The sequence below is a fragment of the Ochotona curzoniae genome, unplaced genomic scaffold (assembly GCF_017591425.1).
Source record: "Ochotona curzoniae isolate NIBS_2020 unplaced genomic scaffold, NIBS_Ocur_1.0 contig_1071, whole genome shotgun sequence".
In the NCBI taxonomy this organism is placed as follows: Eukaryota; Metazoa; Chordata; class Mammalia; order Lagomorpha; family Ochotonidae; genus Ochotona; species Ochotona curzoniae.
In genome coordinates this window covers 13,708,475-13,852,653 of record NW_024464939.1, presented here as the reverse complement: position 1 = coordinate 13,852,653, position 144,179 = coordinate 13,708,475, and the positions used below count along the sequence as shown (strand labels likewise).

At 35.9% G+C, this 144,179-nt stretch overlaps 1 non-coding gene across 1 annotated transcript; it reads left to right on the top strand.

The window, feature by feature from the left end:
- The first annotated feature begins 41,911 nt into the window (after positions 1–41,911).
- Positions 41,912–42,013, top strand: LOC121166776. Its single transcript, XR_005885480.1, has one exon. It is a non-coding gene; the product is annotated as a U6 spliceosomal RNA (small nuclear RNA).
- Positions 42,014–144,179: the final 102,166 nt, after the last annotated feature.

The window sequence follows — 144,179 nt, the reverse complement described above, 5'->3', positions numbered from 1 at the left end:
CTGTGAAGTTTGACAAGCATTGAAACAAAAAGGAAGTGTAAATTTTACTAATCAAAACATCTGTACCGTACAGCCATTTACATTTTCCTATCAAGACATGAGAGAAATGTTAATTTTAGACGACTCTTTTTATGACCTATAATTACTGTCATTAAGAAAACCCTGGAGACTTCCAGGGAGCTTTGACTGAAATACAGTTTGACATGTTCTATAATTAATGCTGAATTAACGTGCTACATGAAGTGTCTTGAAAAAAGATTTCTTTTTCTCAAAGAGAAGTCAGAGAAATTGTATTACAGGAATGCCCACCAGTGTGGCAGTATTTTAACTTATATTACTGAGCTGTCTACCCTAGTACTATGAACTATTGTTCAACTTGCCTTTGGTTTCATTTTTGAGTAGAATATATATATACAGTGTCAGAGATATTTGTTTCCATGTTCTTCATTTCATGTTCTTAATAAAAAAGTTAATAAATGCATAGGAGCCATTTAAAAATTGACATCAGTGGAAAATTTCTTCACACACTGTCCAATATATGCTTTTGGGGAAGTCATTAAAATGAGTAGTACCATAATTCATTACAAGAATTGTTATTTCATGAGGACAGGTAGTCTTTTTTTTTTTTCAACTAATGTTACATGGTATCAATAGATTTAAATATTTGATAAATGAATTAAATGAAGTAATTTTGAAAATAGTGTAACATTTCTGAAGAACTCCTATACTACTGTTGTATAAAATGTTGCTTATTTTTCTGGCAAGCAATATGACATAAAATTCTCTTAACAGCAAAACTTTACTATCTAGTGTATGTATATAGTGTATGTATGTCTTTTTTAAACACACTAACAATTTTACAGAAGAGTCTTTCAGAAAAAAAGTTGCTCAAATGAATTTGAGAAATAAATGGCTTTGTTAGGTAATAACACACTGCAGTTTTTTGTTATAGTAGAAAAAGAATGACACTTATTTTTATTAATTTTTTTTCTTGTAAAGGCAGATATACAGATAGAAGGAAAGACAGAAAGATCTTTATGAACTCAACAGCCAGAGCTGAGCCAATCTGAGGCCAGATTTCAAGAGTTTCTTCTGTGCCCCCCACATGGGTGCAGGGTCCTAAGGTTTTGAACTGCCCTGTACTGTTTACCCAGGCCACAAGCAGGGAGCTGGAAGTAGAGCTTCTAGGAGATGAACTGTTGCCCATGTGGGAATCTGGCACCTGCAAGGTGAGGATTTAGCCATTGAACCATCGCACCAGGCACGATTTATTTATTTATTTATTTATTTAAATTTTATTTTTATAATATAGTTCCATAGGCTCAGACATTTCCCTTTTCATCCTTCTCATTTACATTCACACATACCATTTTCATCTTATTATTACACGAGCATTGTTCTTCAGCAAGTCACAAATCCATTGTTCTTTCCTCATCGAGGTGATGTTGGAGGAGGTAGAAGAGGTAGAGAGACAGAAAATAACTTCTTTTTCTGAATAACTTCATACGCTGCTAGCCTTCTGAATATATATTGGACAATTTAGCATATCACTAAAGCACAGAATTTGGTAACACTCCTGCCTCCAACCCTATGTTACTCTGGTAGGCTGCGCTTTGATCTTTGCAACCCAAGCTGTCTTCAAGTACTACTCACTGAAGCTGTGTTAGGTACTATCTCCCTTTCCCTGGCCTCACTTTGTCTCAGAGAGAACTTAGTAGATACATTCTCAGGTCTATAGAAACCTTTCCAAATAAAAGTTCAGGGATGTCTGTAAAGTATTCCCAAGCTCAAAATATTGAGAATAGGGATTCTTAGTTGGTTCTACTGATTTAACTACTACTTTCTTCTGGAAATACTTTACAGACATACCTGAATTTTTATGATTCCAACTGGCTAGGCATCCTTAACCCTGTCTAATTGATACATAAAATGAACTCATCGCTTCTTGTAAGGAGAAATCACTAAGGGAAGGGCATTGAGTTTTGCAACTCTGCAAATCCCAACCAGATCAGAGAGATAGCGTGATAATGAAGAGAGTGAGAATTGGAAAGGCATTTGAAATGCGTAATTTTTTGCAAAGAATCTTTAAAATTTCCATGTTACAACTTTTGTATTGATTTGAAAGAGGAGGGATAATTAGGTTAGAATGCGTTTTGAAGCTAGACTGAAATACTTAGCCAAGATTCTACAAAGTGGAAATAGTTTATGGAAGAAAACCTTACAGAGATGAACACTTGAAGAAGCAGAGACTTGAACCAAGTCTGCTATGGGATGAAGGTGTCACAGTCAGCATCTTGATTCAGTGTGCCAAATTGCCAGTGCAAATCATATGTTATTTTCTGTAACAAAAAAAGAACCACAAAGAACTTCTCAGCTTTAGATTATTAGGCTGTGTAGCTCTGTATTTGTATCTAGAATATATTTGTTCATTTAAGAAATAAATAAAAGATGGTTTTATAGACAGAAAGAGATGCTTGATTCTCTGATTCAGTTCTTAATGGCTGTGCTGGCCAGGGCTGATGCCAGGAGCCAACAATTTCTAGATCTTCCTCAAAAGTTGCAAAGGTCCAAGCACTTGGACCATCCTCTGCTGTTTTCCTAGGTCATCAGAAAGGAGTTGGATTGGAATAGAGCATCTGTGAATCTAACCAGTACCTATATGAAATGCTGGCATGGCAGATGGTAGCTTTATCCACTATACCACGAAGCTAGCCATAATTTGGCTTATTTTTCATTGGGAAAATATTGATTTTACATTCAAAGGATGGCAAAGTTTGAAGGTTTTGTTTTAATGATTTCATTCTGTTTTAATTTATATTGTTATTAAATTCTATATATATACAGAATATAGTGGGTACTTGCTTGCCTCTAAATATGATCGTTCTTTCAAACAGATGTTTACATGTATTTAGTAATAATTTTACACATAATGGCATTTTATTATAATATTCTTTCATGTGTAAAAATGTGCATTATGAAAAAGGAATGTACAGATTTTCAGTATTTCCCATCAAGATAACTGTATTTAAGTGTTTTTTTTTTTGGTAAGATTTAAAAAATGTTATTGGAAAATCAGGTTTACAGATAGAAGGAGAGATAAAAAGATCTATCCAATGATTCTTTCCCCAAGAAGCCACAACAGCTGCATGCAGCTGAGCTGATCTGAAGCCAGGAGCCAGGAGCTTCTTCTGGGTGTCCCACAAAGATGCAGGGTACCGAGGCCTTTAGGCCATACTTTGCTGCTTTTCCAGGTCACAAAAGGAGCTGGAAGGGAAGTGTAGCAGTGACAAAATGAACCTGTGTCCTTTTGGGATATTGGTGCATGCAAAGTGAGGATGTTAGATATTAGGCTAATGCTCTGGGACTAAGATAAATATATTTCAATTTAATTTTTCTATCTTTCTGCAATACTTTCACGTACATGTATGTAAGTGTGTGTATGTGTGTGTGTGTGTATGTGTGTGTGTGTGTGTGTGTGTGTGTGTGTGTGTGTGTGTGTGTATGCACCGCCACATGTACAAATGTAATTTTTCTTGGGTTATATTTAAAAGGTAACAAAAATGCATGTGTGGATTTTATACTTAAAACACATGTCAAGTTAGACTGGTTAAAATCAAATGCTCAGTACTTCCATGTGGCTAATGACTTCCTTATCTACAGAGTAGGTCCTTAATATGCATTTGCCACATTGATTCTTACAATCACTGGTCAATTCCAGCCTAGTGTTTCTTTTGTTGTGGTTGGGAGCTAAAGAGGATATTTGCTTTTTTTTATTATTGTTTTTTTTTAAAGACTTATTTTTATTATGTTTTTTTTTGTTGGAAAGGCGGATATACAGAGAGGAGAAATAGAGAGGAAGATCTTCCGTCCAATGATTCACTCCCCAAGTGAGTGCAATGGCCGATGCTATGCCAGTCCGAAGCCAGGAGCCTCTTCAGGGTCTCCCACGCGGGTGCAGGGTCCCAAAGCTTTGGGCCGTCCTCGGCTGCTTTCCCGGGCCACAGGCAGAGAGCTGGATGGGAAGCGGGGCTGCCAGAATTAGAACCGGCACCCATATGGGATCCCGGGCATGGAAGGAGAGGAGCTTAACCACTGCGCCATCGCGCTGGGCCCAGGATATTTACTTTTATGAATGGCTGAAAAAAATCAGAAGAGGAATATTTATTAATATTTGAAAATTAAAAACGATTCAAATATCTGTATGTCCAGATAAAGATTTACTGAAGCAAAACAACAATTTTCCCTGATTAATTTATTGGTAAAAGAAGGAAAGCTGATTAATTTTTAAAAGTCTTATTTAATTTGTATTTGAAATGCAGGGTCTTAGAGAGCAGAGACAGAGATCTTTCGTTAGTTAGTTCACCCCCAATTGGCCACAACAGCTGGAGTTGAGTTGATCTGAGCTGATCTTCAGCCAGGAACTTCTTCCACATCTGTCACATGGGTGTGGGGATCCAAGTAATTGAGCCATCCTATACTACTTTCCCATCAGGGAGCTGAGTCAGAATTGGAACAGCTCAGAAACAAACTGGCATCTAAATGGGATTCCAGGGCTGTAGATAGAGGGTTAGCCTAGTAAGCCGTGGCACCAGACCAGATGTTGATTAGTTTTAATATACTGTGTGGCCCTCAAAGATTAAAATATTTACCATCTGACCCTTTATGGAACATGGAGCATTAGGAGCTATGATCATAATTGCAACCTCTGCTGCATTTAGCACATTTCTGAAAGAATTCTCAATAACTTCAAATTAGTGCACAGTTTGCAAAACCAATTAAATAAGCATTTAGTGAACAATTGCAATCCAAACTAAACTGTCTCTATCTAGAGAACGTGTCTCTTCCTCCCAGTCACTAATATTGTATTAAAATGCCTTAAAGAGAATAAAATTCCAATTTTAATAAATTTATTGAAGTTACAGTTTTTCCCCGTAAACAGTCTTGTATAACTTACAAATTCCATCTAAATTTATTCCAAGTATGTAAAATGAGACCGAAGAGTGCTTATAGAATTGTTGCAGCACTTAAATGGCATACAGAACAAAATAATTTAATATGATATTGAAGCACCGTTGTATTTCAATAGTTATCGTTGTTTTCACAATGTATACCAAAGTTTGCTAACTTATTTTATTCTTTTTAGTAATTAGACAGTGGTTTTGAAAGAAGTAATAGTTTAGTGTTATTTATAAAACTTTATTTCAATATTTCTTCATTTTTAACAAGCACGAACATACATATGTTGATTTGTTAAAGTCATTTTGGATAATTTACTAGTATATTACATAAAGCCCATACTTGAATACAAGTACATACTGAGTCTAATAAGCGATAAAGAGTATCTTCATGAACAAAAAGAAGTATTTACGCGTAAGGGCCAGAAAAGATATGCTAGGAAAGTGTAACAATTTTGAGAGCCAGAAATACACATGCCGAAATACATCTCTACAGTCCAGATCCCCCTCAAAATAAACCCAATAGACAGTACACAACTTTAAAACTGATACTATATTCAATTGCAATTTTAAGAATTTAGTTTATATTTTCCAATTAATGATGCTGAAATTTTGCATTACATTTAGTATAATGAGTGAATTTATATCACACTGTTCCACTTATTTCTCTTGTTGAAATATTAACATTGCTGAAAATAATTCTTCATACAGTAATGTTTAATTTAGACTTTATGACTCCTCAGAGTCAAGAAAGGAAGAGTGTTGTAATTTTCTAAAATGGAGAACAATTTGCTATGGTAAACTGGATAAATGCTTGTGCTACCTCATGGGAATATGATAGAAAAAGTAGCTGAATCTATTCTGCTGAGTCTGTGGTCTGCCAGTTTCAGTCCAAGTCAGTGACTTGGAGGGACCAGGGATTGCTGAGGTGGAACAATCCTAACTTACCTTGATCTCTCATCTGCTGCCTTTGAAATCGACTGGAGCTGCAGACTTGGAAGCACCACAAAGAGGAAGCATGAAAATTAAAATATGGTCTAGGATTTGTGATGCTCAAGTGATTCAGACGCATCACTCCAATAGCTACAGTTCTGAAATATGCTAGACTTATCACTGATATATTGCTGCTCATAGCCTTCTAATTCGTTTTCCAGAAGTAATCCTGCCTGGCTCTGCCATTACTCTTCAGAGTGGAGCTTATGCTTTGGTTTCATATGAAATATTTCTTCATTAAGTTCATAATACCTGACTTTATCAAATGATACTAATACAGGAAGTGACCAAGCCTTCTTTGTGGGCAAAATCATGGTGGTTAAAAACTCCCTTGATATGCAGTGCTCACGTGTGATACCAAGTTTTCTTCCAACCTGGCAAATCATTCAACCTTCATTGAAGCAGTTTCTGTGCTATCACCTTCCCATTCCGTGAATAACTACAACTGATAACAAAATAAATTTATCTTAAGTATAAAATGGATATTTTTAAGATGACATTCTTAGGTTTCTAGAGTTTAGTGAATGCACGGCATTCGTTTGGATTATCTCCCTTAGAGAGAATATGGTCTGTACCTGGTTAATCTGGCATATACATATATATATGTGAATATATATTATAAACTCTCTCTATATATAATTTTAGATTCATAGGTAATTCATCTGCAATTTTGAAGATATTACTTACACTGTTTCGAAAAATAAGAAAACACTTGCATACCTTGGAAAAACATATAAGGAATGTAGCTAAAAATAATCACCACCTTGACAATATTGTAAAATAAACTAATATTGATTAATGTGAAAAAATAGGATAATATTAGTTTTTCCTAAGTTGTATAACTATTCTCATCTTAGGTTTAAGTTGTACATTAAAATAGATTTAAATTCAACACATTTTACAGACTTGGATTCAACAAATTTTCCTCAGAAAAATGTTCATAGAAATTTCAGCAAGAAAAGCTAACTACTAAGTGAAAAAGCAAAAGATAAAGAATGCCATTTTAACGTTAATATACTAGCATTTACGAATAACTTCGCTCTATTTTTGTGAATAATTGCAAGCTAAAAGACACTTTGTTTCCTACTAAAGCTTTTGGTATCCAAATTTGTTATTTAAATGGCTCACTATTTACAAATTTCAGTGAAAAATAATGCCATTATTTTGCTTCTTCAAAATCGAGTCATATATTGAGAAGCCCCTTAAAGTCAAACTACTATCACTCATCATGAAGGAACAAAGATGTGTCCAAATTTTGAAAAAAACACGGGTGTCCCAAAGCTCAGATAATGAATTTTAGCTCTCTCTGGAGAAAAGCCTTTCCTGTATGTAACCTGGCAATATTCCAAAATTTCTCTTTAAAAGTAACTCCATATGTGTACTGAAAATAAGCTATTGATGTTTTAAATCAACTGGAAAGAGAGACTGTTCTTTTCAATATTTTTTTCCTGAGTGTAACTTTGAAGTGCAGCATTTGGGGATTATGAAGTTTTGGGTTACCTGCTGAATGAAGGCATGGAAAATTATTTGAAAGTACCCTTTAAAAAATGTTCTTTAAACTTATGAAATATCACCTGTGTTTAAGAGGAGGTATGCAATTCAAAGCATTTTTTTAATCTAAAGAGAGTTAATTTTAAATTGAGATTATATTTTCCAAGATTTCAATGGCTACAAGATCATAATAAAACGTGTAGGTCGTTTACTTTAAAAGCAAGAGATGATGAGGATGAGTAAACCTTATTAAAGTGAAAAAAAAACATGGGCACATTTGTAATGAGTTGAATATTGTGAGCAAAAGTGAACCAAATACCAAAGCTTACCATATTCTAATGATTGTATCACAGCAAGCATTATAAGGGATTTCATTTTCAACAAATTCAATTTATACCTGTTTTTAACCTGTTTTGAATTACTTCACGTATTCAAAAGCTTGAAATTGTACATATGTGTATATTCACTGCCAATGTTATTCCTAGGGCAAGGTTGCAGACACTTCTAAATTTCTATCATGTAAATATAAATTAACATGCATTTGAATAAGCATTCTCTTTAAGAAAGCAATATACTGATAAATGTCATGCTTAGAAAACACTGTTATGCTTTTATCATGAGATATGTCTTTTACTTAAGATATCACTTATACAACTACTAATATTGGATATCATCAAGCAGGAGTTTTTAAAAGTTTCAATATCTGTAAATTTAAGTATTATCCAAAATAATTTAGTATGGTCAAATGGTAATATGCTTTCATTTTTACAGCAACAATGTATCAATAATTTAAACTTATCAAAGCTTTTGGTATTTATCAAAATAAATGATAATTATACTAAAGTCACACTTCATTAGAAATAACGATGAAATGCCATGAGAAGCACATTCACCAATTAAACCCTCATTTATTAAAGAGCAAACTCTTTTAAATATTAAGTGTAAATATGATATGGCTTAAAATTGCAGAAAAACGAGTACTGTTGGTATACGCAATCAATTAAATCAGAAAATATTTACCATATGTGCCTACTTTGTGGCAGACAGAGTCCAAAGGAGCCAAGAAAATGTATCATATATTCATTTTGATAACTGAGAAGGAAAAATATAATTCAGAAAAGAATAACATTTTGAGGATGTTCTAATTGCAGACTAGTGAAATTATGAATACGGAGATGGGAAATGGTTTCTGAAATGTTTTGTTTTTAAAGAGAAGTAATTTGTTTTGGAGTGGATGGTACAGATATCTGAAGGCAAAGTGTTCACGTGTGACATATAAACATCATTTCACCAGACCTTGTATGGTTTGAAAATGGTTTGTCTTCTGAACAGATGCGGAGGTTTCCACAGTCATCTTACGTTAGTGATATAACAAATCGATCCACTACCACAGGCAAGTGTTAGCAGTGAGTAACTGGGCAAATGGAAACGAAGGTGGGCTGTGCCAACCAGTGAATTCTAGAGAGTTTTCATCGTGCTTGGAGTGGCGAGATTGGTAGTAATCTGGAACTGCTGAGCTACAGAAACCTCTTGAGCAGGACTCTCAGAGCATGCCCCATCCTGGGGACCCTGGAGTGCTGTCAGACGCATTTTGGCGGCTAAGTGTGGCTTCTCTCCTTGTTGCCCTCCTTCCCCCAGATAGAGGAAGGAAGAAAAGAGAATGTGGAAATGATGATCTCACCCACTTTCCTGTAGCCCTTGACCCTAATCACCCTAATCAACTTTGTAAAAATCATCAAAAATAAAAAAAAATAACTAATAATTTTAAAAAGAACGGGGAAACTTAATCAAAACCATGATAGGTAGAGTTAAGCAATTTGTAATGTAATTAGCTTCTCAGGTATTTGTGTGTGTGCGAAAAAGAGAAATACCGGGAATAAGACACACATTTCCTGTTTCTTTTCATGTAATATTCTGCACCTCCAGGGGACTCTGACAGCAAGAACTCCATCACTGGAAAAGACCCCTAGATTTTGTCTTCCTGAACCACAAAGCAAAATAAATATTTCTATACGAAGTTAGTTCAAACTCACAGGTCTGGTTGAGTAAAAAACTTCAGAAGGGTTTAAGTCCAGTGAACAACGAGAACGATATATGGTCTGCTTCATTAAGTAGGAAGTTCCCAGTCAGTATGTAAGCTAGATCAACCTTGATGCCATGCAATGATGTTGAAATACATATAGAGCCAGACGATTTTGTGTAAAGTTCAAATCGTGAACTTGGTTTCAGGAGATGCACACTGCTTTAGGAACAAACTTAAGTGGGCGAGGGCAATAAAACAATGCGGGAGTCATCCGAACATCCAGAGATGAACTGATGATTTCACAAGTGGTTGGTTGTGACAGTTGTGATGGTCCAGGTATGAAGTGATTACGGGGCAGATGTGTGGTCGATCAATTAAGACAAATGACTCAGTGCCTACGCTGAGCATTGGAGTACGTGAGTTTGATTCTTGGATCCAGTCTATAACTTATATAGCCCAAGGGAAGAAGAGGCAGATGTTATGGATCAAGTAATTGCATTCTTGGCTCTGAAGTGGGAGACCTGGATTGAACGTCTGAGTCCCAGATTTGATTTGGCAAGCCTCAGCTATCGCAGGCATTTGAAGGAGTGAACCAACAGATGGAACACCTCTCTCCTTCTCAAGTAGGTGAATAAAAAAAAAGGGAAGTTAAAAATAGGCCACTTACATATTCTCTGCAACATTCTCTAAGTACAAGGAACAGGGATTTTATGAGAGAAAGAAAGATCAAGATGGCAGGAAAGTAGTCAGAGGACTGAAAGACCATTGGAATCAGATGTGCACGTACAAATCTGGAACTAGGATTCGGGCTCATGAAAGATAAACATTACTATCAGGTATTCTTGTTCATATGCCTGGCAATCAATTCTTTACACATTTTCATGTGGAAATCTAGAGTTGATATATAAACTTGAGATTTATTAGAATATAGATTGTTTTTAAAACTGTCAGACTGGATGAGATCACCTCTTGAATGAATGTTCACAGAGACACGTAAATGCACAAATATTTATAATAAAGTTAAACAGTCCTCTTTTTGTATTTTTTGCAGAGATATTTGTGTTTAATAGAAAAAACAAAACTGGATTACTCAGTGTCATGAAAAGAGGTGTAATATATTGACAAGTAAAGAAAAAAAAAACTGGCAGAATTTCCACATTTGCTCTGGAGAACAGTTTACTACATTCTATAGTTGAAAGTGCATATGTGCTGGGAAATAAAAATTTCTGCTTATAAGCTTATCATTAAGATTTAAGATGTTACAACTTTTATTCTTATGTCTTCCAAAAGAGTTATGCCAGAATGTTTTTAAAAAAATTACAATTAGTGTCTAACAGAAGAAAATTTGAGGAATACATGTTCACATATTTAAATTATGTAATATCATGCAGTTGTCAATTATAGATTAAAATATGTATAAAAATAATTTTCTTTCTTAGACAAAATAAGTCAACCAGAAAAGTTTATAATATTTTCTGTAATTGTGAAATGATTATGTCAATTAAAGGAAAATATGTTTCTTGGGAAATATCTGTGCTGAAATACAAAAATAGGTCCAATATCACAATTAATTACAATTATTTTTATCTGAAAATAGGATTGAGTAATGGACATTTCCAAAAACATAAAATGATCTGATGATTTTAAGATAGAATCTACTTATTTCTCATGCATCTATGATATCCTATGTTTTTGTGCATTTTATCTCATTAAGAGGATTATCTGATTCTGTGTGTATGTGTCTGTGTGGGTGTTTATGTGAACATTGAATTAGTAACTCCTCTAGATTTTGAGTCACTATGCTACTGAGTTGGAGTGGTACTGCAATATTTCAATCAATTGTAAAACATTGGGGGTTTATTTTTCTAGGGCCCAGTGTGGTGGCCTAGCGGCTAAAGTCCTCACTTTGCACACGCTGGTGTTCCCGTTTGGGCACCTTTTCTAATCCCGGCAGACCTTCTTCCCATCCAGCTCCCTGCTTGTGGCCTGGGAAAGCAGTCGAGGACGGCCCAAAGTCTTGGGACCCTGCACCCGTGTGGGAGACCAGGAGGATAGTCTCCAACCTCCTGGCCTCGGATTGGCTTGGCTCAGGTGGTTGTGGTCACTTGGGGAATGAATCATTGGACAAAAGATCTTCCTCTCTGTCTCTCCTCCTCTCTGTGCATCTGACTTTGCAATAAAAATAAATAAATCTTTAAAAATAAAGAAAATTATTTTCCTAAACTCTAATATTAACCTCTTTCAATGAGAACATTTGTGTTTTTCTTCTGCTAGATTTGAGTCAATTTAAATTCATAACATCACCCAACCCAAAATGAAAGGGAAAAACAAGTGGCTCCAACTTAAGAGGAAAACGCACCTACTGTCTCTAGGTTGGAAGTAGAAATAGACATGATGGAGAGAAAGTTCGCAAATGGCAGATGTGACTCACTTTTCAATTGTTTGTATTAAACAAGAGCACTCCTGACCTTCTGTGTCCTGTGTTCATGGATGTTAGTTGACATGATTGCAAGGTAAATTCTGCGACTTCCATGTATTTTATGATGGAAGACATTTAGGATGGAGAATCACTTCACTCACAAGATTAAGTTAGGTTTCCTCTAGATATGTATTTACTGTAATTTTAAAGAAAGCCACACATTTAATCTGTGCTGAATAAGATGAAAAACAATGAACCAGGAGATGATACAGAATTATTTTATGAGTAAATTATTTCATCATAAAGGTAAATGTTCGGGCCCGGCGCGGTGGCGCAAGTGGTTAAAGGTCCTCGCCTTGCACGCCCGGGATCCCATATGGGCGCCGGTTCTAATCCCGGCAGCCCCGCTTCCCTTCCAGCTCCCTGCCTGTGGCCTGGGAAAGCAGCAGAGGACGGCCCAAAGCTTTGGGACCCTGCACCCGCGTGGGAGACCCAGAAGAGGCTCCTGGCTTCGGATCGGCATAGCATCGGCCCGTTGCGCTCACTTGGGGAGTGAATCATCGGATGGAAGATCTTCCTCTCTGTCTCTCCTCTCTGTATATCCGCCTTTCCAATAAAAAAAATAATAAAAATAAATCTTTAAAAAAAAAAAAAAAAAAGAAAGGTAAATGTTCAATCTTATATGGAACATATAATTTACTTTCTGTTTTGCACTTTGTATGTGGGATATTCTAAGATTATATTCAAGTAAAACTAATAAAGAAATACACAAAAATTCTCAAATTTAATAATTTCAATTAAAATTAGTTGTGTGGGGCCCAATACAGTGGCCTAGCAGCTAAAGTCCTCACCTTGAACACACCAGGATCACACATAGGCACCAGTTCTAATCCTGGCAGCTTCACTTCCAATCAGCTCCCTGCTGCTAATGGATTGGGTGCCAGTTCTAATCCCGGTGGCTCTGCTTCCCATCCAGCTTCCTGCTTGTGTCCTGGGAAAGCAATCAGGGATGACCCAAAGCCTTGGGACCCTGCACCTGTGTGGGAGACCCTGAAGGGGATTGGGCTCCTGTCTTCAGATCAGCGCAGCAGCAGCTGGAGCATTCACCTGGGGAGTGAATCATTGGACGGAAAATCTTCCTTTTTGTCTCTCCTCTCTATATATCTGATTTTGCAATAAAAATAATTAAATCTTTAAAAAAATTAGTAGTGTGAATCCATTCTGTATTGCAAAGGTTGGTCTGAATAGTATAAAGCAAATATTTGGAATAGACAGGGTAACAACACCAAAGATTGACCAGAATGTGTTTGAAAACTATGTATTTTTAATATTTAAATGAACAACTATTTTTCATATTTAAAAAAATCTCCCATTTTTACATATTCAAAACCGTCTTGCAAACATCTGTTGTTGATTAAAAAATTTTGAGAATTTAATATTTTGCTAAGTGACTTGTCTTGTACCTGAGATGAGCAAGATATTTCTAGTTCACATGCTGACAATGTTAGTTCTGGAATCATAACACTTGGATTTGAATTCTTTGCTTTCTCATTTCCCTCACCTTTTAAAATGAGGCACTTTGTTTCTTGAAAACTCAATGACACGATACATAAAAATAGTTAATATTTGGCAACTGGTAATCACACAGATCTCACGTGTTCCCAGTTTGAAACTTCACTGTTTCTATTATAGAGACAAAAATTAATTTTTTCAGTGGTCTGTGGTGAGAAGTGTTCATCTTGAATAAAATTTGATTCATGTCTCTTAAATGCGTGATCATTGAAGGAAAAACTAATATCAGATTAGATCCCTTTGCAAACTATACTCCTTAACCAATTTAAAAAAAGTTCCTTTTTAGTGCAAAGTCAGCTATATAGACAGAGGAGGAGAGACAGAGAGAAATATCTTCAATCCAATGATTCACTTCCCAAGTGACTGCAACTGTCAGTGCTGCGCTGATCCGAAGCCAGGAGCCCAGTTCCTCTTCAGGGTCTTCCACACAGGTGCAGGGTCCCAAGGCTTTGGGTCATCCCTGACTGCTTTCCCAGGACACAAGCAGGAAGCTGGATGGGAAGCAGGGCCACCGGGATTAGAACTGGCACCCAATCCATTAGCAGCAGGGAGCTGATTGGAAGTGGGCCCAACCAGTAAAGTAACCAGCATCACAGGGTGGCAGCTTTACTCACTACAACTTAACACAAACCCTGTCCTCTTCACTCTGAGATGCGTGTTCTGAATTCAGGTTCTTGAATCTTCATGTACAAATGGAAGCATTTGTCAGATGGATTTGCTACATAGAACCTCGATAATCAACTGAAACCAACTTCTCAAAGCCCTTTCCATTTGCTTAGTCTAGAGTTCTCATCAGAAGGAGGCTCAGAGAGGGAATGACAGAGCTTGTTATGCCAAAATGGGGAAAAAAGCAAGATCGGATCACAGAAAATCCATGTGCATTCAGAAAATTCAAGAGCTTATGAAATTTAGAGGTTCAACAAACTTACATTAGACAATTAGATAATATCACTAATGTGCTGAAATGATAAGGTATGTCAGCCAAAAGCTTGTTGTAGAAGCAAGAGAAAGTGAGAGTCCCAACGTTTCTTAGCATTTGATCCTGAAACAGCTATAGATCTCCCTGCAACCCTAGACAAAGCAGGGAGGTTACAAGCTCTTAAGAAATTTTCCACAAATGACTGGAATGAATACTCACAGGAGATCCTTGGCCATTACCACCACCACCTCAGCAGTGCTGATCCCTGTATGTCACCTAGATACAAAATGATCTTCAGGATCTGCTAAATCTTTAGAGAAAATGGTTTTGTTAAAAAAAAAATGTGTGTGGTTTGTTGCAATATGGGCCAATTGGATACATTCTGTTTACTCGCTAAAATTATGCCAAGTCCATATTACTTGACAATGAATACTGGACTTTACACCACTGTCTATACCTACAATGTCATGATGGACTTAAATAGAATGATGAATTTGTGACTGATTGAAGAACTATGATACTGTAATGAAATAAGGGAAAACATTGGGGGGAGAGTAAATGGGCAGAGTGGATAGGGAAAACCCTGAACCTACATAAATGTATCATAAAGTAAAAGTAAAAGTGTGTCAACTCCAGCCTATATGCATAGAAACAAACACTTGATACATCTTTCTCCTCTACAAATTCCAGTAGAGTGTCTGCCACAATTAAGAATTAAGAAGCTTTTTGTAAATAGCTGGCATGAATCACTTGGATGATCCTCGTTCATCCGTACATCGCTACCGCCACGTCAGCGGTGCTGACCATTGTATCCTGGCTGGATGAATGGGTGATAACGAACAAATGAGAAGTCGGGCAATGAAAAGAGGTATTACGCTTTATGTAAATAAACATTCAAGTTAAAATGTGGATATTATAGAAGATTGCTAGATTAAATGGCAAATATATTGCCATTGATATCAATTGGATTGATACTTCTTTCACTTATCTCTAACATAGATAATGATATTGTTGAGAGTTGTGAGGATTAAGATAATATCAGACGTGTATACATATAAAGCTTCGCTTTTTCAGCCCTCTATTTTTTAATTGAAATAATTTTTTCGAAGTATAAAATATGATAATACATACACACACATATGTACACCTGTATGTGTATATATATTTTTTCTTTTTTTCTTCACTTGATCTTAGCCAAAAGATCAATAAGTTATATTTTCTTTAAGAGTATAAGGAGCATGATCACTTAGTAAATATTCATTCCAATTAAGCTATCTGAAAATATTTAAATAAATACCACATCTATCCCCTGATTTAATATTCACTCAACTAGTATTTCAGGAGTCAAAGAATTTGGACTGAGAAGATAATAAAAAATACTATAATCAGAATCTGTTAGCCTACAGCTGTGACTAAGTGGTTTAGATGTGTTGACGCTTTAATCTTATGTGGTTCAGAATGTGACTTCATAGGCACCAGGGTTTCTAAAAATGTGATTCTCTTAAAATGAGACTGTTACAGCAAACCTTAGTTAATATGACTGGTGTCCTTATAGGAAGAGGAGACTTGATATGTGGAGATTCTTAGACTGTGCAAGCACAGAGAAAAGCTCATGGGGGCACCAAGCAAGAATATGATCATCTAGAAGCAAAGAGAGGCCTCGGAATAAATAAAACTTGCTAACAACTTGATCATGATTCTAGCTTCAGAAGTGAGTGAAAATAAATCCCTGCTGTTTAAAGAAATATTTGAGTCTGCAATATTCTCTTATGGTAACCTTCACAAACAAACACAGTTACTGCCAGTGTTATTTGTTTTTTCTCAGTACTCTGTAATGTCAAAATATAAAAAAGGAAATTTTAACTTCAAAAATAATGATATCTAATATGTATGTGAGCTAAATTTGACCCAATGTTTCATTCTTGAATATACACTCAAACAGATATATATTTTGACTTCCACTATAAGGATACAGCAGCTTTATTCAAAATGTCTCTACATTGGAAACAAAAATAAGATATAGTGTGGTATATTTTCAGAACAAAGTACAACAAAAATTGAATAGAAAACGAAAAATCAATACATAAAACAAAAAGGTTGAATTAAAAAATGATTTTATAACAACCAAACATAATAATGTTCATTGAAGATGGAATGAGGACCACAACACACAGCCAAATAAGAAGCAAAAGTGAAGGAATGTATATGGATGGAGTGTGTTAGAAGTTTTATGTATGTAATCTAATTGGCGGTTACACAGCTGACTATATAATTTTTAAAAACTGAAGAGCTAAACACAATATTGATATTGACTACCACATAGCTTTGTAATATATGCTTCAATTCCACAAAGACAATTAACGTCATGCATTTTCTTCTGTTTTTTAAAACGTAAACTTTTTGACAAATAGATCACTGAGTCTATTTCAAATCACTGGTATAACTTCTTTCATGTAGGGTTTATTAAATGAGCAGGAAACTAACACCAGAGGTTTTGCTTAAATGGCATTTTCTTGAAAAAAAAAATGCTTTCCCAAATCCTTGACATGTAATACTCTGTACATATTGCTACTGATTCGCATAGACTGTCTCACTCAGGGCTGTCTCCAAGATACATAGCTCCCGGATGAAGAACAACTTGTCCTTTCCGACATCATTCAGATGTCACCTCTACAACTCTACAATCGCAACAAGTTAATCGGCTGATAATGCCTTAAAACTTCCTGTAGTATATTTTAATTTGCTTGTGCCTGTATAATTCCATACCCAAAAGCTTTGTAAATTTTCGCTCTGTAAGTGAACTCAATGCATTTTCGATGAATAAATTTAACCAAAGTTTAAAGTAGGACTGGTTCTTTTTTATTGTGCTAAGGGATTTTGTTTCTTTCATAAAGAAAAAGCTATTTTCCTTTATAGAGCACATGGTAATTTGTGTGTTTCTTCTGGTAACTTTTATTTGACAATCTCTCCTACCTGCTATAAAGCGCCATGAGTGAAGCATTGTGCTTTACTTATTCTTACTTTGCCGATCTTGGATTGAGTTCCGTTAGAGACAGTAGTGGCATTTCATGAATGTTTGCTACAGAATATTGAGTCAAAGAATTTGAAAGCGGCCATTAAGCAATGACTGAAAGAAGCTATCATATTTATTCACTCATGATATTTCCTATAATAAGTGCTAATATTTTTAAGCGGCATTTAAATTTTCTTACATATTTGATTAACAGTGCACATTTTGTTATAACTCATTGAATAATACAACAATGTACTTAGTAACAATACAATATTTAAATGGAAACATGCCTTGAGGATTAAAACTAAAATAATTAATGTATATTTTACTGTTAAAACTTAGGATATATAATAAAATTAGAATTTATTTTTATTGGAAAGGCACTTATATAATAAAACATTTGAGTTGAAGATACCCATTTTCTTCATGCAAAGCATGTGAAGTGTTATATGACATCTCTAAGTTCATCTTCGATTTGAGCATAAATAAAAAGTGGAAGTTTTGGATAGCCTTCCATTGTTTTTCTATTCATTTCTCACTAGCTACTTAATTTTAAATAAGCTGTATTTTCAAATGAATTTAGTTATCAAAAAGTGATAATTCATATAAAACATATAGATTTACCCTTAAAACAAATTTGAGTAAAAATTTTTACAGAAGCCCAAGAAAATAATTAAGTGATATTCAATTAATTTATTCATCATATGTTTCCTTCCTAAACATGAAACCTACGAATCTGCTTCCTCCTAATCATGCAATATCTAAGAGCAGCAAGAACTGCTCTTCTTTCAATGTAATAAAAGTAAATTTAAGAGTGCCTACACAGAATGGTTGGACAACAACAAAAAATCATTGTGATATCAGTGTCTTCACTTATACAAGAGTCTGTCTTTTACAGCCACTCTCTGATCTCCAGTGCCAAAGGTAACCTCTTGGCAGACTCTGAGATTTATGTCTCATACATTCAAACAAGCCACATTTCACATTCTGATAGGAAAATACATCTCCCATTCTCTTTTGTCATAAAATAGGTAAATGATCCTGAAATACTTGAATTTTTAAAATAATATTCTTGAAATTTATGACATGACAGGTAAAAAGATTAATTATTTCAATAAGCTTTGTACCTTTACAACTTCTGTCAACTTTGCTCCAACCTTACAGAAAGTGAAACAAGCTTACTATATATCTAAGTTTCAGAGATTAGATAGAATTGTTGATAAACCAAAGTGAAACAATATATGTAAGAAAGCAAATTGGTAGTGTTTACTGCTTCGTTGTTCTGCCACCTCTCTGTGATACCAGGAATACTTTGAAGTCCTACAAAAATGTAACAAAGCTGGTGAGACTAATAGCGTGTTGTGACCGGCAGTTCAATATGAGTGGGTTTGACAAATGTGGAGAAATTTAACATTCAGCCCTGGGGAGTTTGGGGCAGACTTTAAATGTGACTGGATACATATATCAATTAAATATAGAGAACATTTTACAAATGATCTCAGTGACTATGCTTGGCCCAGGCAGCACCCAGGGAGCAGGTGCTTCATCCAGAGCTCTAGGATAGTGGTGGGTTTCTAGACACTTGGGTCACATTGCACTGCTTTTCCCTAGGCATTAGCTGGGAACTGATTTGGAAGTGGAGTAACTGGGGCAGAAACCAGTGTCATACATGTGATGTCACTAATTGTGGGTGATGGGTTTCCTTTCTTAACCAAAATATTGCCCCTTAGATTATTGATGGTTATTTTAGTCTGTTGAGTGTAACACATAATTTCCATCATTTTTTACTGTTCTAAATTTTTAAGACTCAACCATTGAAAAAATCTTTCAGGTTGGTTTTTATCTCTTTCCATATATATCCCATCACTAAATCTTTTAGATCTTCTGTATAATCCCTGTTTAAGTTTGGAATTAACAATTTTTTGTGGAGTGTTTTTTCCTCTTGCTGACAAAATATTATTGGGAAATGTAGATCTGAGTTCCACATTTTGTAGAAAGTGGCAACACACGTTTTATCTTGAAAATTATTCATTCAATGGGGTTAGTGCAGTGGTTTAACAGACTAATCTTGTCTTCAGTGCAGGCATCCCATAAGGATGCTTGCTCAAGTTCCAACTGCTCAACTTGTGATTCATCTCTCTGCTTATTTCTTGGGAAAGCAGCTGTGAAATGTTCAAGTCCTTAGATCTCTGCATTCATATGTGTGACCAGGAAGAATCACCTGGCTTCTGATTTCAGATCAGCTCAGTTATGCTGGGTAGAGTAAATTTCTCTCTCTCTCATTCAAATAAAAATAAATAACATTTAAAAATGTTTTTTTTTTCATTCAATCCAAATATGCTTTTCTAACCTTAAGAAATATTATGAAGGTATAATTTTATTAATTCTGAACTATATGAAGAATCCATCACAAACATGGCACGCACTGAAAGCTCACAAGGAAAGTGTTGGTCTTTTCATTGCAAGTAAGTAGTGTTTGAACACTGTGGAGAACGAACTGTGGTCCACAGCATCAACACGCCCTAGTTCAATGAAACTATAATTGCTTCACTATGTTATGATTTTTAAGGTAGACTTTCATTCGCCTAAAGACAAACTATCTCCCTTTTTTTTCTTTTGCCTCCACTCCAATGCTATTGTTCTAGGTATTTAGTTGACAAACAGTATGTCAGGATACATAAACCAATATAATTCCTTTAAGTTTGTTTCTGCTAATACATTCTAATTCCCATCTGATGAAAATTTCGTTGCTCCCTACAGTGTGCCAGTGGAAATGAGAAGATGGCTTTTAAGTCTGCCTGCTTGGCTAACACATTAACTCTTAGCAGACTGAATGAAGGGAAGGCTTTCCACCACAAGTCATGCTAGACTTTTTAATGAGTTACAATAGATATTTCTCATTTCTCATGACCACAGAAAATGAAAGTGAAGTCTGGTGCTTTTCTAGAGTTAAATGAACTATAGCAAGATGGAGAAGGAAGGAAACTCTTCTGTATTTTCTAATGTGTGAGCAGAAATTTCTTTACAGTAATTGATATTCTTTACAGTTTAAGGCCAAAAAAGGCATACATTTTGTTAAGAAAAATAGAAAATGATAGGGAAAAGAAAACTAGAATTTGATAGGGACAAATACAAACAGTTTAATTTTTTAGTGGAAGCAATGTCAGTTCTTATTTTCAGAGTGAGATTTGATTCAGAAGCAAAGGAACTCACAGCTAAAAGCAAAAAACTAAAAAAAAAAGCAAAACAAAAAGACATTTCTTTTTCACTACCCTGCTTTGAAATGGAATTAAATATTTATGCAAATGAAACTATTGTTAATATGCAAAGCCCAGGATAAAAATGTTATGTATCTGTAACTTTTAATACCTGAAAATAAGAGGTATATGACATAAGCGTGTTGAAATAAGCTTGTATATTAATACAAGTTTGGATATGCTACTACTATAAACTAGAATATACACTGGAATAGCTTAATAAACTTCTCATTATTATTATTGCAATGAATAAAATTTATAACAGCATGACTCGCAAGGAAGAACAGGACAGACTGCTTCTGGAATTGTGAGCTCACAGACTGTAGACAATGGTGTGAGAATGGGCAGAAGTTCGAGGCCTAGGTTGAGGTCTGTTCCTTTATATATCCTATTGCTAATATAGATAGATAGATAGTAGCACCCTTTTAACCCATCTCTAAAGAAAGTTCTCTCTTCATCTCCACCATTGCCATTTCAGCCTTTCTCCACTTTGTACAAACATGGTATTTCACTCTTTGATGATCTTTTATCTCGTCACAGAGCACAAAGTGAAATCGTTTCAATGGAGTGTGTTGAACGGAGTGTGTTCATCCCCACTAGGTACTTTTTTCTGGTTTTCTTGTTTCTACAAGAGTATCCATTTACTGATTAAGGTTTAATTCTTCTATTTTTTTGCCTGAAAGTCCCCTCTCCTAGTCTGTTTTTCCTCTTCTTTACTTATATTTTTAGCTTCACCTTTTTATTTTCTTTTATCTTCATTTTCTTATTGGCACTGAATGTGACAAACCCACAGAATTTAAAAAATAATGAAGCCCCTAAATATATATATATTCCCTATGTATATATATATAATGTAGATATATATACACATTATAATATACACAAACACATATATTGTAACATATAATATATACATATATTTTTTTCTGTATATAGGATTGAGTCAAATATCAAATACTTACTAATTCTTGTTGTGGTTAAAAAGACTGTATTTTATTGAGTTTACAAATCCATAGTTTTTAAAAGTTTGTATGCTTCATCTTTAGTCTGGCATTATTAATCATATTATTTACAGCATCCACTTACACTGGTATTTCACATAGTTTTGTTAGGTACGATATGTTTATTATGCATTAAATATAACTAATAATATGAAATCTATTATTGCCTTCCAAACAAAAATATTAAACAAAGACACACAATGATTTTGTTTTTCAAAGAGATAATTCCTGCTGAAAGATGAAGTATGGCAAGACTGAATACATAGGAAAGGCAAGGTCTGCTGGGTATAAGGTGGTGGAATAGGCTCCCAAGCAGGGGAGGAAATTGCATCAGAGAAACATGCACGATACAGAAGATTGCAATGAGGGCAGCAGAGAGCACTCATTTTACCTCTTGCTTGCAACATAGATTACTTTGAAGCTAGTTTCAAACTTTCCTTTTATTTTGCATGCTTTTTCCTCACCCTATGAATGCAGAGAAATTGAAGCCATCCTAAAAGATGCTGGATACACATATTTTTTTAAAAAATACTTTCACTTTAAAAAACATGCTTTCACAAGAATACCACTTCTTTAAATATTTTACTCAATTACCCAACATACTTTCCCAAAGTAAACCCAGCCAGAGTGTGTTTTATTAAGTTTCTTTGAAGGATTTGGACAAATTTCAAACATTCATTTTTATGAATTTAAAAACAAGAGATTTTTAAGGTTTTGTATAAATTCTTCAAAAAAAACAGATCACTTTTACTGATGAGCTTTTCTCTCCAATGTACACAAACTAAGGACAATGATCCCGACTAGAAAAAACGGAACGGTAGTTAGCATTACATGAAATAACATTAGAGGAGAACACCCTTCCTCCTTTGCCTGCTGCACGCATTCCAATTCCATGGAACTTGGCTTCCCACACATAAGTAACAGAGCCTGGAGATTTACCAGATATCCTAGAAATGGCAGCTGCAGAAAAATACAGCTTCCTCTAACTTTTGCCTGGAAAGAATAACCTGATTGCACATTTTAAAACTAACTTCACGAGAAACCAAATACATAGTACGTTCACTACAGTGAAGAGTCACTTACAGTTGTCAAGAATCATTCCCATTTCCTTGGTAGAAATAACCATGACAGGAAAAACTCAAAGCTCAGCGATTTCAGTAAGTTGGAGTCATTTCAGAATACACGTATACAGATATGCATTTGAAACATGAAGTATGGGACTAATGCGGTAGCCTAGTGACTAAAGGCCTTGCCTTGCACGGGCTGGGATCCCAGAAGAAGCTCCTGGCGCCTGGCTATGGATGGACTCAGCTCCAGCTTTTGTGGCCAAGTGGGGAGTGAACCAGTGGATGGGAAATCTTCCTTTCTGTCTTTTTCCTTTCTGTATATCTGACTTTCCAACAACAACAAAAACACCCTGAAGTGGCGGTTAGTGCTGTGATAGAATATGTACAGCTACCACCTGCAATGCCCGCATCCCATACGGATACTGATCTTGACTCTGGCTGCTCCATTTCCAATCCAACTGCCTATTAATATGCCTGGAAAAACAGCAAAAGAATGCCCAGGTACTTAAACCCTTGCACCCACATAGGATACATGAATGAATATACTGACCCCGTGGTGTGGCAGTTTTTTAGGGAGGAACCAGCAGAAGGAAGACCTCTCGCTATCTCTCATCTCATCATAACTGCCGTAGAAATAAGTGAATTGTGCTTTCAAAAATGGAAAGTATTGCAATTTTTAGTGATTTTTTGAAATATGATCATAATAACATCCATGTAAGATTGCTTAATTCCTTAACATTAATGATTGTTACATTTTGTTGTATCTTTGTATCATTCCTTACTTTTTAGTTAGTATTGCATTTGAGCATTTAAGTATTGCACTTAAGAAATTTTCTATTAAAAAATGAGTTTCCTATGAACAAAGGGGTCTTAAAAGAGTAAGACAACGTGGGCCCTGCATGGTGGCCTAGCGGCTAAAGTCCTTACGTTGAATGTGCTGGGATCCCGTGTGAGTGCTAGTTCTAATCCCTCAGCCCCCTCTTCTCATCCAGTTCCCAGCTTGTGGCCAGGGAAAGCAGTTGAGGACAGCCCAAGTACTTGGGATTCTGCACCCACGTGGGAGACCCGGAAGAGGCTCCTGGCTCCTGGCTTTGGATTGGCTCAGCTCCGGCCATTGCAGTCAACTGGAGAGTGAATTATCGCATGGAAGATCTTCTCTATCTCTCCTCTCTGTATATCTGGCTTTCAATAAATAAATCCTGAAGAAAAGAGGAAAACAATGTAAATAATAATTATGAGAAATTTTAAAAATTAATTGTAAAATCCTGCTTTGAGGGTCTTATAAGGTTAGAACCATGTTTGTAATACTGTTTCCTGATTGCACTATTATTTTTACAAGTAATTTTCTAACTATTCTGACTCTTTTGGTCTTTGTTTCTTTATTCCTACACCCCAGGTTTTCTCTGTGATTTGGGTAAGTTTTGTTTCTTCTGGTTCAGAAGTTTCAGTCTTGGTTAAGAAAGAATTCCTCGCTACAGCCTTTTTAAGATTACAATCAGTTAATGGTTGTAGACTTCTCATTGAGTGTCTTACAAAACAAAGAATTGTACATTTTTATAATCTTTGACATAAATATTATTGGAAGAAATACCTATTCACATTGGTTAAAATGAAAACTTGTTCTGATTCAAATTGAGTAAAAACATAGAAATATACAGATCATTGGTTTCCACGTAAATTACTGTGATTTTATCCAAACAGGCAGTTCTAATGACATCAGCTCTCAGAAGCAGAGAAGGGGAGCTGCCATTGTAGTGTATCAGGATAATCTGCTGCCTGTTACAGACATACCCCACTGCTCCACTTTGGATCAAATTTAACTCCCTGCTAATGCTCCTGGTAAAACACAGAAGCTCATCTCAGTGCTTGGATCCCTGCACTCATTTGGGGGGCCTGGAAAAGTTTATGAACTCCTGCCTTCATCCTGGCTCAGCTTACAGATGTTACAGCCATCTAGGGAGTGAATCAGTGAATAGAATATTCTCTCTCTCTTTCTTTCTCGTTCCCTCTCTCTGTGCATCCCTGCCTTTCAGATAAGTAAATAAAATCATAAAGAAAAGAGATATTTCTCTAGCTGGTAGCAATAGGCTATGGAAGGGAAAATGAGAGATTCCAAATACTGCAGGGACTTCAATAGCCACGACTGCTGAATGCCCATGCAGAAAGTGTGGTGCTGAACACACAAAGCCTGTAAAATCAAAAGCCAGTCATCAGCTACTGTCCCCAGAAGGGACTCCGTCTATAACTACAAGGAGCTGGGCTCAGCCTATACTCTGACTGTCCCTCTGCCTCCCCGTACATTCAGTAAGGAATAAAGATCTACGGACACTTTGACAGCAACAGAGGACGGAGTGGCGTCCACCACAAGTCTAGATCTGTTGAACTGTGAGGCACTAAATCTGAATTTCCTTAAGCAACTAAATTGGTATCAATTGATTGCAGCAGAGGAAAAATATGCTAATACGGAGTCCTTTAAAATAAATAAAAAGGGAAAACAGCAGTGTTAATTAGATATATTACATTTAAAATGTTACTAACCATTTACTCATGCTTATGAAACATAAAAACATCAAGCAAGAAGCATAATTTGGGTACCCTTTGTCATCTTCTCAAAACTGATGTGAATGGGATGTTGGCATAAATGAAATCCTAAAAGATCAAATTTAAAACATAAATTTTATAAGATGAAACTGGAATTTCAGAAGAAGCACTCTGAAATGTTTTGATTAGGACATTTGTCACTTTAGAAGAGTCAAATTAGAATAAATTCCACAAAACATTATTTGATAGAATAATATCTATTCCATTTACTTGAAGAAAAATACTTAAATGTAAAATTGTCAAAAAAATTGAACCTTACATTCTAAATTGAAATGTCTGAAATTTAATGTTCAATTGACATCTTATTTGTGTATTATCTATCATCTATCTATCTATCTATCTATCTATCTATCTATCTATCTATCTATCTATCTAGAAAGGCAGATATACAGAGAGATAAAGAGATCATTCATCCATGAGTTCACTTCCCAAGTAGCTGCAACAGCCGGAGCTGTTCCGAAGCCAGGAGCCAGGAGCATCTTCTCAGTCTCGCACACAGGTGTGGGATCTCAAGTTTCGTGCGGGGGTCCCAAGACTTTGGGTCATTCTCACTGCTTTCCCAGACCCCAAGCAGGGAACTTGATGAGAAGTGGAAGAGTCAGGATATGAACCAGCTTCCGTATGAGAGCCCAGCAGAGAAAAAGGCAAGGAGTTAGCCAGTAGACTATTGTGCTGTACCAAAAAATGATTTTTAACTCACTGGTCTTTTGTATCCTCTAGATGGTATAATTTTAATTTATAAACTATTCTGGAACCAGTAGTTTTATCTTACAATTATCAAAGCTTCTCCTCCCTTCTAAGTTATTTCATATTGTCTTAATATGAATTATCGAGCTTAGAAACTTAAATGGACTTCATATGCAACTACTTGTGTTAGAAATAAAATAATTTTTTAAAATATTTATTGTTGTTGAAAAGTTGCATATACAAACAGGAGGAGAGACACAGAGGAAGATCTTCTGCCCAATGATTCACTCCCCGAGTGATTGCAATGGCTGGAGCTGTGCCGATCTGAAGCCAGGAGCCAGGAGACTCAAGTCTCCCAAGTGGGTTCAGGGTCTTATGGCTTTTGGCCGTCCGTGACTGCCTTGCCAGGCCACAGGCTGGGGGCCGAATGTAAAGCAGGGCCTTTGGTATTAGTTCCGGTGCCATATGGGATCCTGATGCATTCAAGGTGAGGACTTTAGCTGCTAGGCCACCACCCTAGGCCTAAGAAATAAAATCCTTTTGTAGATACTTATATATTCATCTAATCATTCATTACCTTTTCCACTTCTCCATCTATCCATTTATTCATACATATATAATCATATGCATATGTGTATTTATGTGTATCCCTCCTATGTACATAATTCTAGATATTGTATGGAAAGCAAAAAGTTAACTCTTTTTCTCAAAAATTTAGTGAGGTGGCAAAAGCCCAATTTAATAGTCAACATTTAATAGTAGGAATTGATGGTATAGGCTAAGTACCAAGGTAAGACAATACAAAGTAGGGTAAGTCAGACAAATTCAATACATTATCGAAAGAAAACTAGAGTCTGACCTAATTTTTAATTCACTCCTGGGGAACATTCAGGTAAATTACTAATTTACAGATGTGTATACAGATTTTTGACTGACATAATCATATTCATTAGGGCAAGCAGATTTTTTTGATGTTACATACACACACACCCCCCACCCCAGCCACCCCACTCCATGATAATCCATGAAATATGGTACCATAGGTTTGATATAGGCATGGTGATCAATATAGCTTGACTTATGAAATTTCAGTTTTGTAATTTAAATCTTCTGTATAAGCAAGATTACTTTCTTGTGGTGATAAAGCACAAAGATACAATAATTTTTGTTAGCAAATGTTTCCAAATTAAATTCCACAAAGGAATTCTGTGTACTTTTTCCTGTACACTTTTCCACCTATGAACTTGTAAGTGTATCTATCTTAATTTCATTACATTCAGTTTGAATGTTCACTTCTGGAGCATGTTTGATTCCATTAGTTGAGTCAAGAAAGTATTATTTGCATATCAAATGAGCTTGTATTCCAAGTATGTCAGGCAACATACAAAAGGAGTTGTAGCCACGATTAGCATGGTCTTTGTAGGGCTCCTAGAAATATTTTTTTTTTTATAGAGAAGCACTAGTTTCATCTTTCCGTGCAGTTACCACAGGAGATAATTATTTCAGAGAATACATGATCAAGAATATGGCATCTAATTTGAAGCAATAATTTTAAATATTTTTAAAACAGTATCACTAAGTGGGAACAACCTTAAAATTCAAAATGTTCCTATATGAAAGAGCAAATATAACAATCAAATCTTACATTTTTGCAATCTTTCTCTTTAGGCTTGATTATTTTTTATCAGAATACTTGTCACCTGACTGCTTCGATGATCTTTAAATATTTTTTACTCTACCAATAAAAATAATAAATTCAGTCTCATTTAGTAATGCAAGATATTGTTGCAAACACCCAATAAAATATAAACTGTTCCCGCTCAATTTTATAACCTGTTGCTTAATTATATTTATTAGTTTCATTTCAGAGGGTGCTGAGTTATTGCTTCTAGATTGATAATCTGTTATCTGTTTTATCATGCATTAGCTTCACTAGTACCATGAGACTTTCATTAGAATATCAGCGTTATTTTATTCTCAGCTTAAAATGTTACTTGGGTCATGTATCAAACTAAATTGAAAAACTGAGTTTTAGTAAAGAAATCTCTACTCTGACAAAGTAGTTTTCTGTATAAAAAGAGACAGTGATTTCTTTCTTTTTAAAGTCTACAACACTATTTGAAAAATACATTTATGTGTATTGCTCTTCAGGCTCCATAAGTAGAAAGACAGTAAAGATTAATTGATGCTGTAGGAGCGGCCTCTAGTCGGCTTTGGTCCAGGTTCGTGTCACATGTAAGAGTGAATTCAGGGAAAGGATGTGAACTAAGGTAAGCAAGAAAGCAATATTTGAGGCTAAAACACACATTCCGGGCTGAGTGTGAGCACCCTCAAGAGACTGTGTTTTATACTCTCTGGAGTTCTAGGGGTGCTGTCTGAGGTGTGATTCCACTAACTTCCAAGGGGGAGGAGCTTGAGTCAAAGCTTTACAAATAGAGGCATTACAAAAGTATTTCAGATTCCATGTATGTGGCTTGTTTATTTATATAAAGTGAACAGATTTGATTTATTTCAAACAGATTTAGGAACACAGTGATAATTCTCACTCTACATTCCCTCCTGGTGATGTTCCCCACGCACTCCCCTCCTCCTTATTTGTCTTTTTTTTTTTAAGTTTACAATGGTAATGGTACGCTAATTTCACTTCCCAATTACAAGTTTCACATTTCATTGTATCAAGTTAGGCAGTTATAAATAAAACTGCATTTTAATTTCAGATAAGTGATATAAACCAAATTAACACTATCTCAATGAAAAAGCATATCATATAATATTTCTTTCCTACAGAATTTCTTTCCATGATAATTGTAATTTTACAGAAAACATTTAGCACAACAAACAGAGAACTCTCTTGTGTTTATTATCTTTGAGCCGGAAAAGCAAAATTTAAATCAAGATGAGTCAGATATTTCTTTTTTATGAACTGAAAATCACTCCATTAATCCATTTCTATTGTTGTGGTATAAATTCATTAGTCTTATAAATCACAGTAGTTCATAATATGTATTAAAATATCCAGTGGAGCTGAAAGGGAGAGGGAAGGTGGTGAAAGGAGGAAAGAAGCTGAGGGCATGGGAAAAGAGACATCTAAGAGGTGCCAGTTTGGGTGATGGTGTTTCCCAGGGCATCCTCAACTTTTCAAATGATCCGTTGTTCCAGATTGCCACCAAGTGTGAAAATGTTAATGGCATAGTGGTACATAGTCAGTAGGCATTTTAGAAATGCTGTTTCATTTGACAGAAGCATACCCTTGGGAGCAGCAGGAACAGTACAGATAATAAAGCTTTACGTGCTGGCAAGTGGAAACAGTTCCAGCCAAGGCATCCTGTGATGAATTCCACTGAAAACAAGGATCCAGGAAGAACTGCCAAAGCCAGAACATACAATTTCAGACGGAGCTCAGTTTCTAATTCAGCTTCAGAGAGTTTTTTGAAACTTCGAAGAAAAAAATATGCCCATGTCATGCTTCAGAGGACACTCACTGGGATGGTAGACTCTGGGGTTAGCCTGAAAAATGGATGCCTGAAAAAGCATCACGGAATAAAGACAAATTTTCCAGGTTGATGGGTGATGTCTACAGTGAGTGTACTGAGAGTACAACGATGAATGTAATCATCAGTGTGTCATGGCTACTGTAACTGGTAGGAAGTAAAAAAAAAAAACCTTGGCAATTGCTAAAGATGATAAGGAAGAATTTATTAAAAAAAGACTACTATTAAAAGAGCCTTGCAGTGGAGAAGGATCAGGCTCAATTTCTGATCCATCAGGGCAGAGCGGAGAGCTGAAGCTGAGGAGTATGATGGTGCTCAGTGAAGGGGAAATTACCTGGAGGAAAAATTAAAACTCAGTACGAATTTTGCTATTCAGGGGCTGCGATGCTGACATGAAAAGTGGTTGATAAAGAATCCGACCAGATGTGAAGACTGATCAGACACCAAGTGTGAGACCTTCTGCCAAAATGACTCAGCAGCACTCTTTCTGAAATTTGATAAAATGGTCCGAGGACAGAGCTCAAAGCTGAGGTGTACTGAGAAAAAACTTGGATACGTAGAATATCTTATAACACCCAGGGCAGAAACTTCCCTACAATTGTTGGCATACAGAAAGTACAAAGGTCAATGGCCTGTCCACCTTGTGTGCATAAAACAGTTGCACAGGTAATTCTGAAGCAGTTTAGGAACATAAAGTAGAAGCCCTGTAAGGGCCCAGAGTCTGTTTTGTACACCTTTCTTGTTTTTTACACTCTCACTGTCAGATCACACAGGTTTTGTATAGCTTGTGTAAAGAGGCTTGCTTCATTAGCAATTAGAAGAGTTGGCCCGTGGCCTGGTGCGCTCTGAAGACCCCAAAGTGCAGCAATCTCCATGTGCCACAGGCTAAAAACAAACACTGCAAACTATTGCCTAGGTGAATATTTGTTTCAGAATTTTATAAAAGTATAAATGCACAACTGGTAAATCAAAAATGGAAAAGAAAAAAAAAAAAAAGATTTTCCCATCTACAGCAAACCAAAGCAAAGAGCCTAGATCTCACGGAGTGTGTGTGAGAAGCCTGAAGCCAACCATCCGTCAAGAGCGTGTGCAAGAGCGTGTGCTTGGAACCAGTGGCTCCAACCTTGTAAAAAGGATCTAATGGGATCAAGGTATTTTTACAAAATATCCATTACAGAAATATTTATATTTATTGAAGTGCATATTAAAATTATATGCAATTCAACTGTATCAACATTGGACAGGATTAGCTATGGCATTCATATGCATAATTATAGAATGTAAGAAAATGCATAGCACAAAAAGCTAAGCATAGCAAGTTATTCTCATTCTTTTTTCATAAAAAAAATAACAACCTGATTTGAATTAAAATAACCTCTGGAGGTAGACTAATGTATATTGTAAAAAAACGAGTAAATGTAAGGCGTGGGAAAAGTTCAGACATTCCTTACGCATATTGAATCAATTAATAACATGTACAAGGAAGCACTGATTATTTGAAAGAGTGGAGAAAAATGACTTTATTTTTTACAAGTAGTACAGACTATTATTAGTATTCCAGATAGACTCTGTTGTATAGAGTCCATCATATGCTTTGATCTGTCTGCATCCACAGCTGGAAACTTTGTGCCAGGCCCTGGAAGCAGCACGATCTGACAGTCACTCCATCAGGAAAGTGAGTTAGTGGTTGCAAATGTTAATCAGTGGATCAAAGCACAGGAGGGAACAAAACTGAATCCTTTTAAAAATCTGATTTCATTCCCTATGGACAAAACAATTAAAACACTCAACTTACTATCTATAGTAATCCGTAGCTTCCTGATCTACTCTTATTTTCTTCTCTCTCTCTCTTCCTTCCTTCTTTCGCTCCTTTCTTCCTGTCTCTCTGTCTCCCTGCCGTACACACACTCCTGCCCTCATTCTAACATTATTGTTCCCTCTGCCTCTTCGTGACTCCCACTTTCCATGTTCCCCCACTTCATTCTTCAATTAAATCCTTCTCTCCTTCTCAATTCTTTTACTCGTTCTCTTACATTACTTCAAAAGTTGCATTTTAAAAATCCATTTACTTTTTTAACTTGAAAGAACAGAAAAAGGAGAAACAGAGTAAGAAGGATTGCTCTGCTGATTCACTCCCCGAATGGCTGAACCCGCTGGCGTTTGTTTGGTCTGAAGCCAAGAAGCAGGAACTTTTTCCAGGTCTCCCATTTTGGTGCAGGGACCCAAGGATGTGGGCTGTCTTCTCTTGTTTTTCCAGGTACATCATCAGGGAATGTAAACAGAAGTGGAACATTTGAGATGCCGCAAACTGAGGCTTAGTCTAAAATACCAAAACCTCAACTCCTCAAAATTTCTTTTAGGCTTAAAGAACAGCTAGAATTTAACGCATCAGAGAAACGACATGCTTAGCTAAGAAGTATATATAATATTACACAATGTATATATCTATACATATATATTATATATATTACACAACACATGTATATTACACATTTATGTTTATATACATATATATATCATAGACATATAAGCATTCCACACATACGCACACATTCATTCTCACTATTGAAGCCATTTCAAATAATACAAATGTCAGATACATAACTCAATTCAAGACAAATTTGATGTATTCAAATAGCATCTAATAATGACTATGATCCAAAGGTCACAAGGCCAAAATAAAGATACTTTTATGTTTGTCCTGTTACATGACTAGACATTCGTAAACTTTTAAAACTTCCTGATTTTCCTATTGTATTCCCCACCACACCATCGCATATTAGTTTCTATACAAAAAGCTATCATGAAATCTGAGTGTTTCTGATTTTAGAAGAAACCTCCTCTTCCATAAAATATTTGTCTTATTCTTTAAACAGTTCAAAGAACAGTTTTAATAACAAGAAGCACCCCTAGTGAATGACAAAAGTTGTTATACGTGGAGATGAAGGAAATTTGATGAATGTCACAGAATCTGTAGTTTGAGTGTTTGAATATAAAAAGAATGAAAACAACTTGTGTCTGAAATCCCTTGAAACGGAAGCGTCTGGGATGTTAACAGCATCTTACTGAGTAATCTGTGATGTTAAATTAACATGTTTAATTTCTGACTGAATACAGTTAACATTAGACATTTTAAATTCATTCTTAAAAATTTCAGGGAGCATTACTGAAATGAACTCAGATGACCACAATTGTAGACTTCAGAAACTGCTTATCATATACACTGTTACTACTAATGTGTTCCTTATCTACTGCCCTCCATCTCTGTTGTGGTTACAGTTTCCACTTTATATTTTACAAGCTATTTTATTTAAACTACTTGCATTGTTTTAATACATGTTTTGCTTCTTGGAGCATCTGTCTTTCCCCTACAAGGAACCCTAGGGTTCTTGAACTTATACAGTTCGAAATTTGTCATGCTTGTTTTTGAAGTAGAAGCAGAGGCTTAAGCCTCACAGTACTTTGTGTAATGGAAACTACAGATAACTGTATAATTATATAACATCCTTAATTCTATGTTAGCTCCAATGTTAGCATACATTTTTTTAAAAGATCATTTTTATTGGAAAGTCAAATATACAGAGAGGAGGATAGACAAAGAGGAACATCTTCTGTCCAATGATTCACTCTCCAAGTGGGCACAATGGCTAGAGCTGATCTGATCTGAAACCAGGAACTTGTTCCAGGTCTCCCATGTGGATGCAGGGTCCCAAAGCTTTGGGCCATCCTGGACTGCTTTCCCAGACCACAAGCAGGGAGCTGGGTGGGAAGTGGGGCCACCGGGATTAGAACTGGTGCCCAATGACATCCTGGTACATTCAAGGTGAGGACTTTAGTCAATAGGCTACCAGGTTTGGCCCTGTTAACATATGTTTTGAGATTAAAATTTAGAATTTAAATATGCATTATTAAAAAAATCGTTTAACATTTCTGTCATCATTCTTAATCTCCATTGTTGAATGCTGAGCCTGCAACTGCCTTTTCTCCCTGAATTGGAGCACCTGAATAGTAACTATAGTTAGTGTATAACCAAACTATTCTGGCATTTCACCGCAACTTCAACTGTTTGTCCCTCCATGTCTAAAATCTCAGCCAATTATTTTGTACTAAGTCATTATATGTATCTGAAATACTCAATGGTATACTTTTATATCTGTCTCATTGTGTGTTTTGCACCTGGTTTGGTGCATTGATTTTATAGTTGCCCTATTGAAATGTGAAGGATTTTAAATATTTTCAATATTTACCACATTAGCCCATTGTACTTTACAGTACTTTTTTGTATTATAATAATATTCATGATATATTAAAAATGCTTTAATCTCATCTGCCTAAATCCTCTAAGGTATTTCCTCCAAATTTTAACTATTATTTTTGGTGATGGATATCACCTTGTTTTGTGTCACCATTATTATGTAGTTTGTTTTGTTTAGATTTGTTGACTTTTTTTTTATTGGAAAGTCAGGTTTATAGAGAGGAGAGACAGAAAGATCTTCCTTTCATTGGTTCACTGATCAAATGGCGTCAACAGAGTTGGGCTTACACAAAGGCCTTGGACCATCCTCCACTATTTCCCCAGGCTATATGCAAGGAGCTGGATCAGAAGTGGAGCAACAAAGGCTCCCACATAGGATGCAAATACTGCAGCTAGAAGCTTAGGGAACCATACTATCACACACACACACACACGAGTCTCTAATTTTATAACTATTTCATTCATATATATATTTGATTTAAAAAAGGCACTTTGTCAACTTAGAACTTTTGTCAATATTAATACATATTACTGACATTTTAATAAAAAGTTCAGAGTGGCTCATACTCATAGGGAATTTTGTAGATGACTTTGAATATGGGGCCATGTGCAGTGGCCTAGAGGCTAAAAAGTCTCACCTTGAATGCACCAGGATGCCATTTGGGCATCAGTTCTAATCCTGGTGGCCCCACTTCCCACCCAGCTCCCTGCTTGTGGTCTGGGAAAGCAGTCCAGGATGGCCCAAAGCTTTGGGACCTCGCATCCACATGAGAGACCCGGAAGATGCTCCTGGCTTCAGATCAGATCAGCTCTAGCCATTGTGGCCACTTGGAGAGTGAATCACTGGACAGAAGATGTTCCTCTTTGTCTATCCCCCTCTCTGTGTATCCGCCTTTCTGATAAAAAGAAAATACTTCTTAAAGAGTTATTTTATTAATTTTTTTTATTGGGAAGGCGGATATACAGAGAGGAGAGACAGAGAGGAATTTCTTCCGCCCCATGATTCACTCCCTAAGTGAGCACAACAGCCAATGCTATGCCGGTCCGAAGTCAGGAGACTCTTTCAGGTCTCCCACGCAGGTGCAGGGTCCCAAAGCTTTGGGCCATCCTTGACTGCTTTCCCAGGCCACAGGCGGGGAGCTGGAAAGGAAGCGGGGATGCCGGGATAGAACCAGCGCCCATATGGGATCCCGGGCATGCAAGGCGAGGACCTTAACCACTGCGCCACCGCTCCGGGCCCTGATAAAAAGAAAATACTTTTTAAGCAAACAATATGCATTTGTGGTTGAAATAATTGTATTGCAGTGGACAATTTTGTAGGATAAAGGTAAAGTTGTTGCCTGAAATGACAGACTCCAGTAAAGGCTGAGATTTGTGTCTGGGCTACTGCCCTTCCAACCCAGTTCCCTCCAAGAATTTTGGCAAAAGCAATGAAAGTACTTCAGTCCCTGATCGCAATGTGAGATCTTCATCATGAGATCCTATACAATCATGTGAAACAAGATCCTCTTTCTGATAAAGCATGTTCATGGGAAAAGCATGCAACTCACTAGCATATTGATTTCTGTACAACCTATCTATATTCATAGTTAAAATATGGAATAGAAACAAGTTAGTATAAAAGACTCACGTTTTTCAAGAACTTAGAAAAGTACTCAGCTTTGGGAAGTTTCAGTTTTTCTACTTTAGTTACAGAAAATTCATGAACTTATCTTGGAAAGGTATTTTTGGTAAAATGTTCAGAAAAATGAACTACATTTTATGTATTTTGTAGTTATTATAATACACAGAATGAATAATTCTGCTTTTTCCAAGAAAGGTTACATTACCTGTGAGAGTATGGAAATTACAAACATCCATACTGGCAATTGAAATTGTTTTTAATATAAAAAACATGTGCAAATGTTTGTTACTCTCAAAACACTTGTGAAAAAATATGTAAATGCCAAGTCTCAAAATATTAAGGTTGTCCATTTTCCTTGTATTTCCCAAATGCCTATTTATTTTTTTCATGTATGAATAATACACTATTAACTTCAATTTGTTACCAAATTGAATTAAGATCAAAGATAATTCCCCTTGTTTCATATTCATATTCCAGTTATGGTAAACTTGAATTTAAGATTTTCTTTTTCATGGGTAGAAGCTTATAAGATTCTCTTAAAATTAATACTTTTAGGAAAACATATATTTAAAGTGTAGCCTTTGTATTATTCATATATCCATAATGAATCTTTATAAAATTAGCTTTGCTTATGCATATATTATTACAAATTAATCTTATTGATAAACGATCATGTTTGCATTGATGATTATAATTTTTAATAAGAACAGAAAAAAGTATCAAAATAAGGAAAAGCCAATCAAAGTTTATTACAGTTTCAACAATTGAAACAGGATTATAATTCTAACATAAATACTTTAAAGATTTTTTTATACAGAACTGATGAGATAATCCTTTTTTAAGCACCTAACCATTAAGCAAAGACTGATTAATAAATATGACATGTTCATTAAGAAGGCAAAGATTATTTTTGCTGAAGGAAACTAAAAGAATTTCTTTTATTTTATATTTAGATGTTCAGTATGTGTGAAATGCTCACTGAATTGCCTAAAGTGACCTATTGTAGAATATGGCTTATACGTTGTCTTACATTTCAATTGAATATGGCTTATACGTTGTCTTACATTTCAATTATTCCTTTGATTCTGACTATAATGTGTGGAAAGGTTCCTTTAATTTTCACTGTATGAATTTCATTTGGGATGATGTTGCAGTACAGAGGGCTAAGATGTTACCTAAGATGCAGGCATCCTTTATGAGCTCTGGCTGTAGTTCCAATACTCTGTCTCCAACACAGTTCATTGCTAATGTACCTTGAGTAGCAATGGTGGATGTTTCAAGAACTTGGGCCCAAAAAAACACACTTGAAAAACCTTGATGAAGTTTTAGGCTACTGGCTACTCCCTTCCCTAGCCTTTGACACCTATGGGGTTTGAAGGAGAGATGGCAAATTCTCTCTCTCTCTCTCTCTCATCTATGTGTGTGCATATGAGTGTGTCCCCTAACTCTGTAACTCATTCTTTCAAGTAAGAATAAATACATGTTTTCAAGAAAAGAGTATTAGCTTTTATTATCTGTTCTATTCTCAATTGCTTGGGAAGCAAGAGAACTTTGTCATGAAAAGTTGTTGTTGTGGGCCCAGTGCCACAGTGTAGTGGTTAAAATCCTTGCCTTGCAAGCCTGGGATCCCATATGGGCGTGAGTTCTAATCCTGGCAACCCTACTTCCCATGCAGCTCCGTGCTTGTGGCCTGGGAAAGCAGGATGGCCCAAAGCTTTGGGACCGGCACCCACATGGGAGACCTGGAAGAGCTCCTGGCTCCTCTCTTTGGATCGGCTGAGCTCCACCCATTGCGGTCACTTAGGGAGTGAATCATCAGAAGGAAGATCTGCCGCTCTGTCTCTCCTCCTCTCTGTATATCTGACCTTTCAATAAAAAATAAATAAGTAAATAAATCTTTTTTTTTAAGTTGTTGTTGTTGAAGAAACTTAGAGATGAGCTGAATCGAAATGGCATGAACATACTTAGTAAGTGAAGAATCATTACATGAAATTGATCCTGATCTTGAACATTGAAATTTAAAGATTGTAAGTGACATATGAGAGCAACAGGGATCTCTAGCCTAACCAAAAATGTGTGTGTGTGTGTGTGTGTGTGTGTGTGTGTGTGTGTGTGTGTGTGTGTGTGTGAAAGAGACGGAGAAAGAGAGATCTGTCTCCCTCGTTATTTGTATCTCAAGCACCCATGCAATTTCTTATTCTCTGTTCATTTCTCTGCCTCCCATGTCACATTTTTTTTTCAAAGCTGCTGAAAAATTGTCTGACCCATTAGTTTGATCATGTCACCACTGTCATGGACTGTCACCTACTTAAATTTATAATAAATAGTGCACAAAATTGTATAAAATACAGGAGCAGATGGAGAGGGAGTTGACGTTATAGTCTTAGAAATTGAAAACAAGATAAGCAAAATGCGAATAATAGAAGAGAATGAATATTAATTTTATAAGTAGACTCATAAATTCCGTTTAGAGTGAAGAACATTGGAAAAATGTCATACTTTTAATGCATTAAGCAGAAATGAATTGAAGGGCATGCAATACACATGGAATGTATTTAGTTTTTAGATTTTTTTTAGCATATGCAAGGACTTAGTTCCCCATCATCACTCAAAGCAGTTGTTCAGCTAATTTTTGGCAGGATGCAGAAACAGTGTCTTCATAGTCACCAAGTAGCTCATTTCATTTATATAATGAACAACATTTAGCATTGAAAACCAAAAGCACATATCAAATTCTTTGCAAAAATACGAACTATGCATGATGAAGTGGGAAGCCACTAAATTACCATGCATCAGCTTTTCCATTGTATTACTTATGTGAACTAAATTGAATAATTCCAGATGTTTTAAGATCTCAAAAAGATAGGAGATAATCTTTATCCAAGCTATTTCTCCAGGTCAAACAGCTACTTATTTTCCAGCACTGGAACCACATGCTGCTTTAGCAAAAGAAAAGGACATTTAGTTATGGCTCTCAGGGGCAACTAAAATCCCCCATCCTGGACCAATGATAGGTTTTCGCTTCCTATATGTTTTCACCAATTGTCAGTTAAAAATCAAATATTCAAGGTGCAGAACCTGAAAACTTACTTATAAAATTGTGTATTAAAAGTTTTCTTAAGCATGGATTAAACTATTGTTTGACTCATTTTTCGTATATTTTAATGTATATTACTGGAAGTGAACTGTTTACAATTGTTCACTAGTTTTGGGGAGTGGAATAGGGAACATATTTGGATTCTAACAACCTCATTTAAAAACAACATTAAGTCCATTGACATAGGCAGCTACATTTTAAACACACAGACCATGGCTCTCTAATGTAAATATGTTTCATGCTATAGTTTGTGAATTTATTTGATTTTCTAGCCAGTTTTTTTTTTTTTAGACTTTTTCATTTCTTTGATGACAGCATTAGGACAAGAAAACCCAATAAAAATATTACAATGCATATATCCAAACTTCCTTACTGGCAACATCAATTTCAGAAACAAATAAACCAGCAGAAAATTATAATCATCACTTTTAAATTATTTTTCTTAATGTTTGAATTTTAAATTGTACACATGATTAATTATGCATTCTTAATTTAAATACAAAGGTCCAATGTAACAGGTTGTTGTTAAAGGTTCTATTTGTATTTATTTTTAAAATGTTTATTTGGGAAAAAATATCAGTTAGTGAATGAAACAGGACGAGGGAGAGAGGAGAGGATTATCTTCCCACCTGGATCACTCCCAAATGGTCACAACTTCTGGGTACAGCAAACAGGGTCCCTCAGGTGGTTGGCAAAGCCCAATTACTGAGCCACAACTAGTTGAGAACATAAATGGAGTCTTGATCTGGCACTCCAATAGGAGATGTGGGCCTGATGATTGGCAGTTACACGTACTGTGTCACAGTACCCTGCATACAATTGTTGTAGCCAGTGTTCATCAAAGTAAGTGACTGGTGCGGAAAAACAGAGGTTGACCTTCATGTGCACTAAAGTTGATCTCCAGTTTCACCTATAAAGTGTACTACCAAAAGTTGGTAGAGGAAAATACCAGTGGTCAGGGAGGACAATGCAGCACTGAGTGCAGAGGGCGGAGGAGAAAAGTAGATTCAACATGGGATCTCCCAGAGAGGAAACACTCAGCTAGAAGCCACAGGAGCAAAGTGCTGTCGCTAACACCTGCGCAGGAGGGGACACTGAGAGGAATTCCACAAGCCTGCAGAATTCCCCCAGATCCATGCAGACTTGTTACTTGGGAGTGGGCCATTGAGGAGCAAAGCAACCGAAGGAGCCAGCTTAGAGATGAAAGCAAGACCCACTCCACATTCGAAAGGTTCTGCACTCTAAGACCCAAGAAAGATACCAGGGCCAGCTGTGTGCTGGAGATGTAGGAATTCAAGGTAGGGCTAAGAATGGATCTGGATCAGATATATAAATCTTGGTTACCAAGCCAAGAACGTGATCGCGGAGATGCGGTTAGGGGAGGTTACATACGCAAAGATAAACAATCTGAGTGAACTGAGCAGTTGGGGCACACAGTGCAGTCAGCCCCCCCCCCGCCCTGCCCCCCGAGCAGCGGGTGAGGTGCTGAGGGATTGAGCAGAGAGCGTGCCAGCAATGAAGAGCAATTCAGCCAAGGCAAGAAGCAAAGCTGCTAACCTGCAGAAGGCTGCGCGGTGCCCACAAGCATTTCTCAACGTCCAGTGTGTTGCAACAATCAAAATGGTTAAATAGAATATCAACCACCATAAAATAAAATAAGAACAAGAAAATAAAGTCACAAAAGCAATCGCCCTGTCAATGAAGAACAGCACAGTTTTAGAATAATTGAACAGGAAGAGAACAGTCCAGGAGGGAAGACAAATGTGGAGAAAATGTTCTGTGTGTTTCAGAAAACAAAATATGTAGACCGTCGTGTTGGTAACCTTCCTATCAAGATGGCTTGTCAAGTGTCGCATCTAAATAGTACTAATGCATAAAATCACACAGTGGTTTTGCAAGCTGTACATCATACAAATTTGTACAAATGATGCAACTCTTTATACATACATTCACATTTACAGAGTTATTGCTTTGGTGTGATCTTGGGCAATAAGGTATGTCTACTAGGTGAGCTTTGCATATGACAGTCCGTTGAGTTCATATTTGCCTTTATTCTCCAAGATTCTTCACTAGCTACTGATAAACTGCATGGCAAATGTTTCTGGATTTTCAGTCTTCAGGAAATACCTTCCATTTCTCCCCATTTTGAGGCTAACATCACATCAGCTTACCTCTGGAGCATCGTGTTGAAGTGGCTGTCCTCGCGTATCCCTCATTGATGAAATGGTCACATTCGAGCTCATCCAGGCAGAGCCACAGCAGCGGCACTCATCAGCCTCTGCTTAGTTCTTCGACTCGAGAACTTTTAGGGCAGTCAGCTGTAATTCATTTCATACTTTCATGAAGCGTTACTTCCTATTGGTTGTATTGTGCAATGAATCTGAGTTTGCATTCACTATTTTATAATTTTAGAGCTTCTGGTTGTTAAAATTTCTCTTTGCCCTGGGCCCAACATTTTCTGTGTTACAAAAATATAGAAAAGCATTTATCTATTTTAAATGTTTTTATGGTAAAACTCCTTAATCTGTTCAAAACACATCATTCTAGCTCTTATGTCTTCCTAAAAAAAAAAAAGAAAGAAAATCCTCATGAAATCAGTGATCTGGAAACAAATGCGAGGATTTCACGAATCATGGGATAAATGTCATTTTTTGTTCATTCTGTTACAGGAGGAACGGAGACCCTGACAAGTCCTGAACACATTATGCTTAGTTCACTTTTGAAACAGGTTATCAGACTACATGCACCTAAACATTTAAATGTTAAATTTTAAATAAATATTTTAAAGAATATGCTCTTAAATATTGTAATATTATACAATTCTTGCCTTTTTCATTTTACATGAATTCCCTAAGTCTTTTTAAGAGATTTCAAAATTTAGAAACTGTTATCAAAGGCAGAATATAGCAAAATAGAAAGAGGTGTTTTAGATATCCAAAATAATAATTTTTTTTAAAGATTAGTTTTATTTTTATTACAAAGTTAGATGTATTATACAGAGAGGAGGAGAGACAGAGAGGAAGATATTCCGTCCCTAAGTGGAGCGCAACAGAGAAGCTGAGCCGATCTGAAGCCAGGAGACTGGAGCTTGTGCTGGGTCTCCCACATGGGTGCAAGGTACCAAGGTTTTGGGTCATCCTTGACTGCTTTCCCAGGCTACAGCAGGGAGCTGGATGAGAAGCAGGGTGGTCAGGATTAGAACCAGCGCCTATATGGGATCCCAGCACGTTCAGGGCGAGGACTTTACTCTCTTGGCCACCGCGCTGGGCCCATATATCCCAAATTTTGAATAAATAAAGGAATATCTTTGCAAATCAATATATTGAAGCTATAATTTTTGAAATTTGTGTATTTTGAAGGAAAGCTGATTGGAGCTGTGAACCTAGCTAATTGATTATATCACAGCTAATGAAAATGAATATATTGAAAAATATATATATGTATACTCGCTTCAGCAGCACATATGCTAGAATTGGAACGACAGAGAGCAGATTAGTCTGGCCCTGCACAAGGATGATACGCAAATTCATGAGGCATTCCATATTTTTAGGGCCTGGCGCGATGGCCTAGCAGTTAAAGTCCTTGCCTTGAACTCACCGGGATCCTGTATGGGCACCGGTACTAATCCCAGCAGCTCCACTTCCCATCCAGCTCCCTGCTTGTGGCCTGCGAAAGCAGTCGAGGATGGCCCAAAGCCTTGAATTCCTGCACCCATGTGGGAGACCTGGAGGAAGTTCCTGGATCGTGACTTTGGATCAGCTCAGCAGCGGCCATCGCGGTCACTTGGGGAGTGAATCATGGGTCAGAAGACCCTATGTATTATTTTTTGATATATATATGTATATATTTCTGAGACCAAGATATCTGCCTTGGAATATCCAGTATGAGTTCGTGGCTGATCACATCAGCGGTGATCTGGAAGCATCTTCTATACAGTCAGGGTTCCAGCTCAGTCTCCAGGTTTGCTATTCAAGAAATGAAGCATGTGATGAGGCAGCAGATAATGACACATGCCGGTGTTGCCACAATCCACTGGTAAAGCTCAGCGGAAGTCCTGCCTTCTGCCTCATCCCTAGCTAGCTGTTGCAGGTGTTTGGGAACTAAACCAGCACATGGACAATCTCCCTCCAGTTTTTCTATCTTATTCTCTGTCACTTTGCCTTTCCAAAAAAAAAAAAAAAAAGATTGAAAAATTAAAAGATAAACTGTTCTCCTTTGAAAAATGCATTTGTCTTCTTTCATAGTCCGTGGAGGAATTTGCAACCTTGGGTACAGAAGAAGATGTGAGACCAGGGGTTCACTGCACTAGCTCACCGCATTTGGTGTTGTGCTTTCTTAGCTTCTTCTATTTTCCAATAATTTTGCTCAAATTATAAAATAGCAAAATGAACTCACATGAAATTATATGCCAGAAGATAAACTTTATCTTTTTGTGCTTCATACTTAAATTGCCATTAATTCCCTAAAGTGAGGAAAGTAATTGTCTGTGGAACTTTTGGGAAATCTTTAGGCAGATTTTATTAAATTGAGACACTATCCAGCTAGCTTGCAATCGAACTGCCTTCATGGCTAATATTTTATGAAACATAGCATGGTATGGCTTATGAAGGTACATATGTACAATGTTGCTACTTCTCTTTTTGCTAAATAAAATATTAATTTCAAACACACAGTGACAGACATACGGTGACACAGACACAGAGACACACGGAAAGAGAAGCTTCCACCCACAGGTTCACTCTCCAAACACCTGTGGCAGACAAGCTGTGGGCCTGCAGAAAGTCGGAAGCAGGAATCCCATGCTGATCTCTCACTTAGCTGGCAGGGGACACTCCTGAACTCTCTGGCACAATAGTGGGTGGTTATCAGAGACGTGAACCAGTGCTGCAGTGTGGGATGCCAGTGTGACAAGTGGCAGATTACTGCGCCGCTCTCCAAGGTCAGACCTCTGTCACTGTGTTTTGATATATGTGCTAGTTTCACATTTAAGATTATAATTTGGGGCCCAGCGCGGTGGCGCAGTGGTTAAGGTCCTCGCCTTGCACGCCCGGGATCCCATATGGGCGCCAGCAGCCCCGCTTCCCTTCCATCCAGCTCCCTGCCTGTGGCCCAGGAAAGCAGTCGAGGACGGCCCAAAGCTTTGGGACTCTGCACCCACGTGGGAGACCCGGAAGAGGCTCCTGGCTTCGGATCGGCATAGCACTGGCCGTTGCGCTCACTTGGGGAGTGAATCATCGGATGGAAGATCTTCCTCTCTGTCTCTCCTCTCTGTATATCCGTCTTTCCAATGAAAAAAATAATAAAAATAAAATCTTAAAAAAAAAAGATTTACTTATTTTTATTGCAAAGTCAGAGATATACAGAGAGGAGGAGAGACAGAGAGGAAGATCTTCTGTCTGATGATTCACTGCCCAAGTGACTGTAATGACCGGTGCTGCACCGATCCGAAGCCAGGAGCCAGGAACTTTCTCCAGGTCTCTCACACAGGTACAGGAACACAAGGCTTTGGGCCATCCTCGACTGCTTTCCCAGGCCACAAGCAGGGAGCTGGATGGGAATTGGAACTGCCGGGATTAGAACCGGCGCCCATATTGGATCCCAGCGCAGTCAATGTGAAGGCTTTAACCTCTAGGCCACAGTACCGGGCCCTTTCTTGGATATTTTTAAACAACAAAATTACATATTTATAATTTCTACAATAGCAATTTTTCAATTTACTGAATTTATTTTGCAACTTTAAATTTTTGTATATTAATTCATTAATTGTATATTCATTACTATAAAGAAACTAAAAAAGAGACAGCAAGAAAACACAAGAGAAAGTAGAAGATATTCAAGTGGCTGGTTCACTCCATAAATGTCCATAATTCTGGAATGAATCTTGGAATCTAGACTCAATAAAGACCTAGTTGAATGGTTGAAAGAAAATTATTGAACTATCTGTTTTATCTCCCATGTTCTGCACCAATATTATCTTACAATCAAGAAACAGAGTTGGGATTCTAACCCAGGGACTCCCATATGCAACAGTACTGTCATGTGTCTTCACCATTAAACTCTCTGAAATTTTTACATTGTATTCAAAGTTGAAAAATATGTGGCAAAAGAAACAATTTTTGTAGGAATAATAAAATATGCTTCATATGACCATAGTGTGAGAATATCATGTATAATTAATAATATAACCATAGTCAAGGGCATGGTCCAAATAAGAAATTCTATAATACAAATGTTCTCATTTTTGCTGCAGAAAGTTTGTCTACATATTATATTTATATTTCAGTCTATGCGCTGAAACTTCAATTTTGCTTGTTGTTCTGAAATTGCTGATGTTAAATCTGTCAACAGAGCAAATATAGAATATTCGCAGAAGGTACCTTGGGGCTAAAGTCCTCCCCTTGCCCATGTTGAGATACCAATAGGGGCACCAAATCTAGTCCCAGTGGTCTTGCTTCCCATCCAGCTCCCTGCCTGCGGCTTGGGAAAGCAGTCCAGAACAGCCCAATTATTTGGGACCCTGCACTTGCGTGGGAGATCCGGAAGAGGCTCAGGGCTCTTGGTTTCAGATCGACATAGCTCTGGCCATTGCAGCCACTTGGAGAGTGAATCAACACGTAGAAGATCTTCCTGTCTGTCTTTGCTCCTCTCTGCATATCTGACTTTACAATAAAAATAAATAAAAATCTTTTTAAAAATTCCAAGAAAATGAGAAAATAAGGTGAATAAAAATATTTTTTGGAAAAGTAATGTTTATGTCATCAAATTTATTTTTTTAAAGATTTATTTATTTTTATTGCAAAGACAGATATACAGAGAGGAGGAGAGATAGAGAGGAAGATCTTCTGTCCGATGGCTCATTCCCCAAGTGAGCGCAACGGCTGGAGCTGAGTCAATCCGAAGCCAGGAGCCAGGTGCTCTTCTGGGTCTCCCATGCAGGTGCAGGGTCCCAAGGCTTTGGACCATCCTCGACTGCTTTCCCAAACCACAGGCAGGGAGCTGGATGGGAAGTGGAGCTGCCAGAATTAGAACTGGCGCCCATATGGGATCCCAGAGGGTGTAAGGCGAGGACTTTAACCACTACGCTGTGGCGCTGGGCCCTGTGTCATCAAATTTAGTACCTTCTCTAGTGAACAGTATGTTCTGTATGAGATCACAAATGTGACAATTGTCACATACTGTTGATGAGAAAAGGTGTTTATTAATGAAAGAATCAAAATATGAATGCTATTTCTGTATGCTCTATTTAGAATAGCTATGTTTGGGTAGGTGTGATGTTGAAAAGTTAACCTCCACATACTGTAACCATCATTTTTGTTTAAAGTTTTCTTGGGAATACATGTTCTTAGACTAGAATGTTAGTCTTAGCAATCCGACTGTCTGTTTCAGTGATGTTGCAACAAGGACATCACAAAAGCGTCGCTGCTCAATTCAAACCCTCCAGCAGGGCTAGATACTTGCAGCAGGTGTGCGTTGTCTGCTTTCCTGTAACATCTGTCTTTTTCTTGTGGTGGCAAAATCGTCATGTGTTAATCCATAACAAATTCAAGTAGTTTTGTTTGGCTGTTTTAAAAGCATTTTCATCCAAACTGCTATAAGAATAGAGACTATAAATTGGTTGGCATGGATTGCCCATGGCAGCACATTTTTAAATGAAAGTGTTCATTGTCAATGGATTTTATGCAGAGCCTTAAGACGTTGCTCAAATCGCCAGCAGTCAATTTAGCCATGTTAATCTGTGTGCCTGAGGGCCTAATGCTTAGGAACGCTTTTGGCATGTTTTCATAGACTGCTCATAATGATTATGTGGATGAACCATGGATTCCAGTTGTCTGCATTACAATCTCCTCATTTTATGTTTTGGAAAAGGGAAAGAAAAGTAACTTTCCCCCAATTACACACCATGTACCCACACACAAATGGCCATAATCTTTTGGAAGAAGGCACGAGCATCCATTTGACGTGAATAAATATTTCTTTGTAAAGAAAATATTAAAAATGGATTGTGTATACAACTGAACTCAGCTTGCACAGCTATAAACTTGTGGTCTATTTGACCATTTTATTCAGTTGTTTACAGTTTTATAAGACATACAAGGTTACCATAGCAACAATTCTGAATAAGCATGGTAGAAATCTTATTCCACTCCAGGAAAAAAAAAAAAAGAAAAAAAGAGCAAGAAGAAGAAGAAGGCCACTTTGACACAATGTGTGGCATACATTATAGGTTGAAGTTAAATTTTTATCTTATTTTTTTCTGAGAATTCTCTTCCACAAATTCTATGTGTTCCCCTTAAAATTTATTAACCTGAGAGTGAAATATAGTCTCAATTTCAAGTAGCATCATCAACAATACAGTACCTAAGCTACTCTACACGAATTGTTCCTAGGTTGCTGTTCAGCCAGCAGGCAGTGGTAATCTATAAAGCTTAGGTTTTGTTACATGAATCTCTATTTCTTACAAGGAAACATCCAATTTTCCTTTTTTCTGAACTCACAATATATGTTACATATTCTCAAATTCTGAAATTCAAAAATTTAGTTGTGAATTCATCATTCTAATTCCTAAAGTGTGATCAAGTGTCTGCTTTAATCCAGTCAATGCTTATAGCATATGCAAACAACGGAAAAAAACACATATACATCATTAGAAGGATTGATATGGTGGACGCTACTTATTCTGTTTATTCCAAAACATCAAAGAATTTTTTCTACTTTATTTCAAATTAAATTATTAATCATTATTTTAGGCCCATATGCCTATATCTCAAAACATGTAATTAGGGTATTTAATGTATTTAAGAGTCCACACCTGTCTAATTATCAACACATGAGATCAAGCAAAACACTTTTAGATATTACATTAATTGTTAAAAATTGTTCATCTGTATGTAAAATAGATATGGCACGCACAAATAAAACCAAAGAAATATAAAAACATAATCTCTGTAAAATTTGATCAGTGAGGAAAACGCGACAGCAGTGTGCACCCAGAAACAGCTGAAATGGTGCGTGTTGAGAACTGCGCGAGTGGGTTGGATACACGTGCTAACATTTGAAAGCCAAACAAATGAGTTTTCTTCTGAAGTTATGATCATGGCAGGCAACAACCTAAAAACGGTCATTTATACTGCTCTGTCTTGAAGAGCATGTGGAGCGTTTCCTTGGTGGCTCATTACTTTGAACATTGAAATAAGTTGGTAAACTCACAGAAGGCCTTTCCCTACACAATAAAATGAAGGATAAATTCTTCAGCCCATTAAGAGTGGTTTTCAGTCATCAGTGAATGCTGCCATACAGCTCCCACTGAGAACTGCTAAATAAAAAGAGTAAGCATGTTCTGGGAGGAAAAAAAAAAATATTCTTAAATGAATAATACAGAGAATAAGAGAAGCGTAACACATTGTACCAGAAACAATATGGTGAAATATTGAAACATTCTAGGAATAATCAATTTTTAAGCCTGAAAATATGGAACAGAATTAAACTCATTCCATAACAACAGAAATTCAAAGGGAGCTTTGCAAATGCCATGCACCAGAAAGAGGAAAAAAGGGGAAAGGAAGAAAAAGTCATATTTCCTATCATATGTAATATTTTGCTTCCTATTCTTGTTTTATATGAGTTATATATAAAATAACATAGAAATGCAATTTTGATTCAACCTTTCAGATTTACACACTACTATGACATTTGATATTCTTTCATCTCTTCATATTTATCACATCTTATGATTGATTGCAACATATTTATATAAAATTTCAGGAATGAAAAAGCTGAATAATTCTTAAAGGAAAATGAATTTTCAGTCTTTTTCTTGGACATTTCCTAAATGGATTTTGAAGTTAAAGAGCATGGAACTTGCATTATCTGGACATCTGCCTCAGACATTTTACAATATATTTGTAGCTTGGTTATCTGAAGAGTTCTATTTTCTTAAATAGACTGTAAAATACTTCCACAACCAGGTTTTCTTGGTCAGTGAGATCAATTTATATCATAAAGTCTTTTATATATGTATATGTATGTGTATACAATATATGTATGATTGTGCTACATAAATGGTAATTATGCACATAATAAGTGTGCATATGTTTGCATAATTCTCTTATATTTGCACATGCTGGGATCCTGTACGGGTACCGGTTTTTATCCCAGTGGTCCCACTTACCATCCAGCTCTCTGCTTGTGACCTGGGAAAGCAGTCGAGGATGGCCCAATGCTTTGGGACCTTACATCCAAGTGGGAGACCCAGAAGAGGCTCCTGGCTCCTGACTTTGGCTCCGCATAGTTCTGTCCATTACAGCCACTTGAGGAGTAAATCAATGGACAGAAGATCTTCTTCTCTATTTCTCCTTCTCTCTGTATATCTGACTTTCCAATAAAAAATAAAATAAATCTTTAAAAATGTGGTTATACATATTGTGTATATTAAAAATCATGAGTAGAGATTGGGTTTATGACATAGTTAATTGCCAAGAACAAAATAAGAGGAACATTGTAGTCAAATATTACTTTCTTAGACATATGACAGTTTAACTTGAAACTCTTTGCTTCTTGAGTTTTTGTTTTGGTAATAGTTAATCATTAGAATAAAACAATTTCAAAGGATATGCAATTTGACCAGTTAATTGATTCCTAGAATGTTTAATTTCACCATTATCAGTATTGTTTGAAAATTACTTTCACACTGTGCACATGTCAGCAGCACATAAAATGTCAGTATGCTGCTTATTTTAAGAGAATATATTTCAAAGTAGTAAGTAAATTTTTGTTGATCCAGAATCTGACCCACATGGTATCACTTTGATTCCAATTTAGGCAAGTTTGACTAATCTCACACTGCCTTGAAAAACTATAAATTTTGAGCTGTAAAACTCTTTGTGAAGTTTCTGTCTCTTCTTCAACTCCTATCTCCCCTTGAGTTAATCTGCAACAGCTTCTACATCTGGAAGGTGACTTGAGCCATGATCCTTGAAATAATTCCCAATTCGTCAAAACTTATGCAATAACTTTGTCTATCAGTAGTTAGGATTCATATTTACCTTTATATTTTTCCAAGTACCAAGTTTTTTTTTTAAAGAAAACCATTTTCACAATTTCCTGATTAATTTTTGTTGTATGAATGTATGAATTTTATTTTCATCAATTGACAGATATCACAGTATGAATAGAAGAGTTTAAGAACAAGGCAGAGGGAATAACTTCTGCCCCCTAGGTAAAATGTTGAATACCTATCTCATCTCTGTGTGTGCCAAAATGAATAGATGGATACAACAGAAAGTGAGAAAAGGATGAAAGTTTTTTCTTTAGTCATTCAGTTCATGTTTTCTGATAGAATCCATCTTTTTACTGGTAAATCTGTAGTAGTGTTGTAAAAATTAAGTTATTCCCTCTCCCCTTTTTTGAAAGTGACTATTTTATGGTATTGGCTAATGGAACAATTCTGTTTTATCATCATTATGATTATCAAACAAAGAAATGATTTGGCCAAAGCAAATTGACATTAATTTATATCATAAAGTCTTTTATATATGTATATGTATGTGCATACAATATATGTATGATTCTGCTACATAAGTGGTAATTATGCACATAATAAGATGTACATATGTTTGCATAATTCTCTTATATTTATGAAATTTCAGTTGTGCCCCTGTGTCATCCATTTCAAAGTAGATGAATATATACTTCACACCAATAAGTGCTTTTAGTTTTATATTTTTGCCTAATAGTTCACTTAGTAAAGGAAAGTTACCTGTGAAAAATATTGTTGATTCTGATAGACATATGCTTCACTCTTTGGTTTATTAGCAATTATTTACTAACATCTCAGGATAATAGTCTATCAAATATAATATGTTAGTATAGGTACATTCCATGATAATTTGAACAAAAAACTAAAAATGGTATTGCTTTTGCTTAGTGGTATGTGTATATTCTAATAGCAAAACTTTCGATACTCCCGTTTTTCTTTATGATATGACTCTAGATTTTGCAAAAGAGCATCCCTTGATCTATGTCTAGCAAGGAAGGCATTTGGATCAGTAGCGCTTAAGGAACACCCACAGTTTTCAGATTGTCAAAAGTTAGGCATCAGTCTGGTGAATGCATCCCTTCCTGAACAAAGGGACAGTTCAACAGAGAGTACCTGATTGTAGCAGTTCAGCAGAAGAGTATTTGACCATATCTGCAAAAGAGATAGACAGAGAGAGAAGAGACAAAGTGAGTAAATAAAAATATCACCATCAAGCTGCAAACTGTTACTGATTGATGGATGCATTCACCAAGTATTTGTTTTTGGAAGTATGTACAATGTTTGACACATCTTGAAAGAAATGTAAACTATCTTAAGTCAATGCTCAAGCTATGTATTTTTGTTGCTGCCACAGAGTTTCACTTGTGTCACTAAATTTACTGGAAGTGTTGAAGGAAAGAAAACTCAAGGGAGCCACAGATGTTTGTAGTTTTCATTTGCAGAACTGAGTACTTGCAAACAGTTATTTAATGCACACATGATTTTAGATGATTATTTTCAGATACGCCTTCAATCAGTATTGCCTACAGTTAGAAAGAGATGCATAATAGTTTTCAGAGGACATGTTTTGGGTTAGCTCAAGTAGTTATGCTTTATATTTCTATTGTTGGTCTTCATACTAAAAAGATTTTCTTACACAATTTTCTCTCTGTCTTCATTTTTCCTGTGTCATTAGCCCCATACCGTCAACCTCAGTTAATATCATTGCTTTGGGGGAGTTATCCTAATCACCTAGTACACAGACCATATTGAATAAGTTAGCATTTCAGGTGCACAGTGATAGCAGACTTTAGTATGCAGGCAGGCACTTTCAATTACAGTTGAAAAGGTAAAAATAGATCCTTAAAAATACAGATTTTTTAATGGATGTTATATAAGAAACTTTGAAAGGGTAGGGGCAAATATTGTACCATATGATATAGAAGCTGCTAACAAGCACAAAACCAAAGGGTTAGAACATATAAAATTTAGAAGTGAGGAAAAATGCCTAAGACCAAGCTGTTCAGCGAGATTATTAGAAAGCTTTCAATACAAACTAATTTAGCAAGATCATTGCTTTTTGAACATATATGAGAACTGATTTGCAGAATTCAGTTTATTAACTGATAGTAGTTTAGTCTTGCATATTCATGTTGATGGTTATTTCAGTGACTTTATTTGTTTCACTGGAAACAACTGATTTAAATGAGAAAAACCAACAGTTTAACACAGACTAGAATTTCCAAATGTTTAGTCAGCTATATAATTAATTTATTTAACATGTTTTCATTTCAATTATTTTTTTAATGGAAAGTTTTTAAGACCCTTAAAAATTAGGTAACTTTTGATACTGTTTTTTTTTTTTTATTTTACTTTTAAACCATGAGTTCTTGACTTAAAATAGTTTTAGCACTAAATCTGTGGTGTCAGTGAAATAATATACTGGAACACTGAGGCTGGAAACCTGAGACCTTGAGAACAGAGAAGTACAACCAGGGAGAATGTGTTTGACAAAATCCGTAGGAACTAGGAGTTTTAAGTTTCACTCAATTCCATTATATTCAATTCAACAAATCTTTGTGAAACACAATACTGCAGAATACACAAGGTGGCTGTCAGAACCACATTTTTTGAAAATTTACCTCTTGAGGATGATATTAGAAGAGGGGGGTACTAGGAAGTAACAGCTCATCACTGTGTTGTCCTTGGGGAACAAAGGAACATGGGTTACTTTCGCTTGTTTTCTGCTGTACCAGCATGTTCGAAAGTCAGCTTTGCATGTTTACATCATGAATCAGTAAGTATTTTGTGTGAATGCTGCCGAAGTGGTGCTCTCAACTCTGTGCCATTAGTAGTGAGGAAAGTAGCAAGTAAGCACCAGGATAATGATAATGAGTCTATGGAGCAGTGAGTCTCTGGCTTCTAGTCTAGACTCCTCTTTTATCTCAAATCTGCCTGTGAATAAATCATTCAAGTCTTTAAGAGTTCAGCTTTCTCATTTACACCTTCAAAATACAAAATATTTTTTGTATTTAACCATGTTTTACTTGTAAAATATGCAATTCCTTATGTTTCAATCTAGAAAAATAGTTTTAAATTCAATGTTGAGTTCAAGGTGATATTCAGTCTTTGATGAAACTGCAATTGGAAAAATAATTGAGAGAGGATTAGGCTGAGTCCATTGAACATCTGTGGAGAATAAAAGTAAGCAAGGTGCATTTGAGAGACTAACTCTTCCTAGTGGAAATCTAGAGACTTGAAAAATTTGAGAGAAATTTTAGAATTTTGTCGGTGAGGCAATTGATAAATGTGCATAAAACTTTAAAGAGTGTTTCTCCCTAGTTAAATGATCAGTACGTACGGTCTGTAATGAGTTAATGGGAAATACATAATATGGAGAAAATGCATGGATTTCAACATTTTTGTACAAAATTGTGTTTATTATTTAAACACATTTTCCATGTATTTTGAGCAATTCTCATATGAGATATATTGCAATGAGAAGCAATTTCTCTTGCATATTATATTTATTGCAAAAACAGCTTTTTAGTTCCTCAATGATTCAGAACTCTTTGTTTTTCTTGCTACTAGCCTGTTTGTAATTTCATCCATGTCTGTAACACCTTACTTCCAGACAATGAGAACTAACCTTTTGAAAATAGCAGTCAATGAAACTGCACTCTCTTGTATTACTTGCGTAGAGTTGAATGTGACATCTACTTGAGCAGACATTCCACTTAGCTGCCTGGGACGCACCGAAGCACTTGTTTGTGGAGACTTTGCAAGGCCTGAGAGAAACTGACTTCCACTGTTCCCAACCATAGGGATCCTCACCAATCTGTTTCATCTAGAATTGAAGCTTGTTATGGCTTAGATGATTGCTAAAAACTAGCATTCCAGTCTCTCAAATTGAATAAATGATATTAGTCTTTCAGAAGCAGCAAGGTTTCTTATATCAATTATGCATTATTTGCTCAGATCTCCAATAAAAATATAAATGCTTCATGTATATATTGTATGAAACACTGCAGCTATTGCTTTTATCTGGATCACGTTTAATATTTTTTGGCATATTTGGAGAAAGCCACCACACATCATAGAAATAAAAGAAAGAAAACACTTAAAATAATGTCCAGAATTAGAGTAGTTAACTCTTGGTAGTCAACACAATACAAAACTGTCATTATGAACACAGAATCTATTTAGAGTTTAAAAATTCTTGTTAGGTCTATGTTTAGAAGTTTGAAGTAGTTGGGAAACATGGAAGTATGCCATACTGCTCCAATGTATGTATCTAATTTTAATAAATGCTTACTACTAGACAGAGTTCTCTATATTATATATAAGCAAATATGAAAAATATTTAAGAAATCCTGGTTTTTTAAAGCTTATGTTGTTATTTAGTTGGAGTTGGCATAATGGTGCAGTGTGCTAATACTCCACCTTGTGGTGCCAGCATCTCATACAGGTGCGGGTTCTGGTCCTAGAGGCTTCACGTCTAATCCAGCTCCAAGCTTATGGCCTGGGACAGAAGTGGAGAATGGCTTAAGACTTAGGTCCCCTGTCTCCACTTGGAAGATCTGGAAGAAAGAAACTTTTTGCTACAAGGTTCAGATTAGCTCAGGTCTGACCATTTACAGGGTGAACCAGTGGATGGAAAACTTTGTATCTCCTTCTGTTTCTTTAAAATCTGCCTTTCAAACAAAAGTAAATAAATATATTTTTTAAACTTATGACATTATTTATTTGTCTGAAAGAGAGAGAACACTGAAATAAGAAGAGACAGTGAATTCTCCCATCCATCTGCTGGTTCATTCCCCAAATGAATGCGACACCCAGGTCTGAGTAAGGCTGAAATCAGAAGCTGGAAATCCATCAGGTGGCAAGTGCCCAAACCCTTGAGTCATCTCCTGATGACTTCTCAGGTGGTTAGCAGGAACGTGGCCGGAAGCAGAGCAGATGGGACTTGTGTCAACCCTCTGATATTATGTGTCAGCATTACAAACTATAGCTTAATACCACAATGACTCCAAATATTTTATTCACCCTGATATTTTAGAGGCAGAATATAACTAAATATTGAAATAGGCAACATAAATTGAGAAATAAATATACGCTAAACAAAGAAATCCTAGTGTGAGTTTCACTTTACTATTTAAAAGTATAAAATCTGAAAATTGTATTTATTTTCCAATAAATGTGTGAGTAAATTGTGCACTGTAGGCTTCTACTCATACCTTCTCCTAAGCATAGGGGAGCCAATTTCTCCAGCTGCCTAGTTGCCAATTGTTCACAGCTAAATCCATTTTCAGGGAATTTTGTTTTCAGAAGAACTGAGATTCTAAGCCCAGGCTTATGTTCTCCTTGGCTAGTAAAGAATTCCTGGCCTGTTGGAGGTAGATTTGGCTTTGTTCTCTTGCCTTGGCTGCGGCAACCCTCAGTTACCGGGCTCTATGCATTGAGGAACTTTTTGTTGCAAATCCACTGCAGAATGTATTTCTCGATGCTCAATATTGTATTCTCTACTCCCATAAACATAAATTTTTAAAGAGGAATATTTATTTACTCAAATGGCAAATTGACGAAGAGGGATAGAAAGAGAAATGGAGAAAGAGTCACAAGAGAGGAAGGACAGAGAGTGAGAGAGAGAGTTTTGGGATGTATATCAAAAGCCTGGGCTAGATCATGGCCAAGTCAGACGTCCTGAACAATGTTTGGCTTTGCCAAGTAGGTAGCAGGCACTCAAGTATTTGGACCACCATCCGGTGTCTTCCTAGATGGGTATTAGTAGAGAGTTGAATGGAAAGGGCAGGAGCTGAGACTGGAACCACCACTCCTGTGTGGGATTCAGGTATCTGACGTGGCTGTTCAACCCACTGCACCATAAGTCCTGCTCCAAAGTACGTCAATTTAGAGAAAATATCTCAGAAATTCCTTCACAAAAGTCAACATACTAAATTCTGTTACCTAAAACTGTATCCTACTTGTTAGATTAGGGAGAAGTACTTTAGGATGCAAAATGTACTTTCTCATAAGTCCAAAGTTGGAGTTGGGTGCAGTGATCCATATCAGTAATATAAAAAGGTACCTAAGCAAAGTTAGATTGGCACGTTTGACTTCCAGAGAAGGAAACAAAGGAAACAAAGTGGCTTTTTTTTTTTTTTCTGTTGCTGACAGAAAAGTTTATTTGCGAAGGGACCAGGTGAGCACGGAAGGGGAAAGCACCTTTGGAGAGAAAGCCCGGAGATGGGGTGCTTCTCGAAAGAGGAGGGAGAAACACCTGGAAACAAAGTTTTGAGGTAGGGATTCTAAGCCCTATTTCAAATCTTGGATTCAGTATATATTGAGCAATTACTCAGCACCTAATATTGTCTCAAATGATGATAATTTAAGGAAGAACAAATGCAAATTCCAGCTTCAAGGGGAGAGCAGTGCTTAAATACAAGGGATGAATAAATCAGTGTTGTCAGTACAGCTACACAGAGATATACTTAATGTCTATCACAGAGCTTCAAACACCAAATGATGTGTTTAAAAACAGCAACTACTGGGTCCTGTGTCAGCATCCCTAACGAGCACTGGCTCACACCCAGGCTGCTCCACTTTTGCTCCAACTTCCTGCTTATAACTTGGGAAAGCAACAAAGGATGGCTTAAGTCCTAGCGCCCATGGATCCACATGAGAGACCTGGAGGAAGCTACTGGCTTCAGATTCACCTAGCTCTGGACATTCTGGTCATTTGGGTACTGAATCAGGGATGGAAGATCGCTCCCACCCTGTCCCTTGTTTTCTTTCTGTAAATATGCTTTTCAAGTAATAACAAACAAACAAATAAATACAACTATTTAACACTAGTAGAATTTGTAAAACACAGGTTTATATTTCAATAAACAATACAAATATTAGCTATTGATATAATAAATAAATAATATTTAATTCAGGTTTCCTCAATTAAGCATTGTATAATCACACAAAGCAATATTTCCATCTCTGCAGATATTAGTCATTTTAAGCAGTTCACACTGTTTGTAATACAATCTATTGTCTACAGACTGCTTAAAATATTATTTTAGGGTGGGGCAATATTTAACACAGAAAAACATTTATGTTAGCTCATTTAAAGGCATGGGATATACTTGGATAAACATCAGTGAGTTTGAATACTCACCTAAAGAAATGTTTCTCAGAGACTGTTGTAGAAAGATGGCCCAGGGCTCATTGCCTAATATGTGCCATATATATTTAATTACTGAGAAAGAAGATTATGCTAAGAGTAGCCTTGCAGAGGCACAAGGAAACTGCACAGAACCACAGGAGTGCAGTTAAATCATACCTCTACCATAACATGGTGCTATCCAGAAAAGAAAGTTAGGGATAGCCAGAAAACTCTTTGTGGTTGTGGATGGAGGTGTGGCACCTTGCGGGGTAACACGGAAGGAACAGGAAGTTCAAGGTTTCCAAGAACATCCTTTGTTTAAGCCACTAGAATCAGTTAAAAATATGAACTGTACAAAACCTCGTACTTTTCCATTATTATGTACCTCTAAAAGATCTCCCAAGAGTCATTCTGGAAAATGTTGGAGTGAGGATGTCCATTACTAACATTAAATGACGTAGTGATATAATTTGAATTGCTTATTAATATTATTAATGGAAGTGTAAGTGAAAATTTTATTTACAACCAGAATGGAATCATTTATGCCGGTCAAAAGGTATCTAGAATATTTTGCCCTGCGTGGTGGCCTAGCGGCTAAAGTCCTCGCATTGAACGCGCCAGGATCCCATACGGGTGCCGGCTCTGATCTCGACAGCCCACTTCCCATCCAGCTCCCTGCTTGTGGCCTGGGAGAGCAGTAAAGGCCGGCCCAAAGCTTTGGAACCCTGCACCTCTGTGGGAGACCTGGAAAAAGCTCCTGGCTTGTGGCTCCTGTCTCCTGGCACCAGATGGGCACAGCTCTGGCCGTTGTCACTAGGGGAGTAAATCATCAGATGGAAGAGCTTTCTCTCTATCTCTCCTCTCTGTATATCTGACTTTTCAATAAACATAAATAAATATATTTTTAAGTATTTAAATTATTTTGATGATCACGACTGAGAATAACCTCACTGGGCCAGGCTCTCCGTAGGCCACAAGAATTCTGGAGGTAAGTAGGAGGTCTCTCTGGGGTCTTGAGGTGTCCTGTACCTTGCTTTTCCAAATACGTAGTCACAGAAAATCTTCACTTCGACAATTTTGTACCAGTTACACATCATAAAAAGGTGAACAAGAAATGACTTCACATAAAATACTAAATGGAAACATAAAGTCACTGCTTGCTCTGCTGTACTAGAAATAAAAATGAGTAAATAAGCTGTGAAACTGAATCTACTAAAAACTTGGTGAGTGTTCTTGAGAGAGAATTAAGGGGGCATACTGTGAGGCAAGTGCCTGAAAATTAATCAGTTTGTCTGAGAGGCAGAGGAAGGCATGTCTATAGCTCAACGTTGACCCCAAATTGAATAATAGAGGGCTAAGTTGCAAAGAGAGAAAGATTAACGCACATCAGCACAGAAAATGATGCTTAGGTGAGTGTCCATCAGGAAGATATATCCGAGAAAAACATATCTCACATCCGAGTGACATATCACTTCACCCAATTAGAATCATTATTACTTATTCAAAACTGAAAACAATAATAAATGCTGGACATACTGTGAACACTTACACACTATGAACCTATGAGTTTAAAGATTCCTCAACAGAGAACATGGGTCAATGGTGAGATCCAGTGGGTTAAGCTGCTGTTTGCTCATCCAGAACCCCATAACAGAGTGCCATTTCAAATCCCCACAAGTTTGCCGGTTTGCTTCCAACTCAGTTTCTTACTAAGACGCCTGAGAAGGCAGTAGATGATGTGCTTTGGTCACTGCAACTTATATTGGAGACCTGGAGGAAAATCTTAGCTCCTGACTTTGTAGTTATCTAAAAAGTAAAGCAATGGATGAACTACGTCTATCTCTTTCTGTCTCTCCCTCCAAATCAGTAAGAATATGGAATCAATGCCCTTGACCATCAGTTGATGGCTATGGAAAGAAATATGTAAAATGCTGCTTCAAAAAAGAATAGCACAAAATGAAAGAAAATGGAGATCATTGGCTAAGTTATTAAACCGGATATGGAAAGGTAAATTCATATATTTTTCATAGGTATATATAAATGTTGTCTTCAGTTACTTTTACCCCTATATAATATTACACACTGTTTTCCCATTTCACAATCCTTGTCATGAACTACACCATATGAATAATAATACCTCTCTATCATGAACAATAATATTAATGCATGTTAGACAAACCTGAATATACAAAAATGCTAAAAAAAAAGTATGGGGAATATTCTTTGCATATTTCTGTATTACTTGCTTTTAAAAAGAGAGAGAGAGAGAGAGAGAATTATCTTTATGCCCTGACTTCTTTTGTAATAATTCCAGGTAAACTCTATATTAACAGACTCTCTATACCCATTATTTTCCCTGTGGACTTAAATGTATGCAACACTAGCAGATAGGATTAGCTTTCCTTTCAGTCCTCCCAAAGGTCTCTTAAACTTTATTTCTTTATCGTCATCTAATTCCATCACTCTTGAGACAATGGAGAAAAGCAAGAGACTGCTTCTTAGGACTTCAGAATATGATGATGAAGAGCTTTGAAGCAAGATACCACCTACCACCATGTGCCAAATCTACATGGAAATAAAAGCACTTACATCTTGGGGGAGGTGCTGTGGCATAGTAGCTTATGTCAGCACTTGTCAGGCTCATATCGCTGAACAGAGTGTAGGTTTCACCCTCACGTGTTCCACTTCCTATTCAAAATTCTTGCTAATGCACTTAGGGAAGCAGTGGGTGATGTTTCTAGTACTCGAATCCATGTTACTCATGTTGGAAACCCAGATGGAATTCCTGGTTTCTGACTCCAGCCCGGACTGGACCTGGATGTTGCAGCCATATGTGGAGTCAATCACTAGATAGAAGTTCTCTCTGTTTACCTTTATCTTTAGCTCTTTCTCTGTCACTTTCCTTTCAAATAAATAAACTGCTTTTTAAAGAATTAATCTTGTTGAGAAATCTACTGATGATAATCACAATTGATACTGAAGTGTACCTTGAAGAATGGACACAATTTTAATATTAAATACATTTTTAATACATTACTGGTTTACCAGAGTCAAGATTATTTTAAGGATTTATTTTACTTTTTTTAAAATGCACGTTTACAGAGAAAAAAGGTAAAACAGAGAAAGACAAAGAAACTTTCCTTACACTGGATCGTTCCCCAGATGGCTACAACTGGTGGATCTGAAGCCAGGAGTTTCTTCCAGGTTTCCGACATGGATTCATGGGCCTAAGGACTTAATGTGATCCTCCGCTGATTTCCCAAGCCACATGTATGGAGCTTCATCAGAAGCAGAGCAGCTGAGACCCCACAGGCGCGCATATGGATTCTTGACACACATGCAGAAGCCTAGCTTACAAGGAAGAGTAACAGCCCCAGAGATTTTTTTTTTCTATTTTTTTTTAAGATCTATATATTTTCACTCAAAAGGCAGTTTATCAGAGACAATGAGAGACAAAGAGAAAGATCTTCCATCTGCTGGTTCACACTCCCAAATGACAACTATGGCAGGAGCTGAGCCCATCTGAAGCCAGAAACCATAAGCTTCTTCATCATGTTCCATGTGGGTACAAGGTCCCTACGATTTGGACCAACCTCTATTTCCCAGGCCACATGTAGGAAGCTGGGTGGTAAGTGGAACAGCCAGGATAGGAACTAGTGCCCATATGGGATGCTTGAGAGAAATAATTAGCCAATTGAAACATTATGCAAGGTTTTAGATATGATCTTCTAAATAAGTTCTTAAAAGCAAATAGAGCTTTCCCTGCTGCAATCATGATGACAAAGTAAGTCCCATGGACTGCAGTGTACAGAAGGCTAGGTTTCATGGGAGCTCCTACTAATATAATTAGAGAGCAGAATAATTAGAAAAATATTTTTTTGGAAAACATTTGCATTTGAAAATAAATTTTCATTGCATCTACTCTGAACTCCTTGACTTTGTATTTACTTTCCTAATATCTAGAGTTATGCTGAACATATGTTATGCACTTCAGAAAGTAACATTTTTAGTATCTATTAAGGCAACATGCCGGTGGAGCACCTATTGTGTTCCAGGCATTAGCATACAGACACAGAATTACAGGTTTGGGTCAGTGTAGTTACATTCATAGTGATGAGCTGCAGGAATTAATTTTTCAGTTTAGTCAGCATAGTTCCTTAGTCATAAGCAACCTTCTCCTCGGTAATGGACGTGTTGGTATATAATCTTTCTGGGTCTGATACTGATGGTCTTTCTCACAATAAATTATCTTCTTCAGTCCCTCATTTATACAGAGAGTGTGTCATAATGGATAAACAAAGGCTTTAAGCAAGCATTAAATCCGTGTTTTAAGACTTTAATTTTTCTTCATAAAAACATAGATTTTATATAAATGCTGTACTTAAATGAGGAAAATCTAAGTTACAAATACTCAGTATAATACATTGCTAAGGCTTCCTCCGGAACTTAGTATTCTTGTGGCAACTCTCATAACACAATATATTTTGTCCCCAAATCATTTAATTCAGAGAAATTTAATCTAGAACAAAAAAAAATATTCTATCATTCATTATGAGCTGGGACTATTTCAGTGGAAAAACAAAATGAGAAAAGAACTTCAATATTAACAACAAAATATGATAAAATGCTGCATACAGTTTATACATCTAGGATGCAACAGCAAATAAGTAAATTATATTCTACACTTCATGATGTGAACCAACTTATAAGAAAACAAAAATTAGCCTGTAATTTGGAAAGTAATTTCTACCATAAAATCAGAAGGAATTACTCTTTGGGGGACCAAATGGTGAACAATAACATGTAGAATTCTGTTCCAACAGTAATCACTTTTTCTCTGCACTGTCAGAATCAGTGGGTCACACAGCAAGACTGGGACTTTAGAAAGCTTAATCATCTGGATGTGAACAGAAAGGAAATATTTAAGAAAACAAGCACATCCAGGAATTCCGTACTGAGTGTACCACTTATTTTGTCTTTTACATGGCAATTCACATTTATTGAATTACTACAGTTATGTTACAAAAAAATACCCATGAATGAAGGCTTTACTGTATGTTTGACCATATCAAAATTTTATCAATATAAAATTGGTCAGTTTTCACTTTGAGGCTTCCAGTTGGACACACAATCATTATACTCAAATGTTTGGTCATAGAAAGCAAATAAACATCAAATTAAATCTATGATCACATAAACATTATTAAAATTATTCACCACATTCACATTCACTTTCACAGCTTAGCATTTTGAGCATAACATTGCACATATGCAACAACCACTATCCAGCAGAAATACTCAACGTGAACATTTGGTATTGCAGAAAATACCTTTTGCATGAGCTAGTGAAAAATTTAGTGTGGAGTTTTTGATTCCCTCTTCACATACTCTTCACTGGTGAGTTACAGCAACCACTCCAAGTTCACAGCAAGTAATGTGTATTTGGTATTTTCCCTGAATGCTTATCTTGTCTTGTTTCAACGTTTACAGAGATATGTACCAGGAGTACTCCAGTATTTTTTGTGATGTAAAGGAGTGAACCTTTACACACTTTAGAAATATAGACAAAACAGTCATGGACAGAATTAATATAAGTGATCATTTGTGTCAAAGACAGATTCCTCTTGTTCACTCATTCTGGTACCCAATTACAACTTTCAGAAAATGATATACAAACATAACAGCATTTATGAGATAAGCCTGCTTTTTAAAACCTGGAAATAATTTCTGAATATAAAGATGCCAAAAAGGAATTTCTCAAGGTGCATAAAGCATGAATATGCAATGCAATTCTGACAAATGTAATACTCACATGAAATTTATTGAAGAACTTCTTTAAAGGAGTACTTCTCAAAAAAAAAAAACACAAAACAAAAACCTGTGCAAAAGTCTTTGGCCTTCATATTTGATCAACTGCACTGTAAATTTACACATTACACATGAAACTACTAGGGCCATCTTCTATCAAGTCATATGGATAATGCAAAGTACTAGACCCTGATTTAGAGAATGAGAATTAGTAGATGGAAAGAATTTTAAGTGAAGACAGTATTAGCAGGTGAAACTGCAGAGTTCTTTGCATGTAAGATGGTTTAAAAATTATTTGCTTAAGTTATTTTTAATAACACATTTTGCTGCTTGGAAACACAGTTTTCCAAACTGATAATAAACATAATAATAATAACATTAGAAAGTTGAAACTATGGAATATGGAGTGATGAAAGGTAATATTAATAATGGAAATGGATGTTCCTTATTCCTATACTTTTACATTATTGTACCTAAGCAATAAAGACGTGATCAGTATAGTATTGTTCCTTAGTTATCCATGTAGTCTAAATATCATTTACAGAAGATAGCTTTAAGAAGAATAGTCTTGGGCCCTGCGCGGTGGCTCAGTGGTTAAGGTCCTCGCCTTGCATGCCCGGGATCCCATATGGGCGCTGGTTCTAATCCCGGCAGCCCTGCTTCCCTTCCAGCTCCCTGCTTGTGGCCCGGGAAAGCAGTCGAGGACGGCCCAAAGCTTTGGGAACCTGCACCCGTGTGGGAGACCCGGAAGAGGTTCCTGGCTTTGGATCGGCATAGGACTGGCCGTTGTGCTCACTTGGGGAGTGAATCATTGGACGGAAGATCTTCCTCTCTGTCTCTCCTCTCTGTATATCTGCCTTTCCAATTAAAAATAATAATAATAATAAAAATAAATCTTTAAAAAAAAAGAATAGTCTTAAATCTGAATAGCTCTGCTACAGTTTGTCCTCCATCACTAACGGTCATTAAGCAATCAAAAGACATCACATTAGGACATCCTTACTAACTTTTTCTCAGGAGTTGGAACAGGAGTCTGTATCATTATCTTCTTGAATCTAAACTTCATTTTAATTGAGTCTCTCTTTAAGAGATATTTTCAACTCTTATGTTCAAAAAAAAGTATTCTATGGATGTGGTAGGTGAAAATGGGATGAAAGATATTATATGCAATTAACAAATTAGACTAATGCTGCTGACCTACTGACCTACTGTAATATTTTTTAAATCAAGTCCTCTGGATGCAGAAGTGAATTATACAGAAAAATTTCAATTTTTGTTTTCTCCTTACTCACATCCCAATGGAATTATTTTCTGGAGGCACAAATGAATAATGTTGATGGAAAGTATAATTTTAACTAGTAATGTTTGAAGCAATCAAAACAAGGTGAATGAAAGGTTTGTTTGCAGTCACTTTATTCAAGTGGTCATCCTCTTCAAGTATGTGAATCAACAAATTGGAGTTGTGCAAAGTAGGCCACAGCTTAGGTTTAACTTTATTCCAGTTAGACTGGTTATCATCCCAAAACAAAATATAATAGAACAGAGGCAAAAAAAAAAAAAAAAAAACAACTAAATGCTGTTAAAAATATTGAGGTAAAGGCTTACTAATCAACTGTTGGTGGCAATGTAAACTAGTACAAGTATTATGGAATACAACATAAAAATTCCTGATATCTAAAAATAAATCTGCTACATGATCTAGCAATTTCATTCTTATGGACTTGCTTAAATGAAATGAAGTAAATATATGAGTGATTTTTTGTATACCATGTGTAATGAAGCTCAATTCATAATAGTTAACATGTGAAATCAGCCCAGTTGTGCATCAATGGATAAAGAAAATATGGAAATACAACACATTAAAAATAAAATTCTGCCTTTTGCGACAAAATGGATGCAACTGGAAAATTTCATGCTTAGCAAAATAAGCCAATCTCAATAAGAAAAATCTCATATAGTTTTTTTGATATATGACAGCTACTTTGAAACACATAGATAAGTATGGAAATGAAATGGTCAGTTTTAGACCGTATTGTCTGTTTTTACCCAATGTTTATACTCCAGGGGAAATGAAGTCTTGTGATCATTCATTTACCATTTATTGAATATTATAATCCATAAGTAACTACACTGTTCAGGATGAAATCAATGCCATTTTAATTCATATTATTGATAATACATATAATAAATGATTGAGTATTTTGTAGTAGAGGTGAAAGAACTGTTGAATAATATTGCGTAACTCGAGAATTGTAGTTTTAAACTTAGAAATATGTAGCATTTTTTAAAATGAGAGGAATACAGACATCAAGATTTTTACCTCTTCAATGTAATTTAATTTTGTTTGTATTTATTTTTAATTCTTCTTATTATTTTATGTTACATTTTCTTAGCCTTTGGAATGTCCTCTCCCCCTTCATGAGTTCACTTCCTCCACTAATGTTCAAAAGTATAGTCCTTGGTAAACAACCCCAAGTCCATCATTCTGCTATTTAAGAGTATCTTGACATTGTAGATACTGACAGTTTTGGAACTAGAGATACATGCTGTTTTGCATCTTCACATCTGGATATAATAGGCTCTGCTACACAGTTACTATTCATCCTCTTAAATAAAAAGCCATAAAATAAAATCAATAACAGGAAGACAAAATAATGTTTTCTACAACTTGAAATTGCTACTGATAGACTAATGTGTTACTGAAGAAATGGAAAAGAAAATCAAGATCCTTAAATATGCATGTGAAAAAAATCAGTTAACATATAGAAGAACATGAATCAGACTCACAGCTGACCTTTCACAGGAAACTCTGAAGTCCAGAAGAGAATGGGGCAACATAATCCAGATTCTAAAAGGGAAATATTGTCAGCCCAGAATAATTTATCTAGCAAAGATTTCCTTTGTCTTTGAGAATGAAATAAAGTTCTTCCACAGTAAATAAAAGCTCAAAGAATTTGCTTATTCCAGCCCTGGGTGAGCAGTGGAAAACAGGCCCAGAGATACTTAGAGGAAATGGCAGTCCATTTGAGACTACAGAGGACATCTGGTGCCATGGCAGACGAAGGAGAACAGAGATTACTGGACTTCCACCCCAGCCAAAGGATGAAAGCAAAAATCAGGTCAAAAGGAGATTCTAGGGTTGACTCAGACAATGGACATTAGAAGTGTTCCCTCATCACCAGCGTCTCAGAACTATCAAAACCACCTGGGCAGAACTGTTAGAGTATGTGCCACAATGGGACCCTGGGTTGATATCGGGTGGCTAGTCCACATCCCCAGGTACTGGGGCACTTGGGAGCCTGGGTATGGCTTCTACCACTGTCTCCCCTCTTCTCCCGGATACAGAAAGAAGAAATGGAAAAATTTGAAACAATGGTCACACCTACTTTCCCCCAATCCCCAATCCTTCCCATCTTGATCAACACTGTAAACATCTTTAAAAGTTAAAAAATAAAATAAATTTTGATTTATAAGTGAAAGGACAGAGAGAATTTTGAAGAACAAATTGGAACATTTAGTGTATGCAGGAAGATATGATTTTTGAGAAAGAAATTAAAAAGAATAACTTTCACAGCTCTGTATTAAATTTCTCCTGAACCTAGACTTTACTGAGTTCCAAACTGGATTTTTCTTTTTAAATAATATTTATGTATTTTAAAACAGAGTTACTTTTAAAAGTACTAGAATTTTAGGTATGATGATCACCAAGAATATTAAAAAGATTAATTTTGAGGAGCATTTGCTTAATTTACATCACTATAAATATAATGGAAAATACATTACTTTAGATATATTTTCCTTATGTTCCAAGAGCCTATTAGTACTACACTATATTTTGTTCCGTGATATTTGAAGGTCTGTATTCCTTCAGTTCTCTAAATGTAAGCAATATCACATTTCCTGTGTTGCTAATGGAGCTTGAAATTAGGGTAACTGCTTGTGTATCAGCATCATGATGATGTCAGCAATTCATATGAAAAATGCAACATACTCAATGCAACATTTACAGCCACAAAAACATAGTCAGTTTTCTATATTTGAAATTGGCAGAGTGCAAACAGTAACAGGACAGAAAGAAAAACTTTATTTCTAGGACTTCCAAAACCTCATAGCAAGTTTATTTACAAAGAATCCAGTAAAACTATATGTTTAGCAAAACATTTACATTTAATTTCAGAGTCCATATTGTAATATTTCATATTGACTCCATGTATCAATCTATAAATTTTGATAATTACTGATATTTATTAAATATAACTTACAAAAACACCAAAGATGTTTTAACTAAAGTTATAATTATATTATTAATTGTTCAATTACTTTATTTATGAATCTTAAGCATACATTTAATAATTTAATCTCAAAAGTATGCTATTATGACCGAAAAATTTTAAAAGATAATTTTAGGAAGTCAAAATTTTAAACATTAAACAAACTTTTTAGGTACAAAAATGTTTACGTAAATTCTGCATATAAATTTACATACATTTTTTAATATTTTAAAATGATTTTATATGCATACAAATCTTGTTTTTGTAAAAAACTAAATCCACAAAGCAAAAGCAATTAACATCTATTAGTAGGGCCCTCCTTATAACCATTACTTAGAGACTGGTCTTCAAGCCACAACACTTATGTGAAAGTGACTATTAACTTATATAATCAATAATTCATAGTCATAAAAGAGAGCAAAGCAGCGGATTTCTTGTGAAGATTGAAGATTTATATACACAACTTCTCAAACTGGTTTCTGATGGAGCTTGAACAAAACATACCAGTCATAGCAGATATTTATTCAATGAACAAGGTTTGTAATTTTGGAAAATGTCCAAAGGAATAAGAGACAGGAATGTATATCAAAAGATAGAATATTTTATCAGATATGAAATATGGAATTGAGCTTTTGAATTTGAGTTCAGATTCAGAAGACAACTTGTAAACCATAATATTTTGCCTGCATATGAAGACTCCTTGTCTGATCCTGTAGTCAAATGAACTACAATGAAGTAATTGCTATCTACCTGAAACTTTCCTTGTTTTGTGATATGAGCAAAATGGAATGTGAGCGGACATTTTCAGATTACTTGGCTTTTCTAAATACCATTTCCTGTTCATAAATTGATACACTATTTGTCTAGAAAATGAATACAGCACATGATCTGTATGTCCGGCAGTTATGCAGAGAAGAAATGCAACAGCAAAGTCACAAACTTAATTATACAACATGCATATTTCCTTATTCAAATTTCAGAATATAGAATATACGCTTTTAAAATACTTTGACAGATAAAATATGACAGAAGTTTAGAATTAAGACAAAATGTATAGTAAATGCTGCTCAAAGAATTTTTTCAATCTCTCAAGCAATTAGTGAAACAAATATTGCAGTAATGCTGGAGGGAAAACTGCTAGTTTCTGGAGAGATTTAATAACAGGTTTGTAAGAAGAATGTCATGGAGGGCTAAGTCTTCTGCTGAAAGAAGAAACCTAAGGGCGTAGTGAAAGCTCTCTCTCTTCTGGGAACTCTCTGCATACTCCTTGGTTCCTGTAGTTTTCTTAGGTGGCATTGCATGTCTCATGCTCCCATCACCATACATTTAGTTATCAATGACTATGTTAGAATTTGGTCTTTTCATTTGTCCTTGGTTGGTTGAGCACCAATAATGACCACTAGTACTTTTTGTTCAATTGTTCGTTTGAGGAAAATGATTGTCTCTTGGATTGCATTTGTAACCTTGTTCCATCATCCTTGTACAGCATTTATAAACCTGGACAATAGAAACAGGCATTTTTCTTTTTCTTCTATTAAATTTTTCTTTATTTTTCATTTTACTTCCTGTTTGTCTAAGCAAGTTATTTAGCAAGTATTTAACCAATTCTTTTGGCTCAAGTTGAACTAATCTCATATGAAAGTGTCAGAGATAAATGCACATGCTTCAGTATAGAGCTAGTAGCAGTAATTCTTAACGATCAGTCTGCCCAATCTCTCCAGGTGCAGGGTGTCTAAACTGCAGCCTGACTTAGGAGGAATAATATTATGGCGAAACTTGACTTACATTTATGTGCTGTCAGATAATTATCTTACAGAAAACTGGAATAAGGACTTTATGGCCTGCCATTTTTCTCGTATTTTCCTGAAGATATGTTTGTTAGGTTCAAGCAATATTTCAATATATATTTTATAGAGTATTTATAGTAACATTTTTCTGTTAAGGGAAGAAAATTTAATTTTCTAAAATTCTGCTTTGTTGGTCCATATTCTATATTCTGCATTATATGTTTATGTAAATATCACTCAAAGTAATCACATATTTCTTTCATTAGAAGAAAAAAGCTCAATAAAACCTACACCTCATTATACTCAGATGTAACACTTTGGTTCACTCACACTTTCAATCGCATTATGAAATTTCTAACCCTCTAAATAGCCACACAAGGTTCAATTCAAGCAAACTTTTCAGTATAATTTGTTATGTATGTCACTAGTTTTTATCTGTCATTATTGCATCCATCATAGCTGTTAGATATTATGGTAATATTCAAATTTTAATATTTTAGATGTTTTATAAGCAGTTTTTTTCTTACATCATCCATCTTAATGAAAAAGATGTTTATCCAAATTGTCATATTTGTTGTGCTTAGTATTGCTACCTTATTTTATACAATTCATCTCATCAGTGTTCTTCCTTGCAAAAACTACCTGGATGTCCTGATCCGTGTTTTTTAAAATACTTGGCTAATTCACAGTGACTTCATCTTTATATAGACATGCAAGTTTGAATATAATATGAGATGAAGAGATGTTCTCACCAACCTTGGATTACCGCAGTGATTGTCAGGGCTCTATTCTCCTTTCAAACACCTTACCCAGATGAAATCTTATAAATATGGAATGTGGATGGCTGTGTCAGAAAGATTAGCACCATATAGGATATTGGGAATGTTAAAAATGCAGAGCTAGCATATTATGTAGAAAATGGATATACTTCACTTAATTTGAATTATCCATTTAGTCATGTTTTCATAAGTGTCTTATTAGCTAATAGCAGGTTTTGATATACTACATGTGAGTGATTCCCATCATTCACCTCCACAACAATACATCCATCACTGTGACTTCCTGTGCTTACTGCAGAGAGCATGAGACAGACACTTGGTTATTCGGAAGTTCTTAGGACAGCTTTGTCTCACCACATTCAAGGTCATTTATAACAACAATTATATCAAGAACAAACATCCAAATGTGAACATTTTGCCCGTTTTGTTTTTCTTCTCTTTTGAATTTGGCTCTGCGCCTGCTTTCCCTCGAGGACATAAGGATGCCACTTATACTTGGCAGACCATAAACATCTCGCTGGAAATGAGATGCTCATTCTCCTTGTTCTCTCTTACGTTAATGACTGAATCCTGTCTTTTAAAAGAAAACCGTCGCAAGAACCGTATTTGTTTCTTACGTCAGTAATAATTTATATTTAGGTACATTGTCTTTCTGCATACTATAACTATACGTGTATACAATGTGCGTCACATTTTAAAAATGTTCTTTTATAATTCCAGGCACAGAAAGGAAGTAATCCACGACACAGTTCATAAGAATGTAGAACGCTGGTTCCAATCGTTGGTGGACAAGTAGGCTTTGAGTGCTAACCTGTAAATTTGAAAGAGAAAGATCAGGAAAAGGACAACCAGGTTAGAGAAAGGCCACCTTCCTTAATTGAAGCTAACAACTCATTACTGATATGATTAAGGTGCCTCCCAGAAGTCATTAATAAATGTAAATGAAGATGGAAATTTAAAAATTTTAATATGAAAAGGGAGTATGTTCAAATGAGAAAGAATGATATAATAACAGGTATAAACTCAATGATGATCATCATCCAAGAGCCTGGGGGAGAGGGAACCAGGAGCTGGAAAAGAAGAAAGTATTAGTGTTTCCCTAGAAGAGTCCTCTAAGTCTAAATAACCAAATATGTCCAAACATTTGAAATTATCAGTTGATAATATCATGTTTACTCAGCAAGTACTTTTCCACAAAATATTCCTAAAAACCTTTCAATATCCCATCAGTAAAAATGCTCATAAACAACTTGATGTTTTTATAGAAATACACTTAGTTTGGACTGTTTCGGTAAAGTTCAGCCTTTGAAATCTGACTTGAATGAATGAATGCAGGCTTTTCAATGGTGTATTTGTTTATCGGACCCCAAGAAAGTAAATTCAGCAGGTAGTAAGTGGAGGCTGAGTGTGGAAAGCCCCACCAGCATTTCCTACTGTTCATGTTCTTGCTGGGCCCAGGAAGTGGCAACTGGAAGTGAAAGCTTTAGAAGAGGGCTTCGAATAGAGATTCATCTCTGAGCTCTCTCTTGTCCTCCAGTCTCCCTTCATTCTCTTTCCCAAAGGCAGATCCTCGAAAATCTACCATAAAACACGAAGAGATTACTGTGTTTTCTTCACACTTTTCTTGAAGAGTTAGTCAACAAAGAATTCTCTGTCCTACGAAGTCTATTTTATGAGAGCTTTCCACAAAGGACACTACTCTGTAACTCTAAGGAAAGCGGGTCGCAGGGAGACAGGGGCCAAGCAGAATTGAGAGGGGCCTTTCTGGGTTTTACCAACTCGATTTAAATGAAACCTTTTGAGTCCAATATTATTTCTATGTGATTCTATGGGTCACCGAATCTAGGCATTAAAATAATAAAAATCGACTTCCATAGTCTTCATCCTGAGGACTGCAGGGTAAAGCATTGATTAACTAGACAAATTTGTTAGGACCGTCTCTTGTAAACCTGACCATCTCTTGTATTGGCACAAAGCCTTAGAAAGGGATCAGGAAATATATCACCCTTCTCTTCCCCAAAACTTGTGAGAGCAGGAAAATACTAGGTGGGTCCGGTTAGCAGTTTCAGGGAAAAGCACATTTTTTTTTCCTTTTATATTTAAGGAGAGATGAATCAAACCTAAGCATATCCAGTGACCTGGGACACAGTTTCTGTAAGGCTTTAGGTGTAGTGTTCGATTCTGAATGTTTTCCTCTGTGACAGGTAGCTGATATTTCTTGGCTAATGATATTTCAGTAAGACTTGAAAGCCATTATGTTCCTTTTGGGAAGATGCAGTTTAGGCCAATCATAAACTTCAGAATGAACCCTGGATGCTCCTCGGGTGCTCTCAGTCTGATGTTAAAAGAGGAATATGTTTTTTAATATTATTTTCTGAAACTCAACAGGAGTATTATGCACTCTAATATGCTGAGTTACATGCATTTATTATTGCTAACTATTTCCTTACCTCAAAGGATATTATGAAGCACAATATTAAAGTTAAGAATAACTTGACTTAAAATAACTGACTCCAAAAAAAAGGTGTGTAACTACAAAAACATCTAAACATGAAATCTTATCAAATATAGTTAGAAACAGCGCCCCATGGAGTGTGGAGCCTTGTTAAGATTTTACATCATGAGGAATTGTTGAAAAGATGTAAGGAATTCTTGACAAAAAAGATACTCACCCACATTTCTTGTATAGGAGGAATCACAGGAGGAACAATTTAAAAATCAGATTTTCATTAACAAAATATTTATCAGAATTTGCTAAACCTTTTCTAAGCATCCCATGTTCTCTGCATTCATCGCGGGCGTGCACACTTTCTACATCTTTTTCTAGCAAATTTGTTATTCTACAATACGTGCTCATGTCTATAACGATTATTATTTACTCATTGGTGTGCCAGCATATTGTATCAAGTTAAAAAGGCACTAGCACAAAATCCAACAAATCATTTGGGTAAACACCTGAATTAATCTAGTCATACTGCTGAAGCTGCCACGAGAGATGAGAAGAAATATGTAAATAAATGATTTGTACAGAAACTGAGGAAGTGCGTTTTGGTAGTTCAGCAAGTAACTGCTCCTTATCTTAATCATTTCTCTCCTTTAAATATCCTTATTTAGCATAAATAAGGTAAGCTAAATAGATTCTCTCTTTTAAAACTGTATACAGTATAAAGTAGGTAAGCTAACGTAGATTATTTTGTAACACTACTTACACGCATCCTTTCAGTTCTACATTTTTTGCCTTTGAAATAGATGGTTTAGAAGAAAACTGAGAGGTCCAGCGTGATAGCGTAGTGGTTAAAGCCTTTGCCTTGCACCTGCCAGGATCCCATATGGGCGCCAGTTCTAATCCCGGCTGCCCTGTTTCCCATCCATCTCCCTGCCTGTGGCCTGGGAAAGCAGTTGAGGATGGCCCAAAGCCTTGGGACCCTGCTCCCACATGGGAGACCCAGAAGAGCTCCTGGCTCCTGGCTTCAGATCAGCTCAGCTCCAGCCATTGCGGCTGCTTGGGGAGTGAGCCATCAGACAGAAGTTCTTCCTCTCTCTTTCTCCTCCTCTCTGTGTATCAGCCTTTCCAATAAAAATAAATAAATCTTAAAAAAAGAAGAAAACGAGGATCTTTCTGTCCTCTCCATAAATCTGATCTGCTTTTCTAAAAAAATATATTTCTATTTACATAGAAATATATTTTGTATATATGCAATAAATACATATTGTAAAATACATTTTGTATGCATATAAATATAAAATGAAAATATATATATATACAAAAGAAGGAAATTGCTGAATGGAATAATAGCGTGAATGGTGCTGTCTTCTTTGAAAAGGAAGATAGAGCAAGTGAGATGAGAATTCCCACCATGTTACACATTTCCCTATTCTGTACTCTATCTGGGAACGCTACCAGTTTCTAACATTGCCGTAATTCTATCACCTGTGAATTCAAAATGTTAATATTAATTTCCCTTGCTTTAAATATAAATTTTCATTGTTGTTAAATGTATTTAACAGAATAATCTCATTGCATATAAGTGACATTTCAGAAGGAAGGTTTCTAGAAATACATTTTCACGACTAGAATTTGTCTTTATCTTATGGCATTAGGTCATATGGGTGAAGGCATTACCACTGTCTTCTCAAAAATTCATGAGCTATGCTGCTCTGCAAATAACAACATTATTTTAGTACAAAATATTTCTGGATACTGTAGTTTTACAGTTGTTTCATTTGAATCTGACTTACTTTTACAGCAACCATTACCACGGTTTTAAAAATCACAGCTTTTTCTACAATAGTTGTTTATCCCTCTGTCCTGTACTCCATTAGAATTATCACTTACATCTTATTTACAAAACATGTATGTATACTTATCAAATTTCTAATGATAGAATTTTCCTATTAATATGCAAATTTTATTGTTCTTTTTAAAAAATCTCTACTATTGCTCAGCATAACATGTTTTAAATTCCCACATGGCAAAGAATGTTCACATGAGAAACAATGAACTTTAGAGAAGGTAGCAACCCCAATCAAAGTTATTTTAAATTGACAAAATCAAAGGCAAAAATGCATGTAGGCTCGCTGTGACTACTTGCTATTCATCTTCATATTTCAAGCCTCTAAAGACTGTGTGATAAATCATGTTTCTGAGAGAATTAATCAAGAAAATTCTTGTTTCTATGATACTTGACGGCAAAATAACATTCAGTGATTCAAGAAAGCATGTCAGAGAGAATCCATACATTCATTTAAAATACATTATTAGTACGTTTATTGTGCCAAAAATTATAGTGCCAGTGATGGTAGAAGAAACACAAGCCTCTATGTAACATGCTCTTACTTTTACCTTTGAAAAATATATGGCATTAACTAGTTAGTATAATGTTCCTGTAAATGGTGCATACAGTTTTATATGTAATACATTTAGTCATTTCTCTGTAAAAGATATGGCAGAAGATGCCATACCTAACATGAATTCAACATTGATGGAGCAAGCCGACATTTAGCCTGTGATTCGGATGCACACATTCCACACTGGAGTACTTGAGTGTGATTCCATGCCCCAGCTCCTGACCCCGGTTACCTGCCAGTGAAGCCGCTGCAAGGCAGTGTGAATGTTTCGGTAACTCCTATTGCCGACACGTAGAGGCCCAGATTGCACTTCCATCCTCACTCTGGCCATCATTCAGCCTCGACCAAAAGTGCATCTGGAGACTAAGCCCGTGGAAAAGAATTCTCTCTCCATCTGTCCTTCCATCTCCTCTCTGTCCCTTTTTTGTCTCTCCACCCCTCACATAAATAATTCTAAAAGAAACTGAGGAAATATTTAGGTAAATTTTTAGGACGAATTTATAACCTTGCAACTTTGTCTCTATGCATGGATATTTTACCAAGAAGGGCTTTGCCTTGAAAGTTATTAAACATTTAGAACCTAGTCTTACTCCTGTGGGAATACACAGAACTGGGAAAATGAAGTTTAGTCCTTAGGATGACTTTTACTGTTAATGCCAACAAGGATTTGCCAACACGTAAATGCTGTGGAAGCTCCCTAACCGGCAGTGCTGTTTCTTCATGATCAATTCACTCTATCATTCCTACACGAGATAGAAAACATTAGCAGACTCCAAAGGAACATGGGTAGAAGGTTCACTACTGAGAGCTTTCACCTATTTCCTGTTGCTAAGGAAACCACTTCCTTTGTACATGTTCAGAATAGCAGCTCCTTTGAATCCAGCCTTTCAAGATCTGTTTTTTTTTTTTTTAAGCAAACATGTAGAGATATATAAGCATTACCCATGGTTTGAGACGTGCACTACTTTATTGTCTTTTTCTAGGATGTTGTGATGTTGCATCCAATTATAAGTAATATATCTGTAGACAAAAGATTGGGTATGGAATATTTGTCTTTGTTGTTTTGTATTTTGCAAAATCTACACTGCTTACCAAGTCGCAAAAGAGTCAGTAAATCTAATATATCTCTAGAGGTTCAGAATAAGTGTCTGTACATTGACTAAAGTGGTGTATAATTGTTATGTTTGGTAAGATTGTGGATGTCCATGTTAATTTCTCTGCAGTGAGTTACAGATGAACTTTTTCTCTTAGAGTTTCCTGTTCGGGGCTACAGAAGTAAAATAACCATTTTTAACACAAATTATTGGTTAAGAAGTACCCATGAAAGAAAAAAAATAAATTTATAAGAAATAACAGGCATAAGTTTATTGACATGTATGTTTCATGTACACTCCAGTACTTTAAAGCATAGTAGTTTGTATAGGGATGACTGAATTTCAACTTCATCTTCAACATTAAGACATGATAATGAAAAGGAACTTCGAGACAATAGGAAAAGTAATTGAGGAAATGCAAATCAATGGAAGATGATTGATTAATAAAGTTTATAAATGTGGATTGTTCTAGTAAACTCTTTGGGGATGATAAGAACCCAAAGTTGTCTTCTGTGATGAGCTTTCATCCTGATTGATATAGGAAGAGAAGTGCTATATAAAAAGAATATCTTTCTTTCTGTAAACCTATGTTCTATTTTCACAGAAATGAAGGACAGATTTATTTGATTAATGTAGGTATCATTAGGGCAACATTTTGGGGTGGTGTGGCCTAAAGTCACACAAGACAATGTTTATCTTTATTCAAATAAAATTATTGAAATACCTTAAGTTACTTTTCATGCTTATAATCATCAACTCAGACACAAAGTTTCTTTCACAAAAGATGATATATTTATTGTATTATACTAATAACTACTGTGTGTATTTGCCAGACGTTAACAGCATGTGTGGACACTGGTCATAAATGGTAGCTGATTTCATAAGTTGAATTGCAACAGTTGCAATTATAAGGCATAATTCTCATTATACAATTGAGACTCACAGCCCAACCCACAGCTTTATTGCAACATTCTCATTAATGTACAATTTATTCTGATGCTTCAAAGAATTCCTTGGTGCATCCATAATGACATTTTTAATTATATCCTTTGCACAATTTCAAAATGCTTTGGATATATCTTATGTGTTGTGATGTACATAGTGTCCTGAAAGCACAAACAACAAATCCAAATTATGTAACCACAAAGATAAGATGCTATTTGATTATTATGTCTATAAAATGATCTCCTTCACTAGTTTATATCTATTTGGTGATTATGGCTCTTGCTGAAAAAATTGTTTCCAGTTTCGGAGAAAAATACACTCCTATGCATTCAATTGACTTATTTAATTGACTTCGGCAATTCAGTAGTATTATGTTCACTTACTTGGCTTGCCTATTGCTCTCAGTCTAACAACCATTGATATAATGCCACATTTCCTGCAGAGACAAGGTTGTTTTATGCACAAAGAAAAACATTATGGCATAAATATGCCTTAATTTCAAAAAGATTGTTTCACTGATAAGAAATAAGAATGCACGATTATTTAGTTAACTTACTGTTTTTCTCACATTTGCTGTTCAATATAGATGTTTATTAGTGTTAAGCATTAATTGTAATGCAATGAAAATTGACAATTATATTTATCTACTACAGTTTAGTGGCCTATACAGAAATTCACATATCCAGTTCTTAGCAGATGGTTAAAGAATTGACTTAAAATTTTGATATTTTATGTCATTCCACTCCTTAGAGACATATATTCATTCTTATTTCACTAGTCAGTGGCATATTGGCACTTTGATTTTAAAAGCAAAACAATTGCTTTGGCTCATCAGCTTTCTGTTTTGCCTGTGGTACTATAATGTTCGATGGCTTTTGTTGGCTTATTGCACTTTAATTAGCATGATGCTGTGTGCCTTTAGTAGCTTGCTGCTATGCTACCCTTAATTGAAATCCTTCTCGTGTGTCTGTGATCATCACATCACCTTGATGCCTGGATATGCCGCTCCTATGGAGTATGCGCTAATGTTGCATTAGCCCTTTGAAGCAGGAGAGTTTGATTAGCGGGTTCAGATGAGCTGTTACAGGGTGCCTGACTCTTAGCTCTAGTATCTTCAGTTGGGTTCCACAAATATCTGCTTACCTTTATGCCATAAAAATGCACATATTCATATGTCATTTATGTATAAAGTGAAATTTGTCAGTGGGAAATTGCTCACATGTGAATATTTTAATTAAAGGTTACAACTTCAGACTGGTTGATAAATACTATGAAAAATAGCAGTGTTTATTTACTTAAAAATATGTTGACTTTTACTTATTTGAAAAGAAGAGAAACATACAGAGATTGCTCATCTATCCCTTTGATTTATAATCCAAATACAAAATTCAAAAAGAGGTCAACAACTTGATCTGTGTCTCCTGCGTGTGTAACAAGAATCCTGCTGCTTGAACCATCAAGTGCTGCTTCCCAGTGTGTGTGTTAGCAGGAAGCTGGAATCAGGGACAGAACTCAAACTAGTGCAGGCACTGTGATGTAGATATCTCAAGCATCTTCTTAAACACTAGCAAAATGCCTACCTAGACAGAGTTATATAAACAAATGAAAATAGGAGAAATAAAATCCCTTTCTATTTCTCTTTGACAACGCAATATTTATAGAATGCACTTTGCAGTTACCTTTCTCTCTTTTCTAATTAAAATTTTTAAGTGTCTTTGAAATACAGTGATTGCTTTACACACTTCTTAGAGTAATATAAAAGAGAACATAATAAAATGGAGACTGCATGCTTTAAAGACTATGTAGAATCCCTTTGTTAAAGTAAGAATTTCATTCAATAAAATTATATTATTATAGCATACCTGGAGCTCAGAGGAATCATTTGGCTCCATTTGAGTTCCCATTCATATTTTGTATGTCTTGCTTGTTGTGTGTGCTTTTATCTGCTCCCCCTTTTTATATATCAGTTCATTTCAACAGATTCAATTCATCATACTTTCAAAGGGAAATTTTAAACTTCTCTACAATATTTATTTTTAAGATTTATTTATTTATACTGGAAAGGCAGATTTACAGAGAGAAGGAGAGATGGAGGGAAAAGATCTTCCATCCACTGATTCACTACCTAAATAAACACAATGGCCAGATTTGGGCCAGAATGGGGCTGGATCTGACCCAGATCTGAGCTAATCTGAAGCTAGGAGCCAGGAATTTATTCTGGGTCTCCCACAAGAGTGCAAAGTCTCAAAGCATTGGGCTATCTTCTACTGCTTTCCCAGGCCACAAGCAGGGAGCTAGTTGGGCAGTGGAGCAGTCAGGTCCAGAGCTGGTGCCCTTCCGGGATGACAGAGGTTGCAGATGGAGGATTAGCCAATTAACATTTCATTCCATCCCCTCTCCACAGCATTTTAAAGGTGACATTGCAAAAGTTCTCATGCAGTGCATCGTTGAGCGTTTAACCACAATCCATCACCATGATGGTTGGAAGATGAAAAGCAGATAGTTAGAGATGATGGAAAAGGATTTTCAAAGATGAACAGGATAAATATTGGCAACTAGAAGCAACATCACAATGGCAAATCTTTATTCTTAAAGAAAGTATAAAAATATTAATTTATATTGAATTGCTCTCACAACTGGACTGTTCCCTCTGACGGAAAGCCCGCTAACATGCAGCATAGTTCCGACCCTTGGACGCTGGATCTCCTCTAACGCAGGCAAGTCTATCAATGGCAGAGAGATACAGTAGAGCAAAAAGGTTACAAATAAACATATTTAAAGTTAGTTATGTTTATCATTGATGACTCTGATTGTAGATGATCTTCTTTCTATTCATCCATGACATAAACTTCCACAATGAAAAGCATGCCCCAGTTACTTTTTGTAATATTCTTTCCACATAAATGACTGATTCCTAGGCATTATTAATGGTCCTTTAATTTCATGAATTTTATTCTTACTTTCAGGGCATGTGAGGTTTGCAAACAGCAGATCTCACTAGCTAAAGTACTCATTTAATAATGTATGCTTCTAACTAACGTATGGATGATTTAAATTAACACTTTTCTTTCAATTGAATGTTTAGTCCTTATACCGGGTAGGAAATGTTACCTGATCTAGTATGTTTGGCCAACACAGTGAGCTGCTTGTGAAGATTTCAGTCCCTTGCAGTGCATCCTTCATGGCAATGATACCATCTAATAATAAATAACAGAAATCATGGCCATCTTATCTGGGTGAAGTATATATTACATGTTTTAAAATACATGTGTGCATATGTATGTGTATAATATATTATAAATCATATATATACTGCATAAATGATTACGACATACTATAAATCAATTTTGAAACACTTGTAAAGGTTGATCTACCTGAAACGTTCATTTTTGTATATCAAAAGCAGTGGAATATTCTGTGAATATAGGTATGTGTGTATGTGTGAGTATATAAGCATTTCTAATTAAAGAAAAGGAAAATCTACTCTTTTCCTAATATAAAAGAGAAGGAAATTGTGATATGTTTATTAATTTGATAAGCAAGTGTTATAGTATATCAAAAGCAAATTTCAAATAGTTTGTAGAATACTGAAAATGAATACTTGAACTTCTTTGAATATGCTATAATTAAAAGATAGGCTTAGCAGGTACAAAAAATTGTTAAAGGCAGATGTATCCCTGGTGTAGTTTCATGTTCAAATAAGAAGAAAACAGCACTTTATGCATACTATTTACGGTTTTAGTTGTTGCTTTATTTTGTTTTGTATTTGGGCCTTTTAAGTGTTAATATTTTTAGGTTTCTTTTTAGGGCCTCACTTCAACAATGCAAGGAATCTTTCAGTTCAGAGTCTCAAACATTTAAAAAAATGTAAAATGCAACTTATCATTCATAAAATTTAGTCATCCAAGTGTATAAATGAAGATAGCTTAAAATGAGAAATTTGGACTGACAAGTGATAAGCAATATATATTAAAAACAATTGGGCAAATGGAAAACTTAAATTGTTTTTAGGGCAATAGAAGCAGACTGTAAACAGAATGGGTCATGAAAAAATTATTGGAGAAAGAGTGACAGGGACCACAGTAATCACAGATGGAATGCCATTTTAGAGCTTCTTTTCATTTTTATCCATCCTAACAGATATGAAAAAATACACTCTTCATGTTGTGTAAAAAATACTGTTTTCTTTTTAAAGATTTATCACTTTTGATTGGAAAGGCAGATTAACAGAGAGAAGCAGAGACAGAGATATTTTCTGTCAGCTGGGTCACTCTCCAAGTGGCCACAACAACCAGAGCTGAGTTGATCAGATCTGAAGCAAGGAGCCAGGATTTTTTTTTCCAGGTCTTCCACGTTGGTGTAGTGTCTCAAAGACTTTGGGCAATCCTCTACTGTTTTCCAGGACCACGGGCAGAGAGCTGGTTGGGAAGTGGAACAGCAGTGACATGAACTAGTGAAGAAATGGCATCCTGGTACATGCAGGGTGAGGATTTAGCCACTAGGCAATTGCTCTGGGAAGGAAATATATGGATTTGTCCATTTCCATTGGAAAGTCAGACCTACAGAAGATGGAAAGTCAGAGGAAAAATCTTCCATACGCTGATTACTCCCCAAGTGGCTGCAATGCCTGGAGTTGAGTTGATCCGAAGCCAGGAGCCAACAGCTTCTTCTAGGTCTTCCACATGGGTGTAAGGTCCCAAGACTTTGGACCATCCTTCACCGCATTCCCAGGCCATAGGCAGGAAGGTGGAAGGAAAGTGGAGCAACCATGACATCAACCAGCAGCCACACGGGATCCTGGCACATGCAAAGCAAGGACTTTAGCCATTAGGTTAGTGTGCCAGACCCCAAAATGTTTTATAATCTATTTTCCTCAATCAGTAGGTTGTAAACTCTGTGTAAAAATTTATACTGGATTTCATTTTCTTACTGATTGCCCATCTTTAAGCAAATATCTAAATGTTCTAAATAATTTGTATTTTAAAGGAGTCCTATTATGCCTTTTAAAAATTACATTTTTAAATATATTAATAGGAGTTTACATCCATATAGTACAAAGTAAAATGATGAAACGAAATATAGTATTCATTTCTAGTAGGAAGGAAAAATATTGCAGCCAGTTTGGAAGACAATTTGGCAGTTTCTTGCAAAACTGAGCATGCTCAGATCATAGCAACCAGAAAACACACTACTTGGTATTGACCCGAGGGATCTAAAAGCCTGTGTCGGGCCCGGCGCGGTGGCGCAAGTGGTTAAAGGTCCTCGCCTTGCACGCCCGGGATCCCATATGGGCGCCGGTTCTAATCCCGGCAGCCCTGCTTCCCTTCCAGCTCCCTGCCTGTGGCCCGGGAAAGCAGTCGAGGACGGCCCAGGGCTTTGGGACCCTGCACCTGTGTGGGAGACCCGGAAGAGGCTCCTGGCTTTGGATCGGCATAGTATCGGCCCGTTGCGCTCACTTGGGGAGTGAATCATCGGATGGAAGATCTTCCTCTCTGTCTCTCCTCTCTGTATATCCGCCTTTCCAATAAAAAAATAATAAAAATAAATCTTTAAAAAAAAAAAAAAAAAAAAAGCCTGTGTCCACATGAAACCAACACAGGGTTGTCCATGGCAAGCGATACTTGCCAACACGTGGAAGCAATTATAAACAAACCTCAGTAGGTGAATGTAAAATAAAGTCATACAACAGAACAAAGAAATATTACAATCAACACTAAGAAATGAACTTTACAGCTATGAAAGGATACGGAAGAAACTTAACTACTTTAAATAATTAAGCGAAAGACGGTGATTTGAAGAGCCTGTATAGGGTAGAATTGTAACTATACAGCACCCTGGAAAGGATAAAAAAAGGTGGTAAGTCAAAGTCATTTAGAGGCAGTGAAGAAAAGTCAGAAAATAGAATAAAAAAAAAACAGTGAAAATACTACATATGATGGATATAATGTTGAATAATCATCATTGTACATTTGTCCAGACCACAGAATAAATAACCTATGTGTGAACACACTTGTAAGCTACAGATTGTGGGTGACAACAAGATGACACAAAGGCCTATCGGCTGCAAACATGAATCATGCTAGAGAAATGCTGAACACGCTGGGCTCTGATGTCAGGCAGTGTATGGTCCATCTCTGTACCTTTCTGTCAGTTTTGCTGAGAACATAAAATAGCACCAAAAACTAGATGCATCACACCAAGAGGTCATCTTCCTTTTCAGGTCTAATGCTATCCAAGACTCAACGCATGCATTATTAAACGCTAAGCCTTTATAAGTACATATGAATAATTTTTAATGTATCGTGCATGTGTTTCCTTCACAAATGATAGCAGTCAATCTACTTGGTTGGATTTTATTCTTAAATTTAAACTTGTACTATTCAGGTGTTCTCATATACTTAAAGAACTTCATAATGCTTTAAAGACACGTGGAATTTCAAGCCCTGAGTCTATTGTAATTTATCTACTTGGTTTCCTGTCGGTGAACACTTGCATTTCTTCCATTATTTGCTGTTATAAAATATTGCTTTTCACCTTATAAAAGGATAATTTCATGTGTGTGGGTATATATCTAGAAGAACATTTCTCACGTCAAGCATTGTGTAAATTCATAACTTTTCGTGGACCTTCACAGCCTGTCTTCTCCACGTATTGTAGCACAGTTTTTCCTCAGAAAATTCTGGGTATACTTCACACAGCCGCAGCAGCATCAGTGTGTATCGAATCTTTAACGTTTTGCCTTTCAATTTGGTGAAACTTTCTTTTGCCCCATACTTTTATTTTGCATTTTATCCTGTGTTGTATGTTCCTTCTCTTTTGTATAGTGAGGAAAATAATTTGTAATATAATTGATGTTATTTTCCTTCAGTTTGTCAACTCCATTAAGACCGTTTATGGTTTAATTCTGTAGTTTTAGGTCATGCAGAGTTCTAACTTGAATAACAATATTATCACTAATGACAACACAAAAAGCCCACTAATTTTTACATTATTAATGGGGATGTTGTTATTGTACACTGCTACATTTTACCTTGGGGCTGAGACATATGAATTTTCAATTTTTATCATTTTTGATGAAGGATTCATTTATTACACTTTTTAAACCAACTTCCTTAAATAATAATGCTGAAATTTTGCTCACTTGTGTAACTTTTAAGTTGATAGTTACATAATTTCCATACCCCATTTTCCATAGAGATTTTGTAAATACATCTCTTCATATGAAGAATGATGTTTGAACATTTTTTTCTCATCAGTTAGTATATATTTTTTATTTCTTTCATAAACACCACGATTTTCACTATATAAAAAATGTTTTCCATGCATTTTTTGTTCTAAAATCACTTTAGGAGTGTTAATACTACTCTTTACTTAATTGCATAATAGCAATTGTTTGGATACATATGAAAAGTTACACTTTTTGGTACAGTTCATCCATACTGCCTTTCTTTTTTTAGCTTATTTAGTCTCAGTGGATTTCTTTTACATGTTGTGCCCACATGGCTCTAAATAACAGGTTCCCCATTTCATAAAATGTGTATTAAAATATACATTACAGAAAGACAGGGAGACATAGATTGAACATCTCCTGGTTCACACTCCAAATAACCACAAACTTCATCCAGTTTTTTACGTGATAAAAGTGGCCCAAATATTTAGGTTATACTCGACTACTTTCCCGGGTGCCTTAGCGGGAACTGGACTATAAGTGGAGTAATCGGAACCCTGTGAGATAGCCTAGTAACTAAATCCTCGCTGTACAGGCACTGGGATCCATTTGGTCACCAGTTCATATCGCAGCTGCTCTTCTTCCTTTCCAGCTCCCTGTTTGTGACCAGGGAAAGCAGTGAAAGATGACCAAAAGCCTTGGGACCCAGAAGAGGCTTCTGGCTTCTGGCCTCAAATTGGTTTGGCTCCAGCTTTTGTGGCCACTTAGGAAGTGAACCAGCAGACAAAGGATCTTTCTCTCTGTCTCTCCTTGTCTCTGTAGATCTGACTTTCCTATTTAAAAAACAAAAACAAAAACAAAACACAACAAAATAAGCAGGTCTTTAGAAGTGCAATAGCCAAAATGCAGAAGGATGCAAGCATCTCAACCAGTGTCTGAACCTTCCACAGCATACACATCACGCTAAATGTATTTACTCCCTTTTCCATTAACTTATGTAAGTATAATGATAGCTATAAATTCATTCATTCATATATATATAATAAAACTTTACAAATATACTTTCTTCTTAATTTTTTATGTGTTTATTTTTCCAACAGTGTGGTAGGGGAATGTAATGACACGCATGTTGGACCTTGACATATTTCTTTTTTCTTCAATAACTTTTGCAAGCTTCAAATTTATTTCCGTTATTGTGCACTTCTCTCATTCTATCTGTCATGTTATCTTACTTTCCACAGCATCTGTTTTCCCAATGGTAATCTCTCTTTCATCTTCCCTATCTCTAAAAGATTGTGTCTTTTTTTTTTTACACTTATTACTGAGGACTGACACCTCAATTTTCATCTCTGTTCTTTTCCAAATTTTATTCAAAGGACTGCTTGCTGCAGGAATTTAAAAAAGAAAATGCCCATGGAAACATGCTTTTGCATAATTTTCATCTTATTTGAGACAGGATTTTTTTCTGACAAAGATTGTGTTTCTAAGTCTATTGCTTTTTTGCACTTTTTGGTATAGTGTGTTTGTTTAAATGGTATAGAAGAGAGGATTCTTTAAAAGCCACTAATGACTATGCCCTTATAAATTTCTGTTCCCTTAAGTGGAAATGGAAACTTTGACTTGACTCTAAGAAATAGCATGTAGTGAAAGGGAAAGACTTTTACAGATACCACTATGTTTCTAGTCAGTTAGTCTGAGTTCATCAAAAGAGTGATTATCTTTGTGATTTTTAACAGAAGCAGTGGGTTGTTCTTGGAGAGAATTGTTCTGCTGGCTTTGAAGCAGTGAATTTTGATGTAAGACTCTTGTGCATAGGAAGTGAGCCTTCAGAAGTTGAGACCAACTTTTGGCCTACAGACAGCAAGATTGGGTCAGGGGGCATTGGGGACACTAGTTGGCAGGGAATTAATCCTGCCAAAATCCGAATGACCTTTGGAATAGGTTCTGAGTTTCAGGTGAATTGCAGCTCAGTCCACATTTGATTTAAGACTGGCAAGTTCTGGCTAAGCCATGTCTTAGGCATTTACTGTGAGATTATAAATCTGTGTTGATGTGCGCTACATTGTGAAAAATCACTATACAGCAATATCAAACTAACCCAGTGGCATGTGGTCTTCAGGGGCATTATTTACTCTATGGCCTAGGCAGGTGGCAGACTACGTCATCTGTGTGAGCACACCCTAGAAGGCTCATACCTGATGATAAATGTTTTAGGTTGTACTCCTGTCTATGAGATATGAGATCTTTTTAATTTTTTAATATTTACTTATTTAGTTTTAATTTTTGTTTCTTCTTATTATTATTACTATAATCATCATCATCATCATGATCATTTTATGATACGATTCCACAGGCCCTGAGATTTCCCTTACCCCCTCCCAAGCCCTTTTCCCCATCACTGAGTTCCCTTATATTATTGCTATAGCATAGTTCTTCATACACAGTCATATGTCCATCATTGCAGGCATGGACAATAGCAGAGAGTCCAGCATCCTATTGTCAAGGTAAAGGAAACAGTTTCAGTGGGAGTCCATCTTTGTCTGGAAGTAGAGATTCATACTGCATTGTATCCTCACATCTGGATATGATAGTCTCCATTACACAGTTACTATACACCCCTTTAAATGAAAAGCCATAATACAAAATCAACAATAGGAAAAAAAAAGAAATTTACACTGCCATGAATTTAAGTAATATGCTACTCTATATGATAGTCTCCATTACACAGCTACTATACATCCCTTTAAATGAAAATCCACAAAACAAAATCAACAACAGGAGAAAAGAAGTAGCAATGCAGTGAAGTTAAATGGCATGCTATAGAATGACTAATGTGTCACAGAAAAAATGAAAAAAGGAAATCAAGAAACTTCTTGAAAAAAATGATGCTACCTCATGATCTACGAGTCATTGAGTGATTCAATGAGAAAGAGTTTTGAAGAGATAAATTAAAAAAAGAATCTGTGAGATATAGTTTCCTTTGTTGGTGAGGCAGGTCTCCTCTGGGCAACAGAGCTCCCAGCAGTGTTGACCAAAAACGATCTTCACCACGACATATGATAATCAAGCTCTCTTCAATCGAACATAAGGAAAAGATCCTTAAATGTACACGGGGAAAAAAAAAATCAACTGACATATAAAGGAAACCAATTAACCTCACAAGAGACCTCTCACAGGAAACTCTACAGTCCATTAGAAAATTGAGCGATATATTCCAGATTCTAAAAGCAAAAACTTGTCTGCCCAATAATGTACCAAGCAAAGTTTTTCTTTTTCTTGGGAAATGAAATAAAATTCTTCCAAATTAAAGAAAAAATAAATGAATATGCCTCTTACAAACCTGCCCTACAAATGATACTTTAAATGTTCTTTTGACAGATAAAAGGAGTAGCACCCACTGAAACCAAAGGCAAATGTGAAAAACATCCCAGTAAAATAACAACAGAAGACGAAAGCAATGAACAATCCATTGCTAAAATGACAGGACCAAATTACCACCCATTCATATTAACCCTGAACATAAATAGATTAAATTTATCAATGAAATGTCATCAATTAGTAGGCTGGATTAAAATAACAAAACCCATCTATCTGTTGCCTACAGGAGACATTTTTAGATTTACTTATTTATCAGAACCAGAGAAAGAGAGAAATGAAAAACCAGGTCTGGGCCACACTGAGGAGGTTCTTTTTTGTCTCCCAGGTAATTGCAAGGGCCCAGGTACAGTAGCAGGGAGCTGGATCAGAGGCCATATCAGGTGCTGGCACTGCAGCTGGTGGTTTAATCCACTACTGTGTAGCATTGTCCCGATTTGTGACTTATCACTTGTTCATTACTGAGTATTGCTCTCATGTTTCTATATAATATAGTGTTTCTATGTTAACTCTACTATTTTAAATTTTTGTTCCTAATAACAAAGGAACTTACTGCTCTTCACACTTTATTCACCCTAATCTTCCTCACGTAGATTTGAATCCTCTGTTTCTGTGAACAAACTTGGCTTCAGGAAGATTACTACTTGTCATTATGTCTACCTGGATGGCACTCATTGACAGTTTATATAACTGCTATATAAAACTGGTTATTTTCCTTATTTGAAAGATAGAGAGGAACAGAGAGAGAGAGTGTGTGTGTCCTCACAAATGCCCAAGATATAGGCAGATTAAAGCTGGGGGCCAGATTTTCTAGCCAGGCCTTCCACACAGGTGGCAGAAACCCAACTACTGAAGTCATGTCCCTAAAAATCACCTCTACCGCTATTCACTTTGTAGTTCCCTATATTCAAATGCATTTACATATTTCTCTGTGTATCACTTGTTCCTTCTGATTCTTTCAAGGAACTCTAAGCTTCCCATTTATACTACTCTTTCTCATTGCATATTTTCTTTATTCATCACACCACACCAAAAATCACATGCATGTGCACACGCACGCACACACAGAGCAAACCCCAATCACAGAATTAGTATTAATGTTGGAGTCTGAGAAAAGAAAATTCTAGCAATAAGTTTCTGTTATGTATTTTTATCCTCTCAAATATACTGTAAGTATGAAATATTTTCATTTATATAGATCAGTAACTGACTTAGGAATACACTCTAAATGTATATTCCCACCTATTTTCTTTTATTTTTCTCTGTGACTGTAGATTTTTCCTCCTTTTTCTCTTCACATTTTTCCCCTTTGCCTGTAACTTTTGCCCTCATTTCCAGTTTCATAAGTAATGCCTCACACGTCTTTTGGTTTCTCACCCTTTCACCTCACAGTGCAAAATTACTCTTACTCTCCTCCCAGAAAATTACTTTCTCTTTCATCTTGTACCTTTGGCATTCATTTCCTGTGGGGGTTCATCACAACCAGCAGCAGGTAGTGTTAACTGTTTAAAAGCCATGTACAAAAAAGAAAAAGCATGTCATCAGTTGCCATAGCTGAAATTCGTCCCCTCATTTGGCTATCCTAAATTGTCACAACCATGTTTGTCTTCGTTCTTTAAGGATAATTTGAAATATGCAATGTTCACAGAAACGATAGTGTAAAGCCACTATTAATTGTTTCAAATTATTCTTAGATCTATTGGCAAGACTCGCAGCAGTCGTGGTGTAACTTCTAAATAGATAATGTTTGTAGCAAGCAACATAATTCCAAGTTCAGAATTTCCACTTGACAGGAATTTCTTTATATATAAAAAAAAATCCCCTGCTTATCCAGATTCTTTCTGACTGCTAAAGCCGTATCCTAAAACTGCTGTTTTGAGTTTTTTATGGGCCATTAAGCTGAGTGCAAAAGTCATAAATTATCTGTAAAAGTTACCCAAATTATAGCTATCTGTGGTTTTGTGATAAAGGCCAAGAATGTGTTTTCAAAAACACACCCCATTGCATGGAAGATGGCCAACTGTGGAAACGTGTCCACTAGTCTACTTGTTTAAGATTTTCTGAAATTGTTAAATGTTATGAAACTCTTCAACAGAAAATGTGCATTAGTGTAAATTTATGATAAATGCTGTCAGTATTCTCCTTATCATCATTCTAAAGCGCATATTATGTAGGATGGATTTGTTTTTAAGTTTTAGGATGATCTGCAAAAAGGCATTGTCACAAAAACAATTTTTCTTTTAACTCCACAAGATCATAAAACTTCCATCTACCTGAGCTAAACTAATCCAGCTGAGTCTCATTAATATGTTTAGCCGGAGCACTCAAACATCAAAGACAGAAACATCTGTATTCTAAATCAGACTTTGTTTTGTTTAAGAAATAGAAATTATGCAGTACTTTTCATTGTAAGTCTTAAAAAATTTCCTGGAACCTGAGGCTTTATGAGTTATGACCATAGCACTGGCAAGTTTTGCAGACAGTAGATAGAACTGATAGCTACAATTCCATTTTAATTATGATGAAAGATAGTAAAATTATTTGTTATACATATCATATTCCATTTAAAATTATTTTCCATATGTACTGTTGCCTTGAAGCATTAAAACATCTCTGTAGAGGTGTGGCATTGAGACTATAACCTTAAGTCAAATTAAAGTCTAAATCTTTATTTTTTAATACAAAATGGTATTATTAACTTGCTTTTAATAAAAAAAAAAGACAGTACTCTGAAAAAATGCAATTTTTACCACTATGATGATGGAAAGCCAGAATGGCTATGGGATTAAAATACAAAACAGCTGTTTTCAAAATTTAATGTGTCTACAGAAAGAACTTTTTTTTTTAAACAAGTGGAACATTGCTCTGAGATTGTCCACATTCTGAAACATGCTCTTGTACTCCTTTGTCAGTAACCATGTTAAGTTACTTCATAATTTTTTTTATCACAAAATCAATATCCAAGATGATGAGAATATCTTGCTGAGAACTGAACAAAATCAGATTGTGAGGAGAAGAATATGATTGCTTTTCAGGTTCAGTATTTAACCTCTACTCTACTTTCCCCCTCTCCCCCATTAACAAAATCATTGTGATTGAATCCAATAGAAGATAGCAAAGGTAAATTTATTTATTTTTAAAAGTTTACAATAGACTTTTCAGCTTAATTTTAAGTAATGAGCTAGACATTAAACAAGAATACTGGGACTTTTTTTGTATATGCTTTCATTAAAAAAAATTGACGATTCTGAATATGAGAATTCAGCAAATTTATAAACTAGTTTATTTTGCTTCAAAAATTTTCAAGCATATGTCATTGAAAGATTTTCAAAAAGGTGTATTTACAGAGAGGAGAGACAGACAGAAAGCTCTTCTATCTGCTGGCTCACTCCTCAAGTGGCTGCAACAGCCAAAGCTGAGCCAGGCTGAACCCAGAAGCCAGGAGCTGCTTCCAGGTCCCCCACGTGGGTGTAGGGTTCTAAAACCTTAAGCCATCCTCTGCTGTGTTCCCAGGCCATGAATAGGGAGCTGGATAGAAAGTGGATTAGCCGGAACAGGAGTCAGTACCCAAATGAGATCTGTGTGTTGAGGAGAAAGGATTGGCCAACTGAGACATCATGCTGGGCCCACCACTCACTCCTTGTATCCAATAGTTTCAAGCATGTCTTAAGAGTTGCATAAAAACAATTCTGTCATTTACAACTCATAGTAGAGTCATCAAATATTGTTACATTTTTTAGAGCTATACCTACTTAAGATGGAAGATATTCAATTTTTTATTCATATTTATATGAATCAAACTATGTAACTGTCAGGTTTCTCTCAATCAAATAGCTTCTTTGGACTTTAATAATGTAATATAAATATATTTTATGCTTTCTTTCCATAAAGTTGAACATACTATTTGAAAATTCTAAACAAACTTTATGATAATGGCCAGAAGTAGCATTATTCGTGTAATTTCATGTGCCCTTCTGTCCTCTTTGAAGTTAATTTTTGGTTTTGTTACATACAGTAAGTATGTAGAGACATTTCAAAAGCATCTCTTTAACATGTGATGAGGTGTCTGATGACTTTCATCACTGAAGTTGTACTTCGTTTAGGACTCAGGAATAGGACTATTCCTATTAACAGGCTTTTGCCCATAATCCTGAAATATAATTAGTACACAGTAGACATCTCCTAAATACTTGTGAAGAAATACTAAAAGTGAAAGAAATAAGCATCTGTGAAATAATTTGGGTACATAATTTGTATTATTTTTCACTAACATATGTATATATTAGGCAAATTGGTATGTTATCTTCGATTGTAACAACAGTAAGAGAAACAGAAAAATACAAAAGTTTATAGAAGTTACTTCTTTAAAGTTATACAATAAAATGGTAATATCCACCAAAATATACAAATAGCATCCATCAGTTGTGCACAAAAATAGAAAATATAGTTACGGAATGCAATGATATATCAAAAATGCTATACTTAATATGATTTCCAACAAATACGTGTTATCTGTTTTTTTTTGTCTAATTAACTTATTTAAATACTATTTACTTTCAGATAAAATTTTTGTTTGTAAATTACAATTAATAGAACTAGATTTCCCAGGGTGGAATAAAATATTTGAGATCCTTTTTACCATTTTATTTTCTTTCAAAACAACAGCAAGGATTGACCCTGCTATGAATCTGTTTTTGAGTGCAGTTCCATGGCAGAAACACACCTTGCGTTTGTTACATATCTTTTAAAAATTAATAACTGGAACTGAGATTTTTCTTAAGTGTATAATCCTTTTGAGTTGACTTTGTATATGGTGTGAGGTTAGGGATATTGTCATATTGCCGCTGAAATCACCATTTTTAAATACTTCATTTTTGTGAAGAAAGAAGAAGTGGCAAGAAAGAGGGAGAGAGAGAGCGAGACAGGGAGTTGCCATCTGCTGCTTCACAGCACCAGAGGTCCCAGCAGCCAGCTCTGGGCCAGACCAGAGTGGGAATCATAAATTGCACTTATGTCTGCCATATGCATGCTGGGAGCCCAAGCACATAGGCAATCCTCTGTCTTCCAGTTGCACTTTTAGTGAGCTAAATTAAGCTCAAGGAATTAGGATTCAAAACAGCACTCTAAAAAGGGTCACGGTACTACAATGTCCATCCCTATAACTGAAATGACCCTGCTGTTTCGGTCTTTAATCCATATCGAATTAATTTTGTTTATGATGAGAGATAAAAGATGCGATCTCATACCTGGCTATTAGAAAAAGATGAAAACGAATGTGTTGGTGAGGAGGAGAGAAAGCTGTGTATTTTTCATGAGAAGATAATTGCACCGACTTTGGAGGAAGAGTGCTGCTGTGGTTTGAAACATTGTGTGAATGAGGGGCTATCAGCTTGCGGTAATGGTTATGTCTCTGTGGCTGTGCACCTGAGACCCTGAATATGCCACATTTTCCAGGTTATATAGGAAAATGTGTCACAGAGTGTGTCTGGAGCAATTGACGATGTCTCTTGGATTGTGTCCTCAGCAGTGTACTAAGTCCTCAGCAGTCCTCAGCAGTGTACTTAAGCACCTGATCACACTGAAACTTTCTTCCTTTACATTCTAGAACAGATCTGAAGTGTCTGTGCTAAGCATAGGCACTCAACTTATGCTAGCTTATTGATAGTGTATACAGACCTTCAAAACAATAGAACTTGATTTGATGATAGTATAGGCCGAGGATTTTCATGAATTATATGGAACATGCCAACTGACCACGAATCAATTAAATGAGATTACAGCAGCAACAACAAAAACCTGAAAAATGTTGTCACACAAAGCCTAATATTTAATTATCAAAATCCTGTTGGTACGTACTATTTTTTACTTCATTTCAAACTTGATGACAAAGATATTAAGCAAAGTTATAATAGCTCAATGTCAAGGTTGAAACTTCAACTTAGATTTAAAAAATATCATGACTTCTCAACTTTGTCACCTTATATCATGTATTAAATATTATGCACATGATCCTCAACTTGCAAGGGTATTACATATGAATGAACCCATTGTAATATGTAAACACAATGGATAACATCATATCAATTATATTTAACCTGTGAAACACTCTAGCTTAGCAACCCACTGCACTGTAAAGGACCTTGTTTTCACTCTCAACACTGATTTTCTGGGGATTATGACTATTGCTCCTTCCCAATATCACAAGAGAAAATCGTAAAATATCATGCTTTTCCAGGTAAATATCAAGATCCCAACTACGAAGCAGTTTCTGCTGAACATGTCTCAGTTACGTGCCGTTATACAGTCAAAAGGTAATGTCAAATCATCTTAAGCCAGAAACAGCCCCTATCTTATCATGATTTTTTTTAAAGTGAATATTATATAAAGTTAAAAGGATTAACATTTTATCATGGTTATTATCTAGAGCATATAAAAACATATTTAAATGTTCTGATTTAGTGTATCTGGATTTTGTGAGATCCAGTTCATGTATCACAGTGTATGTCATTGAATATATTCTCTAGACTATGTATTAAATATGTGCTATGTAATATGACACATAGTACACATTCAATAAATATTTGAGTCGTTATGTTAGGGTACGTGGTTGTGTTGTGTGTACGTAATGACCTTCATGACAGAGTCACTGGGAATGCACAGAAGAACAAGTAAAATCCATTTTGTTTAGTTATATGATTGTGAAACATTACTTTCATTTTAATTTTGCTTACAGCTTTTCTCCTTTATCTTGTCATCAAGATAAATATTGTATATGTTCAAAAAATTTAAAATCTAACAGTGAAAATCACAGGGTGAATTTAGTAGCATTTAGGCCCTAGGTACACTAAGAACAGACCCATGCAATGTGACTTAAGTGGCTGATTCTCACTGTACTTAATGCTAGCAAACTTCTACTAGCTATGGTATTCAGCATATCTAATCAAACTTGCAGTGAACCATATCCTTAAACAGTAGAGGTAAGTTATTTAGCCTTTTGAGAAAAAATCTTTTACTGTAAAACAAGAATACTAATTATGAGCGTGCACTATTTGGAAAAGAATTAGTATTGTTTGTCAGTCTTGTTAGTGCATCTAACATAGAAAAGCCACTTGATACATGTTGCTTACTATAAAGTTACCTCAAAAATTTATTGGAAAATAGAAATCACATGTGTTTATTTCAGTGCATTTTCTATGAATTATATCCATACATTTTGCATAATGCTGTTTCTCATAAATGCAAAAATGCGTTTGCATCAAAACAAACTTTTAATTCTATTTTCCATGAACTATTAAAATTTTACCCTTTCACTCTCATGTGTAACTTTGAGGTAAAGAATTAAATTTTTTTGCATCCTTAAGTATATACTATTTTTAAATATATGCTGGTTGGGCCGGGCACGATAGTGTATTGGTTAAAGTCCTCTCCTTGCACGTGCTGAGACCCCATATGGGTGATGGTTCTAATCCCGGCAGCCCCTCTGCTTCCCATCCAGCTTCGCACTTATGGCCTGGGAAAGCAGTCGAGGATGGCCCAAAGCCTTGGGACCCTGCACCTGTGTGGGAGATAGGAAGAGCTCCTGGCTTTGAATCGGCAAGTACTGGCCATTGAGGTCACTTGGGGAGTGAATCATTGGACAGAAGATTTTTTTCTCTGTCTCTCCTCCTCTCTGTATATCCGCCTTTCCAATAAAAATAAATAAAAGTAAATACATACATACATACATACATACATACATTCAACATTCCCACCAGACTGAGAAAATGACATTGTTGAAACTGTATGAAGAAATGATGATATGTATAGTCATTCGTGGCTGCTTTTAAAAAGTATGCTACAAGTTAAAAACCAGAACTGAATATGTTCTTTCTGCAACATTGCACATGAGAATCAATGTCTCTGTTTCATAACTCAAGAGTCAAGTGGCTAAATATGCTCACTTGAATGCTTAGTACATTTATCTGTGTTATGATTTAATTATACTCATATGGGACATGGCTTATTTCACAAGCACTTGTTTAATTGAACCTGATAGTTAACATTCCTATGTATATAATACATTGGCTTGGGCTATGTGATTAATAAAATGTACCTAGTGCTAACTTTATTTCCTATTCTTGCTTTTCAAGGCAGAAAAGGAAATTAAATACCTCAAAACTTGTATGCCTTTGTGATTTTATAACCTATATTTTGAAAGAAGGTAATTTCTTTTTTTTTTGTTTGAAATTTAACCTTAATTACTGAAATATGAATATCTATTGCAGTTCATATATCTATTGAAGAATGGAATTATGTGCTATAGACTAAACAAATACATTCGGAATTTACCTATTCTGGTAGGTGTAAGTCATAAGTTTCAGTGCTCTGACTTTGAACTTCCTAGATTTCAGGAACAATTGAATCCTAATAATAGAATTTAGACCATCAGGATAAATGAGAGATAATTATACCATAAAAGGAGACCTTTGAATATACAAAATGCATGTTATCCAGATCTATGTTTTCAAATTTTGAATATTTAAATTAATGGAATACTAAACTAGTTACTCACCTTCACACAGGTTGGTATGTGTTTTTGCATGTGTGTGTGTGTAGAAAGAGTAAAAACCATGTAGGGAATAAATTGGTGGCTGAAGGATTATTCTCTCTGAGTTCCTCCCTAACTGTCTTTCAAATAAAGCCTCACAGTTTGTGCTTTTTTTTTTTTTTTTTTTTTTTTTTTTTACTCAGCAGATTGGTCTTACCTGCCAGTGTGCCAGGATCCAGGAACTTCTTACTGGTCTTCCGTGTTGGTTTCAGGGATTTAAATACTTGGACCATCAACTGCTACTTTTTCCAGCCCAATAATAGGGAGCTGGATTGAAAATGGAACAGCTGCTGCTCAAACCAAGGCTTATGGAGTTCCAATGTTGCAAGCAATGGCTTAACTCACTGGAACAAGATGATAACCTATCAGATTAACATTTGATTGACCTATCAGATTAACATTTTCTGGAACTTTGAATACAATTTATTTCATATGTGATGACTATGACACATCTGCATGCTGAAGTGGATATCAATAAATATGTTCTTGCAATACTAAAAAAAGGGGTCTTTGCAGGACTTGGTGTGATTTTGCTGCATAACTATTGGTAAATGTCATCTGTAGTATTTGTGTGGTTCCCTGAGAAAGGACTCAACGTATTTTTATTACTCTCCTTTTAACAACATACGACATAAGTCTAATAATGAGAAAGTGCTTAATATTCTCAAATTGAACAACTTTCTAGAAAAAATGCACTCTTTGAATATGAAGATCATAAAAGAAAAAACTAAAAATTAGCAGAAAAATGAGCATCCTATCCAAATTAAAAAATCATAACAACTAAACATATTGAGTGCATGTAAGATTCTAATGACTATAATATGATTTTCCAAGGATATATAATTGTATTTATAAATACACATTGATGTGTGAACAGTAAAAGGTAGTGATGTATGCAGCTTACTCTAAAAATTCAGGAAAATAATGTTTCTGGACAGGGTGAAGAGAATAATTGAGAGAAAAAAGAGTACTAATTTCAAAGAATGTTAAATTGTAAACCTTAGAAATCCAAAATAGATTAAATATAAAAAAAGTGAATAGGTGCTAATAAAGGAAAGTTAAACTTCAGGTTCCTCTTTCATTGCTATATGCAGTAGGGTTTGCTTGTTTCTTTGTATACTATTTTAACATAAAAGTCAGAGAGAGGCAAAATAAAGTACGGCAATTCTAGTCCTCCAAGTCGGTGGCAGGGATCTACTACTTCCAAAAATAGCAGTAAGGTGGGTTGGAAATTGAGTTATTAGCACTGGAACAAAGCACTTGAATATGAGATGTGGCCATGTCTAACAGTAACTTAATTAGTGTTCCAAATGCTCTCCCAATAAATTATTTTCTTAAGCCATCTTAATTACTTTAAAACCCAAGCCTCAACTATAACTGCTCAATTCCACACTGGAAGAGAAAGCGCTGATGTGGTTGTATTTTGTCATTTACCATGGGTTTAGTGGTACACAGGGAGCACATTCGTTCTTCCATTTGATCAGAGATAATCATTTGGTGTGTGTAATTGTGATTTTACTACCTCAAGTTGCTCAGAGGTAGTTTTACAAAGCATGGCATTTATGGCTTAGAAATTCTTTTGAAACAGAACTCAGGTATTCTTCATATTTCTATACATGTATTTGCTAGCAATTTAAATACATAGGGCCCTGGAGTGGTAGCCTAGTGGCTAAAATCTTTGCATTGCATGTACCATCGGGATCCCATATGGGCACCAGTTCATATCCCAGCTGCCCCACTCCCATTCTAGGTCTCTACTAGCAGCCTCGGAAAGCAGTAGAGGATGGCCCAAAGCCTTGGGACCCTGCACTCAGTGGGAGACCCAGGAGCTTCTGGCTCCTGGTTTCAGATCGACTCAGCACTGGCCCTTGCAGTTATTTGGAGAGTGAGCCAGTAGATCAAAGATCGTTTTCTGTGTCTTTTCCTTCTCTCAGTAAATCTGACTTTACAATAGAAAATAAGTAAATCTTTTTTAAAAAATCAAATGATAAATATCATCTACATTCTGTTCTTCATGGTAAGTACTTGCAAAACTGATTAAAAACAAACAGACAAACAAACCTAAATTACTTTGTTTTATGCATCTAAGATTCCTTGTGGATTTATAAATTGCTGAAGCAGACACCACAAAAGGACAATATATGATGTATAATGCAAGAAGAAGGATTACACTTTGGATAGGGGTCAGTATTCAGTTTAGCAGTTAAGATTGTAATTCAGATGCCCATGTTGTAGTTCAGTCCTCAGCCCTGACTCCAGTGGCCTGCTAACACAGGTCCTGGTAGACAGTAATGGTGGTTCATGTAATGGATTCCTGTTAGCCACATGGAAAACCTGGATTGTGTTTGTATCTCCTGGTTTTGACCTGTCTCAGTCCTGGCTGCTGTAGGTATTTGGGATGTAAACTAATTTATTGAAACACATACTCTCTCTCTTTCTCCCCCTCTTCCCAAACATCTCTCTCTTTTGCTTTCAAGTGAGTATATAAAGCATTTTTACAAATGCAATCAACACATTGTCATCTTTAACTTTAAATGTAGTTCATTAAATGCCCAACATATATTTGAAGATTGAAATAACAGAGGCAGACTGAAATCTATGATCAGAAATTGATGAAATTTAACAGCATTTCAGAAATTTGACATTAAATAGTAAAAACAAAAAGTTATCTACATAGATAATTTTGCTACTGTATATTTTGCCTAAATTCAGGCTGTCTATGGTTTGGTTCAGTAAGCATAGATAAATACTGAATAACAGTAAACCAAAGTTTTGGAGTTAATATTTGTTTACAGTGTAGTATTAGTTTTTGTATCTCCTAAAATACATCTGAAAACTACATTTTTAAAAAGATTTATTTACTTACTTGAAAGGTGGAGTAAAACTGAGAAGGAAAAAAAATGGAGATTTTCCATTCATTTAGTTCATTCCCCCAAAAGGTCATATAGTGAGATCTTGGCCAAGCAGAAGAAAGGAACCAAGAGCTTCATCTGGGTCTCCCAGATGGGTGGATGGGGCCTAAGTATTTGGCCCATCTTCCACTGTTCTACCAGGCACAAAAGCGAGGAGCAGGATAAGAAGTAGAGTGGCCGGAGTGGAACAAGCACCCCTTTGGTAAGCCAGTTTCACAGACTATGGCTTAACCTGTTGCACCACAACATCATTCCAGAAACCCTCTTTAATCAAGTTCCATCAGATCTTTTCAAAATATTTGCTTTTTATGGATTCTTGTGATTGGTTTTTGAGATCTGTCATGTTGAATAATTTTTTCTTATGAAAATCTTGTAAAAATAGTGTTACATTTGTTACCGTGGTCAAGGACAAATATATTTTGAAATTGTGGTCGATATTTTTAAGATATTTATTCATGTCAGAGGCAAAGTGAGAGAGAGGGGGAGAGAGAGAGAGGTTCACTGAGTGCTGGTTTGCTTTCCAAATGCCTACAACAATCAGCAACGAGCCAAAAGCCAGACACTCTGGACAGTTATCCTACATGAACTGCAGGAATTACAGTATTTGGGCCATCAGTCTTCTTCATTGCAGGTGCATTCGCAGAAAGCAGAATTGGAAGTGCAAGTGGTCAGTACTTGAGCCTATCACTCTGATATGGCATATGGGTAGCTCAAGTTGCAATTTACCGTATATCTCACAACAGCACCCTTGTGCACATTTTTAATTGCTTATTGTTCAATTTTTACTTTAACCAAAGGGACCAAAAGGAAATACTTAGAAGAAGTTCAATTTCAGCTAATAGTTTACAGGCTCATGATCCAAGAGCAGCAGCCCCCTCATCCCCACTCCACTCCCATGCTGCCGTATAGCTGGGATTTGGGTGCAGGGGAGGTGGTGCATTTTTATAGTCACAACCTCACAGTGACTGGGAAAGTAGGAAGACACAGGGAATGTGTTCTACTTATGTAACACATCTTTCCATCAATAACCTAAAGCCTTGAAAAATATCACCGATGTGTATGGAAAGAAGTTCAAGTTGTAAACTGAATTTAGCATGGTAGTTATGGATGGTCGTGAGAATCACTGTCATACATTAGGAGAGGTGTTGAATGAGAAAGTGAACATGGAAACAGAGGTTTCATAGAAAGAATGATTAATATATAGATATGTGTGCATACATATACACACACATATATACTTACCTCATTTGTCTATGAATGGAGACAAATGTATTGGGTAAATAAACCAATAAATGTGTGTGTGTGTGTGTGTGTGTGTGTGTGTGTGTGCACATATTGTGTGGGTACTAAATACCAAAATCAACCATGTAGGAATACTGAATAAATGAGCAGGCCATAACATTTTCCATTCAGAGATATAGCAACCTTAAAGGAAAAAATAAAGTGGCACCTGCAATCCCAAAACATCACGAATAATGAGGCCAAGCATAACTTCAGTGGCACAAACAGATTATTAATTTTCATGAATAATAGAATAATATTTATTTTCTGACAGCCATGAACCAGAAAATAGGGGGGGGATTGTTAGATTATGTGTTATAAAGCAAGAAAACGTTTGAGTAAATTAGAAGTGATGAGTTCCAAGGGTGTATAGATTGGAACATGTATAAAACATTCATAATTCTTGAGGACATTTTAAAAAACTTGTGAAAAGACAAATTCAATGTTGCTTATTTGGATACAAGAAAAGTACAATTGTTTTCAATAAGATGTGTTTTCTGTGAACATTTTAAAGACTCACATGCATGGATTTCATTTGTTTTTGAGAAATATCCCAAGTAATTTTCCATGTGACTACACTAATTTACATTTCCAGCAACCACTTATAAATAGTTCCCCAGTTTTCACATACTAAACTAGAATTTATTAAAGTTTGCCTCCTAGATAACAGCCATGTGGAGTGAAATGTCTCTTGGTGGTTTTATTTTACCATCTGCATTCTTGTGTTCACTGCAAAATTGCTTGTAATTACCAAGGTGTGGACTCAGTCTAGGCATCCTGCATGGAAGCTAACATGTTGGTACCAGGACAGGTATTTTGCTTGGCTCTAACATTGTCACTCAAACTACTGGCATCCCATGTTGGAATATCTTAAGTGTGCTTCTAGACGGTGGCTCCTCCATACAGTTTCCTGACGATGGCGATCCCTGGAGGCAAAGGAAATGGCTTAAGTAATGGAGTTCCTGACACAGACGAAGGAGACCAGAACAGCGTTCCAAGCTTCTGGATTCATTCAGCCCAGGTCTAATGCAAACCGTTGCAGACATCTGAAAAAATGAGCCAACAGAAATAAACACCCTGTTCACCATCCTTCTCCCTTCCCTGTCTCTCTTCTCCCAAATAAACAAAAGCAAAAATAAACTTTAAAGTAAATACTTTTACAATTGGATTTTTAGAAATAAAATAGAGTGCTGTTATTAGAGGCTGAGATGTACAGAAAGGATATTTGTGAAATACTTGTTAAAGATGTTATAAAGAATATTAGAGAGGCGCAGATAGGACAGCTCTTTACACAGAGCAAAACTGCCCTTCAACGTTAGGATGAAGCTCTGGTGCTCTGCATAACCCAATGGGGTGACTGCAGTGAGAAGCATTTCACAAGAAACTAGAAGAGACAAGTCATCACAGCAAAGCAAAGGAAAATATCTGAGGTAACACGCATGTACATTCACCTGCTAGAAACATAATACTGTGTGCATGAATAGAAATATGCATCCAGTAATATGTACACTTATGACAGAATGAAAATATAAGTAAATAAATAATATGAGACACAATTAAAAACTAAAAAATAAAGAGGACTTACTGGGCAATACTGTAACTGTACTTAAAGATATACGTTTGAGTTAGACCAGTCAATACACTTTTGAACTTCTCTAGCAGTGTGTAGCTGCAAAGATGCAGATACACAATGAAAGGTTGTATTTAACTGTTTTTTTTTCCTTAAAATTATCTTTCTGCTTATGAGTTTTAAAATTAAAGATCTCAGCCCAAATTATACTCAATGATTATACTGTTATTATATAATGTGCCATACATACATGTACATGAAAGTCGACATATATGGAATGACATTTTAGTTACTATATCCGATTTCAAGAGTGTATTCTTCGAAGCTTATAACATAGAAGAATGAAAAATGTTGCAAGAAATCATATTTGTCTTTATTAATATTTTCAACTTTAAATGATACGGATTTTAGACTACTCGCATTCACTGAAAAAATAAATCAATCCATTTACCTTCAATGAAGCTACAGATGTTCTGAGAAATTTTTCAAAATTTAATTCAAATTTACTCATAAACTTCAATTAATATTTTTAAAATGTTATTTCTTATTGGTAGAGAGAAATGGAAAAAGAAGCTGACAAAAATCTGTCATTGTCTATACCCTAAGCTGTGGCTATTTGACCAGACAGCCCTGGGAGACATCAGTGTTTGATGTTTGCAAGTATCTATCAATTGCTATCCTTATTGGACTCACTGTATTGAGTTGAGACAGTATTTGTTGCTCACATTTCAATTTCTTTCCTGACAATAAAAGATTTTCAATAAAAATTGGCAAAATAGAAAACTAAGCCACAATCTGCAACATTTTAATCAAAAAAGTCTCCATTCCCCAACATACTGTAGGCACTAGAAGCCAATCATATCATATTTTCTTTTAATCTAGAAAGAGATTTATTTATATTATAAAATTATGATATGACATTCTGAATTTACATATTTGATTACTAACTCGTTTCTGCTTTCTTTTCACTTGAGTTTTAGCTAACATATGCTGTTATTAATTTGTCTTTTCCCTGGAAGATCAACCATGCCAGCGTTTATTGTAATCAGTTTCTACTCTGCTTAATTATCACCAAAATGTCTTCCTCACGATTACAATAATTTGTGCTTTCATTCTCCAACAGAATTGAAACTCCAACTTTTTCAATAAACACACTATGCATACTTTATTCATGAATTAAATGGATTTTGTGGATATTAAATACACACACATTTATTGATAACACTTTCAGCATAATCTTTTCTGGCATTTTCTTCTCATTTTAGTAAAAGTAAAGAGTGTAAGGAAAGCTGCACTTCTGTTAATACATATCACAGGGCAAATCTTCGTAAAGTTTTCTCATGCAAGAAAAATATTAATGAGGTCTTCGTATTATCGTTCTAAGTGATGATAATTTAGACCACATAAATCTTATGATAATGTGACAGACCTAGTTTTTCCCCTTGATTATTCAGTCAACCACTTGAACCACCTTGTGATGCAGTATTTTAAAGCTATGTTCAACTCAGAAGCATGTGTTAGCTTTCAGTATTTTTCATTCTTCTTCCTCAAAAATTTTGCAGTTTTAAAGACTCACTGGTTTTAGGATCAATGGTTCATATAATTGGAAAAGCAGGTATTTTTCTTGTTATTGGTGTTTTTCATATTTAGCAATGTCTTTTTATTCTCCCTTCTTTAGACAGCATAAAGCCAAAATGCTTCATTAAGTTGGAGAGCCAAATTTTAAGTAATATTACTCATAATAATTTATAATTGTATAGGTTACTTAATTACATGCTAATTTCTAATGCCAGGTGTTGTATTTATAAAGTGATGTTGAAAATATATTTTACATATGCCAACATTCATGTACAAATACACATTTGTAATAAATGACATGTTTCGTATCTCTTATTAGAAAGAAGGAAAACTGGTCAGGGCTGTGGCCTAGAATCTTAGCCCCTGTTTGCAGCATCTAATAACCCAGGTGAGTGCGGACTCTAGTCTTAACTGCTTCACTTCAGATTCAACTCCCCGCTGTGTTCAGAAAAGCATTAGAGGCCGAATCAGCTGCATTGGCCACTGAAATCACAAGGGAGACCCAGAAGAAGCTGTAGGTTCCTGGCTTCAGATTGGCGCAGGTGCAGGCACTGTGACCATTTGGGGAATGAACCAGCATATGAAAGATTTCACTCTCTGCCTCTCCTTCTCTGTGTGTCTGTCTTTCAAATAAATAAAAATGACTCTTTTTATAGAGAAGCAAGGACTACAATATCTTATTAAAAATAAAGGTAAAGACATTAAAACTTACATAGTCCTTTCAAATTATTGCTCCTATTAATTATATTTATTCAAATAAATACAAAAATTTGTTATAAGAAGATATAGCCTTTTAAACATTAAATAAAAGGAGAGTAAACTAGAATAGAAAACCCCAGATATGTCATCCTCCGACAGAAATACAAAGCCAACATCTGAGGAAACTATTCTGTTGAAGGACAATCTGGTCAGTTAGGAGGCTTTTGATTCCAGGCAATTCTAAAACCAACTGTATCTAAGATAGCAAAAGGGTGACATTCTCTGCCATAGTTCCTCCAGCTGGAAGTGTGGCCTTATCAGGAAGAATCTCTGAGCACCTAGCTTTCCCCTGGGGAGGAATCAGAAAGCTGAATCACATATCCAACAAATCTAATTTCTGAGAAATCGAGGGCCTTTTCAGAGGAATTGCTTTCTGTCTTGCTTAACAACACACATACAGCATATGCTGTGTGTCTGAGATGTGCTCAGATTAGAAAGAGCTAGAGAACATGTTCGAGGTCCAGAGGACATGATATAGCAGGCAGAGGCAAGTGTGGGGAATTGATCAAACTTTCTGGAGTTTCATAGATTATCAGTTTGTCTCACCTATTTCAGAATATTGATCCCTGTGTACTCTAGATGCCTGGAAATTATTGGAAGAAAAAAAAAGACATTGCCAGAGTGTTGTTACTCCAAAGGAACCATGGCAAAGCATTCTGGCATCATAAAGAACAAGGAAGTATCAACCACTGAAAAAATATAAGTGATAAAATCAACACACATAACAACAGATGAGAAACATTGATAGAATACCTTTGTAATACTCCCAAAATCGCTAGGTCAGTAGATTGGTGAAGTGTGAAATCAATCTATAAAAAATGTGAAAAGTCGATTTTTTTTTTCAGATCTGTGAAGACCATCGCAAAGGTCCAAGGAATATAAAAAAAAGAAAGCAAGAAGAATTTTTCCTGGTTAAAGTAACAAAATAATCATCTCAAATGAACAGAAGAATGTGTATTATCCAACAAATAATTCAAAAAAAGAAACTACATGTTCAGTAAACTGAGGTAAACAATGAATGAACAAGACAAGAATGTCAACCAATATATGGAGAATACTTAAATAAGAGTCAAACACATAAGTATCTTTGGAAAATCCCATAGTTATTCATGGAAGGAAACTTTATCTTGACCAGACAGAATCAGTGAATTTTAAAAATAGGATATTTGAAATTATTCAGTAAGAAGAGTGCAGAGGTAAAACAATAATAGAAACTTAAGTTACATATGGGGTCAATGGCACCACTGTGTGTAAAACACATTAGGTATATAGGACAAGAAGGAGAGAGAGGAAGGAAGAAAAACAGGGAGGAAGGGAAAGAAGGAGAATGGAAGGAGAAGAGGAAGGAAGGAAGCAAGGGAGGAAGCAAGGGAGGAAGGAAAGAAGGAAAAAAGGAAGGAAGGAAAGAAGGAACAAAGGAGTAAAATTAAACATAAAACTAGTTTCCTAAACTCTTTAATAACTGAGGGAAAATATTCAGAATCAGGAAATCCAGTTGATCTGAAAAAGATGAATTCTAAATTTTGATACTTTCTAATAAAAATAACAAAGGGAAAGAAAAAAATCCAAAAGCTCAAAGAGAAATACAGCTTGTCATGCAAAGGAACCAACGTAAGACTCTTGTAGTGGTTTTCAGCAGAAACAAAGGAATGACCTGGTTTTGCTGGGTTATGCTTCTATGCATCCTATTTAACCCAATTAACATGTGAAAATTGCTTTCCCAGTGAGCTGACTAGATGAGCAGAGATATCTGCTTTCTCAGTGTCCATGCTCCTCCTGTTTGTACTTTATATCTTTGGTCGCCCACCTGCTTCTTTAACAAAAAGGAAAGCAGAGGCCTTGGGCCGCTTATCAACCCCTGTGAAGAATGGGATTTTATAATCACATTGTCATTCCTATTATGCTATTTTTGACATTTAGCCATAATTGAACTAATTTTGTGTCCTGTTATCTAAGCAGAGATCATTATGAAAATGATTTTGGATCTGTGACATATTCTTTTGGATAAAATCACTTTCAGGACATATTGCAGCTTCACCTAGTGTTTTATATAACCGCCTTTTGCATGGAGCTACAACTTAAACGCCAAGAATCTGCAACAGAAAGCAGTTTTTGTAATTTGCTGCCAGTATACGTTCATTTACATGTATATACACATCTTACGTGTGTATAAAAGAAAAAAACAAGGAGACACTTACATACTGATAAACCATAACATTATGCTGCCGAATTCCTGAAGGTCCCTGTCTTATTTTGTGTTTATACTAGTCTTCTAAGGATTATTGATATTGATCAATAAGAAAATATTTATCATTTTGTTTATTTACTAAAGGTCTAACTGTAGCAAAGAATTAAAATTTTTGGCACAAACATATTGAACACCGCTTTTACCAGGAGTAGCAAATGCTTGCCATACTAACTACCAGAACACTCCTTGTGTTACATCAATGGAAGTACAAATAAAATACAGATACGATTACATTTAGTTCCCTGAAAATATAAAACTACAGAAATTGGTATTGCATTTTTCAGTAGGCAAGCTATGTGCTTCCAGTGGCAAGGGTTATGGTACAGAGGGTTCAGCTGCTCTTAAAGACAGTCACAGATCATATCAGAATGTCTGTATTAGACTCTCACGTTTGCATCCCTTCCAGCTTCATTCTGCTGCACTTGGGAGAAGATAGAAAATGGCCCATGCGTCTGGATTCTTGCTACTTGCATGAAACATTCTCATATAACAGCCTGGCTCTTGCATCTGTTTAACCAGACTCTTGTCATTGCAGGCACTTGAGGAGTGAAACAGACTTGGAAGATCTCTGTCCCTTTCTCTGTGTCACTTTGGCTTTCAGATAAATAAATAATATAATTGTTAAAAATGTGCAAGTAATTCAGAATAACTGTGACTGCCTCATTAAATAAGTCATGTCTAATGTGCAATCAAAGATTTAGCACAGTTTTTCCTTTTCCTAATCTGATAACAATAGAGTGCCACAGAAAACCAAAAAGGGATTTTGGTTTGCCTGAAAGACTGGTTAATAGGAAAGGACACCATGAAAGCATTCACTTTCAATAAACCAAAGTGGTACAGGGAAAAAAAAAACTTCATTGAAAGAAATAGAAAAGATGATAGCTTGTTGAGTCTAAGTTTAAACACAGTTTAAATGAGAAGAGGGTGGATACAAATATGAATCAATTTCTTGGTTGAGTCAGTACAGGAATCCTGTATTGGTCACGTGCACTTAAAACTGAACATTTTGGAAAGCAGCTATGCTCACCGCTATACCACCAACACCCACAACTTTGAACATTTTGAACCTTCATACTTTGAGTCTTGTAAGAAGCCTTGACTATTTCAATAAAATAAATGCCAGTTTAGACATAAACTCTACATTGATACCTAAGGTCTTTCAAAAAAAGAGTTATTGTTAAAGATTAACTTTGGATTTTTTTTAAATGACTTCTATCTGAAAAAACGTCTTCACATTTGTCAATTGCCACCAATCAGCATCTTACATAAAGTGAATAGTTGAAAATAAATTATTGCTGCATACATACATTTTTTGCATTAGATTTTATATAGCATTCATTATCTACAAAACTTCACTGCCTACTGGTAAATCACACTATGAATAAATGTGGTAAGAACAACTACAAAATAACTGACAATCAACAACCTATAAATAGAAAGCTACTACCCAATCACTGTATTTGCATGTATTTGCACTGTATTTGCACGTATTTGCACGGTGCAATTTTTTCTATATATATTTCTTCTACATACACCTTATTCTGGCCTTATTTTTGTCTCTCTCTTCTCTCCTAGTCATGAGACACATTGTATTCGCATACTACTTAAAATAATTTCCTTATTAACACACCCTAGTTCCATTCTCTGTGCACCATATGCCAACAGGCTGCTCTTATTGTTTTCTACCATCTGGGCTGTTTCCCTCTCTCCACTCCTTTTAAGTAATTATGAACTGTCTTTTAAAAGCAATGAACTTAGAATATCACTGGATATGCTACCAGATGCTTATTTCTCCACTGGGGGATTTTTCCTAACTTGAAGCTTATACATTTTTAAAGCATGGTTTATAGCTAACACATATGAAACATGTTCCTAACGAACTGGGAATTTGGAATTTTTAAAGCATTATCAAAGATCAAAATAAAATTAAAATGGTTACATGATCCCTATACATGAGCAAAAATCTCAAAAATTATACCAAAATCAATATAAAATCTAGAGTATTTCCTCTTCAAGTGTTTTGTTTGTCCAGCAAATGCTTGATGGGATCCTGAGACAGACTCAAAAAAATTCTCTAGAATGAAGCTGCAATTAACCACCCAAACAGTACTCCAATCTATATCTACATTTTATAATACAGTATCTATAGGCTGTATAGATTCAATGAGGATTTATGGTCACTATAATGTAAGAAACAAATGAATAGATAAAAAATCCAAATAAATGGGACAATATATAAAATCTGTGTATTTTTATGAATTCCTGCTAACCAATCTAAGACATTCCATGTGGACTGGGCCAACTGGTATTAAAAAGGAGCATCCATCCATTGCTCACAGTAGGCAATGGTCCAACCAATTGTGGTTTGCCAAGACCATCTAGCAGTCCCACCTCCCTTATTCCCTTTAAAGCATATAGAGGACAACTATATCTCCTACACTCATTCTAAATCACACAAAGTGGTTTTTAAACTTTCATGTTTTTAAGCATTGCTTCCTCTAATCCTACACTCTTCTTAAATCCCAAAGTAGAGTGTGCCTTATTTCTATACCTCCGCATACTTAACTGATACTGTATATCTTTGTTTTGAAACTATGGCTTCCATTAAATTTAATTACTTACCCCTGTGGCTTTAAATTGAGGGTGGCTATAAAACAAAGACGGCTTCTATTAAATTTAATTACTTTCCCCTGCGGCTTGCATGGGACGGGTGGCTTCTATTAACAACAGCATGGTATAGGTGTGGCTACTAATCAAGGATGCTTCTCAATGAAGATATACAGTCCATGAGAATAATTAATCAAAAGAGAGTTGTTAGGTATAGAGGTAGGATTGCATGATAATGTCAGCTCTGAAATTTATTAAAGTAATCATAGTTCTGAAAGAATTTTCATATTTTATGTTCCGTTTTTCTAAATAAAAATTATAGCTTACATCTGCATGTGCTATATAGGAGATATTACTGTTCTGTTGTAAATATTTTAAAACACTGAAACCTATCGGATAACGAATAAGCATCTGTGATGCTTTCAACCTATTTTACCCCTTTTGATAGTAGCTGAATAAAGAAAATGGCTTACAGATTTGGCTATGTACGTAGTTTGAAAGTAACAACTGAAAAATGATGTTCATAATCTGAATTGCAATGAAACCAATTATCTGTACTGTGGTTATTCACATGGGAATTTTCCTAAAGGTTTAGTATTTCTTAAAAGAAATTAAAAACAGCTGTAAAAATACCATAAAACAAAAATAGCAGCTGCAAAAGAGATTAACATTCCTAAATTTCATTTGAACCTGATATGTTATTTTTCCAACAGCAACATATATTCTGATTTTTAAATCTATCTTTATGAAATTTTGCCTTAAAAAAAAAAGAGGACTACTGAATGTGTTTTTGGTGGTGTTGTCCTTAAAATTAACATGAAGTTTATAAAATTTACTCTTAGGATGTTTCATTATCATTCATTTTTGATACTCTTCAAATTAATTTACTGTTGTAAATAATCTATAGTTATTTAAGATTAACTTAATAGTATTATTAAGTATATAGTATATTAACACTTTATAGTAAAGTTTCTCTCTACCTCTCGCTTTCTTTCATCCTCTTGATTATTTAAAAGTGTCAGCTCTCTTTCACACAAACCATGAAGACCAAAGACGTTTTACCATTTTTACAGTGTCTGTTTTTCAATTAAGCAAAGAGCAATAGATGAAATGTACCTGACGTTATACATAAATGAATATATACTAAAACAAAACACAATTTATAAAACAGCTCAAGAGGCGGTGACAGGATAGAACAGTTAGTTTTGCTGCGCTGTTTAAACATATGGCGGCAACTTTTTTAGACTTGCACCAGATGGAGGCTTTTAATCGATCCGAGCTGTTTTACCGTATGTTATTTCTCCATTAAAAAAGCAGCCGTCCTTCCCAATTTATAAACTAAATGAATTGCCATATTTATAAGTACATGTAGAAATATTTTGTCAACACAGAAGTAATAAATTGAGAATTTTAACTTTTTTAAAAACACAAGAAGTTACTAAAATAAAAACTAAAATTATCTAAAACTTGTATTTATATTTGTGTACCAAAACTCTTGTCAGCTGCTAAGTTTAGCACATATCCGATGTTTATTTTTCTTTTTCTTTTAGATTTCTGTTTTATGTTTAAATATTTTGAGATGACATATTATAACAAAGACACATCTAGAGGAAATATTAGTAATATTCATGAAGGTAGTTAAAATATTCAACATGGTTAGTAGCATTACATGTGAAGTTTTCACCCCCAAATTCATCAGCTTTCATATTAAAATATGCACAAGTATTCTATAACATTTTAATTTTTTCTTAAATATTTTAGTGAGTCTCATCACCATTTGAAAGCAGAAAGGAAATTGAATCATAATATAAGTAAAACATAAACGTTGACACTTGAGGCCGAATTCTAATAGGTATTGCTGTCAGTACGCAAAAACAATCATGCTGTGTTTATCTTAAGTATGCCAGCCAAGCTCTCTGAAACACATATGTATAATTTAAAAAATATGTGAGAGCTGAGAAGTAAGAATGCAACCTTTTGGAGTCATTTATTTCTATTGTTCTTTTGTTATGAAGATTATCTATGACAAAGGTTCAGGTTTTGAAGTAAACTAAGACGTATGCAGAACAGAAATCAAATGAAAGCAACTAGTCTCTGGAGAGATGGACAATCCTTTTGTAGAATCCAGTTTTAATGTGGACCAGTATTTAACGTATTCACAGCCTATAACAAGGTACGAAATGGGTGAATGTTGAAACAAAATATCAACCAGATCTATTCTCTATAGCATGTTTATTTATGACTACTTTCTTCTGAAAGAAACCAGGAGTATGATAATGGCTTTGTTTTCATGAGCGGTAATCTCATACAAATACTGGAGAGAAAAGCCATAGTTTTCCAATATAATACTACAAGTGCAAATGACAGCCTTACCTGATGGCTGATATCTTTTATAGTACAACTGTGACATATTTTATGCATCACAAAGAATGATCAAAGCGGTCTCAGGAGGCTCTCTGTCATGGAATGTGGCCCCACATCCCCTGTCTGCCTTTAAATCAGGCAATAATGCACTTCTAAAATAAGTTTCTCCAAGCTTTTCAGAGTGACGATTGTTTTGGATGTATTTGGGCATGATTCTGATTTGTTTCTTAGCTATGTGACTTCTAAAATCATATCATTGTTTCACTTGCTTGAGATAGTATATTTTAAAAGTGTACTTTTAACATATAATCCTGCCTGATTTTATTGCTTTTGTAAGATTTTGCAGTTAAGCAAGCAAAATGCACCTCAAAAACTAGCAATATCTTCCCCATTTGTTTTCCATTAAAGCATATTAATAGAGTAGCTTCAACATACTTTTTGTCCTTACATAGAAAAAAATTACATTGTAGCTATTCTTAATATGAAACTTGAATGATATTTATATTTTCTATACAAATTACAAAGCAATTAGAAATTTGAAATGATTTTAGTTGATTTTAGGCTACAGCTACCAATCCTATGATGTTTGGATAATTTTCAAAAGCACTATTTCATTAAATATCATGAAAGAGCACATTGAAATGGCTACTTAAACTGACCTAGATGACTAATTTTTTTTTGTCTTTTGAGTTTCTTTGACTTTATTAGGTATTCATGGTGTATGCATGTTCAAAATTTTATATTTTCAATCATTTAGCCAAAACTTTTAATGTGACAGGGGCATTAATGGCATTAACAAGCCAACTTTGTTGTTGTAGTGAAAGAAATGTGTTTGCAAACAAATACTACTGACTACTTAATATACTTCAACGAGATTTTATTTAGTCATTTTGTTCTGGGATACTGAAAATTCCCAGTAAATTACTCTCTCTGTCTTCAAAAAAACATAGGGGCAAGAAAGAAATCATGAACTCTGTGAAGGTCCTTTTGGCAAAGCGGCTCAAAGTGTTTGCCATGAAAAGAATGAGTATCAAAAATCCCTTTTACTTCCAAAAATGTTCATGCCACATTTGTAGTAAATTTGCTCATTTATTTTTAGCTATAACATCACTAATTATATTGTCTTGTTGCCTTCAAAAGTCATTTATAGTTATTTTGAAATCATAAATCTATGCACAGTGATATTAAGTTAAAATTTTAGTTCATATTCAAAATTTTAAGGACCTACAGATATATTCATATAAAAAGTATAATTATATTCATTCATAGTTAACTATATGAGTTTATGTTTGAATTTGTTCAGATGATTGTTGGCATATTCATAGTTTTTTTTATAAGATTAGCTTCCTTGAAATAATATTAGTATTTATTATATTTTGACACATACATAATGTTAAATATTCTCATCTGCAGGTGAAACCAATCTCACAAAGATAATTGCAAAAAAATGTATTTTTGCTATAACTATTATTCTTTAGTTTTCAATGTCATGAGATGTACAACGAATTAGTTTCACAGCATTATTGGCCTATGCATCTGATTTTTGTGAAATTTAGCTTAAAGTTAATATTTGTAATTTCAATACTTTTTTTTTTAATTTCACTGTTTTTTGATGCAATTAATTAATTAGTACCAGGTCTTGTTTCCCCCTCCCCCAAGTTCCCTTCCCTCTCCTCTGCTCTCCCCTCCAGTCCCACAATGGCTGTCTTTCATGAATTTTCACAAGTCCATCATGCTGCTGCTGCAGTGTCTCCCAACAATGCAGGAGATTCTCAGTCATTCTTGTAGTGCATACACGGGGACTTATGTCTCTCTGCTTCTACCTATGAACATGTTAATTTCCATTACCTTACCATGATGTATCCCCTTAGGCACAGTAAACCACGGGAAGAAGAAGAAAAAGAAAAAGGATATTGAGCCTTCATATATATGAGGTTAATGAACATAAAAGGCACCAGTGTGGTGTGAAGGTAGTGAAAAAGAGTGTCCAGAATCTTCCTTAGGGATAAATGTCAGCGTGTGTCCCAAGGCCCCTAACAAAGGTACAATCAGGACTAGATCTTAGTTATCTATGGGCAGTAGCAATAACAGTGATAAAAAGGACATTAATAATCTCAGATGATTATAAAGAATCAGTCCCTCATGGATGATTGTTTAATGAATTGCATCACGAGAACTTACTACAGAAGGTACCAGTAAGCAGGAAGTGGCATGAGCCAACCCCAAAAGCTCAGATACTATATGATGTCAAATCTAAAGATATTATATGTACATTTTACCTTATGCTAACACTTAATTTTTAGCAAATCACCGGTATCCGTTTTTGAGGTTTTTAGAACCTTATGAGACACTAAAGAAATAAATCTTATTTATTCTCAGTGATAATAAAATTTCTCTTACAGATAGAACAAATATTACTTTTGCAGTACATGGGGATTGCAACACACTTGACAAGTAGGTCAATACTGTCATCTTTCCAAATCTCACTAAAAAAAAAAGGAAGCTTATGGGCAGGCATCAGGGTACAGTGGACTAATCTCTTCTTTGATAAGCCCAAAATCTGCTTCAGGTTGGAGTCCCAGGTACTCTGTTTCTCAACCAGCTTCCACCTAAGATATCCAGGAGAGCAATGAAGGATGGCTCAAGTGCTTTGGCCCTGCCATCCAAGTGGGAGATCTAGATGGGGCTGGTCTCTGTGGACACACCCCAAAAATGTGCAAAGATGGAGAATCTCTTTCTAAGCTCTCTTTCTGTCCTTTGAAATAGATAAAAATAAACATTTTTTAAAGAGGCTCAATTTAGCATGAAATATCAATAACACTAACATTTCAAAATCATTGCTTTAACCATAGTATATTTGTTCTGTTTACATGCAGTCAAGAAGGGAGGGAGTGAGGGAAAGGGTGGCTGGTTAAAAGCAATTCAAGTAACCAAACTTTTATATTACTTGGGAGAAGACAAGGAAAACAGAATATTTCTGGTATCTTACAGTGTTTTCTTGCTCATTAGCTAGTATGCCAGTAGTTTGATAAACGTAGTTTCTATAATTTTGTATAACCGTTGCTCCAACATTTACAATAGCATGACCGCATTTCTGTATGATCTTTTCCATCTCTTGAATTGTAAATCTTTACAGTGAGAGGGAAATCTTGACTCAAACTAGCCTTTAATATGTGAAACAGCACATTAGTCCTCTTGCCAAAATACTGCGATATCATATTTGTGCATACATTTATAGATCACAAAAATACTTCAACATATAATGTGTCACATCATATATACAATCATCTCCAAATGCAGGTGTCCTTATCCTTGTATAGGATAATGACAAAACTTGGGCTCAAATGAATCACTTTTCCCTTTCAATATCTGCAAAGTGGCCAAGTGGGAAATATAGTACACTTATATTTCAAATGCAATATTCTTTGTACTGTACTGCCTTCTATAGGATTATTTCAATAATTTTTAAAAAGCAAAAAAATCAGCTTTTAAGTGGCAAGGAACTCATTATAGGAAAAATAAGGGTAATTCTTTTTTTCGGGTTGCCTCATAATAAAATGATATGTTAGTTAAATACTTCACATTGGAGTAAATGTGGCTCCATATATGAGGCTTTGCAGTGTCTGCCTGGGCATTGCACCACGCTGTGATCTTGGGATGAAGCGCTTTGGTTGAGTCCTCTGTATCTTTAGTAACAAATTTGTAATTGATACCTGTTCAATAAATATTTCTTAAATATACTTTTGAGAATGTTATCATATCTAATTGGTTATGTTTCCCATATTTTGTCTCTCCTTGCCAGTGAAATTCTGCATGCTACTCTAATGCAGATTCAAATATCTTAGTTTCCTGAGGTATCACCAGCACCTGAGACAGTACTAGCTCACATTTAGTAGGTAGCTATATCACTGTGACATAAACCACAATCAATACATTGGTAAAATGACTTCTCACATTTCGATCCCTCACTCAGGGGATATTCGAATTTCTCACACTCCACTTCAAACATATAGTGTGATATAGCAAATATGAAGCACTCTGTATAGAATAAAACTTCTAAAAAATGTTAAAAGAGGTGCTTTAATGCTATACACTATTTGGAGTAACAGCCTATTCAGGATGTATTTTTATTTTAAAAATTCATATACATATAGCCAATGCCAACTTGTATTAGAATATTATAAACTACACTTATAACAAAATTGAACTGATTTTGAAAAAGGAAATTAAGGGCCCAGCGGCATGGCCTAGTGGCTAAAAGTCCTTGCCTTGAACACGCCAGGATCCCATATGGGTGCCAGTTTTAATCCCGGCAGCCCCACTTCCCATGCAGCTCCCTGCTTGTGGCCTGGGAAAGCAGTCGAGGATGGCCCAAAGCCTGGGACCCCTGCACCCGTGTGGGAGACCTGGAGGTTTCTGGCTCCTGACCTTGGATTGGCATAGCACTGGTCATTGCGCTTACATAAGGAATGAACCATTGGACAGAAGATCTTCCTCTCTGTCTCTCCTCTTCTCTGTATATCTGACTTTCCAATAAAAATAAAATAAATCTTTTTAAAAAGGAAAAGAAAAAGTAAATTAAATGAAAACTCACTCAAAGAAATGTTTTAATTACACACTTTTTTTTTTGCTTCAACTACTATGAAAGTGTATAATTAGCAAGACTGGGCAAAAAACAGAAAATATTTGGTGACTTGTATGATCTAAAAGATTTCAGTGAAAGTAATTAGATTAATCAAACTCACATGGGGGCCCGGCATGATAGCATAGTGGTTAAAGTCCTCGCTTTGAAAGCCTGGGATCCCATATGGTTGCTGTTTCTAATCCCAGCTGCTCTGTTTCCTATCCAGCTCCTTGCTTGTGGCCTGGAAAAGCAGTTGAGGATGGCCCAAAGCCTCAGGACCCTGTGTCCACGTGGAAAACCAAGAAGGAAGAAACTCCAGGCTCCTGGCTTCGGATCAGTGCAGCACCAGCCGTTGCGGCTGCTTTGGGAGTGAACCATCAGATGGAATATCTTTCTCTCTGTCTCTCCTCCTTTCTGTGTATCTGCCTCTCCAATAAAAGTAAATAAATCTTAAAAAAAAAATCACATGAAAATCTGTGTAATTTATACCTTTTAAATTTTCTTAAATTGCAGTTATGATCATTATATTTTAACGCTACAGTTGGAGTTAACTTTTTTACACTTTATTCTAATATTGGATTTATTTTTCACATTTCAGCTCAAAAGACATTTCCAATAGTTTGGTTTGTGCCAAAAATTAGTTATCGCTCATTTTTATAAGCTTTTAAACACATTTGATATAATTTGTTTCTAAAAACTAAAAACACAAATTTGAAATGAGTAAGCTTTCCATGTGTCTTATCAGCGATAAAATCAACAGGAAATTCTGAAAGTTTGAAATTAGTAGTTTAAGTCAAAATGAAATGCTTGGGTTTTTTTTGTTTTAAAGATTTGTTTATATCTGTAATGAACTTTTACAGAGAGAGAGAAAAATATTCAATCCACTGATTCACTCCCAAAATAGTTGCAATGGCCTCAGCTGAGCTGCTTTGATGTCCTGAACCAGGAGCTAATTCTGAGTCTCCTACATGGGAACGGTTTGGACCATCCTCCACTGCTTTCTCAGGTCATTAGCAGTGGGCTGAATTGGAAGTGAACAACAGGAACTGAAACTGGCACCCATATGGAATGTCAGTGCTTGAACTTGGAGAATTAATGGATAGTGATGGTGTCATTGAGACTATCATATCCAGATGTGAAGATGCAATGCAGTATGCATCTCTGCTTCCAAATCAACAATGAAACTATTGGATATATCTTGACAATGGGATGCTGGACTATCTGGCATTATCTGCACCAGCAATGACAGGGCACATGTAAGTAACAGGCTGATGGACATATCACTGCTAATGAAGGACTATACTGTTGTAATAATATGATTAAAAACAGTTGGGGGTTGGGAATTTGTGGGAGGGGTAGGGAAATCCTAGACCCTTTGCAAATTGTACAATAAAATTTAAAACTAATAAAACTAATATGAAAAAGAAAAGGAACCATCAAAAAACATTTAGAATTGCTGTTTCTCATTTTATAAAGAATATTATTGGTATTTTGATAGAGTTTTAATTTGAAACTGTAGATTTTTGTGTAATTAAAATATTTTAATTATATTGATTCTTACAATGATCAATTAAAGCCTTTCCATTTTTGGGTCCTTTATAATTTCTTACAACAAATCTTGATAATTTTCATTGTGAAGATCTTTCGCTTCTTCCTTTAAGTTTATCCCTAGATATTGGATTATTTTCATGGTTATTGTGAATGAGAGTTGTTTCTTGATTTCTCTTTCTGAGTTCATCATTAGCAAACAAAAAGCTTCTGTTTTGGGTATGTTTACTTTGTACGACTAATTTACTGACTTGGCTGTTCAATCACACTATTACTTGTCTTGGTATATACAGTGGCAAAACTTCTAATACTCTTGGAAACTCAGCCGTGTTTTTGTACTTTGTAATACAAACAGACTACTGGACAAAATGATAGCAATTAAGTAAGTTTTACTTTATCTATTTAACAGAAATAATTAGAAAATTTTCCACCAAGTTGAATAATTTGATCACTTCATTGCTTCATTTTTGCCTGCCTATATGTTAAACATATCTGAAATTACCTATTTGTGTCCATTGTATTTAACTTTTGGTATCTTCACTGAAAATTATGTGAGTTTATATCAGCTCCTAGACCACAAAGAGCTTAACTTCTTCCCATATACTTTTATAGCTGAGAACATTTAATGCATGTTGCATAATCTCCTTTATTTCTAAAATGCATGATTTTTGGATGATCGATTTTTTCTTAAGTAAAAAATTTCTTTGAAAAATGTCATTGACTCCTTCTGCTTGTGTGTGCATATAGAGGACACATTTTTTTTTCTCAGTTTTGTACAAAAGCGCATATTCAAGTATCAGGAAAAGACATGCATCTCAGGTACTTAGAACTTCCAACTTCCAGAATCATGTTACACAAAGCAAAGAACCAATCTAGTTAGTGGTATCAAGACATTTACTTCACAAAACAAGTTACATAAATTCTATAGCTACATTTTAATTTTAAATTGGTTTTCCAAATTGTATTTCAGAATGTATTCTGAGAGGAAATTTTAGTTTGTAGACCTCTGGGAATGGTTTTGCTGAAGTCAACACAACTGGTGCCAATTTAGGGGAAACAACTGTGTGAATCCAGTTTTCAGATACCACATTTTAAATCATAATATAAAAGGCTTTATTCTATATTAAATTACATGTCGCCATACTAGACAAACTGTGCTGACAAAATTCCTCAAGATTGTTTACAAAAACTGTAAGGCTGTAGAATTTCTGTCCCAATTTCATGCTCAGCATCACTGTACTAATTGGATAGATTGCCTCCAGTGTATGATATTAACCAAGCAGCATGAATACTGAGGATGCCAGAAAAATGAGAGGCATTCTAGTCATTAGTATTTTATTAGAGAAAATCATTGAGTTTTAGAATATCCGAGTTCCCTGCCTCACAAGATATAAGAGCAGTAATATGCTACATTGTGTACGAGGCCTTATTACAGGCATGTCAGCTTTCGTTTGAAACATAAACATATTTTATTCATACATTTGTACTTCTGGTGATCAATGACATTGTATCTAGTATACTAGAATTTGCTTTTGATCAGTAGAGAAGCAATTATTCATAAAACTCAAAATAAAGGCAAAGTTGTGAAAGAAAGGAAAAGAATTATAGGTTTCTTTCAGGGAAGGTAATTTTAATATAGACGAGATTGGTCCAAGTTCTGCCATTTGGATTGATAGATTATCTAGCACAACTATCATTTCAATAATTTCAGTGACAGTGTAGCACTGGATACTTGATACAGTATTATAAATTAAATTTACTGCAAATGTTATTACAAAGAATATGGAAAGAAATCTATTACTTGTGTTTGTGAAAGTTTAGATAGGGAAAAATTTAAGATTCTTTGACAAAACATAACACGAATCATCTGTATGATATATTTCTATTGCCAGCTGTCAAAATTTTCACTTTAGCCATTACTTCTTTATGAGTATTCTTGAATTATGGAAACATAATTCCACTTGTAAGAGAAAATAATATATTAATCAAACTGATTGTTATACATGTACTATTTTGTAGCTTTTAGCACTGTTGCTTGCTGTTAACTTTTTGGACAAATTCATTGACTTCTATTTATTTTTCCTAGTACTGAGAACTTGTAGCAACTACAATATGAGATTAATGATAATCTCTTAATTTTGACTGTAAGAATTGCAATTACACCAGTTGCTATTTATTAAATTTATGCTAGTTGCCTTAACATTCATTCTAATATTTTATTAACACATCAAATACTTTTATTCATATTTAAAGTTTCATGTGATACATCGAAAATATCATTTTCTGCCTAACATCTATCATCTATTCTTCCATTTTTAATTGCTTAAATATCTTTGATTAAAATCAAGAATATTTTACAACTGTATTGTTTAACACAAAACCATTCAGACCATGCATGATTATTATTATTGTCAATTTTATATGCTTCATAAGTGACAAGTAGCCAACACACAAATTATATTATATGAAACTGTTATTTTTACTTACTCTTCATTTCCCATTTGAAGCATTGATGTACACTCCCCATATACCAACCACTTTATATGCTAGAACGTTGAAACAATAAAAACTACAATCATTAGATAATGAAGGTTAACATGCTGTGAGAGCTTACAGCAAGGCAGGAACTCTGTTGAGAGACTAAGATTTCCGAACAATCCTATCAATAGACAGGATTACCAAATCTGTGTTGAAAATGAAGAATCATAGAAATTAAGAAAGGTAACCCAGATAACATAGGCAAAAAGCTAAATGAGTTTAAACATTGAGTTTTTGGAGTTCTGGAAAATAAGTTGGAAATATTAATGCTGCATCTTAGTTTTCTGAGCACATGGATATATATGGAGGACAGAGATTTACATTTTTGTGACTATTTCCACATTAATGTTTCTAAGAAGTTAGACAAAACACTTGGAAGTACAGAATATCTTAGTTGCCACCATAGCTGATAGTTTATGATGCATATTTACCATTTTTCCAAGTGTGATAAATTGAGAATAAGGCATTTGTACAATAACAAATTTTACAAATATATTTTTGGGCATTTACCTCAGATAATCCTGTAAATGTGAAATATTATTCAAGAGAATAAAGCACTGAATGGAAGATCTTTCACTCTCTTTCTTTCTCTTCCTCTTTTTGTAACTGTGTTTTCCATTAAATAAATACACCGTGTTTTTATATTATACCCAGCCACCATTTTCTAACTACATTTACCACATGCATAATAATGATTATGGATTAAACCTTAAGGAAAAGAAGCCATCTGGGGAAGACACATCTTGTTAACACTCCCCTTGGAGCACTAGCATGACATATGGGCATCTGTTTGATTGCTGGCTGCTTCAGTTCTGATCTTATTCCCTGCTTATGGCTTGGGAAAAGAGCACAGGCTGGTCCAAGAACTTGCAGTCTACCTCCAAGTGCAAAAAATACAGAAGAAACTCCTGGCTCTTGTTTTGGAATCAGCCCAATTTTGACCATTTTGTTTGTTGACAATTTGGAGATTGACAAAGAGAATGGAAGATCTCTATTTCTGTCTCTCCATCTCTCTCTGTAACAGTGTAAAATTTAAAAAAAAGGCTAGAATCAAGCTGGCAGAATAGGGTAAGGACACATTTAAACAGATTGAGACTCATTAGTCAGGGTGAAGCAGAGAAGGCACATTTCAGGAAATAGGAGAGTGCAGACCAATGGCAGAGGGGCACCTGGAGACTGACAGACGTGGGAAAGTAATTGAGAAAATGATGTGGTGTTGCAGTGGACAGATACCCCAGAAGCAGTCAGTGAGCAGGGATGTGAGCACCAACGCCTGAATGGAGTGCCCCCAACAGCAGCCAGGTGGGAAGGGGATTTCACCAGAAGCTCAGGAAGGAAAGCCAGGCAAAGAACTGCCTATCATGCTGATTTATTTGATTTGATCAGGATTAGAGAAAGAGCAGCAGATCACAAACACATGGTGTGAGAACAGGGTGGTTTTCACAGCCCAGACCCCCAACATTCCCTAGGGAAGACAAAGGCTATAGGACAGGAGTGCACATTTACGAAGCTGGGAGCAAACTCGTTTCTGGCTCAATGCAATGCACTGACATAGCATCCTACATGACCAAATTAGCACTTATTCATGTTAACCCTGAATGTAAATGACTTAAACCCATTAATTAAACATCATAGAGTAATAGAGTTGAATAGGAAAACAAAACACATCTATCTGTCACCTACAGGAGACATAGCTCACCAACAAAGATCACTAGAAACCGTATTTCACAGATTTTGATTCTTTTGTTTTTATTTTCATTTCTCCAAAACCACTTTTTCTCACATTAAATTCTGCATTACCTCATAGGTCATTCAGTAGCATCATTTTCTTCAAGAAGGTTCTTGATTTTCTTTTTCATTTCTTCAGTGACATATTAGTCATTCAGTATCATATTATTTAACTTCATGGCATTGTAAATTTCTGCTTCTCTTCCTGTTGATTTGGTTTTGTGGTTTTTCATTTAAAGGGATGTACCATAACTGTGTAATTAACACTGTCATATCCATATGTAAGGATACAATGCAGTATGCATCTCTATTTCCAGATCAAAGATGCACTCCCAAAGAAGCTGCTAAATATATTTTGACAATAGAATGCTGGACTCTGCCGTTGTCCATGCCCTCAATGATGTACGTAAGACTGTGAGGAACTACTGTCATAATATTTTTAATTCAACTCATATCATATCTAGGAAATATTAGGAGACTCTTTTCCATAAGTGTTTTTATCCTTCCTGTCTAGGAAGTGGGAACTGCAAAAAGCTGAAACTCAAAACTGATGAATTTCAAGTGATTTTATACTTGTCTAAAGTTCCTCTCTCATTTATTTTTGTGTTGTGATAATAATAATGTTGAGCTGAAGTCCAAGTGACAAAGTATACAACATTTGGTATTGTAAAATCAATTATTTTGAATATTTTAACCTAGTTTCATATACAATAAATACGTTCCTCCAATAAGAAATGTGACATCCCTATTGATAAAATATTGTATCTCTACAAAGTCAAATTAAAGAGCAAGTGTTATATTTGTAAGAAGCTTTGTCAGCTATGATTCTTTGGAGCTGAAAAGCAGCCATCACTAAGAATGAGTCTCACACAAAGAGGACAAAACCAAGACTCAAAGAATAACACCTTCTAAAAGTCATAACTGCTTCTGCTACACAGTGTTTCTATGCTTGTCAGATAGGATGACGCCATTTGGCAATGAACACCTTAAAAGATTTGAAATCTAATTGCATATAGGACATAGCCATTGGGATAGTGATGTCAGTACATTTTAAATATCTTATGTTTTTAAAGATAAATTGTTAGAAGCTATATATTTTCTTTTTTATTACCCATGCTTCTAAGTATTTTGCCAGTTACATAATACAAGACTTGTGCATTGTGGTTGAACAATCCACAGTACCCCAGGTATTTCAAGGACACATTAAGAATGGTAATGTGAAAAGCAGAATGTACTGCACACTGTTTAGGAGATTGAGATGCCATTAAATTCTCCCCAGGAAAAGTGAACTAAGATTTTGGGTAAGACTAAGATTTTCAGAGCTCAAGTTTTAAAACAAGCCTAGGATTTCAGCCTACATCTATTTAAATCGATGCTAGACGATCTATCTCCAGGGATTGTGGATGCCTGTGTTTGCTGTACCATGAACTATTTCAGAGTAGGAACAGTGTATTCTCCAGTGACTGCTCATGGGAACATCTGGATGTATGCAGAAAACTAATGTAATTAATGGGCTATGTGAAATAAATTACTGTATTTGAAATCTCACTCTTTGATTCTGGGTGAGTGAGTTTGCGGTTACAAAATTAGGGTCTCAATAAGACATACATACATTCACAAACACACACACACACACTCATTCCACAAACCACCGACTCCAGTAATAAGTGAGGAATTTAGACCCTTGGATCGGATAGATGCTGTTGATTAATTTCATCTGGTCTTTAATGTATATTTCTAAAAGGAGAAACACACAATGTAACATTTGAATACATTTTCAAAATATGGCAGCAATTAAAATGCATCACTACATTCAAATTCATATGAATGAGTTAGGTTTCTGGGTGGAAAAAAATGTGTCACCTAGCAATGATTCTTCAGATAAATTGGTTCGATCAGTTTCCTTCTATTTCTCTTTCAAATGGTGGCAATATTGTTACTAGATTTTAGAATGGGAATGAGCAAGGAATCATTTATAAATCTAGTAATCTCAGACTTGGGATCATCTTAGCAGCTCATTCTTTGAGAGAATAAATTAAGGAATGTTTGGAGGAGGAAGGATTTTGATGCAGTGTGTTATACTGCTGCTTGTGACAGCAACATTGCATATTGAAGTAGTGATTCAGGTCTTGGTGACTCACCTGCCAATGATAGCAGGCACTGACCCAATTGCATGGGTCTCCGCCAAACATTTGGGGGATTAGGGTGTTGTTTCAGGCTCCTGGCTTCAACCAGGGCCAGCTAGACTTGTTACAGCAATTCGAACAGTGAAGCAATGAATGAATGGTCTATCTATCTATCTATCTATCTATCTATCTATCTATCTATCTATCTCTCTCTCTCTCTATCTATGTACTGATGTATCTATTTCCTTATTCCTCTCTACCAATATGTGTTTAAAATAAATAAATAAATAAATGTAAAAATAAGTTTGGGGCATTATGTAATGACTCAATTAGCTAATCCTCCCCTTGCAGACACCAAGATCCCAAGTGGATTCTGATTCATATCCCAGTTTCTCTGTTTCACATCCAACTCCATGTATGTGATCAGCAAAGCAGTAAAGAATTATCCAAAGCCTTGGGAACCTATTCCCACATGGGAGATATGGAAGAAGCTCCTGATTCCTGTCTTTGGATTGGCTCAGCTCTTGTCATTTTAGCCATTTGGGGAGTGAATCAGCGGATGGAAAATTTTCCTCTCTGTCTCTCCTTCAATTTGTAAATCTACCTTTCCAATAAAAACAGGTAAATGTTTAAAAAATATGTTTGGGATATTTAATGTCCAGAAAATTCAGCAATCAAGTTTTGAAAATAAAAGGAGGGATTCACAGAGGACAGAGGATTTAATTGAACATCATAATTTTCCTTTTCTGGATCATTGATTCCATCATTGAAACATGACAGCTTATTCCTTCATATGGATTGTTAATGAACTAGCCACTCAATTCCTGCATTTGCTGTATGAGTGAGAAACAGCTCATTTCTTATGCATAATTTTAGAAAAAAGTACAACTGTAGCTAAAACAAGTTTAGGTGTTGATGACTTTTGTCCAGATTTTCATTCTTAAGCATCAAGGTAGTGTAATAACAACAATAAAGTAATTCTAGGCTAGAAACAACTGTTTTAACATTTCATTCTGTCATTTAACCATTCAAAACATTGGGAGTATCCATTATGCTTTGAAAAGTGCCCTCATTAAAAGAAACACAACGACTATACAATAGGTAAATTCCTGCTACCCAAATCAAACATTCTGTAATAAATTGTTCTTTATTTAAAGTTGAATGAATTATATCAACAATAAACATACTAGTAATCCTGTGCTAAAAATGCATTTTTCATATGACTAATGCTTTCTTCCACAAATATGCATTTTCCGTATCTCTTCAAATGTTATCTCTGAGTCATAAGGTCTAATTTACAGATGCTGGAATTTTCTGTAAAAGCTGACAATCTCTTCTCATGCAAGACTCAGTATTCTAGTACTTGGCAGAAAATCTTACAGTTATGACAACTTGTGACTGGATTATCTGAGTGTGATTTCGATGTACAGTAATAAATTGTGTGAACCCTACTCATTAAGTATTATTTTATTTCAAGTAATTGTTAGTCTAAAATGCATATGAAAAATTATTTAATGAACCACTTCCTCTTCTGGGCTCTGAATAATGTTCATGAATATTTCTGTTGTGAGAATTATAACCTTGAATTATAATTAGTTCTTTGTAATACTTTTTTTTTAGCTAGATACTATGTGTTGCTATATTATTCATTTCTCTTCCTTTACTGCCTAGTATAGTGCCCAACACAAGTGAACTAGCGCATGGAACCACGACCTGGATTTTATCAAAAACTGACATTAATACTTCCTTCAACACCTGTACTCAGTCTTCCCTGAATGTAAAATCTCACAGTCAAAATTTAAAAGAGTTCGCAATTTAAATTTTTAGTAGTTCAATGTTTGAAATCAGTTTGAATGTAAAAACTCCATCAATAAATTCCACCTACTTTACTGTCGGTCTTTGCACAGTGGGTGGATTCATTTTTGTATTGTATTTTTAACATTAGGAGATTGGTTAAGGCTTGTCATTAATTTTGAATAAGCAGACTTATAGCAGCTTAACCCTTCACTTAAAAAAAACATTTAAAGTGTACCTAATTGTGCATATGAGAAATTGTATGCATATAATTCAAGTTCTGTGACTTCCCTATGAATTATAGGAGTATGACACCATCAAAATATTTGCAACAGCATAGGCTGATGTCCTTTTCTAGCAAAATATGTGTTCTTGTTTAAATTTCTTTATCATGAAGAATATGATTACAAATGTAAAAGCCATTATAGGAAAAGTAAATTAGTAAGGAAGCAGAGGTAGATAAAAGCAGAGAAACATCAGCATTAGGTTCTTTGGACAATCAAGATTTAATGTTCACCTATCAACAGATGGCACACACACAAAAGAAAGAAAAGAAAAGCTAAGAAAAGCAAAGGAAACAGAAGTGAAGATAAAGGGAAAGGAAAAGGAAAAGAAAGGAGAAAAGATGGGAGGGGAGGGGAGGGGAAGGGGGAGAGGAGGGAAGGGGAGGGGAGGAGGAGGGAAGGGGAGTGGTGGGGGGAGGGAAGGGGAGGGGGGAGGGAAGGGAAGAGGAATGGAGGGGGGAGGGAAGGGGAGAGGGGAGGGAAGGGAAGGAGAGTGGAGGGGGGAGGGAAAGGGAGAGCAAGGAAAGGGAGGGGAATGGGTAGAAGAGGGGATGGGAGGGAAGGGGAAGGGAGAGGAGAGGAGAGGAGAGGAGAGGGGAGGGGAGGGGAGGGAAAGGGAGGGGAGGGGAGGAAAGGAAAGAAGTGAAGATACAAAAAGAAAATAAGCTGAAATTTCAAAAAGTGTTACAGAAGTTAACTTTTAAGTTTTAACTGATAGGTTGTTATGCAAATTTATGTAATATTTATGTAACATTTATCAAATGTCATCAATATTACTTGGCATATGTGTTTTTACTTAAACCTTGAATATTGCTTACAGCTTATTCTTCTGCATAATTCTGCAAATGTAAACTGAACAGGAATGAACAGTGTATGATTTTTTTAAAGATTTATTTTTATTGTTATTGTAAAGTCAGATATATATAGAGAGGAGGAGAAACAGAGAAGATCTTCAGTCTGACGATTCACTCTCCCAGTGACAAAAGTGTCCAGAGCTGCGCCCATCCAAAGCCAGGAACCAGGAGCTCTTCTGGGTCTCCGACACTGGTACAAGGTCCCAAGGCTTTGGGCCGTCCTCGATTGTTTTCCCAGGCCACAGGCAAGGAGCTGGATGGGAAGTGGAGCTACCAGGATTAGAACCTGTGCCCATGTGGGATCCCTGAATGTTTAAGGCAAGGACTTTAACCATTAGGCCACCATGCCAGGCCCAAAAGTATGATTTTAAGCATAAGAGAAATAAAGCTAGGAAATGCATGAAGAAAAACTTTAACATCATGTTAAAGTCTCAGGTGTCACTGAAATCTTTTACTGAAAAAAAAAATATGTGTGTGTATATATATATATACGTAAATATATATATACTTTTAAATATATATATATACATATATATATATATATATACTTTTTTACTTGGTGAGTCAGAATTACAGAGAGAGGGAGAATTACAGAAAGAATTTCTTCGTAGTTTTTTACTTGGTAAGTCAGAGTTACAGAAAGAGAGGGAGAAAGAAGCCTGGCACTGCTCAAGCTGGGAGCCGGAGGCTCTCTCCCACATGAGTACAGTGGCCAAGGATGCCATCCTCCCTGCTTTCCCAAACTGTAAGGGGGAATAGATCGGCAAGTAAGGCAGCCAGTAATGTGCCATGGCCTATATGAAATGCCAGCACAGCCAGGCTAGGAATTAATATATTATGCCACCATGCCTGCCCCATATTTAAATATCTTACAGATATCTCATATACAGATCTTCTGGATACAAGTAATATCTGGAAAATATTATTGGATTTTTAGTAGCCATAAAAATGTGTTGTTGGTACTTGACACTTACAGAAAATTACCAAAACAAAATCTGAACATTGATTTCTTCAATAAGGGGTTTTGCCTCCTGAATTTTAATTTATTTCTATGTTTAAATTTATTTATTTTAAGTGATTTAGTAATATGCTAGAACCGCAGTCACTGCAAATACATTATAATTACTGCAACACTCTTGTCCTCATTCCTCCTGTTAGTATAATTTTCGTACATAGAGAACAGATTTCATGTAATTCATTGATACGTCCAAGAATATAATTATGTTCTATCGCTACCTATAAACTCCCTCCCTCATCCTTCTCCTTCCCGTTTTCTTTCTTTCCTGCATCATTCCATCCTCTCTCTCTCTCTTTCTCTCTCTGTCTCCTGCTCCCTTCCTTCCTTCCTTCCTTTGTTTCCTTCCTTCCTTCCTTCCATCCGTCCTTCCTTCTAAAGATTCCTCCACCACTTCCTCTTCCTCCCTCTTCATTCTACCTCCACTAGTTTCTCCCATGTGAATACAATAGTATAGTCCTTCAGCAACAGTCACAAATCCAACATTCTATCACTTACGTGTATCATGGCATTGTAGCTATGGGTAATGGTAGAAAATCTGGTATTGAATTGTCAAGGTATAATTAACAGTTTCACCGGCAGTCCCCTTTTATTCAGAGGTAGAGATGAATACTACAATGTATCTTCAGTTTACAGTAAACTAGTCTCAATTATAGATTTCATCTATGAGAATACATGTATAAATTTTGCACTCTTATATTCTCTTTAGAGTGAAACTTGGTGGAACAACTTCTTAACTGTTGATAGTTTCCATACAATGTTCAGACTAATAAGTTTCTATCCTTTTTATATTGCAATAATACAAGGGATCTGCTTATTCTAACATATCTCATATCCCATAGATTAAACGGCTTACTATGTTTCATAAACGTCAAGCATACTAAACTTTATATCCTATCTCATGTTTAGCTTGTTTCTTCTTGTATTTCACTTATTTCCACATCTGTGGAGATACTAATGGATATTTTCTAGAACACTATCAGGCAGCAGTATCTGTGATGATGGAATTATTTTATAAGGTTTTTATGCAATACTGAGTTAACCACATGTAACTAGTGAATTCTTGAAATGAATCTAGATAAAATAAAAAATGACATTTTCATTTTGTAAGATTGAATTGTCATGCTTATTTTTATTTGAAAGAGAGAGCAGATAAAAAAAGTGAGAGGGAGGGAAGGTGAGGGTGGAAGATAGAGATTTTCCTTCCACTGGTTCTCCTCCAGTGCCCATGGCCACTAGGGTGGAAAGGCTGAAACCAGGATCTTCACGCTCTGTGCGCTTCCTTCCTCATGGTAGCGGGATCCTAAGTCCTTCACCCATCACCTGTCACTCCCAGGGTATGCAGCAGGAGGAAGCTAGAATTGAGTAACAGAGTCAGGACTGGAACACACACACTCATACACTGAAAAAACATATCCCAAAGGGCTTCCTAACATGTGCAAAATCTATTTGACCTGAGAATCAGCATTTATATTATGATTTATTATAAATTGATTTACATTTAAATCAGCCTAGTCATATATATCTGGCCACAGTATCATACAGGGCACAAAAAAATCGATTCTGAACAACTTATTGTATTTTATGGCATGATATTATGATTGTAGTCACTATACGATCTTTGTCTTTCCAGTCTACCTTCTTGGTAACTGCAAAGAGCATTTTCTGGCCCAAATAATTTCAAACATTAGACTCATTCCACTTTTCTAGAAGTCATGCTGTTGTTCAAGTTCATTGCCTTCAGTATCTAAGTCCAATTATGTTCTTAAAAATGATACCACTTTAAATGATACCACTTTATGCATGTCATCTGAAGCAGTTGTCACATAGAAAGAATCATAATGGATAACTTTTAGCATCATCTATATTTTTGTTTTTCAAGACTTAGATCACTGAAAAGAACACATCTGATATTTTCACAATATCTAAAGTGCTTATTCTTCAAAACAGCCAAAAAGTGATGATCTTTTTCATTTTTCTAAGCAGGTTAAATAAACACCTGAGCTCAGATGAAAGAGTCACCCAATATTGAAAAGATAATAATTTGTTTCTAGTCTTCTACCAATCTTTCTATGCCCTATTTATTACTATGTACCTAAGAACCTTTATGACTCTTACTATGGATAATTGCAACGTTAGAGCAAAAAACACTATAACAGGGAAATACGTTCAACAGAATACCATTTTCATTTAACAGATTTGTTACTAGCTAAAATAAATAGAAGGCGTTGTTCAACATTATGGGCTACCTTCTCCTACAATTTTATTCACTGGGTGGCAAGAATTTCGTCTTAAAGAGATTAAAACACTTTTACTTATATAAGGGCAAGGTATTGCAAAGAACACTCAGGATCTTGTATTCTCATTAGCCTGTTCCTTTAACCACTACCTATAAATCCTGCGCCTTTCTAGAACCACAAGGAAACAGGAGAAAAGATTATTTTGGGGGTGCTTATACCTTTGCACAGGATTTCCTGTACCAATCCCATACTGTAACATTAGCAGAGGGGATGTTAAAATATGTCAATTTACTCTTCAGTTTATAAATGCCAGTACTTTGATTACCTGGAAATGAAAATGATTACTTTGAAAGCCAAATAAGAATTTTTCCCCATGATGTATCTTTCAATTTATTTTTGAGATAATTGTCTTAATGAACATTCTAGCCTAAAGTTAAATACTTTCAACACCAATATATTTATTTTAAAACAATTTCATTTTGGAATGTCAAGTAGACATGAATGCCTACTATCTTCATTTAGTTAAGCATTGCTCTTAGAGGAGATAATGCAAAAACACTGAAGAATTCCTGCAATTGGAAAACAGTTTATTATGTATAGAAACTGGGAATTAAAAAAAAAAAATTGATAAAAGTAAATGAACAGGGCCTGGTGCGGTAGCCTAGTGGCTAAAGTCCTTGTCTTGCATGTGCCAGCATCTAATAGGGGTACTTGTTCATGTCCTGGCTACTCTGCTTCCCATCCACCTCCCTGCTTGTGGCCTGGGAAAGCAGTCAAAGACGACCCTGCACCCACTTGGAAGGTACAGAAGAAGTTCCTGGCTCCTGCCTTCGGATCAGCTCAGGTCTGCCCATTGCAATTGCTTGGAGAGTGAAACACTGGATGGAAGAACCTCCTCTCTGTCTCTCCTCCTCTCTGAATATCTGACTTTACAAGAAAAACAAGTAAATCTTTTTTTAAAAAAATGAGCACATTTTAATAAACAATTGAAATTCAGAAGGAAAAGGTGAAAACAAGAAAGTAGCTAAGCAGGAATACAGAAAAAGGGCTTTTGAAAATAATGACATGAAACAATGTCAATTTCACTTGTATATAGTAATTTAAAAGTAGTCTCAAGGCATTATAACTTTGGTATATCATTCTTAATTTATTTGATGCAGAAATAAAAAAAAAGTTGATGCATCTACATTTGCAGCAATATACATATTTTTTATTTATTTTAAAGATTTATTTGTTTTTATTGGAAAATCAGTTATACAGAGAGGAGGAGAGACAGAGAAGAAGATCTTCTGTCTGCTGATTCACTCCCTGAGCAACTGCAACGGCTGGAGCTGAGCCAGTCCAAAGCCAAGCAGCCCAGAGCCTCCTCCAGGTCTCCCACACAGGTGCAGGGTCCCAAGGTTTTGGGCCGTCCTCGACTTCTTTCCCTGGTTACAAGCAGGGAGCTGGATGGGAAACAGGGCAGACAGGATTAGAACCTGCACCTTCATGGGATGCCATGGGATGCAGGCAAGGTGAACACTCTAGCTGCTAGGCTACTGTGCTGGGCCCATCAATATAGTTTTGTTTGTTTCGTTTTGTTTTCTCTTTAGCCACAATTGTGGACAAAATTATTAATGAAAATAAGAAAATGATACGCATGGGGTTCACAGCATGTTCTTTGGAAAAATCATGTTATACAATAAAGTAAGAATTTCAAATATATTTTGCACCTAAAAAAATGTGTCTTCTATTTTCTGCAGACTTTTCAGATGACTTCTTATAATTTCGGATGTAATCAGAATGGGTACAAGTAAGAAAAATCTACACAATGCCTTTCTATGTTGCTTAAATAAAAGAATAATGCTTATCCTAATAGAGTTGAAATGCTACAGAGAAGCTAGGCAGCTGAATTGACAGCATCCATGAAAAAAAGGGAAGATAAGAGAAAACATCGGTGCTGGCCTTTGAACGTGATGACAAGAAAGATACACAAGGATCGGTGTTAAGTTCCGACCATCTATCTGCTTTTACATTATCTCCTAACTGTTAATGATAATCTGAATTCTACTCTAGCTACTTAATCTTTCTTGAATCTTCTTTCTTGTGAGTCTCTCCTACACAACCTAAAACTCGCAAGCTGAAACCAAGTAGAAACACTTGAATGCACACTCATTCAGAATTCAGAGGATGCTAAAGCATCTGACTAAGGGATCACCTTTTTAATAAACTTCAGTTACTCTACAATCCCTTCATTCTAAACACCACGAGCTCTCAAATGGCACCCGATTGATTATGGCAAATCTCAAACTTTAATTACTTCTCATCAAATATCTTGATTTTCAACTTCTAGCATGAACATTTCCTAAGTAATCAGATAGTGGAAATCAGATCCTTCTTCCAGAGAAAAAACAGCAACAAAAAATGCTCACATTTTGATTTTTAAAAGACATATTTATTTTTACTGGAAAGGGAAATATGCAGAGAGAAAGATCTTCCATCAGCTGGTTCACTCCGCATATGACTGCACTGGCCAGAGTTGAGCCAATCCGAAGCCAGGAGCCAGGAGCCAGGTGCTTCTTCCGGGTCTCCCATGCTGGTGCTGTTTCCTGCAGTGTTCCAAGTACATGGTCCATCCTGTACTGCATTCCCAGGACACAGGCAGGTAGTTGAATTGTAATTTGAGTAGCTGGGACTCAAAGCAGTGCCCATATGAGATTTTGACACATGTAAGGTAAGGATTTAGCCACTAGGATATCTTGCCCTTTCCCACATTTCAATTTTTTACTTATAATAGAACTTAAATGACACATGTTAAAACAATCTCTCATGCAATATTAAATAATAGAAATTAATTTATAATCTGTCTTACTGCTCTTGAGACAAAATGTAATCATTGTAAACCTCACAAGATTTTAACCCCAGGTAACACATGTTAGACCAAGAGATTAATGTTTTTCTTTTTTTTTTTTTCAGCTATTATTGTAAATTTTCCAATTTTAGGAGAATTCTAGAATAATTTTGTGACAGCAACCAAAATTCAGTTAGTTTTGTTTTAAAATATTTGAAAAGAAATAATACCTTAACACAAATTGAGCTTTTCATTCAGAATCAGAATGTAACTTTACTTTTGTTCTTGTCTCTAAGCAATTCGGTTGTATTTGTTACCCAGAGAGCATGGAGCCAGAAATAAAGAGCAAGAACGAGAAGGAGAGCTAAAAACAGAAGAAATGAAATCTGTTCTCTGATTCACTTCTCAAATGCCAGCAACTGCTGGGTTGGGTTTAAGCCAAAGCTAAGAGCTAGAACTGCTATCCAGAGCTGCAAGTGGGCATCATGGCACCAATTGACCCATCTATGCCTCTCTAGTTCTGCAGAACTCAAGCAGCAGGCAAGAATGGAGGACAAGAATTGTCATGTACATTCAGTCATTTCAGTTACTGGGTCAAGGTCCACTTTCAGAGAAACTTTGTGATAACCATTATTATGTTAAAAAGTTCCTGCTGTGTCCAGTGCAGTCTCCTAGCATAGGCAGCTAATTTCCTTGCCTTGCATGTGCTTGGTTCCCATATGGGCGCCAGTTTGTGTCCCAGCATGCCCCACTTCCCAACCAGCTCTCTGCTTGTAGTCTGGGAATGCAGTCGAGGACAGCCCAAAGCCTTGGTACCCTGTACCAAAGCCTTGGTACCCTGTACCCACGTGGGAAACTCCTGGCTCCTGGCTTTGGATTGACTCAGCTCCAGCTGTTGCGGCCATCTGAAGAGTGAATCAGCAGATGGAAGGTCTTCCTCTCTGTCTCTCCCCCTTTCTGTATCTGACTTCTCAATTTAAAAAAATAAAATAAGTCTTAAAAAACTTTAAAAATTTCCTGCTGAAATAATTTCTAGAAGTGATATGTCTGTATTATGCATGGAGCCTTATTTTATATTAATTACTAATTAGCAAAAATTTATTAACATGAATATGCTTTACAATTAATCATTTTATAATATTCATTATTAATTCTAATAATTTTCATTTTGAAATTAAGATTTCCAGCGCGAGACCAGTATCACGAAAACAGAATGATAAATTTGACTTACACTATATATTGCAATTATATTTAACTGCAATTTTTTTAAATAATAATGATTGCCTAAAGGTATTATGTTCCTCATAAAATTTAATGAGAAAAATTCTAATGTTATATCTCAAGTCTGATGGTGAATTTTTGCTAAAATATTATATTGTAATGCTCACAATACATTTTATATTCATTTTTCCAACTATAATCAGAGAAAGATTATTATTTTCAAAACCTTTGAAGAAGACGACAATAAAACCAACTGTGAGATTATAAAGTGTTGAATTACTTACTTGATGCTGCTGTTGCAAATCTGTAAGCAGAGTGGAGCTAGACAAAAAAACACATAAATGAAAGCAACGTGCAATGTAATAGTGCTCAATTAAGATGCTCAATAAAAACAGCATCCTTGTGTGTACTTTTGACCACCATCTTCCTGGTTCCTCCACCCTGCATACTCCAGTAACCATTCCTCTACTCTCAGATTTCATGAGTGTGATAAAATTATGTTCTACATACAAATAAAGAAATTTGTTTTATGCATCTAACTTCTGTCACTTAACATCATGGCTTGCTGGTCCACCCTATTATCACAAATAACTAATAGCCACCTGCTTTTTAAGTCTGAACTTTGTTTCATAAAAAGTAGCAGCTAGACAAATAATAATGAGGATCTATAATTATATTAATCCAATCACTCAACACTGTATACATGGATCATAACATCATTATATGCCCCTTGTTTATATGAATTAAGATTTGTCAAAGAGTTTTGAAAATAATTCAGATACTATTATGTGAAATTTTAGCCTGCAACTCTTGACTATAGGTCTGAATATGAAATCATCATTTTTGTTTACTTATTAGGAATACTTCAATGCTAATCTTGCAAAAAAAATTAAGCATTGCATGTAACCAAAGTGTATCTACTTTGCAGATACAGCTATAAAAGTGCAAAAATTCCAAAACATTGAAAGTAAACACTGAATGCGTGAATCAGTCCTATTTATTTTTTTAAAAGATTATGTCCTATTTCTTTTTTTAATGATCCATTTTGTTTTTTAATTTGAAAGACAAATTTACAGGGAGAGAAGGAGAGACACAGAGATCTTCCCTCTCTGACTCACTCCCTAAATGACTGGAATGTTTGCAGTTAGGCAACTCAGAAGCCAGGAGACTGGAACTTGTACTGGGTCTGCCACATGGGTGGCAAGGGGCTCAAACACTTGGGCTGTCCTCTGCTGCTTTACCAAAGCATTAACAGGGAGCTGGGTCAGAAGTGGAGAAGATTCTGGTATTACAGCAGGTGACAAAACCTGTTATGCCACACTGCAGACCACAGTCAAGTATCTTTTACTTACCTTCGTGGCTATTCAACAGCAATAGCAAGGATATTTGAAAGTGCTGTAGCTGAAAAAGTGTGAGACTGGGAAGAACAACTCAGTTTTGTTTTCCATGGTAAGGAACACTGAAGCACCGAACAAAGCAAGTGGATTCTGAGCTACCAAGACTGAATCGAGGCAAACCATTAGGCCCCATCGTACTTTGACCGAGACTGTCCTTGGGGAGAACGCATTGTCTAGAATAGTCTCTGCAGGATTATCGGGAAACCGAGGTGACAAATAGCTTCAGGAACCCCGGCACCCAGGAAATGTATTCAAGGAAATTAATAAGACCCATGTGTTGAGCTGTGCAACAGGCAATCAGGATTGGGTTTATGACTGTGGGCTTCTATTTAGTCACCTCTTCATCAGGTTCAGCTTCTAGAGTCAGGAGCTCACAGGAGCTTATTGCTTCTAAAAGGTCAGAAAGGGCACAAAGAAGGTAAGTGAGTCCATTGGAATTCCAGAGCTTCAAGCATTGGTCTCAACATCTCTACCCAGAAACCAAGCATGTGGGACCTGGGCTATGTGGAGAGTTGTACCTGGTGCAGCTGCTTCTGTGTGGGTTCAGAATCAAATCTGTGTCTTTGTGCGCAATCCTTATGGTGGACACCACTCAGTTCATTGTTTGTACATGTGTCTGCCACCTGCATGGCTCCAAATCATCATTTAAAATACTCCTGATAGCATGTTTCACAAGATTTGATACACAAGGACCAGCTCAAGTTCTCTTTTACAGGCACGGAAGTGATGGATGCTTTGTTTCAGATCCTCTGTCTGACATTCCTTGATGCTTCCTAATTTAGTTTTCATATGACCTACATTTCAATTTAGGCCTTTTCAAACATGCATGCTGAACTTAGCAAACATATGCACACACAACAGAAAAGAGACATGCTCTTATTTTAGCTTAAAAACATTAAGTATTAAAACACACTTGCAGTGTAATATAAATTTCAAATGATTGTTTTATATAATTCAGTTTATTATAATGTTTCTAAAATTTTGTAGTGTCCCATTTATAACTCTGGTCTGTGCATTCATTGCTAACAGAAGTCTACCAAGCAGTTTAACAAAGGTTAGTTTTTGTGTACTAATTTTTTAATGTTATTATTTCGCAAAAGATAGAGAATGACAAATGCAGTAAAAGACATGCAAACTGTGCTTGTAACTTTGATTCTTGTTTATAGAATGTCAATGAACATATTTTCAGTTCAGATCATGATGCAAATATTTTTGGTTAATGAATTAATCCTGGGAAATCAAATTTTTTCTTTGACTTACGCCTGGAATCAAACATTTATCATGAGGTAAGCTCTGACTTGTGTGTAAAGTTGTAAGAAAAACATTATAAACTAGGAAAAGCATCATAGTACTTTATCGTACAATAAATTCCTCTTTAATACATGAATTGTATTGTAAAATAACTTATATGCTTTCCACAAGCAGGTTTACTGCTAAAAAAAAAAAAAAAACCCTACAGTTTCTGTAAAAATGTCATAGGACTAACAAGCCCTGACCTTCCTCTTAGAAAATCAAGCCATCCTGTCACTGTTTGGATTTATGTCTCTAAAAAGTAGGAGCAAAAATAATTATTCCAGAGAAACATCTCACCTCTAGCTGGCCTGCATATTCAAGTTGGCAGAGACTTTTGAAGCTATTTCAGACTGAGCCACACTGGGACTTTCTCTGAGATTTCTTAGTCTTCTGGATGCCATTTTACTTTCATTTCCATTTTGGTTCTTTATCTGTGCATTTTAATCCATCTGTGAATAGTCCCATATTCTCTGTGCTGTTATTTTTTTTTCTTTTTAAGCAAAAAAAAAAAAAATGTTCCCAATTGTCGTTTTTGTTAGCACCCATATTTTTGCCAGCACCCTATAAAGATAAAAATACATATAATACATATTCAGGAATGCTCAGATAATGAACAATTATTTAACAACTTTATTATTACAGATATTTTGGTTTAGCAAGATCAAGACTATTACTATTTTTATTGCATGACCAGTTTGTGAAGTTGTGATTTGGGGGGCAAATACACAAGGGCTGAAAACTCAGTGGCTCCAGGTACTGTTGTTGTGACCTATGAGAAGGTGCTGAGAATTTGCAAACTTTACACTCCAAACATGGAAAAAGAACACTGTAAATGCATATTTCTTCTACATTTGCTTTGAGAATAAAGAGAGGGAATATTGGTAAAATACTGCATATATGCTGGTTACGAAGGCACAGCTCCTAGTATATTATAGCTACTATTGTTACTAATTTTTTTTGTTTTTTAGAAGAAGGGATAGATGTTGAATTTCTGCTAAATGATTTCACATAGTAAATTCAAAGTTGCCTTGAGGAATAATCTCTCACAAGAACCTCCTTCACAAGAGCTTTCCCACCAGGAACTTCTACTGAAGCAACGTAGGGATTGTGAAATACCCAGACATTGAGGTATATGCATCCTATTCTGAAATCTTGAATCAAGAATTTCCGTATGGAAATGGTAATCTTGAAGTGTGTATGTTTGGAGCCAAGAGTTAAACAACTCATGCATTTGAAGATTTATAGGTGCGTCATATCAGGTGATAAGATGTAATATGAGAAGACCTGGAAACTATTCAAAGAATTGATGTATTGCAAGCTCACTGGTCACCTTAGTAAGAACCACTTTAGTTACAGGCCTAGAGCCTCACTGGATTGCGTTTAGCTGCCATTGATGGAGAAACAGTGGAAGTGGAGAGGAAACCGTTCCTTCAAAAAGCTGCATGTTAATTAGAAGAGATTAGCTACCAAGTGTTAAGTTTATCGTTGATAAAAATTTCAGGTAAGTATGTGTGAAATTTTGTTATTCAAAAGATAACAGAGCCACATGGCTGCTGTTGATCACATTGAATAATGTGATCCAATGGCATTGCCTTGAAAAACAAAAATTACATATTTTTCAATTCCAAGTATATATTAATAATCTATATGTTTTAACATATATTTATTGTTATTTAAAAGGCAGATTTTACAGAGCAAGAAAGTCAGAGATAGGAAGGTCTTTCAGCTACTGGTTCACTTCCTAAATGGCTGCAAAGACAGTAACTGAGCCGATCCAAAGCCAGGAGCCAAAAAAATTCTTTCTGCATCGCCCATGTGGCCACTGCACTTCCAGATCATAAGAAAGCAGAATTGGAAGTGGAGGATCCAGTAAACAAGCCGACACCCCTATTTGGTGCTGGAGTTCTTAATGCAAGTGGAATACCCACCTGTTTTGCCATCATGTCTCCCTCAATACGCATAATTTATCTGTTGGAACTTCACAAAGGGTTTTGTAAACATCTGAATGGTTATATCTCTAACTTGAGGATTTCTCATTTAACCTGGACCAAGGGAGAGAGAACACACACACACACACACACACACACACACACACACACACACACACACACACAGGAAGGGAGAGGGAAAGAAACCATGCAAGGGAATGAGATCATATACCAACAGTAAAGATAGATAAAAAAAATTAAATCTAAAACAAATTTGCTCAGTAGACATCAGTGAACCTTCCAAATGCATCTGTAGGAATATTGGTATTTTCCCACCCAGTTCTCTTTTTTACCCCCATGTCTTATTCCTATGTGTTTCACATAGATATGCAATAATATAGATACACAATGGTAAATGAAAGTACTGACATAGTGGGTGTTTCATCCAACAGTACTGTTTGAGGTCGGACCCTGCAAAGTAATTGAAGAAGCAGCAGCAAGAAAGACCCTCAGGTGGCTACATTGATTAGGACTAGGTTAGACCTCAGCCAAAGACTAGGAGCTGTAGCTGGGTCTCCCACTTTGGTGGTAGGAACCCAAGGAGCCGGCCCATCTTCTGCTGCTATTAACTGTATTGAATTAGTGCCCATGCGTGACATCAGGCGATGTGTCACAGCATTACCTCCTAGCTTTTGCTTTGCAGGACTTCACATTAGTTCTGTTGTCAGATGTATAAGAATTTCTTTTTCTTGTTTGTTTGGTTTTGTTTTTAAGGCTTTTTTATTTGTTTCAAAGTAGATTTACAGATGGAGAGGGACACACATGCACACACACACACACACACACACACACACACACACACATATGTTCACTCTGCAGACCTCCATAATGGCCTGGGCCAAGCCAAATTCGGGAGTCAGGGACCCAAGGACTAGGGGCATCTTTTGCTGCTCTAGGGTATCAACCAGGAGCTGGAACTGAAGTGGGGAAACAGGAACCTGAAACCACGTCCATATGGGATACTGGTGTTACCAGCAATAGTAGTTTTTTTTTTTTTAAGATTTATTTTATTTTTAAAAAGCAAATTTCCAGGAAAGAAAAAAAAAATGAGATCCAGAGAGTAAGATGTTCAATCTGCTGCTTCATTCCCCAAGAAGCCACAATGGCTCATCCAAACACAAGAGCTTCTTCTGGGTCTCCCACGCATGTGCAGGGTGCCAAGGCTTTGAGCGATCCTCCACTGCTTTCCCAGGTCACAAGCAGGGAAGTGGAGTAGTTGGAACATGAGCCAGAGCCCACAGGGAATCCTGACACATGCAATAATAGGACATAGCCACCAGGCCATGGTGCTAGACTCAGCAGTGGTAGTTTTACCCTGTATGGCACAATACTGGCCCGGGATGTTTAGTGTTGAGGCAGTGTGTGATGAAAAACATGCTTGGATTTAAATATGAAGCCCACCTTTTTTTCAGGTGACAACATCAATCCTCCTCAGCACAACAAACTGTAGGAAGAAATGGAGCCATCTCCCAGTCACCACACTCTCCACTCTTTCAATATCCCACTTCACTGGGATTGACACTCATTGTGAAAAACCGGGAGCATCTCACATTGTCTGAACTCATTTCATAGCATCATTGATAACGATTTTTAAAGTGATCTAAGATTGAGAAGAATATTGGCTGCAAATTACAGAAACATAAACTATATTAACAAAATGAGTATAATTTGCATTTTTCTGTTTCAGTTAATCACAATTTTATGTAATGAGGAAAATTATTTTACTTTGATGTAGGCTATGAAAATAAATTCAGGTATGCCGTTCGAATCATCATCCTTTTTGAATTTCTAAATCTTTAAGCTTATTGTGTAGATAAAATAACAAATATTATAAAAGTAACAAACACTTCCATTGTAACAGTTTGAGGATCTCAGAAGTTACAATGAGATTTAAAATCAGTAGGGACTGCATTTCTCTTCAAAGTTTGTCCTGGGAAACAAAGCTATTTTTTTTATTCAAAGCAACAATAAGTATGTTTAACATGTATGAACATTAGGTGTCCATGCATATTGTTTTAATACAGACCTAGAATATAAGCAAAGTCATTCACTTCATTTTCACCTGTTATTAACTAGGGAAGAAATAAGCCATAAAGCTGACAGTAATGGAAAATCTATCAGTGTCAAGGCCAATAAAGAGATGATTCATGTTTTTAGCATGAAGGGAAAAAGTACACAATGTCTCTAACACATAAGAACATTTTAACATTGATGGCCAATGTAGATTCTTAAAACATACATGTGTAAAAAAATATAGCATCAGTGCAAAGTTCTTTTCCCTTTAAAATCTGTAAGAATCGAGTGAGTTATGAATTTATGATTTCACCTACAAAGTGTTCTTTGTCTGTTGGTATTGCAATGAGTTTCAAGATTCATAGTGAGTATCATCAAAATGGTATCATTTTTCCTTCCTTACTTTTAAATACCATATTCCTAAGGGACAGGATCAGAAGAACATCTTGCATTTCTAATCCTAATATTTTCTATAAAAGAAACCACTTTAATTCCCCTCAGAGCACTTAACAGAATAATAAAAGGTATCTTGTGTCTTCTTTTACTGTTTCAGTTATATGCAATTTATATACAAATGTGTAGGACAAATCTTTCTTTAAAAATGAGGAAATATGCCAGAATTTAAAAATATCTAGACAAAGCACAGTTTTTATTGTACAGAACCACAGCATTCTTTTGTCTAAAAACAGATAATGGGAGCAAACCTTGATAGTGACTGATCATAAAAAGAAACCCCAGGAGCATTGAAACAGTATAAAAAGATCTAGGAGGAAGTCATTATGCTGTTGAGGGAATAAAAAACTTAAGTCAGAAAGTTGTGAAATGTTCTCATTATAGGTCATCTCACTAATTATCTGATATCTACAGACGAAGTCACTTCTTAATCAAAAGAATGAATCATTACTGATATTGACTCAGATCAAGATGTTTGAAATAATGAGTTGTAACTCAAATATGAACTTAAAGGCAATTCCAGCTTCTAAAGTTTTGCACCAAGTATTAAAGAAATGTATTTTTAATATTTTAGAATGATTGTTTTTCAATATAGGGATAACTGAGAAACATACAGTATTATACTTTATATATTAAAATTTAACATTCAAGCCATTAATATTAAGAATTCTATTAATGTCAATTGATTGTTAAAATTAGGTGAATTATTTTATCCTAGGAATAATATGGAAAGTGAATACGAAAATGGAATTCTATTTAACAAAATATGATTTGATCTCTTAAAACAACTATTTTCAGAGCTAAGTAGCTTACTGATAGCAAATGACTAGGAAATTTGACAAAGAGAAATAAAACCCAATGCAGAGTACATTAAGCTCTATTTAACAGCGGTTGAACCCTGCCAAGATTCAAGGCTTCCACACACATCATCTATACTGAGTTAGGGATAAGACTGTAGGGCTGTAGGCACTAGAGTTTTGCCAGAGTGGGTAAAGCCACCATGTAGCATGCTGGCATACTATGCGGGAGCCAGTTCACGTTTTTCCCTTCTGATTCAACTCCTTACTAATGACCTGAGAAAAGCTGATAGAAGATAATTCAAGTATGTGGGTTGCCATCTGAAAAGTGAATGAGTGGATATAAGATCTCTCTCTTTTCCTCTCCTTCAGTCTCTCTCCCTCCCTCCCACTTCTTTGTATCTCCGACTTTCAAAATAAATAAATGATTCTTTAAAAAGGCAAGAGAAAAGATTAGTAGAATTGCATATAATCAAGAGAAAGGAAAGTTTCTCTAGAATATGCTTCTTGCTATCGTGTTTTGTTGTGGTGGTGGTTGCAATCTGTTTTTGATTGAGAGGAAATGTGAAAGACAAAGACTTCGAAATAAACACAAATCAAGAAGCACCACCCCAATGTTTTAGAATTATGAGCTGCATTAAAACAAAATGGCTTTCTAGGGAATTGTTAATAATGCAAGCAGGTAGGGCCCAGTGCGCTAGCATAGTGGTTTAAGTCCTTGCCTTGCAAGCGCCAGGATCCCATTTGGACGCCAGTTCTAATCCCAGCTGCCCTGTTTCCCATCCAGCTCTCTGCCTGTGGCCTGGGAAAGCAGTCCAGGATGGGCCAAAGCCTTGGGACCCTGCACCTGCTTGGGAGACCCGGAAGAACTCCTGGCTTCTGATTGGCTAAGCTCCTGATGTTGCAGTCACTTGGGGAGTGAACCATCAGCCAGAATATCCTCCTCTCTGTCTCTCCACCTCTCTGCATATCTGACTTTCCAATAAAAATAAATAAATCTTAAAAAAAAATGATGCAAGCAGCTAAAGGATAGAAAAATGAAAGAAGCAAGAAACTATGATTTCTGAAACCTTCTGAGGGTCTGTAATATTTGGAATTCAAATCATTCTAAACCTGTTTGATAGTTATATTTCTCATTTAAGAGAAATCGTCCCACTTCATCTCAGTTATCGAGGCATTTGAGTTTTTTAGGGTCTGAATGTTCATGTTGGAATCCTCACCCCAGGAAACAGCCCAGAGTAGGCCATGGAAAGCTCCCCACTGGCATACATTTGGTGTGGGTCGGGGGCAGACCAGGCTGAATCAGTTCACGTCATCCACTGGCAAATCCAAGCACCAGAACAGAGTGTGGGTCAAGCCAAGTTCGGTTGTGACAAAAACCAGTCCACAATAAGGAATGCCAAGGTGAGGTTACCTGTACCGGATGTGACCACAGCACCCAACCAGCACATGTGAGAACCAGGAAGGGAGAGGGCAGATCTGGCAGGGGGAATAATGTGGGGTCCGCTTGTCAGACAGCTATTCCCACTGGAGAGCATGGGCTGGGTTGAGGGCAGACCAGACTAGGCAGGGCTGTAACACCTGCACGCCTCATGTGGACTACATCAGGGAAAAGCCAGGCTGGGCTGATTGTTCCTACTGGTAAAAACAAAATTAGAGTGGGTGAGGGTTGTTTGGGCTTAGCCACAGAATCAGCTGGTAGAAGCTGGCACTGGGGGCTAATTCTGTCAAGTAAAACCGCAGAACCACCTGGAGAGTGCATAATTGGCGAGTGAGAGAGGCCTGGGAGGGAAAGAGTGGGCTCCTTCCTGTTGGGTTACCACTCCCATGGGAGGGCATGAAAACTAGGACAGGGGTTGGGGTGGCTAGACAAAGAGGCACCCAACAACATCTGTGAGGGCTGGATAGTTGAGTTGGTTAGATAGAACTAAGCTTCAATACCCATCTACATGTATGAGAGCCAAATGGAGTGTGGGACAAACTGGACTAGTGCTACACCTACTGGCAAACCAGGTAGGGGGTGGGCCTGGTTGGGGTTATTGTGGGTCACTCCAACTACGCTGCAGCTCCCGCTTCTTTATGCGAGGGCCAAGTATGTGCTGGGCAGAATCAGGCTGGACTGCAACACCCATTGGTTCCAGTGGAAGTCGGGGCTGAAAACAGAACTGACCCAGCAATTGCAACCACCAGCTGATCGGGGCAATGGACTGTGCCAGGCCCTGTGCTTGCTCGAGCATACAAGAATCTCGTCTGGGAACACCTCAAAGTTTCTTTGGGGATCTCCCCAATCGAGATGCCAGACTCAGAACCGTAAGCAAGTAAAGAAAGAAGACAGAACAAGTCAATCAACTACCTCAGCTAATAGTTGGCAGCGAAATACTGGGCAAACGGAGACTCTATGATGGACTGTGTCAACCAGTGGATTCTTCAAAGACCTCATCATGCTTGGAATGGCGAGATTGGCAGTGATTCATAACTGGTGAACTATGAAAACCACTTGAACAAGTATCTCAGAGCATGCCCCACATGCGGGACCTGGGGTGGGTGGGAAACTGGGTGGGGCTTACCCCTTAAAATCCCCTTTTACTTAAGATACATGAAGGAAACAATATGGAAATTATAGTCTTACCCCGTCCCTATAGCCCTTCAACCTTTTTTCCCTAATTAACTATGTAAAGATTGTCAAAAATATAATAAAAAATAAAATTAGAAAAAAATAAATATAAAAAGGAATCCTCACCCCATCATTATCAAACATGTTGTTTACAGGGGGTCATGAGGGTCTTGGTCTCTTGTTTGTAGTTCACAAAAACTTGAAGG